Genomic DNA, 144179 nt, shown 5'->3' on the forward strand with positions numbered 1-144179 from the left:
TCTGACACATTGAGACTAAGTAAAAGAAAACATAGGAAATATTTTAAAATTACATGCACAGAGCTTAGACCTTCCAAGAATGCAAATCAAACACTGGGGGGTTTTTGTTTGTTTTGTTTTCTTTCAAGGCCCGGCAGAAAACACTCTTCATTCATGACCTAGTATTGCATGTCCATGTAGATTCTGATGACAAGGTAGAGAAACCACAGTGGCTTCACAAAATAAATCAGCCATATTACTTCTTTGCAGACATTCTGAAAAGACAAATTGTTTATTTAGCACATGGATACCAGTCAGATGTGTTGCTCAGACCACAGCACTATTATGAAGCAGATATTTCCCATACTTTTCCCATTCCTTTTCTCTCTACAACTGCACTCCTGCACTTCTCTATCTAAAACATTACACTGACCTTTTTCAGTGGACCTGTGAAATTCATATACTGACTTTCTCCCAGGGCAAACAGGAGCTTGGTTTAGTAGCAAATAAAAGGGAACATATGCAATGATATATATACCACTCCTGATGCAAGTCGTATTGTTGTGAATGGAAATATTCCCTGTGAGAAAATAAGGGACTCCAAAAATTGTGTAATAAGGTCTCCATAGAGGTGGCTGAGTCAAATAAAAATAAAAGGTGCCCATCTTCACCTTGCCAACTTGCATCCTGAACCTTGTGCTTTGGTTTGGGGAGGAGAGGTTGGCTTTTCTATTTTTTTTTGCTATTCTCTCTTTCTCTCTTTTTAAAAAAGTATATGTACCATAAAATATCTCTTAGGAACAGGCTTTTAAATCATCTCCCTCATCTTTGATCATTGAAACTACTTAACACCTCATATATCTGCTAACTTTGAAAGAAAATGGATTTGGCCCAGATTACAGATTTGCTAATCAAAGCACTTTCAAAGACTTCAGTAAACAAACAAAAAGAAGTGAACAGAATGTAAAACCAATTTTTTTTAAAGTAAAAAAATTTTTTTGTGATCCCAGTTATTTGTATATATCCCAGCTTCAAAAAGCATATGGCCTTCAAAGCCCAAGGACTCAGAAGTCAGAACTCCTAAACTACAGAGATGCAATTATTTGTATAATCTGTCATTCCAATTAATTTCAGATCAAGTCTACCTTGGAATTGACTGTTCCCTCTCTCTATATGTGAAAGCCAGATTCATAGCTTGAGGGCAACACGGGGGGTGGGGGTGTGTTTGTGTGCAGGGCGTGGGGAATATCCTCTGAAATAGAAGCTTTGCAATAGAGAGGAATGTCTTATGACATTCTTGTCAAGCTGAGGAGAATCAGGTCTGGACTCCCAAGTGATCAGTCTGGGACAGAACTGCTTTTCAGAGGTGATGGACATACACAGCTTTCACTGAAATCAATGGCAGTCATCATTGCTCTTTCTCTGAAAAAACACTGTTATGCTGAGAGAAAGCGTTGATGACATGTTGAATCCAGTGATAAAGGAGGGTGGTGGAAAAAAACCACTGGAGAAAGACCTAAGTTCAGAGACATGAGCTTCGTAATAACAAGCTATCTTTTATTAGATCAGTTATGTGAGGCAGACAGAAAAGGAAAATATTCTAGCTGGTCTCAAAAGACTTTATGGGTCTCTATGAACACTGCATTTCTTAAATCCTAGGCCATCACTGACAACAATGTTACTACCATGCCTAGAATCTGCAGTAACTTTCTTTTGATATCTTCTAGTTTCACAGAGAACCAACTATATTTTCAGAATCTCAGGGGTAGTGTAACCCTCCCAATGCTACAGAATTGTAATATTTACTTTTGTTGAAGCATGGAAGAATACCAATATCTCAGGTTTTTGTTTCTTCACCTACTGCAATACAAGGAAAAAGGCATTTAAAAAACCTGTATGTTTTACATCTTTTCTCTTAAACAGGAAAAGGCAACACAAAGTAATACTGACATTTCATTCCTGCAGAAGAAAGTAAGAGTCTTTCTCTTCATTTTATCTCACTTTTCGTTGGCCACTGCCTTACCATTCTGTGATTCTGTGATTTATTTAGGAGGATAAAAATGGAAAGTATTGGTTTTTTTACACATACACACAGAAAAAAAGAGAAAATGAGAAAAAAATTAATCTATCCTTTTCTCACTGGAAGATTAGCTTGACTGAAAAAAAAAAATCAAAACTTTTCACAATATGTAAAGAATTACCTTTCTCCCCTCCAATATGTAGCAGTTGAGATACTTATTAAAAAGGAATCTGGAAGAAGGCAGCAGGTGTTGTGGAGCATTCAGGCCAAAGACACCTGCTCTAGATGTCAGGAATACTGAAAAAAAAATAGGGACATACTAGAGAACAAACACAGGTGAAAGCTACAAAATTAACAGGGTATCAGGAGAAAAATTAAACAGTGATTTCATCACACAGATTAAATTAAAAGCTTGTAGATAAGCACTGCTGAGTATATACCCCATGAGTATACTCATTTGCAGCCACAGAAGTAAGTTTCCAAAGTTGCAGCCTGATGCAAACTTGGTCATATACATCCCACAACTTTACAAAGGTACATGAGGTCATTTCAAATCCGTCACTATTTTTTATTGTCAGAGGAAACTAATATGTGTCCTGAAAATAGCTAATAAAAGATAAGAACATGAGCAGGACTGCACAAAATAGACTGTTATAAGGTAGTATTTTAGAGCATCTGAAAATCAGATGTCAACTGGATTGCTTTGAGTGAAGGGAGAAACACCTGCTCCAGTCCCAGCGTGTGGGAGCTATTTCAGCAGAGGAGCTGTGGATTGCCTGACCTACAGAAATATACTGCATCTGGAAAACTTTCTGTTTAGCTCTACTTGAAATTCAGATTCATCTGAAGGTCATAAATCATTAAGGCACATTTTAAAATATATTAATGAAGTACAATTTTATTTTTGTGAGTAAAATTTCATTAGGAAACACTAGAAAATGTACATATTAAACTAGCAACAGCATTGCTTCTCATAGCCCTGAAGCAAAAGACGACACACATTCAAACGCTCTGGGCCTACAGAAGTAATTATTATTTATATGAGCTGAAGCTCAAAGCCTAGCAATGAGAAGGTATTAGCTCTCTTTTAAACAAGAGGCCAACTCTACACATTTCTTTTCTGGACATGGCTCAGCGCTTGTCTGTAACAGGCAGAGAAACATTTGACAGGTTGATGGAAACATGGAGAAATTTTGCCTTCCCAGTCAACAACCCTGAGGCCTTCAAGGCCTTCACTCAAGGCTGCAGCAGCACTGAGGGGGGGAAAACCCTGCTACCTTAACGCTTGCAACTAAGAATCTACATGTGGTTAATACCAACTTGGCAGATTTCTTCAGCAAGTCTTGGGGAAAAGCACGCTGGCACTGATTAAAGGGCAGATAGGTAATATTTGCTGCCACTTAACAGCCCATGGACAGTAAATGATTAAAATAGCTTTGATGCTGAGCCTAGGGCACTGAACTTATGACCATGGTCAGATTAGTAAAAAAAAATTTTGGCATCAGAGAAAATAGGGACTGACCATGATGTAAAGCAAAGAACGAGGCAGGCAAGCGCTGAAACAGGGAAAGATCTGCTCTGTAAACAGGTTTACTATTCAGTATCTGAAGAAGGTGCTGTTGGCTCTTATTACTATAGTGAATAAGGTGTATGTCATACGTCGCAGAGATTCACACAGATTCCTTCCATCATTTGACTACCATGCTATTCCTGCAGCAGAGGTTTTGGGCATTATAGAAAACATTGTCAGATTTAAACACAGATGGATTTAGGTGAGTGTTATATATTAAAAACATCAAAAACGTTCAAGATGAATTAAAACTGCAAACCCACTTTCTCACAAAAAAATCTATAATAACTTAAACAGCATTAATTTTAAAGCAGATAAGTTAAATACTCCACTACTACCATCAACACCAATTTCAGATTAAAAATGAAGGGAGAGTATGTTAAAAATCATAAAGTTAATCAACCCTACACTGTACTCTTTCCAGTGTACCACTGAAAGAGCTTAATACTAGTGTGATAGATCAGACCTTTGCAGAGTCCAAGGATTATGAATTCTGTAGCTATATTATGCGTAAAATAACTCCAACAAACTACAGAATACTTTTCTCCACGTTCATGCTACGAAAAGAGTTGATCAAAACTTGCCATTTCTGCTACACCACCAAAGGAAGTCAGAACTGAAAAATTTCTCAAACTAGAGCAAATCTGGAAAACAAATTCCACTTCAGAAATAAACTTGAAGTTTAATATTAAACATAGTCTTTTCTGAAAAACAGTTGTCAAATTTTTAGAATATTATGAGCTAACACAAAGCTTTTGGAGACAGCTTTGTTCATCGAGTGTTCAGTTTCTATATTTCTGTCAAGTGTCAAAATATCAGGTTTTATAATTACAAATACAGATGTGAGATCTTGATTTTAATTACAGGATTCTTCCATTAGTTCTAAACTGTGGCTATTAATAAGATTTGTTTTTAAAAATTAAGGTAAAAAAAATACACCAGCTTGTCTGTTTCTCTGTCAGGAAATGTCAGTAACAGGACATTGTATATCCCAGTACAGTATAATAAGGTATATTCTCTCCTGTGCCAATACTATTGACATGTTAGGAATCATGGAAGACATAATAAGGTATATGAGTTCCTGTGCCAATACTACTGACTTAATAGGATACCACAAGAAAATAAAGTGACATAAATATTTTCAAAAAAATATTGGAACAAAATTTAATTTTTAAATGAAAGTATCGAAGGGAGAGGAAATTAAGAAAAGTTTCTTTGAAGCTGATGTGATTTCATGACAAAAAAATATATCTAATTGGCAGTGAAATACTGCTTGAAATGAAATTCAAACCTAAGTGCTCTTTCACATCCGCTGATAAAGTGTCCTCAAGAGTTAAAATCATAAATACACACAGTCTGTTGGATAAGCAGCTGAATGCCTTTCTAATCCACCCATACAATAGAAAGAACAAACCATTTACGATCTTATAACAATGCTTCTAAAATGTGGGAAAAACAAGTTGATAGGATTTTAGGTTAGTTTAGTTTTTAATTATTATGATAGGAAGAAAGAAAATCCAACTCTAAGCTTTGAAAGGATGAACAGTTCTGCATGTGCAAATCATGTTTCACCACAGTTTAAGTGCATGTGTAACTATTCTCAAGCTATTACGTGCAGAACAAAAGTAATGGAAATTTTGTATTCTCTCAGTTGCATAATAGCTGACTGCGTTTAATTTAAACCTTCCTCAAAACTTTTGAGCTGAGACTAATGATGGTAGTTTTGAGACAGCAGAATTTTTCAAAAATGTAGTTGGTGGGGATAAAAAGAAATAATGAACATCTGTTTGCAACATTAACTACAGTGTTTACTGGTGCAGAAATACCAGAAATTATCAACATACATCTTTGCTCACGTAGGCTGCAGATAAAAATTGTATGGCAAAAAGGGAAATTCTTCACTGGATTTCCACAAGTGCGAGGTATATTATCCCAAAAGCTTATTGTGAAAGAGAAAAAAATATTAACTTTTATTTCTACAAGCCACTTGGCTTGAGTTCCCCAAAGCAGAAAAAACTGTTTGTAGGTGTACAACAAAAAGTCAAGGGCAAATCTTGAACAAATAAGAACTATGTTAGCATTTCTCATGTGAGTTGTCCCCGTTGTTGTTCAGACATGAAATAAAGGTTTTGTTGATGACAGTAAAAAGTAGTGATACTTCAGTATAGTGTACCAGAAACAAAAACACTGATCAGTTTATACAGATATTTATAGTCATATCGGGGGGGGGGGGGGGGGGGGGGAAATAGGTATTTGATGTAAAGACGACCTATCTGAAAGAGTTCAGTAGTCCCTAAGCTAAGGTAAAAGGTACTGAAATTTAAGAAACACTAACATTTCCCAGGGCATATAAATTTACTGTTTATAGGCAATGGAGGTCTAGATGCAGTAAAGGATGTAAGCTCAGAAGCCTTAGTACATAACCCTATAATAGCCTAACAGCCTTCTTGTTTTACTTATTGTCTTCTATGCCAATGTCAGGACATGTGGGACACCCAGATGCTTGCCTCCTGCCTACAATCCTTCTGAAACAAAGAAATCAAGCATCCCTCTGTCTTAGGAAACAACCAAATTTTAACAGTTAGGGCTCTGTTTCTATGAAGGTTTTGTGATGTATTTTTTGACAGAAGCATGATCTGAGCATACATGTTATCTAGCTGAACATACAGCACAGGCTAATACTTAAATGTTGCGTTCCTGGGTGGGTTCTCAAATGGAATCAAGAAAGCGAGATCATGAGCTCTGCTGCCTGGTGTAAAAGACAGCCAACAGACAGAAGTGGATCACTAACTTTAACACAAAACCAGTCCTAGCCATCATGCTGCAGGGAATGATGTGCATCTCAGAAATATCACAAATGGCACCACAGGAAAACAGTAATTTTCCCCAGTTTCCCTACATTCAGCTCCTTACATTGATTCTGTTCCACCTTAAGTAACAGTCTTCCTGACCTTGAATTTCTAAAGCGTGAAAAGGTGAATAAAAATGAACAAAAATACCCAGGCTTTCCTTAGGTATTTAAGAAAACAAAACAAAAACAACACACTACCACCACCACAAACCCCAAACAAGAAACCAACTCCAAAAAACCCCAACTTTTTCATTGTCTACAAATAAATCCCACACAGAAATATCTCTTATTGTCAAGCTCCTTCACTTGGATTTGTTGCACTGTGAATCCAATTTAGAGGTATATTTCAGTAGTGCAAGAAGTTCATTCACCTATTAAGTTAATCAGGGGTATTTGTTCCCTCTGGATATGTTTCTGAAAAATTCTCTTAATCTAACCTTTCTTTTCAGGATGGCAGTCAAGACTAGAGACGAAACAAAATTAACTGATTGTACCAAGCTACTGAGTTGCATGACTCAGCACTACAGATAGTAAAAATTCAGCTGCAGAAAGGCACAAAGTGCTCACAAATAGCTGGCAAGGCCTGCTTTTCTTATTGGCCAAGCTGAGTCTCTAAGAAATTTCTTAATGGACTTGTAGCAGCAAGGAACAGGAAGCTAAGAATACATTTGTATGGGGTGAACAGCCAGTCTTGAGCTGATCCAAGCAGTACTTCTACATAGCATAGCACAGTACCACTCTGCAAGAGAACATTAGTGCAGTACTGCACTCAAGCCAACAGGTCCTGCTGAGCTCTGCAAGCTTGCATCACCTGCACAATTTCCCACTGCAAAAGGAGCCTGCTCGACATAGTTCAGCTAGCTTAGTGAAAGAGAGCAAAGAGCCAGGCAAAACTACTGACCCCTGGCATAATGGGATATGATAAAATACTGCATTTCTATCACAATACCTCCTTCCACTTTTAGGCACGCCCGACCACACAGGCCTTAGCTTGGTTCCTTAGATGTATCCTCAGAACAGTGCAGAGAAAACTAACTGCAGTAGCCTGCCATAGCTATATAGTGGCCACATTGATTATACATAGCTGGCAACAGACTGGTTTATGTCATTTAGAGGAAGAGCACCTACAATGTCACCCTGTATTTCTATCCAGAGAGTAAATTCTTTAAAGCTAATCAGCTGAATTTTGCTTTGTGTTTATACAAAATTTTACCTATTGGATCCCTGATATTCATTTAAGCCTTGCAGTGCTACTGTAATAAGGACCAGTGATAACAGTTCAAGACATATCAGCTTTAAATAATTTTTTAAGGAAAGTCTTTCCTGAGGGATGTTAAACCTTTCCCGTCTTTCATAAAAAAAGAAGAAAAAAACGTAACTTAAGACTGTTGATCTCATATCTTGTGACTAACAAGTGGAAAGGATGTGTGTGCGCTGCAGTTCTTTAAAAAAACCAGTCATAGATTTGATCCATGTCATAAATGTGCCTAGGCAGAGATGCGGATATACTGAACCCTGATAACTCCAAGGAGTAGCTCCTCATATTTAATATCTTCCAGTAACACAGATGTGTATCACAACAGAGTTTCCGGAGCAGCATTGCCCTACAGGTCTGTGTGGCTATGACATGTGAAAAGAAACAGCGAAGTGTTTCCACAGAGAGGCCAAATACCGTGCAGCACAGGTCAGCCTGCTTTAGTCCCAAGATCCATGACCTTACGCAGCTTCTGCGGTATGCTTGGCTGCAAATCATTACAGCCTAATAGAGCTCTAACATAAGGACCAGCTCTCTGCTTTGCTCCATGCATCTCTGGAGAGTGAACTGACATCCAATAGAATGGTAATCGATACATACCTGACAAAAGTGATGTACATAAATTATAGATGAAGGATCATTTAAATACATTCAAACAGCACAATTAGCCCTTCAGATGCACTTGAAATGTAGATCTTGTTATATGAAAATTGGTTTGTGTTTCATAATTGTATGGGGAACATTTTTCAGCAGTAGCAGGTCACGTTACAAACTCTGATGCAGGCAAAAGACCAGCTGCTTCAGAGAGACAATACCCATCAGACTAAGAACACAGTAAACTGACAGGTATTTCCTGCTTTCCCAAGGTCCAGCTCCTTTATATTAACTGTAAATTACCCTAAGGTATTGATTGCCTTCACCAAAGTGTTTCTTGCTTAGTGATTTTACCCCATTCATTGCCTGCTTCTTACTTCCACATTACTGCTTTCTTGACTGCTTGGATTGTCCTTCAGGCCAAGGAGTGCTGAAGGCACCACTAACACTATTTGTCTGTTGGCCATCCCCTTGCTCAAGGACCTGAGCTAAATACAGTCATACATTATCACTTTCATCTTCCTTTTACCACATTTGCACCAGAATAATTCCTCCTGGAGCAGTTCATCAGCTAGGTCTCCTGTCTTCAGCAGCACTATACTGATTTACACTAGTTAAGCATCCAGCCTATGAACTCTACATAAGCACAAGAGAAAAATCAAGGCCACACGATACCTGTTCTTTCTGTGCTGCCAGTGAGAAATGATCTGAAGCACTGACATAACCAGTCCATGCATTTGTCATGTGTAAATGTCTCAGTTTTTGTCATCTCTATACATCTCACACACACACTTTTCCCCTCCACTTATCACTTTTTTCTCCTCTATTCTTTAAGTGCTAACTGAGGAACGTGAGAAAGAGCAATCTAATTCGATTCAGAGATATTCCCTGTCACGGTTTTAGCTGGGATAGAGTTAATTTTCTTCACTGTAGCTGATATAGTGCTGTGTTTTGGACTTAGTATGAAAATAATATTAATAACACATTGATGTTTTAGTTATTGCTAAGTAGTGTTTACACTAGTCAAGGACTTTTCCAGCTTCCCATGCTCTGCAGGGTGCACAAGAAGCCAGGAGGGGAGAGGGCACAGCGAAGAGAGCTGATCCAAACTGACCAAAGGGATATTCCATATCATATGACGCCATGCCCAGTGTATTAACTGGGGGTAGTTGGCTGGAGGAAGCAGCGATCGCAGCTGGGGACTGTAGGCATCAGTTGGTGGGTGGTGAACAATTGCATCACTACTCCCCACCCAGGTTTCATTTCTCTCTCTCGTTATTCTCCTTTTCATTATATTATCATTATTATTATCAGCAGCAGCATCGTAATCATTATTATTATCATTACCATTATTACTATTTTATTTTAATTATTAAACTGTTCTTATCTCAACCCATGAGGTTTTTTTGCTTTTGCTCTTCTGATTCTCTCCCCAGTCCCACCGGGGTGGGGGGAGCGAGCGAGCAGCTGGGTGGTGCTCAGCTGCTGACTGGGGCTAAACCATGCCACACCCTCAGCTGAACAAGGAGTGGGCACTCTCAAAAACAGGAAACTATAGAAGTTTATTTTGCAATAAGGTCCAAGGACTAAGTTATTATTCCAGAGACAATTCTACCTAAATTACAATAGCTGGCAACTTCAAAGGTACATTGGAATCGTCTATCTTGTCATATGCAAAGTGCTGACAATTTCACATGGTAATTAGTGCATCAGATGACTGATTAGATCTAATTTCCTGACTAACTCAAAGTGTTAGGTCAGTGAGGGAACCACTAAAACAAACAAACAAACAAAAAAACCAAAACAACCCACTTTCTCTTATGTTAAACTTATTAAACTTATCTGAAATCTCCTTCCCTCTATCCCATGTATAATATAGTCACAGCTTCTGAGCCTAGTATGAAGAAACTGCAGAAACAGACTGTGCAGAGGTAATCCACCACACACAAGAAAACTTGCAAGAGTAACCAATACAGAAAGTTTTGAACCAAGAGAAATATTTTTATCACTGAGATCATGCCTAGCTTTTCTCATTAACTTAATTCTTTTGTAAAGAAATGAACTTGAGAGACTGCCCCTAACATAGCTCTTACAGTCAAAATTGCTTTGTTCATACTTTAATACCACCCAGCTTTTAGTATCTATTCAGCTATATGCAAGAGTGAAATATCCCATTAAAATTTTGACCAATCAATTCTATTGAAAAACTTACCTCTCCCTTCCTGTAAAATCTTTGTCTAGCTTGAATTTAAGTGAAGGAAAGTTGGTCTGCTCACAGGAGCAACAAAAGCCTATGAGCAGAAAACTCAATTTGGTTCAAAGAGTTTTACCCTACCCAAGATGGCAAAAAGCAGGTACAAATGTGCTCAACCCTCTCAACCCTGAGCAGTCCTGCAGGATAGAGGAAACCCCTGGCTGGCATAGAGCTACTTCTACACCTAGCACGTGTAATAACCTAGTAGACACCTAGAGCTCAGTTTCTGCAACAGCTAAGTGCCTGAGTACAAGTGCAGAATCAGTGCAAGAAACTGGACTAATAAATGGTTAAATAGCACGTAGCCTGCCTTGAGCTCTGTGCTGCCACATAGCTGTAATCCAAGGCAATTCAGGTAGATCAATACAAGTTGCCGTCACCACAGCTGTACGTGTACCAAAATAGATTATTTTGATTCCAAGTACCCACAAATGCATAAAATCAGACCAGAAGCTGTTTATTATAGATCCAGATTAGCACATGGCATAAACCCTTTCCAGCCCATATGCAGTCCTGCCTAGAATCGCTTAGCACACAAGAGCAGAGGATGAGATGTGAATAAAACACGGGCTTCACAAGGTTAAGTCCTTACTTCTTTCATCCAGGCCATGATCCTCCCCAGAGGAAGCAGGGGAGTGTCTGTTCTAGCCAAGGACAGTCCACAAAATGCCTTCTCTTATGGCCAACTGGCAACCTAGGGTGCTGGTGTGGCAGCCCCTTCTGTCCAGCCACATTGGCCACAGGTACCACTCGCATTTCCTCATTCTGCAGCCTTCCACTTCACTTTCCCACTGGGAGAGCAGGAATGAGATTAGTAGAGGGGAAAACTGTTGCTGGAATTATTGGCAGAATCACTATATAATGTGCATTTTTAAAAGGAGGTGCCTGTGGTTGCTTTTCATTGCTGCAGTATGTGAAATAACTTACATAACAGTTACTAAAATAGAAGGGAAGGCCCAAAGCATTAAGAAAGAACATTGAAGTTCACTTGAATTGAGGTGATAGGATCGCACTGCCAACTGGCAGTCAGAGAGTCTGGCAATGTCAGAGATCTTTGTGTCTCCTGATAAGAGACACAGCAAGGGCTAAATGTAACCTCTCTGGAGCGGTATCTGATGTGACTGGTGGACATTTGGTTAAGTGTTCATTATACCTTTTTAGCCAAGATTTCAAAATGCAAATGCCAGGTACTGTAACTCACAGCAGATCAAGGTGGAAAGCATATCTCTCCATGTATTGAACAGCCAAATAACTAAGAATATTCTACGTCAAACTACAATAGAGACTTAGATGTACAGATGAAGTACATGAAATATGACATCATAGAGAGATGCTAACTAGCTTAAAACTGCCAGAGTTTAATTGGTCAACAGTCAGTTTGACTCTAGGCAGAGATATCTGCAAACTGTTTTATATTGTGCAAGAAATAAAAACAACAAAACCAAACATATAAAAGCAGGCTTGCAAAATGAAAACAGCAACATTCCCAGCCACAGCTGTAAATCTGGGTACAGTAATTTATTAGTAACACCAAAGAAATGAACTAAATTATAATAATTGTAATAACAGCAGTTACAACAATGGACTGGAGGTTCAGAGGAAACCAGGTAACGCCTGACAAAGAATATCAAAACCTTACCATGACTTCAGTATTTTTCATTCCCATAGCACGCTAGGGTAAGAAAATGACAATGCAATCTCACATTTACACACAACCCGTTCCCATCATGCATGCCACCATATTCAGTATAGCCAGATGAAGCAGGATTTTATTCTAGGTTTAAGGAATCTGAGCTGTAATGGGAAAGAGGGACAGAGAATGTGAGATCAAATTATGAGCTCAGCAAGCCCTGGCAGGAGTAACTAGGCTTAAATAAAAGCTTAGAGGTCACAGAATAAAAGAGAAGGAGTTCAGAGAGACAGGCTTATCTGTCTTTTTTGAGTATTACCAAGGCATTCAGGCCACTTCCTGGCAATGCCTACCAAACATTTAAGGCATCAATAAGCATGCTAAAATGTGCTGAATGCACACAGCATCTCCTCTTTACTTGCTTCTTTTCCTGCTGTTTTTTTTCCTAGAATGATTGTATTTCACTCTTTCCTCCTTTTGTTTCACTTTCCCTTTCAATTTACAGTAGTGTGGTCTGGTCCTAAAGGGGACTGCCTCGCCAAAGATGCATTTAGCCCAAGCTTGACTGTGTGTGAGTCTACCCTCTTGCTGAGCAGGCTGAGAGAAATCAGCAAAAAAACCCTCACTGCACAAAGGAAGAGTCCCTGGTAAACCCAGTTTCCAGTCAGTCAAACCTCTTCATGATGGAGCAAATATTTTTGGCCAAAGGAGGAAAAAAAAAAATCCATATAGCCCAAGAATGAAAATACTATGACAAATATTTAAATTGTTCTAGAATTTTATGCAGGGTTCCAAAAGTTAATTAAATTAAAACGTTGTTGTTGACTAAAGCAATCTTGTATCTTTCATTTTTATATTTGTCCACCAACAAAAATTCCACTTTGCACAAGTGAGCGCTGCAAACCAATGTTGCAGCACAGAACACAGAACCCAAAAAGCTGTACATTTTTAATTGATAATATGAACTGCCCACACACTGAGATTAAGATTATCATTACAATTCAGTCATCTAGTTCACTACATAAAATAATTCTTTCTAAAGTAAATTGGTAAATAGTACCAAAAATTCAAAAATAAAGGGATTTTGCTATTGTACACATCCTCCAGCTAATCTTTAGGTGTTGCTGGTTTGGTGCCACACTGAAATAAATTCTTATGTTTTCCCATCTTTTCCTCCCCTTATTACAAGTTTGATTTACATGGCATTTCTACCTAATACAGTTTCTAACGCTGAGACTAATAATCAATATTTCCTGCAATTATCTCAGTAACTTCTATATAGGCATGTTATTTTAATTGTTGAAGATCTGGGTCTGGCCAACAGAATCTACAAGCTAGTATCTAACTAATTCCAGTGAAAAAATGCAGTCCAACTACCTGCCTCTACTTACACCTACACATAGTCTTAATATTGCTCCTGTTTGACAAAGGATGTCACAGTGGCTTTGCCTGCATGAAGAGTTGAGTTACTGAGTGATTCGTGGATGACAGGACAACACAAAGAGGACTTGAGCATAATAAACCATGGCCAACAGGACAACACAGGCTAAAATAAGCATAATGAGCCTTGGTAGGACTTCTGGGTTAACAAACGAAAGGACAATACGTGAAATTGCTGGAACATCGTACCAGTGATACTAGCATGGACTAATTTGATCAGCAGCCTGTGCCGACACCTGGATATTAAAAAAAAACTAGGAGGAAAGGTACAGAGCTGGTGTGCATATGTCTGTCACCGTGTAGAGTGTGCAAAGTAAAACAGTTACAGATTGGCACTGAGCTGCCACCACAACCTTACACTGAGATGAGTCAAAGCAAGTGTCCAGTCCTCCAGGCTTGACTGCACCTACTTACTTGAGTGATAACTGGGGCAGGTCTCCGTTAAGTCTGTGCATATGTGTTTATGTTTAAAGCTTCTTTGACACAGTCTATCCCTCACTTGGTCCACTTACTAAATAGAGCTTAACAGCATCATGTTGTTTAGTGTGATTTTTCCTATGGGGGAAAGAGAAGGCCAAAGGGCTCTCCACACTGAGATACATGGTTTAGCCAATGCATCCTCCAGCTACCTCATCACTGACAACAGCTCTCCAAAGGAGTAAACTGTCAACCTTATTGCTGCTGAGTTAGGATCACTGTGAACTACACATTTCAGCAGACACACTTGGCTAGTAGATGCTCTTGCATTTTTGCTCATAAGACTACCAAGAAATGAAAGTGGAGAAACACTTTACCTCAATATCCTTAGACTGCTAGAACACAAACACTTAAAAATTCACAGATGGCTTTCATCAAATAATCTTACATTTTCAAATACCACCGTTCTTGGTGAACTCACCAATGAAAAACACACTGTTTGTCAACCCATTTGCTAACCACTGAACCAAACAAGCTCATCATCAAATATTCATAATAAAGCAAGAAATCATGCAAGTTGGCCCATTTTTAGGTTTTGCAATAAGCTTAGAACCCCGATCATGGTAGGCTAAATATTCTAATGCTCCAGGTCTGCTGTGAAATGAACCACAGCAGAATTACAGCTTTGTCATACCATCACAAGCAAGAGACCATTTCACATTATTTCAGTAGAGCACAGGTGAAGAGCTGAAGTTCTCAGTTTCCCTCAACTCTGGCAATAGAGGTAGATGTGTGAGCAAGTAAAAATCAATTAACCTAAATGTTGCTAAAGTAAATCTGTGCTCATTACCGTGGAATCCAGGATTTAAAAGGGAAAAAAAAAAAAAAAAAAGAACACTTGGTCTCTAAAAAGCAAGCACATCACTTTACATACTTCTAAATGACTGAGAAAGCCACTCCACCCCAAACTCTGCAAGACTTCTAAGGAAAAAAGCCTTCGTAAACACCGTTCAAACATTTCAGAAAAATTCCTGAAACTTGTTAATAAAGACTGAAATTCATAATATTCAATGATGCATCATGTTCTTTGAGAAAGTAACACACAAAGAGTACTTCCCCAAAATAAAAAGCTGCCTAAGCATACATAGGCATCTTGGTCTTTGTACTGTCCAAAACTTCATCATATTACAGATACTAACAGCCTAAAGGTCCACCTTCTGAAAATCAGGATTATTGTTGAAGTTGCACACTATGGTTTCTTCCTAGCTTGTTTTGTGTGTAGCAAATGCCAACTCACTAGGGAAACCAATATCCAGGAAAATATTTCTGAGACACCAAGAAGCATGATCTGCTAAGTATATTCTGTGAATATATCTTGAGAGAAGCATCAGAAGGCCCAAATGATGGAAGGCAACTAAAGTAAGAAGTTAGGCACCAGACTGCTTTGCTTTATCAAGAACACTGAACCAAAACAACATGACCAAAGGTCATGGAACCAAAGGACCTAAGAAACATCACCGAGAAAGTCTGAATTCCTCTGGACTTCTAGCAGGCTGTTCCAAGCTTGGGAAGCAAATGAGTTTAAGGACAGCAATTTTTGACTAGGCTCCTAAATCCTTTTATGTATCCAGCTTTTTATCTTAATTTGCTCAGTCCCCTGTCCCCAATACCATTTGGTTATGAAAGTTTTCAGTCTGTCCTTTCAGAGAACCAATACCTGCTCAGTGCTAATATACTCAGTGTCAGCTAAAGCAGGCTATATCCCTGCAAAGGCTTAGAATTACAACTCTCCTTTTCTATACAACATTGATTCTACTAACAGAGCTGCAGTAATTCCTTATTGCAATAAATTAAATTTTCAATTCTTGCTCTGTAAATTAAAGAATTACCTAAACAATTGTTATATGCAAATTCCCTGTGGAAGGGAGGCAGCGGGATATACTGCCATCTCATATGAACAAGCAAGTTCATCTCATATAAACAAGAGCCTTACTGTAAAGCTATAGTTCCCCCTCCCCCAGACCCTAAAAGCAAAATACCTGCCATATTCTTAAATCCCAGATAGCCTGTGAAGTCCCAAGAGCTACTCCGAAATTAGTTTCCATCTTCACAGGAACTACATTATTCAAAGGACCTTGCACTTCTAATTTGTCATTGTAATGTGTTCTTCAATACCTTGCACTGACATTGTGTAATTTGACAGTGTTACATGAATTGGTCTCTGAGGACAAGTTATCCAGTAATATTCCCAGTGCCATTATTTTCACTGCTGAACATGGCCACTTTCACAAGAAGGACAGAGGATGCAGTTATTGCAGAATAATTATTTCCATATTGGTTAATTTTGTTACAGAAAGTAGAAGTGGCCTCACTAAAGCTTAAACAACATCTACCACCTTCTCTCTCTGACAGTCTCTTAAAACAAAGCTGAAACCGCTGAGAGAGCAGTGATCAGAATTTATCATGTTCTGCAACAAAATGTTCTATTGCTTAGAAGTCTTTGGGGATGACACTACTCTTTTCCATAAAATAGCACCTAAAGGACTTTGTACAGCAGCTCCACAGACTAAAATACATACTTCAAACCATGCATTCCCAACAAATCACTAGCCATCAGCAGCACTCGGCACATGAATGGAGTGCTTTACTAAGCAATGGGGGCAAAGAAGAGAACAGATTTGGGGCCAGTAAAGGATGACAGAACACGGATACCAAGTTTGGCACATCAAGGGATTTGCTTTTTATCCAGGGCATGCTGTACTCTTAATTCACATTTCTCTTCAAATAACACACTGTTCTAACAAAGAGTACTCCCCCCCTCTCTTTTTTTCTTATGGTGTTATCCATAGATTCATCTGATAATGACTAGACAAACAATGTTATCACACATATGTCCCTTAAAGCATATTTTAACATAGCTTAATTAAGAATTAAGGAACAGCTAACACCACAATCAGTGAAAAGTGCAACTCATTAGACCAGTCTATTATAGATGTGGAAAAAAAACCCTATAAAATATTCGATTATGTTTAAAAAAAATACCAAAAACAATGAGTATATAAAAATTACTGGTAACAGATTTGGCAGAGAGCTTTATTGACATTTCAAAAGAACATCAGTCAGAACAAATAAGGATGTCTTCTAAGCAAAGTAATAGGAATTCTCGGCTTTGTAGGTAGCTGTGCTAAACTAGGAATTGCAAAATTACAGCTCAGTTCCCAATATTACAGCATACTTCTCCCTCTGCTGGAAAATCCATCCTACTACAAAATCCCAAAATATATAAAGATGAAGTATGATTATAACATACTTCTCTGACTCCTCCTGCTGGGAGAGGTCAAGACTTTAACCTAAACATGGTTCGGTGCTTTTATAATGAATGCTGCATTGCCTCAATAACTTATTAAATTTCACTTTAGGTAGGGGCTTCATTATTGTGAGTGACTTGCAATCTGAAGTCAAGGGATTATAATAGTCACTAGTTAGACTCTTAGCTGATGACCACTTTAAAAATGATCATGCTTGAATTTTCATAATTAATGCACACATTGTCTCCTTCCAGGCATTTTTTTTCAGAAAAGATGGAAGGAACGCTGTATTTGAACAAAATTCTAGAAGTCCATTGTTTCTCAAAGCGAGGAAAAAATGAGTCAGTATGCAATTACTTTGTAAGAACTTCCACACATAGATACATAAAAGATAAACCAATTTTAGCTTCTAGAGATGCTGAAATTAATGCTTAGGTGCAAACTGATGGTTGGAACCAGTGACAGTGTAGCAAGTAACCAAGCTAATTTGGAGAAAACTGTCCACTAAGATGAAGAACAACTAGCATAACTGATGCTGCTGTTTAATGTTGCAAAGAGGTTTCCATAATGTACCAGAGTACAGAGTTTCTGGGCTGCAAGCAAACCTCTGTACAGAGGAAATACACATGCAGACGATAATTTTTTGAGACACGTCCATACTGCTGGAAGTATCTGCTGCCAAAATAAAACTGACGTACAGTGTTGAATTTGGGTTGGATACCTATCCAGATTCAAACAACTCCAATATTTCCAAGAACCAATTACGAAAATTCCACTCAAGTTGTCAGAAGAACAATCAGGAAAGGAACCAACAACATATCAAAAAGCTATTTCTTATGTGTGACATTTATTGTGTTTAATAGCTACATCATACACGTTAGGACAACAGTCTTCAAGTTAGTTATCTAAATTGCATCCTGATTGAACGCATTTTCTAAAAAGAACAAACTGTAATGAGTTTTGCAAAACAGTAGCTTACTTGGAAGTCAAAAATATAAGATCTTATTAAACGGAAAAGTAGTACCCCATGAAATCCTGAGAATTGTTTTCAATCAGCAAGGCCTGATTCAGACACCCTCCTGTGTTGTGTCTCCTCTTGTGAAAAAAATGGTGTATTATCCTTCCACCTCTAGAGTACTTTAAATTTTTGGTTTGCACCCATGTGTAGCTGGTATGCAGCCAGCTGAGATAAAGGGCACCATCTATCAGGTGTGTTGCTGGGAGGTTAAAAGGGCAGAAAGACCTCACTACTACTCCTGTTCCTATGGCCCTAAGAGACGAACACCTTCAAGTAAGATGCAAGAATTTTCATCTTTCTCTAGTCTCAATATTGTGTACTTCTCACACACACAAAAAAAAAGTCAGACACAAATTCAAACTGGACCAACACAACCCTTGTAACAATCCCAAGTGTCTTGATGGGGGATAAACCCAAAAAGCTTACCCAAATCAAGTGTGTCTGGATGACCAGATGCAAAATCATCCCATGTCTGTTGACATCAAAACCAGCTGATCCATTAGCAGAATTAGAATGCAAAAGGATTTTGCACAGTTGTCCATTTAGAAGGTTTCATCTACAGGCAACATTATTTTAATGCAACCATTTATAATACCAACAAAACTGTCATACTTCAGGATCCCAAATCTTTTTGTGTCCCCTAACCATCGTTCCGTCTATAAGATTCTAGCGTATAGAAAGACATGGCATGTGTTCATACTGCCAAGCTTTATAGAGCTGCCTGTTGGGAACAGCACCTACTTGTGCTATCCCCATGAACACAGGGTGAGGGCCAGCTGGCATGAACCATGGCAGCAAGCATGCTAACAGCTAAATAGTAGGAACTATCTCATGTTAATGCATCAGCCCATGATGACCCTTCAGATGAATGCCAACTGGTATTTAGCATAGCAATCCTGTCCAATGGAAACCAGCTAAAATAGCTCATCTCTGCACCAGAAGGCTTGGAAGGGAAAAGCTTATAGCCTAGCAATAACCATTAAACACCACAAAATTACATTTAAAAAAATCTGTCTGAATCACTAGTTTTCCCTTGCGAGTGGCTGAGCCACACAAGGCACACATGGCAAGCAGTGCTGAAGACTGCCTTCTGACAAACAAGCTCACCCCAAACATGTAGGCAATACCATAAGTCCCTGTAACCATCGAAGAATGTTAGCATCTTTGCAATTATTACTTTTTCAATCCAGGCAAGGGCTCTTAAGAATGAGTTTCAAACTGATTAATTTTGGACATATAATGAATTACTGGAAACATGAAATAACAACATTAAACCGCCACACAACTTTGACCAAAATGCAAATAAACCCAAGAACAAAAAGGATACTTACAGCAGTACCTGGGAAACACAACTGGTCTATTTGTTGCCTACATTTCCCAATAAGTCACTATGCTGACTACGTCTGTCAGCTACACTGACTTCACAATTTTCACAAGGAGAATAAAACAAAGCAAAACAAAAAACCCAACAAAACCAAAAATACCACCTCTTCAAATGAACAGCACTGATGACTAATTTCTTTGTCATTCCTCAGCAAGGAAATGATCACCTAAATATGTGAAGACAGAGTGTAAGCATTGCTGAGGAGGGGAATGGAAAATGAGCATCAAGAATTACTGGGATGCTGTTTCATCCAGATCTTTTGGGGTACGCTGGATTGGAAGTAATAATCCAGCAGCTTTCATATTTGTCCTATCCTATGTCATTTTTGTTGCTGTGCCGTCTTACTACAGCAAGAACTGAACACAGAAAAACTTTCATCGACCTCCTTCATGGGATGTCTACTGAGCCCACCAATGATGTGCAGCACTTTAGAAAAAAAAAAAAACCACCCACCCAAAAAATACCAAGTCAATGCTTCCTTACTTCAGATTTCCTTTTTCTGATTACTTGTTCCCATATATTACTCCAAAGTTTTGTCATTAAAAAAAAATAAAATAACTTTTATTTATCTTTTCCTTAAACTAATCTTTATCAGATTGCATAAATAGTACAGATCTACTCCCAGGTAACCTGAACATTTTCTGTAGATGACCTCTTCTTGAAGAGTTTTACCTTGAAGCAAGGCCAGGAGACCACCAAATGAAAAGAGATGATCTCCTTTGACCTGGGCTCCTTTTTCCAAGGATTGTTTTTTGGAGGACATAAAATAGCTATCAGGTATTAGCAGTTTAATCCATTTAGCAAACCCATATAGGCAGTCTATTACAAGTATGTTCTTTTCAAGGGAATGTTATAGTGGCAGCCCTTCCATTCAAATAAGTAAAAATTCAAATACTGGATTTCAGTAACAGCTTTCATAAAATGATATTTTTACAGCTTTTAATAATTTCTGGGGTAATGCCAGAAATTAAAGTATAAAAGACAGTCCTATCAATCTTTTTTATTTAAATAGTGTTTGGATCAAGCTCCAATATAAAAAGCTTGCTAAGCTTTTACCTAATATCATTGTAAAATGTGTTAGAATGTGCCACATTAATGGATTTTGTCCTATTGATAAGTACTGTTCAACAGTTTCAGTAAATATTTTAAAACGCAATACAAACAAGACAAACTTTGTGCTGGATCTATGTTACTTAATAGCAGAATATTTATAAATGTTACCCTAATTGCAAGTTCCATCATTTTGCTTCCTATGCTACATTTTCAAATCTGGAAATATTTTTCTCCATAACAGCATTTGTGCACTCCGCTCCTACTCCCATGCTGGGTAAATCTCTGACTATGCACCTGTCTAAACCTTGGAGCGGGGGGTGTCATGTCATGCACAGAAGGAACTCTGAACCAGCAGCAGAGCTCATTGCATAATTATTAACTCTAGCAGGAGATTGTGTATGTATGAACAATTTTGGAATTTTTTGTTTGGTTTGGTTTTTTTAAGGATTACTTTGCCTCTAAATCCTGAGGTTGACTTTTATTTTTAATTTTATCACAGGCATATTTAGTTTGAATTTACTGCTGCATTTTGTAAATGCTAGTATTTCTTTAAAAAATATATATAGACATGTAGTTTCACAATTTGTCATGATGATTCATTTTGAGGAATATATATTAAATGTAAAGAAATACTTCAGCAGTGTCTGGCAGTGACTGTTATGTTTGGAAACAGTTTGTATTCATCTGAAATTAGAGCTACTACTATTTGTAATAAATAAATACTTCACCAAATTTAGCCCAGTCTTCTTTTCCTGAATTGTTCATGTTGAGTATTAGCAATCTGAGCAACCATGAACTGTGAATAATGAATGTATATTTGCACGAATACATGTGAGCCAACAGGTTGATCAAGAACTGTGCGCTTTTCATTCTTCCCCTTTTACTATGGTGTAATTGTTATCTAACTTGTCCCTTGAGAGTATGATTTCTTCTTCTGAATTCAGAAGGATAATAAGAAAGAGTTTCAAATAAAAGGTAATCAATCCACATTCCATGCACATATGTGTTTATTCTTACAATAAGGACCGGAAACTCCTGTGTCCAAAGGTAGAAATAGCAGATGTAAATGTCCTATTCAAGACCAAACCAAGCAGCCGTTTAGAATTCAAGTGAACTTGAAAAGACTGTATTGTATTGGCTCCAACTCACCAGAACTTCACCTGTTCTATTTACATATCACATTTCTCATACGCATTGTTTTTTGAAATGTATACCCTGGGACTGAAATTTTTCAGATGTTCTAACAAAAAATGAACAGTTTGGAAAAAAAAAAAAAAAACCACCACACTGCCTCAGCCATTTCCCTTATCTGCCTGTAAACACTTCTCAACAGAAAGATACAACTGCTTGAAAACTGGATCCTTGGTACCAACCTCATCATCTCTAACAGCTGGCACTTGTGTCTGATTTGTACACCAAATAAAAATAACAAGACTTAAAAATTACATTCTGAGTGTTCATTAGTTAAGACAAACTTTTGGTAAAGTCTAAAAAATTATTGAAATAACCCACAATCTCCTTATAAAAAGTTATTCAGACCATGCCACTCAGATACATTTCTATTTCAAAGAGAAAGTTGCTGTTGCAGAGGTGCTGTTGAAGATGCCTACTTCTCCTAGCAGTTGTTATTCTTCACACTCTTGTTCTTGTACTTCTTGCTGTTGGCTTCTGTGGGCACAGATTGTCTCCTAAGGTCTCTCCTACCCACAGTCCGTTCTTCCAAATAGCTGAACCCAGCCAAGAATTTTAAATACATCTCCTCAGCTGTAGGTTTTTAATGCACACGGAGAAGAAATCCCGTTGTCGGTTTAATGAAATTTTCTTACCAGTCATGATTTGAGAAGAGAAAATCTCTTATTTAGAGAGATTAAAATCTGATTTAAACATACAAAGAGTACACACAATCGGCCAGAGCAAACCACGTCATCTCATTAATGGTGATAACTCTATGCTACCTGAACTGACAGCTGTGCTCGAGCCCAAACTCTGCCTTGCATCTATAATCTCTTGGTACAAACCTGTACTCAACCACGGGATAAAGCAAAAAACATTTAAGCCTACAAATCTGGTGGGCCTCCACATATCCATACACTCTTCTGGTGATGTCAAGTGAACAACAGCAGGCAGATATTTCATTTAGAAAGTCCTTCCTTGAAAGACCTGTCACTAAACCAGATGGGATTTGTAGACAACCAGAACACAGACTGTCTTTGTAACACTGAGAAATGTTACACTGAGCAACAAAAGTCCTAGAGCTGTCACTGTGAAGCATCGCTCCTTCATCTTGCTGAGGTGTGCAAGCATATTGTTACTTGATCTTCTCCCATTCACTTATCTCTTGTCTTTAAGCAGGCTCCCACACAGCACCATCTCTTCCACTAAAATTCCTGTTGTGCATAGGAGTCCTCACATTTATAAGCTAAAGGCTAGTAGCCTAAGGCCATGCCTATGTGAAAGAAATATGCCTCATCACAACTATGTTAATGTCACACTGGAACACATATACACCACACATATGCTGCACCTTCACAAGTTCAGCTGACACCAGCTTGACTTTATCTGGCAGCAAAACAAAATACATTGAGCAACTATACCCTGAAGAACCGCTAAAACACAGAATAGGCTTAAGATAATGAGTTTTCAGAGGTTTGGATCTGACTGTCTGTGACTGCCTATCAAGCTTCATAGTCTAACTGAATATATGCTCAGTACTTTAAATGTAAAAGAGGGTTGAATAACTCGGACTCCTTCAGAATATTCTTAATTCCAGTCTCCTTAATAAGGCTGTCTCCCAGTATCGATAACATGATGAGACATACCAGACATGACAAATATTTTTAATTTTGCATTGCTAAGTTTAGTTAATAAGAACAGATGCTGTTGCTTCCCTCTGTATATATTTCTCTTTGTGTTGTTTCAAAAGTACAGGCTATGTTTACTGCTTTGTAAGTAACTATGAATCTGACACCTTGTTTCCCGGCATTACTTTTCTTATTCCATCTTGATGGGCACTGTCAGAGCACAGCAATCTGCAGAGCAATCTCCATGCTCATGATTAAACAGCTCCTCATGGCATTATTCATTTCTCTGGGAGATATGATAAATATATTCTGTAGTTAAAGGCATGCATCTGAAAAAAACATGATATTTGAATATTTCAGCTCAAGTCTTGATGAAGTAAGATAGATATAAGAAAAACAATCCTACACTGGTCTCATTTCGATTTCACTGATTCTCCTCTGCAATCATAAAGCAGAGTACCAGCCATTCTGAATGGAAATATTACCTGTTCTAAATTGATCAATATTACACAGAAATGGGCAGTAAGGGCTATAAAGACTACGTGCTCAAGAGACAAACTTTGAGGGCTGAGTGTCTATTTTCAGGTTTATGGTCAGTTCATTTTGCTGCTCATTCCAACACTCAAAAACAGCCCCTTTACAAAAGCAGCATCTCTTTGTGAGACGGATGCTGAAAAAGCACAACCATGCTCCCTCAGATTACCCTTAGCATCTTCTGAAATGGGACTAGCACGCTTCCAGGCAAGAAACATGCAGATGTTTCATTTTAAGGAACAAATGTGATAAAAGTTTGGAACAAATTCAAAGGCAAGGACACTGAAAAAAAGTCATAAGTCATACTAGCTAAGCTCTCCTTCTAAAATGGAGATAAAAGAAACTGCTAGGTTTTCTATGCTCGGTAAATGGTGTCTGCCTTTGAAGGAAGTCTTATAGTCTTCCCTAATAGCAGTAGGATTTTATCCTGATTAAAATCAATGCCAACAGGCTTTCTGCTCCACAAAGCCATTTTTTTTTCTTTCCTATCAGTGAAAGATTCATTTTCCTTTCTTGGTGAGAGAGAAGGTAGTTTAGGTCCACTAATTCAAGCACCCGCATACTGCACATAAAAAATACTGTCACTAGGCTTTAGGATATTTAGCCTCAAAAACAGGGGAACAGTTTTTGCAGATGAAGACCAGACATATTTAGAACTATACAACTTGCCCAAGTACATGTACAAGTAAGGAATTGAACCCAAATCTTCGTCATGAAGCTTAACATTTATATCGTCCCCTACCTGTACAGAGATAGGTTCACAAACTAAGTTTCTATGTGCATTAGATTACCTTTCCCCCTCTGACCCCACCTCCCTCTCAACTCATCTTTCCTTTCTTCCTCGAGCTTTCTAAAGCCCAGAAGGGTACTAGTAAGGGCATATCACCTTTGTGTCACCAGGGTATGAAGCCTTGCTATCTGAATCTTTCATATCCTCTACTAGAATTGCTACCCTTGGAACCACCCGTATTTAGGAGTTTTATTTCCCAGTCTAAGTTTTTACACAAATACTCAGACCTCTTGCTACAGGTTGAATCAAAAAAATGAACCCTAATAAACTTAATAGAACAAAACTCTCACTGACTTTACCAGCAGGTTCTTCTTGTGAATAAGGCAACAGTTGACATAGTAAAAAGCTAAATAGTTTATGACTCAATTTCAAAACACCTTGCAAACATTAATTAATTATTAAATATGTTTGCAAAACAACAAATCAAGTCCTAGCAAAACAAGCAAGGCACAAAAGGGGAATGACATTAGCGTAAACTACTAAATGCAGCTTTCTGTACAGAATTACCTAAGCCATAGCAGAAGAGAAGAATAAATTATTTGTTAACACAGCATACTATTTGAAAATGTGAAGTAAAGAGGGGAGAGAAAGAAAGGAGGAAAAGGAGTGTATTCCTTACAGCACAAGAAGAGCACTTTCCCTATTGTCATTAAGTCTGTGATAAAGTGAGAACCATTTCAAAAGAGTTTGAAGTGCTCTTTTTTTTTTTCATTCACTTTACTTAAGCTTATGCAAATTTGTAAGCCTAAGGTACGGGCAGAATATATACCTAACAGAGGCATGCGGACCTCAAACAGTTCTTCCATGGGTTCTCTGAGCTCATTTTTACAAGGAAAAACAAATGAATTTTCTAATGTGTATTTGTCCATAACCAAATATAACCACTGGGTGTCACTAATGTTCTATAAAAAAAGGCAACAAGTTATTGCATTTTACATGTATTTCCAGGTGGAAATATTTCAGTATGCGTTGGCAATCCCCAAGCCTTCACAAAATACCCACATATTTAGGACCAGCATGAAATTTAAACAGATGAATAAATGGGAGTACAGAATCTCAGGAGCTCTGTGTGTTTTTCCAAGAATCAATACTCTTTCTGCCTCAACTCTAACTGAATAGGATTCAATTTAGCAAGCAACAAAATCCTGCCATAGAACAACAATACATGAAAGTAACTGTCTCTATGCAGTCGTTCTGAGAACAGACCAACCTAATCAGTTGGTGTTAAATAGAATAAAAAAAAGCCAATGCACTCCTATGGTAAAAATCAACAGATCTTTTGTTATAATTTTTATCAACTGATACTACAATCCAGCACTGACAAGAACTTTTCAGTGTGCTTTGTATGTCTGTGTGGTTGATCTGTAGGTGAGGTTTAGAGGTGAGATTCTATCAACTAGTTCTTTTTTTGCTGCCAGTAAATTAACTTTCCACAAGCAATGCTCTATTTCAGCCTGAATAAAGCAAATGAATTAAAAGGATTTTCTTTCATCAGGTTTAAGGAAGGTGTTTGTCAAGTGTGAGGTTGTCAGCTTTCTAATCACTTATCAACAAAAGACAGACAATAAATCATTCAAGACAAAATCTACCCTTTTAAAGTGTTTTCACTATAAAATAAGATATAGTTTCTGTCAGAGTAGAACAATATTCAATATTCAAAGGACGAGCTGTGAAAACAATACTTTAAATCTAAAACTACTAAGATCAGGTTTATTCTTGCACTTTAAGCACTTTCTTTACTCATTACTAATTCTGATTTTTATCCTCTCTGATATTTTAGTTGGTAAGCAGCAGAGCATTACCCATTCCCTTGCTCATTGAAAATTATTATTCAAAAAGAAAAAATTTTCTACTACTTCTTCACAATCTTGCTAGAATACATTAAGCGTAAGGAATACAAAAATGTTATGTTAATAACACTACACCTCAGTATAAAGTTTTTACCAGTGGTTCCATTTCTTTCATACATCATTCCAAACTCATCATTTCCTACTTAATGGGGCTTACCTTTGTGAAAACGGTATGGTGATTGATGGAGGATAGAATGTTTCCCTTGCCTCTACTATTCTGTGATTTAATTTTAACATCACATATGATCTAATATGCAACTCTACAGGGTCATATGGAGACAATACGTATGTAATGTACACATACACAATATATGTATGTCACTGCTTCCCTTTCCCCTGTGCTGTGCAACCTTAACATTCAGCATGTATCGCTCTGAGAAACCAGTGACATGAACAGAGGCTGACATGAACAGAAGCAGTCTGGTCAAAATAAAGCGTGGAAAAGCTAGCAAATGATCTTGCAATTTTTCTCCATACTTTTATTTTTCATTCGATATTATGTATTTTATGCATTTATTAGAAGAGCTTGGGGGGGGGGGGGTTGGATGCATTTTAATGAGATTGATAATGATCCTGAAATTATGTAAGCAGATAAGGGTCTGTTAAAGACAGCAAAGCAGTGCTGACTTACTTTAACTAAGGTCCAAAATATCTCTGTGGCACAGGCTCTTTCTAACTACACTTTTCTTGATTACAGTATCAGGAAAGATATTCTGGGATCAGAAAAATTACTTCATAACTGAAGGTTCTTTGTTGTCTGTCAATTCCACAACAGCAAAACCCACACACTTCTGGAAAAAAAACAGAGCTAAAAGCCTGGCTTGCACTAACAGAGGAAGATGAATATCTTGTCACTTGCTCTCTCTTGAGACTGAGGAAGGCAGAATTCTTCCATAATCACTTCTTGGCATAGGAAGCCCCATTTCTAAATAGGTGATTCTGAATACGTACGTTGCAGTATCTTTGGATATTCCACAGTTTTCATACTTTCTCAGTTTTACAGGTGGGGGGGGAGTTGGTTTGCAACCATCTATGCCCCTAGAGATATTGTCTTTAATTTATAAAAGCTTATAAAAAGTCTGAAAGGCTTCTGTTGTGCCTCTCTAGACATCCATTCTGCCAGTATATGTCCTTCCTGGAACATAACATGTTAATGTGATGTTGCCTCTGAGGATGCTCAGTCATTTTTCCAAGTCAGCTACCAGAGTATTCCTTGGGAAATTATTCTGATGTATTTTGCAGTACTGCTACTTACTAATTACTAGCAAGGAGGGACTGATTTTAACTTTGGGACGCTAAAGTAGAAACTGAATAGTTTATGTTTGAGTACAGCGTATAACTGAGAAGAAAGCTATATAAAGCTATTTGTTCAGCTAGCATAGATCATCAGAATACCACACTGCATATCTTGTCCCCAGAGAGTTATTTGAAGAAAAGAATCCAGCATTGTTCCAGCCTCCCCTCACCCTTCCTTTTTGGTTCTTCTACTAGGTATCCCATTCCTGGGCTAATCTTCCTACTGCTTGTTCCAAAGCGCGGAAGAAAGAATTCAGTGAAAGTGAAAACTCATTTCTCCTTTGATCAGTTAGGGTAAACATAAGGTAAAGGAAAATCTAGCAAATAGTTTTCATTTTTCTGAGTTGATATTTCAGGTTTTTTAAATAGCAAATTTAAGGTCTGCTGAACCCTGAGATGGAACTACAAGCAAAAACAATTTACAATTGCATCTCATTGGGCAAAGTAACCAGGCTGAAAAGTAGTGTCATGAGAAGTTTCCTTTATGTCCAGCGTCACATCTGGTGAGATCAATGGTGGCTTCCACCATTGACTGGACTGGCAAGTCTGAAGCTCCTCAGTTGCCATGACAAATATTTACCAAGTGAATCACCAAACTTTCTCACACCTAACACCATCTGGTAGAGTTCTGGAACACTGGTCATCGTATTAATTATGGATGCAACCTTTTCTAAATATAGCAGCACAGACTATTTCCCTTCCCACTATGACCAGGTAGCAATTGAGACATTTTTGACACATGGACAAATAACAGAACATACTTGTATATTTTTGATGCCTTTTCTTCAGTAAGTGTGCTGTCCTCCCACATTAAAAAAAAAAACCCAAAACCAAAACCAAACAAAAACCACCCAAAACACAACAAATTAATCACACTGTCTGTGCTGGCTTGTCATTTTTTTTTCCCTCCTACTCCCATCTGTTCAGTTTCACTCAGCTGGAAACAAGAGAAAAAGCCAGAAACATTCAACCACTCTGTTCTCTGGAAGTTGGAGCAGTCAAGAGACCAAAGTTTAGAAAAGGACCCATATTGTATTGGCAATTTATGTATATTGCCTATATGTCTTATCTGCATATTTGTGCAGATAACAGGATAATTCCCTTAGGCCTTTGGGCTCTATATAGCAAAATTAAAAAAAACCCTTAGAGTCAATTTCAGCCTCTGCAGTTGGAACTGGAAAGGATTCCTGGTGCTTTTGCAGCATCAGCTCCCAGGTTTCCCACCTTAGGTGGCGGTGGTAGGGAGATCACTCTTCAGGCAACTCAGTGTCTGATACTCCCAAATACTTAAAAGAATTACTACTCCAATAAGTAACAATTTTTTTATTTGAGTTTTTGGATTCCTGCTTTATAGCTTTCTGGTTTACATTTTTTCAATAAAATGTTTCGGTGTTTCCTACAGAACAGGGATTCTGGTCAACAGCCAGCCCTATAAATGAATCTGAGTTCTTTACTTCATTAGGACAACTGCACAGATGGACACTTAACACCGGTGCTAGAGGTCTAAGCACCCAAGCATCAAATTAAGCTGTATAAACCATAATAATTTACTACATAACTAGATCACAAGGTAGCTGATTTGTATCTACTGCATTTCTTGTTCATGGCAGGACCAAATAATCCAGTCATTTGCAATGCTGAACCACCTCTCCTAGGCATCTCTCCTTTTCAGTGTTGTTTATTTATTTAAGGCCAAGACATACTGGGAATTAATCTTCATGCTGGCACTGACCCCAGTTCAAGAACCAAATGGAAAGCACTTGGCTGCTTTTGAGCCTGCCGGCGTTACTTTGGCTCTTTGATACAAAGCAGGACAAATTCAAGGTTGACCTAACCCATTGCTCACAGCAACAGCTGAGGTGTACTGTGGTGCTACTGGTCAAGAGCAGTTGGAAAACACAGGAGTTCAGCCTGGATGTCTCCTGCTCCAGGGATCAGATCCAGATCTGATCTTATCTTAACCAAATAAGAGGTAGCAACTACTGTTCTCATCACCAGCAAAACACTGACAGATTCTTTAGCTAAGCAAAAGCTGATGACTCAGGAAAAGGTTAATGAGGCACAAAGAGGTGTTCGGATAGAGAAAAGTGGAGACCATTTGAACATCAGAATATACTGATTACAGAACCCATGTGCTGTACATCGGGTCCTTTAGTACAGTTCAGTAATACAGCACAGCTGGTGTCCAAACAGCTATTTGCAGATGGGAAAATAGTCAAAGATGCCGAACGGTCCTACTCATACTTGCTACTATGCAGCCACTCCTCTTAATAAAAACTTGTATTTAAGACCAGCTGACCTTACCTTTACAATGTAGTATCTGATACTAAAGACTGGTAGTTTGAGACCCTATACAAACAGACCACCTCACAGCCTTGTGAGGCTGCACAGTCAGAAGTAAAAACTGTTTTTAACAGGTTATTTGGCCAAGAATAATGGTGAACTTCCATCAATAACAAATGTGGCAGCAATTCTGATTATTCTATTTGATCTGCTTAACTCAGAACATCAAATATATAGACTGCCTTATAAGTACAAGGTCATTGTGAAAGGATCCCTTTTAGGTACATTATCAATAAGATATAAAAAAATACCATATGAGCCAAATAACAGACTGCTTGTCCTGATACCTTAATTACTGGGTTTAATATTTGCAAAGCAAAACAGAAATCAATGCTGATCAGATACAGAAGAAAATATCATTACATAACTAAGACTCCTTTACTTTAGAACATACATGGAAATTTCAACATATTAAGAATAAAGAAACTTGACCTGAATTCCGAGAAAAGAAATATCCAGAGAAAAAAACAAAAGCAAGTTTTCCCACAAGCTTTAACATAAGGAAAATTATGCAATTTTCTGCTCCTCTCAATGCAGCAAACCTTTGTGAACAGATGGTAGCAGATCTGTGTGATGCAGTGGGCAACATTTCCATATCACGCTGCTGGCAAATATCACCATCATTTAACTTATTTACTCCTGTGCACGGCCTCAGAACACACACACACATTGCTGACCTGTCAGAGGTGTTCGGCACATACCACTCAATTAAATGGTAATGACTGCTCAATACTAGCTTCTCCTTATATTGTACACAATGAACAGCTATTTTCATTACTCCTTCAACAACTACAAAATTAACATTTCCCCCTGTTTTTCAGGCAAAAGCAGGTAACCCCCATTCACTCATTCGAATTTAGCCAGAGAAAACCAAAGCCAAGACAGGTCAAGAAAACAGCTGCCACATGCATTTGGCTCATAGCACCAGCCAAGCAGCACTTGGCTACAACCCCTTTTCTGTGAGATGAGTTTTTACATGAGCAGTGGATCAAATGAAGCCTGCCCATGGACTACCACCTCCTTAGTCCCTTTCGAACTGCCCTGCCATGTCCCTTGTGGCATCAACCTTCTTTTTAACACCATCACTTTCTTCCTCTAACCAAGGGCACCACCATCTATTTTCCTCCTGTGCCAAACAAGACAGAACTGTTGGCCTCTCACTGCAGCTTTTCCATCACTGGGGGCCTAATTAAAGTCTCTCTTCTCTACTTCTCTACCCTGTCAAGAATTTCCATAATTTCCATAATATATGCAAGGGACTTCAGCATTAGATTAAACTGAGTTGGGGAATTCAAGAGTTTGGCAAGATAGGCAGAAAAAATTTACAGGAAAGGGGAAATTGGGGGGTGGGGGAGGGACACAAAGCACAGGAGCTAAGCAAGCACAACAAAACCGCCGAAAAACATTAAGGAAACTAAGGAAAACCTGAAACACTCTTTCCGCTGACCAATTCACTGGCAAAAAACTATTTGTTTATTTAGGCCTAAATTTCACCTTTTATCTTGATTTAAGGTGTATGACCAGATAGCCAGAATGCACTTTCAATGAATTCACTGCATAATTAATCACGGCTAGCATTCAGTTCATTTCTCATATCCTGTTTAGAGTTGTAGGAACCAAAAGGATGTTCTTCATAAGCATACATCTTTATTACAATCTCAGAATTGTCTGCAAGATCAGAACACACAGTTCACATCCCAAAATAATCCTAGCAGTTCTCAATACTATATATTATGGAGTCAAGCAAATTTTACCTGAACACATACTGCATCATTCTGCAGATAAGTTTGAAGACTAGACTAAAATCCACATGTTCCTTACCAATATGTTGACATAGGAATCAACAATCCATAATTGTTCCTGCATTGAGAATATCCACAGTTAGCAACCTGTACAGACCTCTCACGTTCTTTGGAGAGAAGGTGCAACGAAGTGAGTTGTTCTTTATACCTTCTGGTACCTTTGTATAATCTTCTGGGAAATATATTTAGTTTATTGTCAACAGTCACTTGCTTTTTATTATTATGAGTAATACAAATCCCACAAAAGAATAAGTCAGTCACCAGTTCAAAACTATGAAGTCCATAAAGCTTTGCAGATCTCGTGTCATCCTTGAACCTACTGCTACCTCTGAGAAACCTTACATGATGAATGATTTCTTTTAGCAACTGAATACATACATAGTAGTTTAGTCTTGAAATATGTGCCTTAGATGCCACTTCCAGAATTTACAAATATATAGTGCATGTACCTTAAATATTAATGTTCTTTATGTATTACTGCAAGAAATTTTCAAAGGCTCTTCTGTGGACACAAATTATAAGCAGGTGTTAAACCAAGAAACCTCAGCTGAAATTCAGTGGACTCCATGGCAGTTACAGCTAACTCCCCCAGGCAAAGATGACAAACCTCTGCCTTCCTGAAAAAGAAATTAGGATAGCAGCAGTTCTAGATAAAATACCCTGTGACTACATGGGCTCAGTGAGAAATAATATCTGGAGGCCTCAGTTGCAGGGCTTTTTAGTACCTTGGAAAAAAACAAACCACAGAAACAATGTAAATAAAAATACCAACTTCAATTATAAGCTCCCCAGGACATATATTAAATATCTTACATGTTCACTGTCAAAAGAGCAAAGAAAAGTAAAATCCCAGCCTATTTTTCTGAGTAAGTCTCCAAGTGCTCTGAGTAAACTGCCCACTGGCCACTTCAGCTACTAGTATTTACGCAGAAGTAGCATCTAGAAGTCCCATTCATCAGAGTCATTGTGTCAAACATCAAGCAAATATCAGTCCCTTTCCTAATTAGGCAATTCACAATTGACACTGAACACAGGATTCCATGCCTCTAAAATGTTTGGGGTTTTATCTTTAAAAAAACCCTATAAAATTATAATTTGACATTTCTTTCATTAAGAAAATGTCAGTAACTCAAACCTAACTTACTGAAAGACTGGTCATTGGTGGTACTGTTGCTTACTACCTCCTAGAGTTTACTTCACTAAATCTGTTTTAAAGTGGATAAAAACAAGCTGAATAATATTCAGTGTAACTGATTCCAATGGATTTAGTTTTCAGCTGGAGAAGCATATTGGTTCTTTGCTTCTTAGGACAGCAAGGCAGCCAAATTGGAGGTATTTGGAAAATAAAAAAAAAATCCTTAAAAGGATTTTTTAAAAAATTTCTTCCATTTCACAGGAGATTTTGTATTTTCAACTTTTTACTCTAATTGATATGGGGGGAAGAATATCAGACTCTTGTGCAGTCCCAGTGGTTACTAAATATGTGCTCTGTTTTATATCCCGAGCTTTTTAAAAGTCAGTTAGAGATGAGAACCTCCCCTAAGTTTTAAAAATAAATTTCATCACTAAGCAGAGCTGGTGAGAGATGCCTCAGAGTTACACTAGTAAGAAGGAATATTGATAACCACTTTACTTCATTTCAGATGATTCATATCTGTCCTGACAAGCTCACTGGAAATGCATAAAGCAAATTAAATACTTGTGGTCCCCAAATTGCCCACAGTAAGCACATTTGTACTGCCTAAGCCACAGCCCATGTAAATATGTTGCACTGTTGTCCTCAACACAAGAAAATGCCATTGGGTTAATTACCAATGGTTCAGCTCAAGTGTCAACAAGGTCACAAAGTTTATGCTACAGATGAGTACTTAAGAGTTAATGATTAGACCCTCAAAAAATTACCAAACCAAATTAAGCCCCAGGAACTGGCACATAGTACATAAATTATGCTGAACTGTGACACGTTGCATAAGAGGTAAGTCTTATTTTACACCCCTCTCGTCATAATTTGTTCCCTGTAAAGAAACTAGTAAGATGTTCCAGAGGGCAATCTGAAAGACCTAGATAAGTACTTTACATTGAGCTGTTGCTCACACATGCTCTTCAGATGCTCTGCGGAGCACAAAAAGAACAAAAAATAAAAAATGTGGATACTGTTTCCACTCTACTTCCTTACCAATGCAAATATACCTTTAGATTGAAAGACAGTGTTTATTGGTTTTTAATATTGCAAACAGAAGAAAATAAGAGGTCCATAGTGACTTTCAACAGTTAAATCCATACATGATTGCTTATTTTATTTGTATCTGCAGTTCAAAGGAAGCAAAAGTGACAGCTATAATGTTAAGAGCTTGGTTGTTTTTACTTACAACTTAAAAGCCCATACTACAGTCTTCTGAAGCTTAGATAATATTACAATAGCCTTAAGGTAGTTAAGGTCTCTCCAAAAGCCAGTCTTAAGAATATGTTGGTTTAGGATACATTCAGGTACCTGAAAATAAGTTGGGCAAAATGACACAGACCGTGACATGCAGATCTACGTGTTGTTTTAAAAATGGTCTACATAAGTGCCAGTCAAATTCAAGAAGGGTACCACGTGGAAAGCAAAATGAAAGTAACACAAGAGAAAAATTATTCCTTTATGGATTATTTTTCTTATTAGAATATAAGATAGCTATTAATTAAGTTAGGATGTATTAGTGAAAAAGGCACCTTATAGTTGAAGAAATACACAGCACAAGAGCTACTGAGAAAGCAACACAAACCTAAACTGTTGACAAGCTTTTCAAATATCTGTCCAAAATATTTTGGCTTAAGATCCCCAGAAGGGTTTTTAATTCAAGTCTTCCTCAGCCTTCACTGCAGAATTGTTCCTGTGGTGTTTATAAAACAGTTTGCATTGAAGATCTGGTCTGTGCCTGAAAACACTCTCATCAGAAGTTCATAACAGGAATCTTCCTCTGGCATCCTCCAGTTCCTGGACATGAGCCTGTGCTATAAATAACTCCATGCAATGCCTTTCATTACCTCCTTAAGGACAGAAATGTCTGCCTTTGAGATATACAGAACTGAGATCTTTGCTGCAGCACAACTCAGTATGCATCTGAGGTTTGTTTGGGGTTTTTTCCTCAATAAAAGATGACCAGGAGAAATTCCCAGAACACTTTTTATACACACCTAGTGCCATCAGACCATTCAGTATGATACAGGCTGCTTGTTCATATGTCAGGAAAGTTATCTGTGTGCAATTAACAATAAAATAATTTGTCAATCTACTAAATCATCATTTAGAGTGAAAGTTAAAGAACATGTACTTTGCACATGATCATTTGTGACTTCATGGGAGGGGTTCTATTTTCCAGATGCTTGAGAAAGCATAAGAAGCACCACACAGGTGATCAGACTGCAAGAGTACAAAGTATTATTGTTTCAACCTGAAGAAAAATATTTGTATTAAAAGTCCCTACCATGGATTAGGATCCAGACACTAATTATTCTAAACATGTTTGTTCACTAAAAGTTTTGCTAAATTTCTCTATAGCATAAGCATTTAGCAGACAGCACACAGAATAAATTCAGCCAATGGAACTAGTTAATACTTAATCCTACATCATTAAAGTCCAATATCATACCACATATCACTACTAGGAGTAATTTATGTTTATTCTGCCTCTGCTTTCTTAGCATCTAGGGACTTATAACTGAACAATCACAACACAACCCAGCCATTTATTTGGAAAATCCTATCCCACTTCCCAGAAAACCTCTGCCAGTCTGGAACTGCCATCATGATTAAACAAAAAAAAACAAAAGCCCTGAGGGTTCTGAAGGGAATAAAGAAACAGCACTCCTTGATGTAGCCTTCTCCTTAGCCATGGAAAAATCAGCACCCTCAAATAAGTGCCTCAACTCCTCTGTGGTGTTTAAACTATCTGACCTTTTCCCTACCCCACCATTTAATGGATTAGAATTTTAAATAATTAGTTCTTTGCTCCACAAATACCTGATTGTGGTCTAAAAGAATGCTTCAAGAGTTTCATTTTTGTTGCAATTTTTAATGCTATAGGGTTTTATTTTTTTATACTATAAAATTGGAAGCATGGGTGATTACTCTATAGGACGGGGGAAGTGTTTAGGCACCGATGCACTGCCAAGCTTTTAGCATTTGGATACCCCAGAGGAAGCAAGACTGCCAGTTTCCCTGACCACGATCTGTTAAAGACATCCACACAAGGTGGACCTTGTTGTAGCAAGGTCTTTTCAGGCGTACAAAGTAACCATCTTTCACAGGTGAAGGCCTTCAAGGTCTTCTACAGAAATACACAATGAACAGTTTACAAAATTAAGATTGTTATGGGGACAATGTTTTTCTATCAGCAAATAACAAAAAAACCCCACATTACAGTTCAGAAATTGATAGCAAAGAACAGGTGTTGCATCTTATGGATTGAAGCACATGATTTTCTCCAAGCTAAGTTAACAGCTGAATGAGTTCTAGAGAAAAACAGGCAAGTAGCTTTTCTTCAGGGAAAAATATACAATTTATTCAAGAACACAGTGAAGATTTGAGACAAGCATCATGAATCACGAGGAAAATATTCAGAGTCATAAAAAATCATGCTCAGCAGCTCTGTTTCTTCTGGAAAAGTGAAGGCTTTCAGGAACACAGAAAACTGACAGAGTGGTCAAAACAGGGTGCGTTCTTCAGGTTTCAAGATACCAAGGCTGGAGTGCAGCATTTCACCTTTGAAATAAAAGGCAGTCCAGAATAAGTAATTATCTTGTATGATGCCTCTTAAGAGTCCTGCTTTCTTTCCCTAGGCTGTGTGCAGCACACTCCTTCTGTATGTGCTTTAGGATTTCTTCCTATGTACATTTCTTTTGCATTTTCTTCCTTCCCATAAAACACTCCACCTTTTTCCCCAAAAGGCAACAATTCTATCTTTTGCCACTAAGCAAAACTAGGGAAAAAAAAGTTGGATTTTTAAAATATGTAATCATGGTTTCTATAGCAAAACATGTTTTTTTCTTCTGATTATTTTATCTAATACCTCCTTCTTCCACCAAGTGGAAATACTTCTTCCTAGAGCAAATGGAACCAAGTTATCTCTCCATAGCACCTGTGCAGTTCAGTGTCTGTTTTCTAAATTTGTACCTCTTTCCTTTGCCTCCCTTTCTTTCTGGAAGCAGCAGCAAAGATGATGAATGTCTCAACCTCTCAATACCTCTAGATTTATCCATTTTTTTCCTTTCCCTGTTGGAGAAGCAGAAGGCAAACCAATATAGTCATCTGCATACATGATACAGACAAGGTCTTAAGGGATCATCTAATCCATCCTGCTAGACTCAGCCAAGAGCAAAGTACCCACAGCATTCTTAACACATTCTTAAAACTCCACCTAAGGCAGCTCCAGCTGCAGCTTATTAGCATAAATTAAATAGACCTTTTGGTTCTATACAGCAGCCACTCTCCTAAGGCAATAGACCTTCCACAACTCCAGCTGACTTCAAGCCAAAGCAGGGGATGACTAGGCAAATTGACTCCAGCAGAGGTACTGCAGGTACTTTTTCTTAGCATTAAAAAGAAATTATTTGAACAAAGCAACAAATAGTCAGGAATGAAAGGAAAAATTAAGAGAATGAAGGCCCCTTAGATATTTTTTTAATATTTTTAGATTTTTTTATATATGAGAGAGAACTTCATGCTCTTGGGCATAGAAATCACTGTTGCATGCACTGAATTACTTTCATGTGAGGTATTTAGTCACTAATATGGAAGAATCAATTAAGGTAAATAAAACAAACTGTCAGCAAAACCTAGGTGAAACCACTTGTTTTCAGGAAGAATGTGAAGGCCTTATCTGCAGATACTTGCAGAATACTTCTTGCTCAAAACACTATGCACAGAGCTGACCATGTCTATAGGTTTCCACAGCCACAAATAGAGGCTTTTACTATTAAGGTCATAATTTAGCATTATTTTTACTTTAAAGAGAAACTTTACCTGCTTCAGGATAACACACTGTCTCTGTCCCACAAAGTCTCAGTGTAATTAGAGTACTGCACAAGTTAAACACTGTGAAAAGTTTCTTATTATCCCAAGCAATAAGATGGATGGCATACCCAAGAGTTACTGGCAGTCTTACTCTGATTAGGCAACAGAAGACTCGGCTGAAAACCAAAACTCTCCCTCATAATGCCTGCTACCCAGGAGCATTGAACTGATCCTGCAGGTACTCTCACTTAAGACTTCTTGCCATCAAAACCAGATAGCTTTACTACACTTAAGGAAAATGTTTTCCATTAAATCATACTATTCTCCTATCATTCTACTTAGTATTATGACTTTTTGTGCCAATTCAAGGGCCAGCTGTCTTTCAGACATTAGTTGGACTTTGTTCCACTAATTTAAAAAAACTACCAAACAAAAAAAGACACACTACTTTTGCCTCTAAGTTGTTGCGTGCATTTAAAAAATCTTATCCAAAATAAAAATCAGTTGTAAGTTAGCACGTATTTTATGTGGAAGAGCCTTTAATCAAAAAAGTTATGGAATATTAAATAACAGTGGAAGCATGTGAATATTACATAGTGGTTTCATATGTAATCAGGTCAATATAAGATTATAATGTTTTCTCCCCTCTTTCACTCCAGCTAGAGATACGGTTCCCTTTAAAAAGAGATTGCCTTTAACAAGCATGAGAGTAGATAATATCTTAAGTTTTATGATAATATTTTTTCCATTCAAAGGTAACTTGATTACATCTTCATTTACTGCTACATTCTGAGTAAACTCATTTATTCAGTAAGAGATATATACTTTCAAGAAGCAGTATAGGGCAAGATAAATCCTGCAGTCCTGACTCAAGCTAAACTGCCACAAACTTTAAAGGAGATTGAATGAAGCTGCAAAACTCATTATCACCAGTAGAACAACTGTGAGACTACCGTATTGATCTAGTATAACAAAATGGAGAATTTTCCTTATATCATGACACAGTGTATACAGAGGGAGGTTTTTTTCCCTTCAGAATATAGAATCCCTTGCAACCAATTTTCAGGATCCAGCCTCCTTCACACATCTGAGACAGAAAATGATTGGCACATTTAAAGGCTTTTGTTTTCAACAGTGTTTGGCAGCTATTAAAAAAAAAAACCACAAAAGCCTCACTGTATTTTCTGTGAGGTCATGTAACGTGCATAAAATGCAACCAAACAACTTAAAAAAGGTGGTCTCCCACCTCATATGTTTTTTTTAGTATGAAGTATTGGTAATTTTCTCAGAAACCCCCTGTAAATGTGTATTTACAACGACCCTGAAACATCATCTCTTTCTCACTGACACAAAGCAGTTCTGACTCGTAATGTCGGCCCCGCTCTTGAATCAATAACTAAGTATAACCCCTCAAGAATCAAATATGCAATGCACAGCCAGCACACTGGTCAGCAGCTGCTGGTAGGCTCCGTGTACCCGCGGTACGCAGCATCACTGGCAGCTGGAGGGACGCTCATGGATTCCCACGGGCTTCATAAGCTCTTTGAGATATGGCCAAACGTAAGGATCCTTAACAAAAAAAAAAAAAAAAGCCAAACCATTCTCAGAAACACTGTATATATAAATCAGTAACAGGTCGCAATGCGAGGCCGGCAGCACACTACCCGCAGGGGCGGCGCTCAGAGCTCCCGGGCGCCGAGGAGACCCCCTGGCAGCCCGCGGTGCCGGCGTGGCTCGCCGCCGCATGGGCGGACTTCCAGGCAGCGACGCACTGCCCAGCTCCTCCTCTGAGGGGAGACACTTCCTCCTGAGCACACTTACCGCTCCTCATTCGGGTGACACGCCTCCCCAGCCGCAGCAGCCGAGAAAAGCCCCCAACTACCCTCTCTCCCGCCCCCGTGAGGAGCGCTACCGCCGTCTCACCTCGAGGCGCCAGCCGAGCGCACCGCGTCCTCGGCTCCTCAGCCGTCCCTCCCTGTTCTCTTTTAAACTTAGCGCTCTCCTCTTCCCCCGCTACACTGCCCGCCTCGGGCCGCCCGGCGCGGGGACCTGCTGCCTCGACCGACCCCCTCGCGGCGGGCCTCGCACTGATTGACTGGGCTTGCCCCCCCGCCCCGTTAGCTGCCTCGCGGGCGGGCGCGCGCACAACAACCGCTGCTCGCGCAGAGGCAGTGCCTGCGCGCCCCTCACCTGATTCAGGCGCCGCCCTGCGCGTGCGCCGGCTTCCCGCCCCGTCTCTCCTCGGCGCGCGCTCGCGGCGGCAGCGAGCGGGGCCCGGTCCCATCCGGGTCTCGTCCGCCGCTCGTTGCCGGCGGAGGCGGCGGACGCGGCGCTGCCGTCCCCGGCAGAGCGGGGCGGGAGGGAGGTGGCTGTCTCCGCCATGCATCTCCACCAGGTGCTCACCGGTGCCGTCAACCCCGGAGACAATTGCTACTCGGTGGGCAGCGTTGAGGACATCCCCTTCACGGTAATGGTGGCGGGGGGGGGGGGGGGGGGGGGGGGGTAGGTGTGATGGGAGCGCCTGGGGGTAGGGGAAGGAGAGGGTGTTTTGTAGGCCTGAAGAGAGCGGTGGGAGGGGCTGGGGGGGATTAACCTGGTGGGGTGGGTTATCGGCCCTTGTACTGGGGGGGCTGGGGTGGGAGTTGCGCGTGGATATGCGTGGGTGGGATGGGAACGGGGCACCCCCGCAGAGCGCGGGTCGGGTGCGGCAGGCCTGACCCCGCCGCGGAGTGCCGCCGCCTCCTTGGCTCTCCGGGTCTGGTGTCGCTGCCCGCCTTTGCCGGGGCGCGGCGGCAGCCGGAGGCCGAGGCCATCGGCGCGGCCGCCACCGCCGGCTAGCGTTCCTTGGGTCGGCTCAGTCCGATCAGAGCCGGGGAAAGCCCCGAACTGTGCTGAGTGCGTGTGCGTGCTCCTCCTGCAAAGAGGAAATGGTCAGCTGCGCCAGGCTTCTCAGGAAGCCCGTCCCACTACTGATGAGCGTTTGGCTCCAATTACTGTGCTTAATAAAACACAAATTTGACAAATGCACCTCTTAAACCAGAGAAGAGAAATGAAAAGACTAAGTAAATTTCAAGAGGCCAGTAAGTTCATATCATAAAATCTGTTTATCATCCACAGGCTATTTTTGTAAATTCTAAGGTCAATTTCTACTTTTTTTAGCTTACAATATGCTTGTCTGAAATGTTTTGCATGCTCTCATCTAATCAGTATGTTATTATTTGGGAATAAATTGTCTCATTAATTTTGTATTAACATTTACAAGATTACATCCCAGGTGCAAACCAGTTCCAAGCTAAATAGTACAGAGCATCATTTTTAGTCTAAGATAACAGTCAGCAGACTTGTCAAACATTTAAAGCTTACTTTAGATTATCACAGACATCTGATTTCAGTAGTGAATGCTTGAAAGCCTTATGAAATAAAAAGTGCCGTGTCTTTATTTTCCTTGCTCTGCTGCTATGCAGCCATTCTGCTATTAAAGGGACCTCGGTTACTTTTGATATTTATGTAAGAAGACTTTTACTCATTATATTCTAAAGCGTTTCTTTTTGCTGTGACAATTTGAAAAGTCAACTGGAATTATGAAAGACAACTTTATGCTAATTCATAATAGTTTTGATAACATCAAAAATGAATAATAATATATATTATGGCTTATACAAGAATTTTCCAAGAACAAAAGCGATGTTTTACAAAGAAATGCAGCAGCATTTGTCAGCATGTTAATTACAGAACTCATGTAACAGACCTCACTGTCTTCTCTGGCTGCTGCATCCAGTTTTTATAATACAGTAGAGAAGGAACTAAAGTGATAAGTATGTTTTAATAAATGTTTCTTCTGGACTTCCACAGCCGTAACTTTCTTCTTCCCTTTTTCTCCTTTCTCTGTATTTGTGGGATGCTGCTGTTCTAGACCTTGATCCTCTAGTAAACTGTATGGTTGAAAACATCTGCTTGCAAACAGTTCAGGGTCTTGCGTCCAGATTCTTAGGAAATCAGTCACCTGTCTGACTCTCAGTAACATCATGGTCTATCATCCACTGCAAGTGTCGCGTTTGTTAGCACCTAACCTTAAATTCTCTTGGTCGGCATCAGCAACACAGCTTTTCTCCCCAAAACTTTAAGCTGTTTGGAGTTGTAACTTTAACTCAGATCCTGAAGCAGGATTTGCAGTTTAGGCAAGGGATCATCTGTATTGGTGACAGGAAGAAAGGAAGTGGGGCAGCTTTCCCTCTGCTCTTCATCTGCCCTTTAACCCCTCTTAAGACCCAATACCTGTCAGCCCCTAGAACACAGCAGAAGCAGAGCAGTAAAAGGCAAGAGGTTAAGGGAGATCTACGTGGTACATGCTGTACTATACGAATCTATATGAAGTTAGGCTGTGGCAGAGGAGCCGTTGTTTGCATGCGCATGTGCTTGTTTATGTTTTGCTTGATGTTAGGGCATTCGTTAAAAGGTCTGAGCATTAGTTCAAAATTGCTATAGCTGATTCATCACAGGAACTTGCAAATATGGCTTTTTTGTGTGCAGAAATGAATCACACTTGTTAAAGTTACTCCACTTATCAGTAGAATAATGGCTTGGGGGTACATGTATATATAATTAATGGTTTTGGAGCTATTTCCTTTTTTTTTGAGGAGGAGGAGGAATGTCCTCTTAGATGCCTAACTCCAGCAATCTTAGGATTCTGAGAGGGGGAATACATTTTCTTCTGACCTGATTAGGGATACTACAATTTTCAGGTTCTTCATCCTTTCTTTCCTCTATGGCATGCTCTTGGCTGGTTTACGTGACTTCTTGCTGGGGAAAAAAGTAAGCTTTTAATTTCCGAGTCAGTCTAGCTATAGCTAAGAAGATTACATTTTCTGCCTCAACTTTTTTAAAGCTTTGGTGAAAGTCATCTCGTTATTCTGAGAATAAGAAAGGGAAAATAAATAACTTTGCCATTAGTTTTTCTTTACCTGTTAAAAAACCAAATATTAGTGACCCCATAAAGCAAATGAAATCCAAAGAAATAGAGACTGCTGTTGTAGGTTGGCTACAAATGTTTTGTCAGTCCTTTATCTGAAATCCACATAGTGTTCTTCCCTCCCTATGCTCCCACTTCTGCCTGCAGCAATCCTGACATATATCTAGCATTTCCCAAATAAGGGATTAAGCACAGAGGTGTTTGGTTAACAGACTGACTTGTGGATGTTGTAGCTGCATTGTGCCCAGTCTAGTAGAGTGAAAATGGTTTGAAGGCTGATTAGAAGCAAAATAGCTTCATAATGCTGTTTTCTACCAGGCAGTCCCTTCAGCCTCCCTTTCAGAGCTCAAACAAAAGGACACTGCATAAGCAAAAAGTTTAAGTACCAAATGACGGAAGTTCTGGTTTTGTAATTTCTGGTAATAATTCTGTGCAGTATTCAACTTGCTGTTGCTTCATGTTCTCATTTCAGCAAATATTGTTAACCATGTTTCACAGATGAGTTTACAGAAGGTCAAAGTTGAGCTTTATACAGAAGGGCCTTACAGCACACACCCTGCCTAGATAGAAGACGGGTATGTTATTTGAACCTCATAGTCTAACTGGCAGCTAATAAGTTTTTAAAGGTGGTAAACTGCAATTTTCAAACCATGGTTGATATAACTTAGATTTTGTTGTTTAGTAGCCATTTTACAATGAGCCAATTTCAGACACCTGGATGGGATGTACGTTACCACCTGACTTTCTGTGGTGTCGAGTAAGGTGGTTTCAAATGAAGATGATGAGCTGTTCTGATTCTGTTTATATGACCTCTGCCCTTTGTCCAAGCTCAGGGTTGTTTTTTAACCCTTGAAACTCTGAACAGGATGTAGCTGTTTCTAAGGTCAGTCTAGGTTTTAAAAAAAGATAAAATCCATAGGTATGTCAGTTGCCTAAAAGCTAGGTTCTGTAAGTATAACAATTCCAAGCTCTGGCTTGTGTCCCACAGACAGAAGATAATGAATATTTATTTCTTGTAAGAGGTATTACTAAATGCACAAAATACAGAACTCTCTACATTTTTAATGAAAAGTCAGAATATCAGATTTTAGGGGTATCTGTACACAAGAACTTTTCTGATAGAAGTGGAAAAAAATTTATCTTCTATTTGTCATTTTTGAAAGGGACAAGCTTCTTGGCATCTTCCATGCCAGTACTGACGGCCTGGAACTGTGTGTAATGAATTTCAGAAGCGTTGCAGATGGAAGTCTTCCACACCTATGTAGGCTCTTTTTTTACCTCACTGAAAACAGCAAAATCTTCATCCACATCATTAATTCCATAAGACACAGCAAATGAGAATAGGTTTTCTCTGCTGTGTAGGGTTCTCCTCTGTTTCATCCTTCTTGAAAAATTACTTATTAAACCCTTTATTTGCAAATCCCTCTGTTATTTATTACCACTTAAATCTATCTGTACATTTTCCACTGTGTCATGTTTATGTGAACTGGGTTACAGACACTTAACATCTGAATTCTTACTGCATTCTTTTTTTCTCTGAAGCTCTGTGTGTAAGCATATTGTAAAGTATTTAATCATTAATTTGTCTCAAATGTGATTTTAGGAAAGCCTGTTCTACAGGCTATGGGCTAGTAGTGGGTTAGGGTTTTTTCCAGTTATTTTGCTAGTATATAATTCTAGTTAGATGGGGGAGGGGAGAAGTGTAAATGTTGTGTCCATTGATGAGAGTTTGGAAATGTTTTAGAATTCCAGTATCTTCACTGCTAATAGGAAGGTGGAGGAATTTCTGCATCTTATATGTTTACTATCCGTAGCCAGAAACTTAAGGGTAAGTGTTGTTATACTGGAGGACTACTATAAGGCCAATACAGGCTTTAATTCAGGTTTTAGTACAGCTTTTAATTAATTTATGTAATTTTAGATGTCTATTAACTTTTTTTCAGTACTACTATGGGCTGATTCTCTTTCTTCTCTACCATTTACTATCTTGAAATGCCTCTGTACACCAAATAGTACACACTGGAGCTTGAGGATATCTGGTCTATTTCACTTATGCCAAATTTGTAGAAACCTGTAGCTTTAGAAAGAGAAGAATAATTTTTTATATATATACAGAAAAAAATATTTACATAAAGAAAAAACAAGGTAAGAATGTGAAGGCATAATTGTTTCCCTGTCTGTTAGTTCCAGTGTTCAACACTAAAAGTGGAGAACCAAACCAGAAAACATGGGCACCTGTAAAAGGGATATGTACATGCTGCTTTCATGTTATCTGAAAATTGAGGGTAAAGCATAAACTCTTAGGAGGACACACTGTCCTACTTCTGTCTGGTGTTCCTGCGTTCAATTAGAGCCTTGTCATTGTTCAATTCAGTGGTCCCAGATCTGACATTGGCAAACTACAGCTTATTAGTGACTTATGGATCCTGCAAGTCATCCTTGCATTCTGGTGGTTTTTCAAATCCATTTAATTTTCTCTTTGAAGTTACCAGCGACATTAGAAATGGAGGTTGGTGTATACTCCATGTGGGAGGTTTTTACTGCACTAGTTTCATTCAGTGACTGCTTTTATTTCTGTGTATCTAAGACCTCTGTGCTGCTCTCATCCATTACAGTATCTCAGCATCTTATTTTCCTTCTTTCCCTTTTGTACAGCTTACCAATTTTCCATCCCTTTTATCAGGCTATGCAGATTGTTAGTCCATTGCCACAAATACTGCGACCACTATTCTGACAGGAGAGACCTGTGTGGGCACGAATGATCTCCCTGAAGACGTCAACTGAATCCTTAAGAAGGAACTACTGATGTTAAATGTTGTGACACTTCCCTATTCTCTGCCAGTGTAGGGTGCTTCTGCATTACCAGCTTAAGGAGTGAAAGGGCAAATGAAAAGAGGATTTAATAGAAATGTGTTCTGTTCAAGTGTAAATGTGTTAATATATTGAGTATATTAGAAAAGCCTCATAAAAGTAATGAAATGGAAAACTTGTATTTAGATGTATAATGTGAAATATGGAAATACCTTTCAGTACAGAGAAGTATATTGACCTTTTCTGCTCTGAGAAATTTGGAGATTATAAATGTGAAAAAGTGAACACTTATTTTAAAATGAGGGGACACCTTTTCTCAAAGGTGGGGTTATAATTGTACTTCTTAAGGTAAATTTAAGATTTAAGGTAAATATACCTTGATATACTTTGAAGAAATGAGAGATTTTCTCAGAATAAATACCTACACTGAGAAAATTACCCTAGAACCAAGAGACAGCACTTGCTCAAAGAACCTAGAGCTGAAGGCTGATACCCTGCTCTTTGGAGTGTGTTCTGACTAAGGTCTCTGACAGACTAGATCCTCTCTGTTGGCATAGGACACTTAGGTGTGCTGAGTCACTTGTTGGTGCAGTGCCAAACACAGGCAAAGAGTAGGAAGGATATGAGTGACAGTAATAAGATTTCACTTAGGAAAGAGATCTCCAAATCTTGATGATTCTTTAATTTAAAAAAATATTTTCTACTGTAAACCACCCGTTTAATTCACAGGGACCTTTTTACTCAACTTTGTAAAAAATATGCTGAAGAGTATAATTAGCCAGAAAAATACTGCTTTTTTGCTCTATAAGTGCAGATAGGGGACAGGAGAGAAGAGAAACTAAAACATTTGAAAAGGAAGACACTAAATTCTTTTGCTTCACAGAGTCAACAGACATACCCAGGTATAAAATATTTTCTGTTTCATGCATTATCAACTCTACACACACACACACACATGTGCATGTTTAAGAACAGTAAGCATAAGGGAACTATAGTTGAGAAGTCTTTTCCTTTCCCTGTATAATTTCCAAGACACATGTCCATATCTTCTGGTAACAGGATTACCACCAGTGATAAATTATATTCAATTTAAAATGTATTATTATTATATTCTATTAATTATATTATTGTTACTAAGATCATTGAATAATTATATAATGCATAATAGAGAATATAAAATAGTAATATGAAATAATATATAAAAAGTAGTACATAATATATAATATTAGTATATATTACATTATTAAGTGAAATTTAATTTAAATTTTGAACTATCAGTACCAACTATGAAAAAATAGGGTATTAGAAAGGTTTAAGTCCTTAAGTCTTTTAGTAGATTTGTGTTACTATGTATGAGGCAGACTGTTGAAAAGCGAGTGAGTCTTTCAATTCTTTGCTGTCTTAACTGGTCACCCTTTGAAGTAAATAGTAGGAGAATCAATGGCTTGTGAGCATTAGAATTCTAAGTAAATTACTGGAACGAGGAACTGCTTTTATCTTCCTCTTTACTTACGGGCATTCAACATCCTGGTCTCCATCTTCTTCCTTCCTACTTGTGAATATTTGCTGGTCTGTCCAGCATTCCACACCGCTGGTGGAGTTTGTTCTGCAACAAATCCCAAGATAAAAAATAGGAAAACAACAAAACAAAGAGACTTTCTGTTCAATGCCAGAACTTACCTCAGAATCTCATCTTTCTTTCTCTTACTTTCTGGAAATAATCCTATTCCATTTTGATTATCCACTGTGGATAGCTGCAAGCTATCATTTTTCTGTAACGTATTCTTAAACAAATTACTTAGGCTATAACGTGTATTGCACAAAATACAATATATCCAAAATATATCTTTGTTTTTTTACAGTGTTATAGTAATATATACTTCTTAAAACTCAGAAAAGCCCAGAAATTGGATTCTTATAGAAAAGAATCACTTAATATTCTTTTTAAAAAAAAAAAAAAAAAGCGGGGGGGCACAACACACACATATTTAAGACATTTTCATGCAAATTCAATAATAAGTGCATCTGAATAGTAAACTCTTGGTTGCCTTGCTCTAAGAGGTAATAAGAATTGGAGGGGAGAAAAAAAAACCAGGCAACTAAAACCTAAAAAACCTCCATAAAACAAACAAAAGTGAAAGTAAGTACACACAGAGCCTGAGTTCTAGAGTGAGTTTGGGGTTTGGTTTTTGGGTTGGTTGTGGTTTGGTTTGGGGTTTTTGTTTGGGTGTTGGTGGTTTTTTGGTGTTGGTTGGGATTTTTTGGTGGTGTTGGTTGGTTGGGTTTTTTTGTTTGGTTTTGGTTTTTTTTTTTTCCCTGTGTTTGCCATGATTTAAACCCTGGAAGATTTAAGGTCTCCTTTGCTACTTTGTTTTTACTTGTTGCTTATTCTGCTGGTGCTACTGAATTGGCAAGGAATAAACCTGCTACATAGTAACATCTTGTTTCAATGGAGATTTTCACAGATCTCTCAAAAACGTAAGTCATATAATAAGAATTCAGTTAGTTTATAAAATACATTTTTAACTGTATTCTTTTAAAAAATATTTCAGGCATATGGCTCTGGTTGTGACATTGTTATTCTGGCAAATGACTTTGAATGTGTGCAAATTATTCCCGGTGCTAAACATGGAAACATCCAGGTCAGTTGTGTGGAGTGCTCACAACGACAAGGCAGGGTAAGGATTTTAATAAATTTGTATAGAATTATTTAAAAATTAGAATACTCTAAATTAAATAATTAAACAGAAACATAATACGTTAATGGTATTAATGAGTTATTTTTGTGATAAAGATCAGTTTTTACTGATCTGTAACTTTCTGAGTAACACCTTTTGTGACTCTGAACTCATGGTCTGTTCTTTTCTTTGGGAGTGTGTTGTTGAAACCTTTCTTCCCGCTCCCCTCCCCCAAAGAGGAAATAGGGTTTCGTAATAAATGTAATGAAACTTTTACCTCATTTCTGTATTGAGGAAGCCAGATCCTGAATGGGAAGAACTTAAACAGTTTTTCTTTTAAAAATCTTTTAAGGAAGAAAAAGCCATTTTAAAGATAGTCAAAACTACTCATAAGTATATGAGTATTAGGAACACAACCAGATAAATTCCTAATAAAGACCATTTTGTGTATGGAGGTTTCTGCAAAATAAGTGGGTGAAAGAATTTGAAGGTTTCAGTGATAAAAGTACTTCGGTTTTTCTGTTTACCATTTGTCTCCCCTCAAAATGTATTTAACTGTTCAAAACAGAATTACATTTCCTCCTGTTTCTTGTAATTATTATTTAGTGGTACAAAATGGAATCTGGGAACACACTGAGACCCAGACACTAATAATTAATTTATTATTTAGCTGTGAAGTAGACAGAATGTGAGCAGGAGTGAAGGCATCATCTTTCCCCTATGCATTAATAGTAGTTGCCCTAGAAGAATATATTAGATCTGATTGACAGTGTTTATCCCACTGAACAAGATATCTTCCCTACTTAGAGTTAAAACCTTAAAGATGGGCTTGTTCAGAAGTATGTATTTCTCAACTTCCTTAAGAAAGCATACCTGTAACACAGGTAAAGACATTTGTATTAATTTCACTTTTCTTGAACAACGGCACATAGAAGAGGTACTGGAAATTCTTTAGCTATTTTGGAATACTGAGGAGCGGTTACACTTATCTCCTAACCTTACATTTTGAGTCTTCAATTTTTTGGTTTTTTCCAGATTGCAGCATCATATGGGAATGCTGTTTGCATTTTTGAACCACTTGGTATAAATTCTCATAAAAGAAATTGTGTAAGTATGTATTTCATTATTGTAGATTGGTTTAGGTTCTTAGAAGAAGTAAAAGTCTATCTGCCAGTTATTATATTACATCAACACACAAAACACTAATAAATGTTTTCTACCATCCATAATAAAATTGGATGGGTAGAATCTTCCATGGCATGAATTGAACTGGGGACTGCACTCCTCCTAAGTTCACAACAACGTCTTGCTCTTGAATCTCATGGTTTGAGTCTCATAGAATGGCATGGTGACAAGTTGGAGTATCTTTAACTTGAAGAGGTTGTCGGTTCTGTGGTACAGAAATATAACTTAGACTTATATACATGTACCCAGGCTTGTTCTAACAGCACAGCCATGGCTGAGCACTCAAGCATTAAGTACGTTCTCAAGCAGGTTTCACAACCTTTGTTGCATCTGTACTGCCATCCCTTATGATGTTATAAATGTATTACCTAACTAGTTTAAAGTAATTTACAAGTATATTTGTGTGTGTGTGACAGGTCCAGATCTGGTTTGCAGAGCACTCTGTGATGCATTTAATTTTTAGAAAAGAATTTATTAAAACTAGGTCCTGAATGTTCTTGCAACAGGCTTAATAGCAATTTTGTAGAGAAAGAAAGAAATACCAATACCTTTGTATTTTGCTATTGATGTGAGAATTAATCTTTTACTGTTTTTAAACTACAGCAACTGAAGTGTCAGTGGCTTAAAACTGGGCAATTCTTCCTCAGTTCTATGACTTACAACCTGGCATGGGATCCTCAAGGTAGTGTGAAGTTTGTGAAGTATTTGTTCAACATTTGTAGTTAGGAGAACTTGAACACAAATTATTTTTATTGTAATGAAGTGAGAGCATGAATATGGAAATTTTAGGTTATCGGTTCTCAGGCCGTGTTGCATAAAATGTGAGGCTACAGTTACCATTTGTGGGGATACTGTGCCAAGTGTTTGAGCTCTTACACAAGATCTTAGTTTCACAATCACAGTGTTAAGTTGATAATTGACTTAAATTACCACTGATAATCATTTAAAAATGATTTTATCACAGATATTTATAAGATGTCTAACAGTGTCTGTTTATTTGAGATGTGAATGGCTTTTTACCATCAGCAACATTCATTATTGAATATGATCTGTGATTTAGTCATCAAAAAACATTGATGCACTTTCTTAAAAGGTGTTATCAGTTCAAAATGTTTAATAAAGACAGTTGTATAATATGATTGAACACCCTGTCTTCTTTAAAATGGACTTTATAAAGTTGAGTTTTCAACCTTATTGAATAGTTCTCAAACAAATATGATGACAGGCTTAATCTTTCAATATACATGCATCATTTTGGTTTCAGAGCTTTGATATTACTCACTTTCAGGTAACAGGCTGCTGACCGCAACTGACTTTTTGCAATTGTGGGCCCCTCCATCTAGTGACATTCTAGAAGAAGATGAAGATGATGATCCTGACAGTCAGATCAAAGATGATAAAGTTCTCCCAGTTCTAAATGACTGGAAATGTGTCTGGCAGTGCAAGTGAGTGAGGGAATTTTTATTTTAAGACAAATTGTAGTGCCACCTCATATATCAATCCTGCCTTCTCTCCAAAACCATATTTTAAAACATGCTTTTAAATCAGCTTAAAATACTATAAAATTCAAACAATGTGAGTTACTTCAAATAAAAATTCCTCACTTGAAAAAGTGACCTATCACCAGATTACCTAGTCAGAGGCTTACCCAAACTGTAGCAGTGGCAATGTATCAAAATTGTCCCTGTTTTCTCATCTTTGAAAGTAGTGCTGAGGTATTGGATGAGACTGAACAGAGGAGCAGTAGCAGGCAGATACACTACACTCATGCAGATGAGAGCTGCTTCCTGAATCTTAGGAAGAGGGTTCTGGTCCTGAAACTCCTACCCAGTTCTATTTGAGATCCATGTTACAGAAGTGCTTCACGATCAGCCATTTCTATATGTGTGCAGACTTGGGAAGCAGCTGCCTGTTAACCTGTTTTCTCTTGACTCTTTTGAAGCCATTTTAAATTTTGTGCCCACAAAGCACTGTATAGGCTGCTCTCCTCTTTCAGACAGCTGACCCATAAGCTGTAGTCACAAACAAATAGTATCACAAATTATCTAAAAGGTCTTTGCTTTAGTTTCTTCCTACTATTTGTCTTGGCTTCGCTGGGAATAGAGGACCAGGTGGGACAAACTTTGTCTGTGATCTCATCAGGTCTAGCCTAGGCTTGCTGTACTTAAAACTATTTTATGGGCTGTTTTTCTGTAAAACTGTGAAAATACTAAATATTTTGGTTTATTCTGGCAAATACTTTTTATGCTTCTGCTATTTCTGAAGTGTGCTTAAAGCAACAACCATAAAATATTAATAGATTTCATTTAAATAATGAACAGTAATACTTAATCAACTGAATAGATATGGAATAATACTACAGAATAAATAGACTTTACTTACAACTTAAAACTCTACTCTTGTGTTCTTTAGGACTGCAGTAGCAGTACATTTGATGGCATGGTCTCCTGATGGTGAATACTTTGCAACAGCTGGGAAGGTAAGGACAAAACAAGAATAATTAAATAAGTGATAGCAATGTTTTGCATTTGTTTGACAAAAGTAAATAAGTAATATAGAGTAGTCCTGGACCACAATCTCTATTGTAGTCTGAGCTATGTTAAATTATCCTCTCGTGTGTAATGCTATATTTCATGTAATTCCATGAATTTCATCAACAAGAAATTGGATTTAGCTGTGTAATCCTACTGAATACTTGAGAATCAACCTGAAAATAGTGACAGTGATACAGACTTGTGTGTGCATGTATATATATGTTTTAGATAAAGTATACTTAGATAAGCTTTCAGATATGCATAAACATATTTTTCTACTTCTGTTGGAAATAATGAGGGTAAATATTAGATCATTATGATAGAGCACATACACATTTAAACTGGTATAATATGCACACCTCAGTGGATAAATTAGAAAAGATTTTTTATTTAGTGAATTCTGGGTTCAACTATCAGTTCTGAACTTCTATTTCAGTTAAGTTTTCAATTCTTTTTAATGTAACCCTCACATTTGAGTGATTCCCTTTGGTTTTCAAGTCTGGATAAGTAAGCATTTATTTCTTGCAATTAATGTTGGTCAAACAATGAGATTAATTTTAGGAACCTTTTTCTTAACTAAAGAGGACAACTGATTCATGAGCTGCATTGTTTTATGACTAAAAACATACTTGGAACACATTAATAAATATTACATTTAGAATCATTGTGGTTAGAAAATTATCAAAATATTTGCTTCATTCCATATTTCTGTTTCCTATGAATATACATTTATATAGCTAGAATTTGACTAAGTAGATAAGGCAGATGGTTCCAGAAGTCATTTTCTGTCTGTAGGAGAGCTCTATATTAGTTGTTTCATGAGATACACAGCTTTGATCATAATTCTTAACAGGGCTGCCTGTCAGACTTCCTTCTTGCAGAATCTGTGGTCAGATACTGTACTTTTTGATGCTTGTCAGGAAATACTATCTTTTATCTACACTCTCAGAGGTTTGTAATTTATTCATTTATTTACTTTATTCTGTACCTCCACTCCAGCAGCAAGTCCTGAAATCCAGGAATGTGGCATCCAGCTGTGTACAATGTACTGTTGTCATACTAGTAATGTTGTCCTTAGCTCCCATCAGTATAGTCATACTCCAGTCTCACATATTAGCATTTGTAGCGCTGCTGGGTCAGCATTTCACTTTTGTTTCAATCAATTACGTCAGTAGTGCCCAACCATTTGAACCAGAAAGGTAGCATAGGTTGTACTGGTGGAGGGGAAGGTTGTAATATGCATCTGCCTCTCAGTTGTGTGCTCAGTAGGTACAGTGCTTTCCACAAAAGTCGAGCTTCCTGTGCATGGGAACCAACAGGGACTTAGAACATAAATTGTCTCAGTGGAGAAACTGACTGTTAATGAGCTTAATATTGGAGTGTGAGTGGCAGCCTATTTCTGGCTTCTATCTTTGCAGGGAAATGGACATGCATTGTGCTATGCAGAAAATACATAGAGAACCAGGAGGAAAGTAGGGGGCCAACTGGACTGGAAGAAAAATTCCTTATGGGAGTGGAGTGTTGCCAGCAGAATATTTCTTTGGTCCTTTAATTCATTCCAGGATGACCAATTAAATAAGTGGTCTCAGAATTGGTTGTCTGAAAAACAGCATGTAGTTCTGGGCCACAGATCAAGTTTTCATGAAAGATACCAGAAGAACAGTTTCCTTATTATTATATATTTTCTTTCTGTGACATTTTTAATTATAGCTAGCTAACCCCCATGGTTTTTTATTGCTTTACCTAGGATGACTGCCTCTTAAAGGTTTGGTATCCTATGACTGGTTGGAAGTCATCTCTTCTGCCCCGAGAGAATGAAGAAAAGAGAAAATGCCCAGGGGTCATCCACTTCTCATTTGTTTATTTGGCCCATCCTCGAGCAGTGACAGGATTTTCATGGCGTAACATTAGCAAGTACATGCCCAGGTTTGAGAGTTTTCTTTTTTAAAAAAAAAACCAAGCAAGCCTTTGACCAGATATTTTTTAATGCTGTGCATAAAGTTGGGTCATCAAGAACATGATTAGATTTCTCTGCATATACAAGAAAAGAAACATATCAACATCTTCCCATAAGCTTCTGTATTACCTAGTACAATAGCGATAGTCATGTTAACAGGTGAGATTTATTCCAAAATATGGTCTAAACTTCAGTGCCTTCTCAAGTTATGCCAGGAAGCATGGATGTAAGGCTTTGTTTTCACCAAATGGTGCTATGTTATTGGAAATAAAGTATTTGTTTAACTAAGTAGCATTTAGTAAGCTATTTTCTGTGCCTTGTTGTATATAATGGTGTTTAATTAGTTCCTCACCTTCACTTTTCATTATTTAGTAAAAGTTATGCATTCTTCACATAGTCCAGGAAGTCAGATAGTTTAGACAGTTTCATGACTGCAGTTCTATAACAACTGTTGCATTTATCAAATAATAACTCTTCTATGTTCACATGCACTTTTGCCAGTAATCTATGGGTTTATCAGTATGCCAAAATTCACTCATGTTATAAAACCTTTAGTTAGGGGACAGGCAGAAGTTTGGATGAAACAATAAATACTAAATACTTGTATACTCCCCTAATTTCTGCTGTGCCCATATAGCTAATTTAAATACATTGGGTAGTAACCTTGATACGTCTGTCATTAGGGGTTTGGTATGTAATGTGTTACTCACATCATGTCTTGATGGCATCTGTCGGCTGTGGGCAGAGACGTTGTTACCAGAAGATACTCTTCTTGGTGAGCAGATCTGTGAAACCAGCACTTCCAGCATTAGCAGCACCATCTCTCAATCTGGAAAGCAAAAGGACAAAATACAGCATGCACTAGAGGTACAAGTAAATACTTACTTTATCAATTTTTTATTTTGAGATTCTTAAAACCTAAATATTTAGAGGATGTAGAACTCTAAGAATGTGTATTATCTAGTTCTTATAAGCATGACAGAGTAGTCTGAATTATTGCATGTCAGTTTTTGAAGTCTATTACTAAACCCTGAAAAAGTCAGAGACTTTGCAACTGCACCCAAGTTCCATGTTCTTAAAACTCAATCAACTTTTTCTATAGCTAAGTAATAGTGATGGGAAGAGACAATGTTTAATATGGAATAGTAAGGGATGGTTTCATTCTGATGGGGTCTGAAAGTCTATAATTATAGAAGCAGCAGAAGCATTAAATAAACTCTTAATTTTTAATTATCTGATTTGAGAATTGCATTTCCAAAAGGTGGTATTATGGGGCCCTAAATTTCAGTGGCAGTCATATCAAGTCTCTTAAGTTTACAGTAAGAGAAAATCTATCAATATAAAAAGAAGGCGCCAAACCCCAAAAAAACCCCAACCATCGCACCACTCATTTGTAGACTATTACAACCAGACTAAGTTTTTACTTCTTGCATATCATGACCACCAACAAACAGCGAGAGTGGAACCCAGTGTACTTTGGGCTGTTCAATCAGTTGCGGTTTCAGCAATTTTCAGATATACAAAAATAATTCATTATAAAATTATATTGCAAAGGTTATTGCTTTTAGATTGTTGTAATCTTGTTTATGAACATTACACAAAATAGTGTGTATTTTTGTCATGTTGTTGGAGCAGATATTAAAGGAACTTTCAGAAGACTGTTAGAAGAGCTTTGCCTTTGGCTAGAACTGATGTACCTAAGTGTTGCTAATCTCTGAAATCTATTTAAAATAATCCTTTTGAAATTAGTCACCACTTCTTTGATAGAAGGAAGTTAAAAAGCTTTAGGTTTTATATTAGCGTGGATTTTTACCTTACAGGTTTTTAGTATTTCTTAATTTATTTTTTATAACTATACCAGACAATTCACCATTTGAAAAATATGAGAAAAGGACAAAGGAGATCTTCAGTTCTTGTTACCCACACCGATGTATTGCCAGATCAGCAGGGTACTCATGAAGTTCAGCGTCACATTTCACATCACGCAAATGTGCTTGGTCACTTCCATATAGCAGCAAGCATCAACCCTAATACAGGTGAAATACAACCATTTATAAAACTATAATATTTGCATAAAATGGAAAAAAAAGAAAAACAAAAACAAAGGGGGCTGAGATGCACATGCTTTGCTTTGCCTAATTGAATACAGGAAATTTGTAGGAAGACTGTTATTTCACAGGTCTGTTACTTGGTGTAGAATTTTCTAAGACAAATTAGGCTGAATTTATTCTGAATACCTTCAGCACTTTTAAAAGCCAATTAAATTCATATTTGCCTATGAGAAAACAAAAGAAATCTAAATTTCAAGTCTGCCTGGAGTTTGATTGCTGGGTTTTGGGAGGCAATGGTATATGATGAATAGAGTATTTGCATCCTACAGAACATATAGTGAAATTAAAAAAAAAGCCGTACCAGATTTTTTGGCAAGAAACCAGCTGCTTTTTATAGAATAATGCAGAATATTTTAAACCAGGAAAATATTGAAGAGCAATCAAGTGCTTTACCTAAAATCTGTACATGAAATGACAGCACTGCAACATAGGAAACTGAGCGATTAGAACTATTGAGTATCATTTACCGTTCACATAAAAATCAATTTTTACGTAAACTTATTGATGTTAAAATATCTTAATTTTTCTTATTATGATTGCATGTAGAAACTTGATCTGCATCTTAGCCTTTTCTAATTTTGAACAAGTTATGTTCTAAGTAAAATAAATATCTTAATTAAGAAATCTGTATACATGTGTATGTATATATGTGTGTGTGTATATATGTATATAAAAAGATGAGCAGTTTAATAGATAGCTTTTCTATTTATTTTAAAATGTCCACAGATATTCCATCAGTCTTGGCTGGAACAGCTTTTAATATAGATGAAGGAAACGGAGGCTTCGTTGTTCACTGGTTGAATAATAAAGAATTTCATTTTACATCCTCTATTGAAGTATTTATGCAGCACCTAAGAAAAATTTCTGAACAACAGCTAGAACAAGATTTTGATGTTGAGGCTGAAGAGGAAGAAGAAATGGAAGAAAAAGAAAGAGGTTTACATATGAAGTTAGATCATGGTTAGTAGCATTGAATATGTAGCACAAGAATTATTTTGAAGCACACTAATGCAATTATTTAGCACAAGAATTATAGGTGCTAACATTTTATCACTAATCTAAAATAGGTATTTACAGGCTGAAGTTTTGGCTGCTGTAATTGTAGGCATGAAAAATTCAGTGATGCACTCTGTTGGAACGCAATAGTGATATACACAGTGAAAAAGAAAGGTAGCTTTTGTCTTTCATTTCCATTTTGGATATATTCCACTGAGCTATAAATTATGACTAAGACCTTACAATCTGATTGTCAGTAATGACGTAACAATTTATGGCAAGCACTAAGAAGGGTTGGACACAGCTTCATTTTAATGCAACTGCACTGTTTCCGGTACTGGTAAGATTTACATCTTAAACTTTAGATCACCTGATCATCCCAACTCTAAGTGTTCACAAGGGAATGGAGAGGCATATTTTGAAACTGATGGAAAATATATCCTACCAGAAATACTTTACATTGTTGTGGGAGGGTCACTTGTCCAGTAAGAATGTGTAAAAATAAAACTCTGTCTATAGAAACCAGTAAGACCAATTAGTGACTGTAAACTGATGATACATTATGTCATTTATAATGCTTAAGTTCTTAAAATATGGATTACTAATGCAGTAAAGTGTGTGATAAGTCTTCCTGAATATCTAATACATACTACTTCATCAATGATCACATGCCATATATTTTATGATTACCTCTTAAATACAAAAAAAGCCCCACATTAATTTGGAACCAGCATTCCTATAAAATGTGTGGTTTTCTGTAGTTGACCAGAATAATCTTAGGCAGCTCATTAGTCTAACTATCTGGATTTTTACAGTTATATTTATTATTACTTGTATTGCATAGTTTGAAGCAATAGTCAAAGGCCAGAGCCTCAAATTTTTATACAGAGAGACCAAAGAAGGATGTTTCTACCGTCGATGTGCATAAATGTTCTTATCAGACGGTACTACTAGCAGATTAAAAAATATTGTGTTGTTTTGAATAGAAACTGTTAGGGAAATCTTTGCAGTGGATAAAATGTCACATTTCTGTTACAGACTTGTCTATAGATAGAGAATCAGAGACAGGGACTGGTACAGGCTCTTCAGAACATGAAGATGGAGAAAGAGAGGGAAGCCCCAAAACATCTCTGCTAGCAGGCCCACGCATGCCTCTTCCAACAGTTTTGTTAGATCGGAAAATTGAGTTGCTCCTAACTGAATGGAACAGAAATCCGGATATGCTTTTTACTGTCCATCCTATTGATGGTACCTTTTTGGTGTGGCATGTGAAATATTTAGATGAATACACTCCAGGCATCTTTCGACAAGTTCAGGTATTGTATATTTGAAATTGGTTTATTATTTATGATCTTAATCAACAATGATTGTGCCCTTTCTTTTATATCTGAACATCAGCGTGAATTTAATTTTAAGTATTTCCTGTGAAGCAGCTAATAATTATTCAGACTTAAGCTGGGTTGTAATATTCTAATTTTTTTTTTTTTTCTGTTTAGGTTTCATTTTCTTCTAGGATTCCTGTTGCGTTTCCATCAGGAGATGCTAGTTCCCTTAGCAAAAATATTATGATGTATGCTTGCCCTGTCTTTGTAAAAGATAACAGTAATGCTGTACATCAGAAGACAATGGACTTTCCAGATAAGACTCTAGCAAATAAAGGACCAAGCTTTGCCCAGGACAGTGCAAATGTGAATATAATCTCTCCCATAGTAATGATGATTTCCAAACATATAGATGGCTCTCTGAATCAGTGGGCAGTTACTTTTGCTGATAAATCAGCTTTCACTACTGTGCTAACTGTATCACATAAATTTAGGTACTGCGGTCACCGGTTTCATCTCAATGATCTAGCTTGCCATTCTGTTTTACCATTACTGCTAACATCTTCTCATCATAATGCTCTGTTAACTCCTGAATCAGACAGTTCATGGGACTCTGATGGGGTAAACAGAATAATGGATCCTATTAAACATGTGAAAGGTTCTTCAAGGCAGCAGCTTAAAAATGCAGCAACCCGTACATTCCATGATCCAAATGCAATCTACAGTGAGCTGATTCTGTGGCGTGTAGACCCTATAGGACCTTTATCGTACACCGGAGGAGTATCTGAATTGGCTCGAATTAACTCTCTTCATACCTCCGCTTTCTCTAATGTAGCCTGGCTTCCAACACTTATTCCCAGCTATTGCCTTGGTGAGTATACTTCACATGTTTCCGTATAGAGTTAACACTGTGAGTCATAATTTGTTAAAATAAATTACTATTGTATTTGGAGTATATTTATATTAACTTTTCAGCAATTTCCTTGTAGTATGCAAATGAAGCATTTTTATTTCATTTGAGGCTAAGGCAACTTCAAAACGTTTCATCTGGTCTGAGTGTGTCTGTAGTTACTGTGGATCAGCTGACATTTTGTAACTTCTTTGCGTAAGCAAGCAGTCATCACTCACACAAAGAACAAGGCAATCCCTTTCCTTAGTGCTTTAGGCAGCTTCACTGCGTGTTCTCTGCATTGGACTGGTATTAATCATGCAGATGTTCTGATGACGTAGGCATCTGGGTTGTTGGCCACATACAGCTGCAGGAGGCAGTGGTTTGAACAGAACTAGTATCTGAACTATTGGGAAAGGTTTTCAGACAAAACTTACAGTATCAAAATCTTTTAACATGCTGGCTAAGAACTCTGCTTTGAAGATCCTGAAACAATACCAAAATTCTTCAGGCTATCAGTGGTTTACAAAAGCCCAGATAGAATGCAGAATATTTTTAAAGAAATAGATTACATTAACCTTACAGAAGTGCAAAAAATAATTTTTCAGAGGTCAGGCAGTACAAATTCTGATGTGTAATGCCCTAGGACAATTCTTCAGTTTTGTATTTAATTTTAGGGCTTTCTATTGCAGTTAGGAAAACTGCCTCTACAAATGTTACTCTATTCAGCCACTCAGATACTTATTCTTGAATTATCATAAAGATGCTATTGTAGTAGTTGTCATTTTTGTATACAGTACTAAAAATGTCATTTCTGCAGTTGATGTAACATTACATTTTATACTGATAATGCCAGGTTATTTTATTACATTAAGGCCAGTTTGACCTTTACAGTGATTAAATGGGCATCAAAGATGTACAGCCTCAAAGATCCTAAATACACTTAATAAATGCATAACATATCTATAAAATAAATCCATTTTCTGTGCTCACATAGTAACATTCTTCCTGTCTGAATCCCACAAAGTCTTCTAAACACAAATAACTAGCTGCTTCCCTCTTATAATGTAAGAGGGAAAACATACATCAGAACAGAAAACCTTGTGTCAAGCCTGTTCTTTATGCTGTAGAGAAGCAAAAGAGACACTCTGTTACAGTTTTTCATATATTATTCACTACTGCAGATATATTTCTCCCTCCACTTTTGTATCTGCACTTTTAACTGGAGGGTAGAAGGGAATATTCATAGAGCTCAATTTTATCCAGAGAGCCTAAAGACAGTAAACAAGGAAAAAAAGCTATAGCTAATACAGCTTTTCTGAATAGTTTACCTTAGACTCCTACTCTAAATCATCTTTGACAAACTAGGGAAGATAGAGTTAGCCTTCTGAGCACCTGCTTAGAAGTGACAGGGAAGAAAACAACCCTTTTAAGGAATGGCAGTGTTCCCTTAAGTGTACTATATACTGGTTTGTAAACATATATGAATTCTGCTTAGATTATTCAACTTTTCTGAGGAGTTGCAGTTACACAGATGAGCAGAAAGGGTGTTATTTCATTTCATAGTTCAACTAATGGTGTTTTAATGCACACATTTGCTTAGATTTTTTGCTTCAGTACTTTATGACAATTATGTTAGAAACATATTCAGATATTGTGAAGTGGATTGTAACAGACTACCTGATGCCATTTGACTGGCATTTTTTCTTTAACTATGAAATTTTTGTGTTTTCTATTAGGTACGTACTGCAACTCTGCTAGTGCTTGCTTTGTTGCATCTGATGGCAAAAATCTGAGACTCTATCAAGCTGTTGTAGATGCACGAAAACTTCTGGATGAATTATCTGACCCTGAATCATCTGTAAGTTTTATGTAGCAATGCCTTGAAAGTATTAAAAGTAATTAAGGTAACTTTTTTCCCCTCCAGTGGTTTGTCCTCATTTATTTGTGTATCATTTTTGTGCCATTCTAAGTATAGGGTCTTACGCATTATAGCTTGCATAATTCCATGTTTTGCGGCTGTCTATAAACGTTAGCAGACAGAAATGCAGCTATTACTACTAAAAGTGGCTAGACGGAAACAACATTTACCTGATAAGTTTCCCCAACCTTTAGCAGGTGGGAAAAGGAAAAAGAAGATTTCTTTCTTTGTCTTCTCAAAAGAGGGGGGTCACGAGCAAGTGGGAAGGTAAAAACAGAAGTGCAAGATTTAGGTGTATCCACCTGTATATGAGGAAGGGCAGAGATTGTGAGAGAGGAGAGAATTGGCAGGTTATTGCTCTTATTTTTTCTGTAATAAGCAACTTTTTAATCTTTATTTTTTCATTTCTATGACTTTAAACAAAGTAAAGCCTGACCTTGCACTGTTATTGTATAAAAGAAGCACATCTTTTTTTTTTTCTATTCTTCTGTTATTTTATAAGCTATCCTGTAAGATGGAGCATGTCAGTATTCAGATCAGTCTGAGGAATCTGTTCAGGGGCAATGATTGTGAACATTGCAGCAAAAACTAATAGTCTTCAGTTTATACATAAGCGTACTGATTTATTTTTTTACATGTTGTGACAAAACCTGAAGCTTTAAACAAAAGTGAAGCAGTATATTTGAGTTTCTCATGGCACAGATACCAAGTTATGTTATGAAAGGAAAAATCGTGAAATAAACAATGTTTTGTTTCCATAAAAACTGGTATGCTATCCCCATGAATAGCTACAGGTTCACAACAGTGCGAATGTCTTGATAAGCACTTTATTCATAAGTGCCAAAATGACAACTGGAAAAAGTCTGTTACAGTTTCTGCCAACACGGAAAATTAAAGCATCGGTTTATTGTAAATTACTGCAATTTCTTTCTGTCTGAAGGAAAAATATGCTAACTCTTCTCCTTTTACTCTGTTTCAGAAACTTATTGGGGAAGTGTTTAACATTGTGAGCCAACAATCTACTGCTCGACCAGGATGCATTATTGAACTCGATGCAATAACTAACAAAGTAAATAAATGGGTAACTCTTCAAGGGTATCACATAAAGGTGTTTAATAGCTTTGTCTGTTAATTAACCTAATCTGTTGAAAAGAGGTAAAAGAAATGACGTTTCTTTATGGTGTTAATGACTGCCCTGAATTTTTGTGAATGTTGAGATACCTTGAAAGTTTTAATCAGACAACTTTCTTTTAGCTGCTAAGAGCAGAAAGCCGGTTGTTAGAGTGTAAAAATGTTTTCTAAGTATAAATCTTGATGAAAACAAAATTTAACTAAAGACTCATTTACAAACCATCATAATTTAAAGGTAAAAAAAAAATAACAATCCCCCCCAAGCCCAAACAAACAAAAAGATGGTAATTTTAAAAAATCCCAAACTTAAAAACTAGACCTAACTATTCAAAAATGTAGGAATCATAGCCACATACAACTTCAATTTTTTTTTGTCTTGTAAGACAAATTTTTATCTGTTAACTAATACAGCTATACATTTCAGACAATGAGGAGGTAGTATTATTACACCTTGTTCTTACTCACAGTTGTTGTGATCATACATGTTCCAGTACTGTTTCCTGTTAGGAAGCAGCCTGTGAAAACAGCGTGTATTACCATTCCTTAATTAGACATCTGGATATTTCTGACATATATAAAGAAGTATTTCTCTATTTGTCAATAAATTTCCATGTCTTTTAAGTATTAATCACATAGGAACTTCAATTTTAGGTTCAGATTTACAAAATATTTTTCTAGAGGGAATACTCTCTTTCCATGTTTCTCTGGAAAAAACTGGGTGTTTTGCAACATGCAGACTTTGCCTTCACTGTCTTTGGGGGACATATTTTCCTTCCCTGCAGGAAAGGATTTCACTGCCAGCAGCCTCCTTTGTAGAGTGGTGGAGGTACTGCAAAGAAATCTGTTGCTGTCAGGAAGGACAGCTGTTAAGGTATTGAAGAGAAGGATAATCTGCAATCCATTACTTTTTTTAGATTTCCAAAACAATTCACTGCGGACATGTCTTTCCACTGAGGAGGGATAAAAATCTAAGAGTTTTTGCCACTGTCATTTATTCACACCTAAAGAAATAAAAAACAGATACTTTTTCATCTGTCAATACCTGCAGCAAAAATGTTATTACAGAATTTGTCTAGCATGGTAGATGTCAGTGAAATTATTTAAGTGTACAAACAATAGTTCTAGAATATGCTGTTCTCAATAAAAGAGGCAAATGTTTAGTTTTTCTGATGCATTAAAATAATTTTCAACGTGATAAAAGAAAGTAATCCTCATTAGTAGCAAGATTGCACAAAAAATTGCATTATTACAAAATGTTGCTATACTCTTCTGGAAACATAACTATTACTTAATATTTCAGTGTGGCTCAAACACACAATTGCTTCATGTCTTTCAAGAAGACTTCATTCTGGGATACAAACCACATAAGGAAGATGTGGAAGGGAAGGAAACAGAGATATTTTTCCAGCCATCACAAGGTATAAAAATAACTAACGTGAAATGAAGTAGGTACCAAAAGTGTTCTTAAGGTATATTGAAATCTAGCCAGCATACGCTAGTTTCCTTTTTAATGAGAATCTGTAGAATTCAGTAAAACAGCTGTTTCGTGTTGCTCATAGGAATTGTTGTTTACATGGTAATGGTATTAAACAAAGGCATTCTAATTTGCTTAGAGTGAAACATTTTAGCTTATATGACAAAGTCCATTTTTCAAAATGCTGTATGTTATATATAAAAATACGTACAAAATAGAACAGAAGTGTATTTTCTACATATTATCAATATATTATAACTATATTATATATTATATATTATATTATATATTATAACTACATATTATCAATATGTAGTTCCAGGTGATAAGGTGAATATATCTAACTTCCAAGTTAATACAATAGAAAGTAACAGGGAAATGTGGTAGTAGACTTAAAACTTTGAAAGAAAAAGGAAGAAAGCAGGCAGGTGGAAGAGAGTCTTTACAATCTAACAAAATAGTTTAAACTGACTGGGAAGGCAAATATATCTAATAAATTAGATTTGCCACTAATACTCAGGTTGTCTCTAAGTCTATCTTTTCATAATTCTTCTGTAGCCACGAGCAAACAAAATATCAGTTAAAAAATGAAATTTAGCAAGAGCAAGTGCTAGATTCTCCTCCTGGGACTGGGTAATCCTGGTCATACATACAAACTGGGGGATAAGAGGCTGGAGAGCAGCCCAGCAGAAAGAGATCTGGGGGTTTGGGTTGATGGCAAGAGGAACATGAGTCAACAGTGTGCCCTGGCAGCCAAAAGCGCTAACCGTGTCCTGGGGTGCGTCAAGCTCAGCACAGCTAGCTGATGAAGGAAGGTGATCATCCCAATCTGCACTGGTGCGGCCCCACCTTGAGTACTGCGTGCAGTTTTGGGCACCTCAATGTAAGAAGGATGTCAAACTGTTAGAGTCCAGAGGAGGGCAACCAAGATGGTGAAAGGCCTCGAAGGCAAGACTTAGGAGGAGCAGCTGAGGCCACTTGGTTTGGTCAGCTTCGAGAAGGCTGAAGGGTGAACTTACCACAGTCTACAACTTCCTGAAGGAGGGTAGCGGAGGGGGAGGGTGCTGATCTCTCTGATAACCGGTGATAGGATACAAGGGAATGGAATGAAGCTGCATCAGGGGAAGCTCAGACTGGACATTAAGAAAAGGCTCTTCACTGAGAGAAGGGTGGTCAGTCACTGGAACAAGCTCCCCAGGGAAGTGGTCACAGCACCAAAAGCCTGTCAGTTCAAGGAGCATCCAGGTGGCGCTTTTAGTCATATGGTTTAGGTTTAGCTGGTCCTGCAAGGAGTAGGGAGTTGGACTCAATGATCCTTATGGGTCCCTTCCAACTTGAGGTATTCTATTCTATGATTCTATGTTATTAATGGTACTGTTTGAATATTTTGTTTCATAATCAAGCAATTTCTTTCAAAGAAGAAAACAGGGGCTTTTAGTATCAATTTTTAGTGTCTTCTGTTAATGAAAAATATTTATGTTGAATGTAAATTGCATGATATTGATAATATGTTTAAATTACAGGGTATCGTCCACCACCTTTCTCAGAAAAGTTCTACCTAGTAGTAATTGAAAAAGATAGTAACGGCTGCTCTGTTCTTCAGATGTGGCATCTTCATCTCAAGTCTGTGCAAGCCTGTTTAGGTGAGTGAGTGACTATAACTTTCTTACAGACAGACATTTATTTTAAATTATATGAAAGAAAACTTAAAGCTTAGTGGTTTAGTTAAACCAAATTGTGTCACCTTTGTCAAGCAGAAGCCTCAAAGTCAGGAATCTTTGGAATAATTTTTCAATGCGAAGGGAGCAGTAAAATTCCTTACAAACACTGGTTGCATTTTATACCAATCGCAGTATAAAACTTTATTGATAGCGTGAGTAATATACTTAAGCACTGGATTCTTTATTTTAAACTATCAGTATTTCAGAATGTTATGGCTGTCTTAAAACAAATAGTCATAGCAGGCAATAAAGCTAACATAGCCTGCATACATCATATAATTATTTTTTGTGTAACTTAAGCACTGCTAAGGAAAATAAATCTGATTATAGGATATTAATGCCTTGTCCTTTCTTACAAACAATTTTTTAACACTTTTGGAAATTTTTTTTTATAGCAAAACCAACTGAAGCTACTTCATCAGAGAATAAGCTTAGTGTACCTGAGCAAAAGACTGTGGATTCTTCTCCAGATACATCACCTGGCATAAGTCCCATTCCACGATCTTCATCAATTGCTAATCTTCAGACTGCTAGTAAACTTATTCTGAGCTCCAGACTTGTATATAGCCAACCTCTGGATCTTCCTGTTGGTGTAGAAGTAGTAAGAGCAACTCCTTCAGCAGGTAAATTTAACTTTTTTTAATTCAGTTGGTCCACTAATTTACCTCCTATTTTATAGGATTGTAGACAGATATTTGTAGATAGATATATAGAGCTCCTCAGCCTATCACATTCTGACTAACTGATACAGGGAACACAGGACTAAAAAAGTGCTCTCAAATCCTTGTGTCCTTGTCAGTTACCATTTCATAAATGTATCAAGTCCCCACAGGAAAGCTGTTCCTGAAACTTACTGCTCTAATAGTTGGAAACTTAACTTCTAGTCTTAATTTATTAAAGAACAATTAATACCCGCTCGTGCATCTGCCAGCATTAACATGTTGGGTATTTAGTGGGTTTTTTACCTGATGCACTTCTTCTGTTTCTCTGTCTTTCTGTGTGTCCGCTTTTTTTTTTTCTTTTTTTCCTTCCCTCTTAGGTTCATTTTGGTAGGCTACATGAACCTGATCTTAACTTCCTTAATCTCTTAATCTCATCTGATTAAGGCTTTGTATTCTTCTCATTATTCTAACAACGCTTCTCTGAATTAACTTCAGTTCCAGCTTATCTTTTTGAATAGTGACCAGAACTGCAGATGATTAGTAACGTTCAAGCTGTAAGATTATTACCAGTCTTAATGCATTTGCCCTTACCCAATTCCAAATTAGAAAAGCAATATCAGGTTGTAAAGTTCTCTATCAGTAGTTAGACAGTGTTGCATCTGCCTTATTCATATAGGCATTCTACTTCATATAACTAAAAGTAAATGTATTTGTTCTAACTTCAGGTCACCTGAGTTCTTCATCAATATACCCAGTCTGCCTTGCACCTTATTTGATAGTAACATCATGTTCAGACAACAGAGTGCGGTTCTGGAGATGTACTGTAGAGACCGACTTAAACAGCAAAAATGAAGAAAGGGAAACATATCATTGGAGAAAATGGCCTTTAATGAACGATGAAGGAGAAGACAACAGCAGTACAGTGAGCATAGTAGGAAGACCAGTTGCTGTTAGCTGTTCTTACACAGGACGTCTTGCAGTAGCATACAAACAACCCATACAGCACAATGGTTTTGTTTCCAAAGAATTTTCCATGCATGTTTGTATACTTGAATGTGAGTCTACAGGAGGATCAGAATGGGTTTTGGAACAGACAATTCATCTGGATGATTTAGTTCAGGTTGGAAGTGTACTTGATTCAAGGGTCAGTGTAGATAGTAATTTATTTGTTTACAGTAAATCAGATGCTTTTTTGAATAAAGACAAATACCTAGTGCCCAGTATCAAGCATTTGGTGCATTTGGACTGGGTATCAAAAGAAGATGGTTCACATATATTGACAGTTGGAGTTGGTGCCAACATCTTCATGTACGGAAGACTTTCGGGAATTGTAACGGATCAAACTAGCAGCAAAGAGGGAGTAGCTGTCATTACTTTGCCACTAGGTGGTAGCATAAAACAAGGTGTAAAGTCAAAGTGGGTGTTGCTTAGATCAATTGATTTGGTATCATCTGTAGATGGCACTCCTTCACTGCCTGTTTCTCTGTCCTGGGTGAGGGATGGTATACTGGTAGTGGGAATGGACTGTGAAATGCATGTTTATGCCCAGTGGAAACACGCTATCAAGTTTGGTGATGGAGAAAGTGATGTGTTTGCTACTGAAGACTCAACAACACAAGATCCACTCAAAACAAGCTTGATAGTGAAGAAGACCAGTGTAATTGATGGAGCAGGTATTGTGGATGATGTTTTTGGCACTCCAACTGTAATTCAGGATGGTGGCCTTTTTGAAGCTGCTCATGTTCTTTCACCTACTCTACCCCAGTATCATCCAACCCAGTTATTAGAACTTATGGATCTGGGTAAAGTTCGCCGAGCCAAAGCCATTCTGTCACATTTAGTTAAATGTATTGCAGGAGAAGTTGCAATAGTTAAAGACACAGAAGCTGGAGAAGGAACTGGTCCTAAACGCCATCTTTCTCGCACCATTAGTGTAAGTGGTAGTACTGCAAAGGATACCATCACAGCTGGAAAAGATGGTACTCGAGACTACACTGAGATAGACTCAATTCCTCCACTGCCACTGTATGCACTGCTTGCTGCAGATCAAGATGCCACTTTTGTTTCTGAAGAAACTTCTAAAATACCTCAGGGCTCTGAAGATCATGCTAAGAGAAAAACAGAGGATCAGTACTCAGATCTGTTCCAGATTCAGCCTGTTACAACTGAAGACTTTATTGATTTTGAGCCTGAAAAGAGGGAGAGTAAATCCAAAGTTATTAATCTGTCACAGTATGGTCCAACTTACTTTGGCCGAGAACATGCTAGTGTTCTTTCAAGCCACCTCATGCACTCGAGTCTGCCAGGCCTCACTCGACTGGAGCAGATGTTCCTTGTAGCTTTGGCAGACACTGTGGCCACAACAAGCACTGAACTAGATGAGAACAGAGATAAGAATTATTCAGGTTAGTAACTGACATATTATTGAATAAACATTCTTGTTCTTCTCAGCAAAGGTAAATTTAGTCCTTGGGGTATTTTGGGATAACAAAGCTGAAAGCTAGCGTCAGTAATTCAGATTGGATACAGTAAGAAAGAAAAACACTTAAATAGAGATTTATAATTATGTTTCATACATAATAAATAACTTTTAGTTCAAGCCTCAGGAAGTTTAGAAACATATATTCCTCACACACTGCATATAATAAGTTGTATATAGGCCTCTTGTAGTCACCTGCATGTTCAAAAGTCAGTATTTTATATTTTACAGGACGAGATACCTTAGATGAATGTGGCTTAAGATATTTGTTGGCTATGCGCTTGCACACCTGCCTTTTGACATCACTCCCACCTCTGTATCGAGTTCAGCTGCTTCACCAAGGTAATTCTTAGCGTGAAGTATTGCCTTCATTTGATCCACTTGAGCTGACGGGATCTGGTTATGTTTGATTTATAATTTTATGATATTTCTATTATCTGCATATTCATTTAGATTATATCTATTCCATTAAAGCCCTTATCTTGCAAAGGCTTGTTTATAGGCTTCTCTAAATGCACTGTGAATAGCAAAAAAGGTATAGCTCTAGAACAGAGAAAGATTCTGCCCCATTCAGTTTGAGGCATAAATTACCCAACCAGATAACATACAGATTGTTTATGTATATTTCATTGTTTCTGCTGGAGGAATGAAGATACTGCTTTACATAAGCATGGCTTTATCTTACCTTAAAGATTATCTTCTTATTTTCATCACATCAGGTTTTTTCCCTTGCTCAATCTGAGTAAATGCTGTTCTGAAATACGGGAAAGAAAAGCAGTTACCACCTAAACAGCAGACAGAAAGGTTTCTGGCCAAGAATGGGTCTGCCTCTGTGATAATAGAGTATTTTTCCTTTAGTCTTTCACCATATAACTCTAGTACATATATAATGGGGTACTGGAAAATGATGGAAGAAGCACTGAGGAGAGGACATCCCTAGTAAGGAAAAATATATTCACTTGTTCCTTTTGCAGCTTTACTTCCTGCTGAGGGAAACAGTCTAAGATCTACCTAACGCTTGGGTTGGGGATCCCACTTTGCATCTCTGACATACTCCATTTGCTTATTAACAAGTCTTAATCTTCTGAATTTTATTATCTTATTGTTTAGGCCTATCTACTTGCCATTTTGCATGGGCTTTTCATTCTGAGGCTGAGGAGGAGTTGATCAATATGATTCCTGCTATTCAGAAGGGAGACCCACAGTGGTCTGAATTAAGAGCTATGGGTATTGGGTGGTGGGTCAGGAATATCAACACACTCCGAAGGTGCATTGAGAAGGTACTTTCAATTCCTTACAAATTATAGTTATATGCTGCTAGGTATGCCTTAGGAGATACGCACAGTGACTTGTTTATAGCAGATGCCTTTGTACTCTAGCCCAGCCAGGAGGCTGCGTAACTATTTTTTTCTATGCCAACTGATGGTGGCAGTCCTGGCTTAAAAATGTCATTATTCAATAGTAAGATATAGTACAAATCATCTAGGGAAAAGCCATTTCTGAAGCACCTAATTTCTTCCCCCCACATATTTTACAGTATGTTAAAGATCATATTAAGTACTCTATTTTAAGAAGAATCTTGTTTTCAGATATATGAGACAGTATATATCTGCAGATTAAACAGGGACTTATGCTCAGTATATGATCAGTGGGTTTCATTTAAGAAATAAATATATTGAAAAATATAAGTTAATAAAAACCATATAAAAGGTCTTTTCAAATTTTGTAATTTTTTCTAATGAGTACTATAGAACATAAAAAATCTGAACTGCAAATAAATGCAGGTTTTACTCTTCTGAAGAGTTGCAAAATTACTGTTTTTAACCAAAATAACACCAAATCTCATTTGCATGCAGAGTTTTCTTATTGGAGGGCTAATAATGGATACAGTGCAATATATTTTTGAGATAATATCTAAAACTGTTTTCCATAGCTACCAATGAGATTTAAATCCTTGCTTTAATAAGAATTTCAGCTTTCTTGTAACTTGAAGTTCGATTGATTTGAACAGCTGCTAGCTTTTGCTTTGAATTACAAAAAATAATGCAATCTCTCAAATGTCTGTGGAACAGAAGTACTTACTAGTTTATTAAATTTCCAAGTCATCTCTTGTAAAATTACATTTTGAAAAGTTACATGATACTTAAAGAATCTAGGAGCCAAACCTAATTATCCTATTACTCCAAATGAAATGCAATTACATCTGAGTCCTATATGAAAAACAAACTGTTAATTAAAGAAATACTTGTATTACTTCAGTACATGTAAGTAATGGATTGCAAGAGTAATTTCACCTAATAGTATGAGTTACTGTAGCACTTTTAAAGGAAAGATTTTTATTTGCACTTTTTTAATGTCCCACTGTGGTTGAGAGGGGTTAATATCTGCAGTAGTGTTGTTTTTTCTGACTCTTAAGAACATTCAAGGTGTAATGACAGCTGTCACATATGAATAAAACATTCTGACAGAAAATACTGTTCCTTTGTAGAAATAATAGCCACCTAGCCCGTCCTGCCTGACAGAGAACATACGTGATTTAGCTAAAAGCAGCCTTTATATTTTCAGTAGTAATAGTAGGTTTTGTTTACTACAGGTTGCAAAAGCTTCATTCCAGAGGAACAATGATGCCTTAGATGCTGCACTTTTTTACCTTGCTATGAAGAAAAAGGCAGTGGTGTGGGGTCTGTTTAGGTGAGTTCTGCTAGCTCGAAGTTTGAGTACGTCTTAATGGAACCTGGAATGCAAAGCAGAACTCATTGAAGATTAGAATTTAATTTAAAGTGATGCTGTTCAAGTGATTGTATGCTAAGGTTTTCTAATAAGCAGTTGTATGCATTGCATTTCTTTATGCAGGTCCCAGCATGACGAAAAGATGACTGCCTTTTTCAGCCACAACTTCAGTGAAGATAGATGGCGCAAAGCTGCTTTAAAAAACGCTTTTGCTTTGTTGGGAAAACAACGCTTTGAACAATCAGCTGCGTTTTTCTTGCTAGCAGGTTCACTGAAAGATGCTATAGAGGTATTCACTTTTGAGAAATTAAGCTTCAGTTTCTAATTTGACCTGTATAACTGCATCCTTACAAGCTGTTCTCTGCTGATGTTTTCACAAATTGTGGCAGCACAAATGGTATGGTATGTCTACACATGACTGCCTTGTGCCCTACAGACATACCATTTACCTCCACACTTGCAGCTTGGAAGAGCTGCTTGGAAGCTGATCTGAAGGCCAGAATAATTGTTCAGGTACATCAGTCCTCAGTGGAAGCACTCTTGAGAATACCAGTCATGACCCTTCTGGCAAAACTTTCTGTTTGATCAGCACAGTTAAGTTGTAGCACTCTGTTCAGCCTCCAGCTATTCTGCATGACCTATTGTTACAATATTAAGTAAAAAAAGAAGTCAGAGTTGTCTTCTGAAGCAGCCCTAGGATACCTTCCTAGTGGAGCTGTGATGCTGACTGCCACAAGGGAGGTGAGAGCTGTAAGCAGGGTAATAGCCTAAGCAGTACCTCTCAGGAGAAAATGGGAATTAGGGAATCTTTAGTTATCCTGCCTATTTATATGCATTATGTTTGCTTTTACCTGAGAATGTAAAGAATTTTCCTCAGAGATGTAGTTCTGCAGGTGAGACAATGTGAAGAATATTTTACCAGTGATGTATTAACATTAAAGTTGGAAGTTATGTTTATTCTACTTAGTAGAATAAACATAATCATCTTTATTTTTACTTCTCCCATATTAATTTTTGACATGCTGGTGTACTGCTATGCATAATTTCCGAAATAGAAGAAAGTACATCTCTTTCCAAACACAGAAGAAAATATGTTACTTAGATATATATATCACATACTGTATTTTTGACCCAAAGATTAATATATACTTTAAAGAGCAAATATGAGAAAAAAAATTATCTGCTCTGTAAACATATATTGCTATTCACTTCATTGTTATTCTCAAGAACGCACTCTTTCCCTCATAAAGCAACCTTTTTCCCCACTTCTTATCATAGGTGTGCCTTGAGAAAATGGAAGACATACAGTTGGCTATGGTTATTGCTCGTTTATATGAATCAGAGTTTGAAACCTCTGTCACATACACCTCCATTCTTTATGAAAAGATTTTGGGTTGCGATAAGGATGGAGCTGGGTTCAGCTGTACTAAATTGCATTCCGATCCATTTCTAAGAAGCATTGCATACTGGATAATGAAAGATTACACTAGAGCACTGGACACGTTATTGGAACAAACACCTAAAGATGATGATGAAAACCCAGGTAAGGGAAAAAGATTAGTCTGATGGGACAAACTTATTAAGACAAAATAGAGAAGGAGAAATACTTTCCATGTATGTATGCAGCCTCTTCTCCTGAGATGCCATTATGCTCAAATTATTAATTGGCTTGTGTACAGGTCTGCTCAATTTCTTCCACTTCTTAAAAAACCTTTTTCCAGTTTCTTCCAAGGACTTCATCCTGCTGTCAGATAAGCTCAGGAAGGCCTTCTTTGTTTGGTACTTCCCTACAATATCTATTACTGAATGCTGGCTAATCTTTATTCCAATGGATTTAAATTCTCATTCTTGCTTCTAGGAATTAGCAGTGTTTTAGCAGGATTTCCTATCCTGTCTCTTCTGAGATTAATGTTTAGTGACATGTGGCTACCCTGTGGCAGATTCCCTCCCTTGGTGAAATCTCTGCCTGGCTGATCATCTCAGCTATTTTTAGTTTTAGCTGAGTGGAATGTAACAATGAGGCAAATGAGAGAATTTAGTATCTCTATACTCATCCAGGTCACACCTTTAATCTTTTTGTGGGAAATAAGTAATTCTTTCATTTTGTTTTCGCAACTAGACCCGAAACTGTTTTTCTTTTTGTGTTTTGACAAATCTCTGTAATGCAGGAAATACTGCAAAATAGAACAATTCTATTTTAAAGCCATTTTCAATAGAAATCATATCTGCTTAATTCCATAGTTATTGTCAAGTCGTGCAATCCTGTGGTATTCAGTTTTTACAATTATCTTCGGACCCACCCTTTGCTCATCCGAAGATACTTCAGCTCACCAGAAGGGACTTTGGCCACCTTAGGTCTAAAAACTGAGAAAAGCTTTGTTGATAAAATCAATCTTATAGAAAGAAAATTATTCTTCACTACTGCAAATGCTCATTTTAAAGTGGGGTGCCCTGTACTAGCTCTTGAAGTCCTTTCCAAAATTCCAAAAGTAAGAAAAAAGTCTACTGTAGCTGCAGAGAAAGATTCATCTAGTCCTCCAATACAGGCTGGTGTTTCAGATTCCAAAGTCTTAAGGAATGGTCCTGGAAGTGGTGATACAGACTGGTCAAAGCCAACTTCAACTTCCTTTGCTTTGGAAAATACTGTTGAATCTTCAGCACAATTTGACTGGAGTCAACCAGCAGTAAAATTTGATGATGAGCCCCTTACTCTTGATTGGGGTGAAGACAAAAATGGGTCAGATGAAGAGGACAAGGATGTTGGTATAATGATAAAGAACTCAAAATCTGATTCTAAGAATGGAGAAGATGATGAGAGAACCTCAGACACCAACATTCCTCAAACACCACATGGGGACACTTCTGATGCAGGAGACACTGAGGTTGATGTTATTGCTGAACAACTGAAGTTCAGAGCCTGTTTGAAGATCCTTATGACCGAACTGAGGACTTTGGCTACAGGTTATGAAGTCGATGGAGGAAAGCTCAGATTTCAGCTGTACAACTGGCTTGAAAAAGAAATTGCTGCTATGCATGAAATATGCAACCATGACGCAGGGGGCAAAGACTATTGTAGAACATACACCAAAGTAAATGGGGATCTACTTGATCACGACGACATTATGGATAAGCCAGACATCGGTTCGTATGAACGGCACCAGATAGAAAGACGTAGGTTACAAGCAAAGCGAGAACATGCTGAAAGACGAAAGTGGTGGCTGCAGAAGAACCAAGCTCTTCTAAGGGTTTTTCTAAGTTATTGTAGCCTTCACGGGGCACAAGGTGGTGGTTTAGCATCTGTAAGAATGGAGCTGAAGTTTTTGCTGCAAGAGTCACAGCAGGTAAAATAAATTCAACTAATTTATATTCACAACTGTCAATAGTTCTGGACTGTCAGTTTTGTCAAATTCTTGAGTTTGTGTCTAGATAGATGCTGCTTATGTTCTGCAAGTCTTATGGTCAAGATCATTTTAATGTTCTTGGAGAAAGAACCTGATATTTAAGTGTGCTGCTTTTCCACATCCTGATTATTTGGTTCCTAAGGATCTGTCATATGACATTGAGGATTAGACTACCTTTAATTATGGAATATAAATGTTGCTGTTTATATTATAGCTGCAGCATTATATGCATGTTCCAATGAAATTATAATTTTTATCACAATATTCTGGGTACCTATATAATAAATTAAATTCACAGTTGCTGAAATACGACAAAATCTCATTCCTTACACCTCTGCAAGTCATGCAAGGGAGCTGCAAGGAATGGGATCTTAGCTGCAAGACTCAACAAATAATACCAAGTCAGATAGGGTAGTGCTCCCTTTTAGTATATTATGGTATTTTCTGCATTTATTTCATACAAAAAGAGATATTTTCCAGCAAATGTTAATGACTAACCTGCTCTAGTCCTAGATTTCTCACATTTCAAATAGGAGCAGTAGACAACTGTTTTGGTGGTACTAGGGTTAGCACATACTTTTAGGAATTTTAAAAAAAATCTGCTTGTTTCCACTTGAGAAACTCAGATTAGTGCAAATATGACTTTTGTTATTAAACTCAGACCAGTCAGTATTATGACAAGTTATGCTACTGCAAGTGCATTTTTTGTTAGTGTTTCTTAATAGACAATCCCAACTCTTCATAATGAATTACATAAAATTACTTCTCCTGCACTAAATCAAAAAGTGTTCCAGCAAACTTGGCTATCAGGTCTGATCTGTGTTATTGTAGGAAATATGAATTTACTTTTGACATCAGTCACAGTAAAGTCCTGTCTGTACTGAGTAGACAGCAGTGGAACAGGATAAATAATCCTGGAAAAACATTTAAGATATAAAATTATCTTCTTTTTAAACTCTTTTTCTCAAAGCAATAATTTTAAATACAATATTTTCTTTTAAACAGGAAACTACTGTAAAACAACTTCAGTCTCCACTTCCATTACCCACAACACTACCGTTGCTTTCTGCAAGCATAGCATCCACAAAAACTGTGATAGCTAATCCTGTGCTGTATTTAAACAACCACATCCATGATATTCTTTACACTATTGTGCAGATGAAATCACCACCACATCCTAATATTGAAGATGTCAAGGTAATGAAAAGCTTTCAGGAAATGCTAAATGATTTTTTATAAAATGGGGAGTGAGCATGCGAAAAATAGAATGCGGTGTTTGAGTTAACTTTTCAACACTTACCCTTTCACAATACTGACCTTCTTTCTCCCTTAAGTCTGGCCAACTGAAAATGCTAGTTAACTGCCTTGCTTTCTGACATCTTTTTGAACCCAGTTAGTTCTGTTTCATCCAAATTCTGGTCATTCTCAAGAAGCTATTCCAAATGCAAATGTTCACTAAAACAATTCTTGGCTCTTAAAACAACATGATCGTGTAAGTTAACTAATTACGTCATTCTGGTCAAATCCTGTAGGGAGATTAATGAAAGTAGAGATGGGGGACTGTAAGTTACGTTATAACCTTCTATTAATATAGATATTATAAACCTTGCCCTAGCATGAATTTCCTCAAGTGTACTGGTTTCTAAGGAGTTGTGATGAATTACTTTATCTGACTCCATACTCGGGGGCGAATAAATTCTGTTCAGGTTCAGTAAATGGAGGGGGCGAAAAAGCCAAGAGCATGAGACTGTGACACAGTCAATTAGTAACAAGCTAAATCATTATTTTGTACATTTAGATCAGTATTCAGTCATTAAATTAATTTGAATTTCTATTGACTAAATGAAAGTAGGGAAAATTAGGAAACTAAATGGGTTGTCCCAATGCAAGGCAGTTAAGTTTCTAAAACTGTAACTCAAGCTTAATTATATCTCATTTTGTCTCTTACATAGTTGACTCCTTTTCCATCCTGCATTATGCTACAGGAAGCATCTTTCTTACTCTAAAAACTCATACCTCACATGCATTTTCTTTTAAAAGAGAATTCAGAAAGAAGAGCTGACACATCTTAACTGCAAAACAACTACTTAGATAATTCATAGCTTTAATCTAAGCTCTAGCATTTGATTAAATGGAAAGATGGTAGAAAAAGATGGAAATGAAGACAGGGTGGAATTTAAAAATTTTACCTTTTTAACAGTTTGACAGTACCGTTTTCTTCATGCTGTGGATTTCATTGGACTTTCCAAGAAATCCTTGCATTTCTTCTGTTTAAGAACTGGAGTGTTTCTGTTCTCATTCTCAGAACAGGACGTACTTAACCACTCCTTCAGCATACCCATTCACTGTGGCAGTTCTATATTAGAATAGAGTTGATTATCTTGACGTAATATTAGAAGGTTTTGACTGCAGTCAAATGATCTTGAGCAAGCAGTTGTGATATTCAAAGTACTGTATTGTAAACTTAAAGTAACATTCAGTTACTATTTCTTGCACTTCGTTTAAAACTAGGATATTCTTGCATAATACGTTTCCAATGCTCTTTAGAAAGACTTGTAGTTTACTCATCTTTTATACGTAACTTATGTATAGCTCATTGGCTCTTTTTATTTTAGGTGTACACACTTCATTCTTTAGCAGCTTCACTTTCTGCATCCATTTATCAAGCACTATGTGATAGCCACAGCTACAGGTAAAACTGGAAGTTTTCTTACAGTCCTACCTTTGGAGTACACTTTGTGTATCTAAAATAGAAATTCTTCATGCATATGTCTAATAAAGCGATTAAATATCTGTGCATGGATATAGACATTTATACAGTTTACACACTGCTAGCTTCCATGTGCCAGATCTATTTTACACAGATAAAATAACATAGATCATTCAGATTTTTTCCAATAAACAATAGGAAAATCTGGTGTCCCTCTCACTTGGGATGCTTCTAAAAAATATTTGAATGCTATTTCCCACAGCATTTTCACTGATGAATAGAGGTGCAGAGGAAACATTTAAGCCTAATGAAAGCCAGGTTTCAGACAGTTTATATTCCAAACTGGAACTGGAAGAGTTTTAATGTTGTAAAAATGTTTTTTAAAATTATTCAGAACAAATATATTATTAAATTTTTTTAAAAAGCTTTTTTAATATCTGGAGCTACGAACCGAACATATTAAAATTGATAATGCCACATGGAAACATTTCAAGTTTTCATTAAAAATGTATTTTGAATACTGTGAAATTACAAAAATCTTGACTTAGGCTTATAGCATTTTAAATGTTGCATTTTCTGATTAAAATGAGAAGCATATATACTATACTTATTACAAAAATATTCTTAAAGTCCTTTCTCATCAGAAGAAATTAATTTGTATTTAGCAGTCAAACAGAAGCGAATCAGTTTACAGGGATGGTTTATCAAGGACTTCTTTTGAGTGATCGGCGCAGACTGAGGACAGAAAGTATTGAAGAGCACGCAACTCCAAACTCATCTCCTGCTCAGTGGCCTGGTGAGACAAAAATAAGGTTACTTTTGGCACCACTGGACCAGCTCCACATTTCAAGATTATCTCACTGTCTGGTAATATGAAGGATGAAATGATGGATGATCAATGATGGATAAGTGTTTCTGATTTAGTTCTCTCATAAATAACAGCCTTTAACTTTTTCACGTACCAAAACAAATAAAAATAAACTTTCTACATGGCAAACATCTTGCTTGGAGAAGAGACCATAATCTTTGGGATAAACTTAATAAGATGATAACTTGTCATCCTAAAATGTTTTCTTCTGGTTTGCCTCACCACCTAGCAAAGCTATTTCTGTTTTCTACAGCACTGTCTTACACCTATGCTTTGCCTGGTATAGCTATCAAAACAACTACACCTAATGTATGAGCATAAATTTAGCATTTTGAGGTCAACTGTGGAAACCGCAGGAATTTCATAGGCAAGCTGAACTGTCCATAGTGTTTGCAGAGAGATACAGTGCAGAAGTCCTGGAGCCAAGAATACTTTTTATAATTTTGATCTTTATGATTTTAAGAAAAATATTATGTTTTATCTAAATAAAAGTATCATGCCGCTATTAGTATATGTTTAACACAAAATGTAGAGGTGAAACATTTCCTTTTTTCCATTTCTGCTCTTATTCATTTAACGTTGATCTTTTCCTCTTTTCTCTTTGCAGGTGTGAGTTCACTTATAAATCTCTTAAGTTCAGCTCAGGATGAAGACCAACCAAAGTTAAACATCTTACTTTGTGAAGCTGTTATAGCTGTCTACCTGAGTCTCCTTATACATGCCCTTGCGACCAATTCATGCAATGAATTATTTCGACTAGCAGCCCATCCTTTGAACAGTCGAATGTGGGCTGCTGTTTTTGGTGGAGGAGTGAAACTTCTTGTAAAACCTCAAAGGCAGTCAGAAAATATTCCAGGTACTTTGTTCTCTAAAGGTCATACAAATGATTCATATTTTATTCCTTTTAGTAACCTAGTAGGAGAGCTTTCCTTCCTTTTAAAGGCAAAAACCAAGCAAGCAGAATTTAAGTAAGGCCAGTAAGAATCTACTGGCCTTAAGAAGCAGAAAAAAATTAGCCTTGTAGTTGTCCTTTGTAATTGCACCCAGCACATTTTGAATTTGCCACAAAAACTGTACAGTTGTTATGTTGCTTATATTACTATTAGATGCTTACTTATAACACTTTTCAGGACTTTCAGTCATTATTTTTTAGTGAAAAAACAGATGGTATAAATCAGTGTTAATACCTATGGTTTTCTATGAGAGAGATGAGTGTTACTGTTTAACAACTGCGGTAACTTGGAAACAGTATTTCTGAAACCAGTTTCTATGCAAGATATCATTGCACCCTGCACAAGACCACAGAGAAGAAATATCAACTTCAAGTGTCAGAAAAATAGTTCATGCATATGTAAGCGCCAACTAAAACCAGGAGTTTTGCAAAGACAGATGAGCATGTCTTAATATACTGCATGAGGAAAAGCGAAAGTGGAGATTGACTTCAGGCTCTGGAGACAAAAGGAAATACAACCATTTTGTCATAGACTTCACACTGCAACAATGTTGAAAATCATGTCATTTAGACTTTCAAAACAACAACAGGCTTGAAACTTATGCAAAAATTAGATATTCCGTATCTGAAATATAAAACAAAAGAGTAATAAAGCAATGCACCATTATAACTATGCACAACAGATATTTGTCATTCATGGAATAAGTTAAACTCATTTAGGGCAGTTGTTTTCACAAGATGATAATATGAATAACTTATATAAAGTCATGCCTTCATTTGAGATGTATTCTGTTTTCCTTTAACCTACAAGCTCCTACAGCTTCTGATGTTTCAGAGGATGGTAATGAAGGTTTGTAAAAACTTGCAGTGTAGATGAATGTTAGTAGTGGCTTTTTTAAAAAAAAACTTTAAATATCTAGCTACTTTGTAATAAAGTAAGTGTCATCTTCAATGTTGCCTGGCCAATAACACTTTGAAAAACAAATTCCACATTAATATTTTGATATCTATTAAGACATTTTAAATCATAACACTTTAAAATAGACTTCAGTTGTCAAAAAACATGACGGTCTGTTAGAATTTTCTTCACCATCTTAAGAGTTCCTTGGCTTATATTTTGAATAACTGCTGCTACTTGTGCAGTTCACAGTTTAGTGAAATTTTACATATTACTTTTATTTCTCAAAAACAAACCTTAATTTATTTCTTGAGAAACTTTTCAGCTAAAAGCTTTTTAATTAAAAGCTACATCTTCTGAGAACTTAATTCAGATAATAAAATGTATTTCTCATGATATATCCAATGTGTAAATTTCACAGTTATTGAATGTATCATAAGTGAACTTCCTGTATGATTACACTTACTTTATTTAGGCTGGTTTTGATTTCTGGAACAGTAGAAATTAGTACTAATAACAATGGATTTAGTTACTTCAATTATAAAATACAGCTGTTTCTAAAGATGCAATGTTAATATCGGCTTTTTATACTACCTGAATTTAGCACCACCTCTTCCATCAGAAGAAATGGATAAACATCGACGTCGGTTTAATATGAGAATGCTGGTGCCAGGAAGACCAGTGAAGGATAGCACTGCACCGCCACCTGTACCTGCAGAAAGACCCTCTTACAAAGAAAAGTTTATCCCTCCAGAACTCAGCATGTGGGACTATTTTATGGCAAAGGTAATTTAAAATGGAAAATATAAGATATAGTTCATAAAAGCATATTTCTTCTCCTTTAATTTTTAAAGGACAAAAAATAATGAGAAAATTTGGAGTGCTCTCCATAGTAAGCTGCAGAATATTATCTGTGTAATAAAAGATGAAGAGCCTACAAGTTTATTACTTAACTTTCAAAACATGTCTCTTGTTGGTAATAGAGATTAACGCTTTCCCCCTTGCTACTTTATGTTTTAGGGAAACTTATAAATGGGTGAAGTTGTTGTCATTTAAACTCTATGACAGTGATAACTAAAGTAAGTGTTGAATATTAAGAGATCAGAAAATTGCTTTTATAGCAGACTTATTTTGCATTGCAGCCATTTCTTCCTTTATCAGACAGCGGTGTTATATATGATTCTGATGAAAGCATTCACAGTGATGAGGAAGAGGATGATGCTTTCCTCTCTGATGTACAGATCCAGGAACACAAGGATGCCAATTCTTACAGGTTAGCCAAAATTGCCACTATTTTAGAATAATTATGTTGTGTGCTTACCTCTGCTTCCAAATTAAAGAAAATACAGGTCCTCTGCACCATCCAGTTTAAGTCAAATAACTTTAGTACTGTGGATAGACTTATCTGTGGCAATAGGATTACAGAAGTGATAAATTTCATCACAGTAACAGTTCACTATTTACTTGCCTAAAAAAAAATGGGATTAAGCAGTCAAAGCTGTGTGGTTTGCATTTTGGGGGGAGGGGAAAACCAAATTTAAAACCTCCTATTTTCATTTTTAAGGCACAAAGAACATGAGGTGCTGCAGTGCCAGCTCTAGAATGATGCTTTAGACTACTGATTCAAGCATGATCTTCAGTTTTTGAATGAGGGGCAGATTAACTAGAACTAGCAGATTAACTCTCCTTAAAAGAGAAAATGTTGCAAGATAATATGAAGTAGATGACCTCAGCATTATAATAATGGAGAAGTGTGATTTTTTTTTTTTTTTTAAATGTGTTCTTCAAGTCTCTCATTAGTCCTTACAGCTATACTGTTTAGGATTTGTATCACTAATATCTGTGGGACTCTTTCAGTGTGAAAGCTTCTGCCATGAATGCCAAATTCAAGTAGTGTCTTGTCTCTGTTCATCATGATTTAGTAGAGAATTTCAGGTGTTTCAGGGGGCTTGTACTTAATTCTCAGTCTTGCAGAGGCTCAAGCTTGCACACTCTTTTATCTGGAGGAAGAGTACAATAATCTGGGATTTGTGAAAGAGAGAAAGGGATACTACCTGTTACAGCAAGGGGCCCTCAGAGGCACCCTTATATAATTGCATAGCTGATACATAAGAAGTTTTCTCTATGTGTCTCGTAAACCTCAGTGAACCATCTACACTGTTTTTCTAAGATGTGTATTTGGTAGAAGGAGAAAAATATTCTGCAGATAATTGTGTTAATGTTGTTTTAACAGAACTCAATCTGTTATTTTTTATACAGCTGGGCTCTTCTGCATTTGACAATGGTAAAATTAGTTCTGCACAATGTTAAGAACTTCTTTCCCATTGCTGGTCTGGAATTCAATGGTATGTTAAATTATGCTTTACATTTTAGTTTTCTGTAGAAGTGGCTTTCTGTCAGACTTTGCTTTTTAATTTTCATTTTTACATTTAAATAAATGAATACGTTAATTTTTTACAATTGCTAACAAGTACATTTCCTTTCAAGATCTTTTTTGGATGGTTGTATTATTCTGGTTTTTTATACACACTGCAACTTAAATGATTTTTTTCTCTAAGCTTTTATTAATTACAACTATATATATAATTAATACATTATTTGTATGTTAATATGTTTTAATATATAATTAATTATTACCATTTATTAATCTGTTTAGATCTTCCTGTAACATCACCATTGGGCGTTGCTGTAATAAAAAATTTGGAACAGTGGGAACAGATTCTTCAAGATAGAATGGACCAGTTTGAAGGCCCACCACCAAACTACATCAATACTTATCCTAGTGACATTGGCGTAGGTGCAGGACCAGCTATTCTCCGCAATAAAGCAATGATTGAACCTGAAAACACACCATTCAAGTAAGGTGGTTTTTTTTTCTAGCAAAAACACAATCTTTGATCATAGAAATAGTAAAGAGTATTTCCACTTAAACAGCCAAATGAAGGTTGGCTACATCTTAGTTCTAGCCAATGCTTTACAGAAACCATTTTCCCACATCCCTTTGTTACTTCTTATGCAGCTGCCTCCTGAAGCAGCCTTTACTTATTCTGGTGCACCATTCACAACTGCAGCAAGAAGGGAAAATAAGAAGGAAAGAGCGGAGCTTGGAGGACTACAAATCAAGGGCAATGGCTGCTGCTGGGAAGACCCTATTCCACCTCTTTTAGTATTCCTCTGGTAGCAGCTGTCTCCCACCCTACCTTACCAACAAAAGAAGAGAGTTGTATAACATATGCAGACATCAGAGGGAGGAGAGAAAGTTAGTTGTAGCATGGTCCTTGTAAAGCCAATCTTTCTGTGTTTAGACCAATGTTGTGCTTACAGAGGGATCTGGACAGGCTGGATCTATGAGCTGAGGTCAATTGTATGAGGTTTAGCAAGGCCAAGGGCTGGGTCCTGCACTTCGGTCACAACAACCCCATGCAAAGCTACAGGCTTGGGGAAGACTGGCTGGAAACCTGCCTGGTGGAGAAGGACCTAGGGGTGCTGGTTGACAGCCGGCTGAATATGAGCCAGCAGTGTGCCCAGGTGGCCAAGGTGACCAACAGCATCCTGGCTTGTATCAGGAATAGTGTGGCCAGCAGGAGCAGGGCAGTGATCGTGCCCCTGTACTGGGCACTGGTGAGACCGCATCTTGAACACTGTGTTCAGTTTTGGGCCCCTCACTACAAGAAGGACACTGAGGTGCTGGAGCGTGTCCAGAGAAGGGCAACAAAGCTGGTGAAGAGTCTGGAAAACAAGTCTTATGAGGAGCAGCTGAGGGAATTGGGTTGTTTAGTCTGGAGAAGAGGAGGCTGAGGGGAGAACTTATCGCTCCCTACAACTACCTGAAAGGAGGCTGTAGTGAGGTAGGTGTTGGTCTCTTCTCCCAAGTAACTAGGGATAGGACAAGAGGAAACAGCCTCAAGCTGCATCAGGGGATCCGGCCTAGATTGGATATTAGGAAAAATTTCTTTACTGAAAGAATGGTGGGTCATTGGACCTGGCTGCCCAGAGAGGTGGTGGAGTCACCATCCTTGGAGGTGTTTAAAAAAACATGCAGATGTGGCACTTCAGGGCATGGTTTAGGAGGCATGGTGGCGTTGGGTTGGCAGTTGGACTTGATCCCAGAGGTCTTTTCCAACTGTAATAATTCTATGATTCTATGATCTTTAAATACAGATAGTGAACCATGTTTTCGACTGAAAAATAGCTTGCTTTTCTCTATATACAAAAACACAACTTCAAGTTTGCTTACCATATATGACTTTGGATTTGCATGGTTGATACTGCTATAGGATTTTTATTAAAATATTCTTACAAACATGCACTACTGCTTTCGAAATATTTGTCCTCAAATCTGAGGTAGTGAATTTTATTTGGCTCATATATGAGCTAAATATTTGTGAATTCTTTTGAATACTGGAAGAAATGTAGGGCCAGCATAATTTCAACATAAAAGCAGTTTTAGCAGAGTGCAAATATAGACATAAATGCAAATCAGCAGATTAAACTTGTAGTACTTGGAAGTTAGTAACAAAAGATGGATTTAAAAAAAAGCAAGGAAAAAAAGTATCTCATATTTGCCTTGAGCAAATTAGAGCTTAAACTTTGGTTGTTGGGGGATTTTTTCTTCAAATTGGAATTTCATCTAAAATCTAAAGGAAGACTCTGAGTCACTTATTTTTTTTGTCCACCTTTAATTACATTGAAGCTTTTTTTCCCTCCCTCTTCTCTTCTCTTTTCTGGTTTATCCAGATCAAAGGATTATTCAGCTCTTCCAGCAAAAAGGCTCTGGCATTTTCTTGTGAAGCAAGAACTTCTTCAGGAGACTTTCATAAGATATATATTCACAAAGAAAAGAAAGCAAAGTGAGGTAAACAAAGGATGTAACTTTTTTTTAAAAAGCAAGCTCAATTATAACTGGTCCTCAGTCTCTTCAGTATTTCTTTTCATTTTTCTTCCAATTTCTTTACTGGCATTTCAATTTCCTTTCTTTCACTTAACAGTGTTAGGATTTTTGTGGCTTTTTTTTTTTTTCAATCAACATGACTGTCATGTTGTTTATTGAAATATCAACTGAACCAAATACTTTTAGACAAGACATATCTCATCTTACCTTTATATAGTTGAATACTGTCCTAATAAAGAAACAGAACATTTGTGATAATGGTAATAAGTAAATAAATTTGAGTATTCATATAATATTTTTTGTGTGTCATATTGAAAAAGAAATTTAAATAAGCTATTACTTCGTGTATATGTATATATGCATTAGTAATATATACATATAAATATAATATTATATAGTAATATATAATACGGGGCTTTACGAATTGTACCAGTTACAACTGTAATGAGTTCTAACGGAAAACTTAAACCAACACAAGTACCACGGGAAATAAGTATACTATTTAATATCTTTAAGAATTCCTGTAAGTATGGAGTTTGTGTGTGTATTACTCCTCCGTTTATTTACTATATCATACATTCTGTGTTCATCTAGGAGGCATTACATTTTAAGTGAGTTTGTTTAGATTCCTGTCTTAGTTTCTGTGCCTTTTATAAAAAGTTAAAAATACATTTGTCATCATTTACTGACAGGGTGGCCTTTAAAATCTAGTTTGGAATGTTTCATTCTTTTTTTATATTTGTTTGTGCATGTGTTTTGTGTTTGTGACTGTGTGATGTTATGTAGTCTGTAGAAGATCGTGTGGAGCAGGTCAAACAAAACTGCGTAGAAGATCACAAAAACAAGGTAGTATCCCTTCTCCCAAACCTCTAGCACATTCTTAAAAGTTCTGTGGAACTGGCTTTTCTTTCTCTAATGTGACTAACAGAAGCTGTATGTTCTGTGTAGTCTGTGTGGCAGGCTTTTAATCAGTGAATTAACTTTGGATCTCCTGATAATTGGGATGAGTGAACACCTTGTAAATAGCGTTGCACACACAACTTTGTGTTTCTTACACTCAAATATAACTTTTGGCTTCTAGAACACCAAAGAGTATGAGAAGTCTAAAGTTTAGCTTCCTAAACAATGCTGAGGCCACTGAACTTTTCTTGCATGAATTTCACAGAGATTTTTGCAGTCTGAATGTTCCACTACAAAATGGATTTTCATGCTAATTGAAATTTCTTACAAATGTTTTGTAGGTTGAAGCAGATCTTGGCTACCCTGGAGGAAAAGCAAAAATCATCCACAAAGAATCAGATATGATAATGGCATTTGCAGTTAATAAGGTAAGCCTCAAATACTACAGTACGTGTAATAAAAGGGTCTTAATTATAGTTGGCATGTATTTTCTATTTGTGTGGCATAGGCAAACAGCAACGAAATTGTTCTGGCGTCTACACATGATGTGCAAGAACTGGATGTTTCAGCTCTCCTGGCTGCTCAATCATTTATATGGATTGGGGAGGAATATGACAGAGAGTCTAAAAGGTAGGATTGTTTCCTTGTGGTTATATTAAGAGTATTGGTTTGCTGTGAGGCTGCATATATAATACCTGATCTAGCTGAAGACGTCCCTGCTCACTGCAGGGGGGTTGGACTAGATGACCTCTAAAGGTCTCTCCCAACCTAAACCATTCTATGATTATATGATTCATTCTATGATTCTATACCCGTGTAAGCGCAAGCGGATCATACAAAAAAACGTTAATTATTCTTCTTCAGTAGGTTTCAGATTGCTTTATAAAGGAGCAAGGAAAGGAAAAAGAATAATTACTGTCTTTGTTTTACGCATAGAGAAACTAAGGTTTTGAGGGGCTTGAGTAGTTTGGGTATGTCTGCACTGCACAGTGAAGTAAAATCCCATGGTGCATAAGCTAATGAAGTGCTACATTAGAAACACTGCAGTTGCATCATTGCAGTGTTGAGGCTGGTTGTGGTAGCTGACGCTAGTTGTATAACGCCACGGCTTGGGTTACTGTTTCCTCTGTTGTGCTGAGAACTGTGAGTGTATCAACTGCAGCAAGCACTCATCTGTACCATACTACTTTGCATGGAATAGATATACACATAGACACGGTCAGGGATATTCCAACAATATTATTCTCAAAAGAGCTTATACTCTCAACATCTACCTACCACAGTTAGGATCATCTGTTGAGGTTAAACACTGATAGCTTTGGAGCATGTGGAAAGCGTTTGTACAATATAAGTGCAGGAATTAATTATCGGTTTATAGTGTCATTATAATCACTTCCTCTACCCACTGCCACTAGGCTCTTGACAATGAGATAAGCAAACATCATTGATAGCAAAGACACTTTTGTTTAAAGCAGAACACTCCTGTTCTTTTATAGTTCTGATGATATTGACTTTCGTGGTTCTACCACAACACTAACTCAGTCAACTGCACCATCTTTTGGAGTGAGTCAGATACAACCGTCTTCATCTATGCCATGGTTAGGCAGTGGTCAAACTAGCACTGGAGCTGGTGTGGTAAGTACTTCTGTTGCACGTGGCTCAGGAGACTGTTATTTTTTTTAGTGTATTATTTAGTAGAGAGAACTAGTGTGCCTTAGTTATCATACTGTTAATTCAACGTTGACATGAAAGGCCTACAATGACCAAGACCTGGCCACAAAGAAAGCCAAACCTAAGCATTTCCTTGTATATGGTGGCATAGCATTATTGTGATATAGAAAATAATGGGACAATCAGGTTTTTCTTTCTTATGGGGACTTTGAGGTGTAGGACCTGGAGTTTCTGGGGACAAAACAAAACAACCAAAAAAAGCCAACCAAAACCAGAACAATTGCAAACTTTAAATTCTTGCACTGGGACTAATATCAAAAGCATACATATCAACATGTGCTTATGTTCTGTTATACAAAGAAGACAATACTATTTGAACTTTCATGTCTAAAAAAAGCTGTCATAAACAGGCTTTAATTACTATACCGCAACTAAACGTAATTAAATGCAAATAATTTTAGTGTAACAGGCTTTTTTTAACTGGGGGACAATCACCATGTAGTAGTATAAACAAAATTGAAGAGTGTGTCTTTCTCAAAAATATTTTAATTTTTGTTTTATATGAAGCTTATTAAAAGAAATCTGAATAACGTCAAGAGAATGGCTTCACATCCAGTACATCAGTATTGTAAGTGAATCACACTTACTAGTATGGAGTAGATAATTTTCTATAAAATACTGAAATATTAATGAACACCTGTCTTTTAATCTTAGATCTTACAGGAGCACAAGATGGTAGTGTTCGAATGTTTGAGTGGACAAGGCCACAGCAGTTGGTTTGCTTCCAGCAGGCTGGGAATGCCAGGGTTACAAGAATGTATTTCAATTCCCAGGGCAATAAGGTAAGTACAACATTTAGGATTTTTCCTTTTTTTTATTCATAAGGAAACATTTGGTTGTGCTGTGACCTCTAAAACAGTTTTATCTGATGACCCACAAAACTGTTAAGATATCCTAGAATGACGCCATAAACAGTATCATATTCGCTCTCTACAACTACCTGAAAGGAGGTTGTAATGAGGTGGGTGTTGGTCTCTTCTCCCAAGTAAATGGCTTCAAGCTCCATCAGGGGATCCGGCCTAGATTGGATATTAGGAAAAATTTCTTCACTGAAAGAGTGGTTGGGCATTGGACCAGGATGCTCAGAGAGGTGGTGGAGTCACCATCCCTGGAGTTATTTAAAAGACCTGTAGACAGGGCACTTCATGGCGTGGTTTAGGAAGCATGGTAGCATTGGGTTAACCATTGGACTTGATCCTAGGGTCTTTTCTAACTGTAATGATTCTATGATTCTATATCCTTCATTTTGGCTGCATATGGAAGCTTTGTAATAAAAACTGACCCTTATTCTCCCTTCTCTTCTGTCATCTTCACACTGCTATCCCATATCCCATTTGCCGCATTTTCGGACTTTTTGTTCTCCCTGTTCTGAAATCTGTGTTCTCATGTGGTGACCTTTTTAAATGAAACATTTTAAAATAAATGTTGAGCTTGCTTATTTTGTAGAAACAAACTTGTATCAATCTAGGCATGGGTCTTCAAGAAGTGCTTCACATTTTACATTCTGGCCAAGACGAAATTTTGACAGAAGGCATTTTCTAGAATATATATATATATAAAAAATACAGCCTATTATTTGAGAAATGTAAGTACACTGCACTACAGTGGAGAGCAGAAAGAGTACAAAAGAGCCACATACTTTGGCAATAAATTACTCTGTGATATATAGAAGATGCAGAAAACGGAGTGGACAAAGAAAGAAATTAGGAGGAATGCCCACCTCTTCAGGTTTTCATGTTGCCCATTCTGTTATTTTAGCATGTCTTGTCTGCATTTTACTGACAAACTATTTAACTTCTTTATAGCTAAAAGCCATGAGAAGTAAATTTGAGGAGTTTGGGCATGACTGTAAGATAGCTATGAAACAGCAAAGGTCAACATTTAGAAATCGCTGGAAATACAAAGTATCTCCCAGCATACCTGTTTTCAGGTAGCATAAAATCTCATTTAAACTTTTGATTGTGTTTTGAGATATTGCAATTTAACATTACATGGGAAACAATTATAAGTAAGAAATTAAGATGTACTAGCTGTCCCCACTGGTTCACATGGAGGTCACTCAGGCAGGACTCATAAACCTGACTAAAAGGAGAAAATATAAAAAATCATTCTAAATATTTCTAAAAGCATTTTGTAAAAGGTATAGAATAAGGTATATTCATATATATTATATATAAATATATTTACAGATATACAATATGCTGTATAGAACATACAGTACTAATTGTTATGCATTTCATTAACCAATAGAACTCAGTCATTTTATCACTCATGATATACCACAGCTCTTCCATAATTGCTCTTATCATGATTTTGTGGCATGCTGTCATGCATCTTGCTCTACTAAGCACTTTCAAGTGGAGTTCTGGAGTAATGATGCCTCTGTAAGCTTTAGCATGTAACATTAGGATTTAAAAGACAAGGTTCCACACTCAAAAAGCCTCCATTTCTAGGAAGGAGTTCGGTACATAGGAGAGCATCAATCATTACATGAACATTAAACAATCAGGACTGAACTCACTTGGCTTCTAAACTACCTTTTCTGTACCTGACAATCATTGTTGTTGATCTTTAATGTGCAGGCAATGGTTTGGTGTGTTAGGTGGTTTAAGTCAGCTGAAGTTTTTTTCCTGAAGTCTCACGAAGTAAGCATCCAGTACATTATGCTAATAAATGCAGTTCATTCCTTGCAGTGTGGTGTTGCTGACGGTGAAGGATTTCTAAGTATTTGGCAAGTAAACCAAACCACCTCAAATCCTAAACCCTATCTGGTAAGTAAACAGAATTTTTTTTTTTTCTAGTTATGGAGGAAAGTTAAGTCAAGCCTTTGAGACTTCAGACAGGCCAAGAGCATAAGGATTTAACTGGAACATTTTTTATTTTGCTGCTTTTTAATTGGCACACTTTATCAAAATAACTGTAGACTTTCAATGATAGATCTTTGGAAAACTAATTGTACAATAACCATAAGCTGCAATATAATTACATATACTGCTTCACCATCACCTTTGATTAAATTAAAAATCAGAACTGACAGTAATGGCTATACAAACCCAAGACTTCATAAAAGTACATTCTTCAGTTCTTTTCACTGCCACTTCACAGTACATGAAGATTATGCTTAGTCTGAAATTTAGGCTATTGTGATACACTATATTGTGGATTTGTTACAGTTCACTTATTTTTGTATCTTTTTATTTTGTACTGGATTTTAATCCATTGCTCCATTCTCTGAGGTTTCAAACTGCATAACCCATCAGTTTTTAAACTTTGCTTAAAAGACTGCTTGTGTTATGCTATCAGTGACATCAAACTGATAGTAACTTTTGATGCAGACTACAACTGGTAAGATTGCATCTTTTTTGTTTGTTGTTTTTTTTTTTTTTAATAGAGTTGGCAGTGCCACAGTAAAACCACAAGTGACTTTGCATTTATAACCTCTTCAAGTCTAGTTGCTACATCGGGACAGTCCAATGATAACAGGTGTGTTTAAAGAAACAATTAGGAATTTCACCAAAGCTACTTATTCATCTCCATTAGCTTGCTAGCTCTTGTGCATTGATGCATGGCGACATTTTAAGGCTCAATGTTCTAAGCTTTGTTACAACTTGCCAGATGATTTCTTTGAACATCATTCCTTCAGTTGCTTTTTCCCAAATTTAGTTTTTGTGACGAGTGGTCAACAGTTAACCAGTTTTTTCAAGGTGCATTCCAAATGCAACTAGTTAGATGTGATGCTGTTGCTGGCGGGAGAAACATGTTCAGCAAAGGCAAGATAATTCTTTCTCTGAAAAAAACTTCTGTGATTTCTTGGTGCAACCTAGGATTAGTACACATCTTAGTCTTTGCATACGCTCTCCAATGACTGCAGAGAATCAAGGGCTCCTTGTTCAGTTCTACCTTCTAGGCTTTGACATAAAACGTGACACAAGGAGTCCCATGGAGAGGACAAGGGGGAATGGACACAAGTTGCTCTTGGGGAGATTCCGATTGGACACCAGAGGGAAATTTTTCACAGTGAGGACAGTCAACCATTGGAATAATCTCCCCAGGGAAGTGGTTGGCTCGGCCATGTTGGACACTTTCAAGAGTCATCTGGACAGGGTGCTGGGCCATCTTGTCTAGCCTGTGCTCTTCCTAGAAAGGTTGGACTAGATGATCCCTGAGGTCCCTTCCAGCCTGTGATTCTGTGTGTCATGTCACCCCATGAATCACTTAGCAACAGACCATAATGACTTTTTTTCCAACCCCTCAGAAATGTGTGCCTCTGGGACACTTTGGTTTCATCTGGGAACAGTCTTATACACTGTAAGTACTTCAGTGAAAATTAAACCCCTACTTCTTATCAATTAAGGAAATAATACCATGTGTATGCATTTGGGGCAAGGGGAAAAATTTGCACTGGGGAACTGGTCTAAATATGTGTTGCACACTAATGCATGCATCAGAACTGGTACTATATAGTCTCTAGCATAATGTTAATCTGCTCTATACAGAAAAGTATGAAGAAAGAAGGTCATACACAAAGCTGGTTTTGTGACAGTATTAATAAAGCCTCAAATATCTGAATACAACCCTGAAAAAAAACCAACAGCAGACTAATTAAGGCTGCATTATTGAACTCTTATGTGTATGCAGGCTTTCCTTTAAACTGGTACTTAATTAACACATCCAGTACTCTCCTGAAGCACAGAGGAAAAGGTAACTGTAGTAATAGTAGAAGCAACTCCTTCTATGTACTGTCCTTGTCTTTCAGCACTTGGGCCAGATTCTTAAAAAGAATTCCTGTCTGTTTGGCCAAGTTCAATAATTTCATTTCTGTGTAATGAACAAAAACTAAATTCTATCATATTGTGCTATGAAAGAAAAACAGATACAAATCCAAATATGCCAGGCGTTTAAAAGAGCAAATTAAACTGTTATAAACATCTGCAGTACTTGAATAAGCAATAGGTGCATTCTGAGATTCACATTTTAAAACTAGCAGACTGCACAGAAGTTCAGCCTCATTTTAAAGAAATTGAGTCAGAGCTCCTATAAAAATAGGATATTAGAAAATTATGTATACGGTAATTAATATTTCATTTTTTCAGTTCAGCTATACTATTTTAACTCAAGAATGTAATTGAACTTAATATGGTGAATTTTATAATTTCTTAATTTTTTCAAATTCAGGTATGTGCCTGTATTCTAAAATAGACTGCATATCATGCTTTCTTGTGCATTAGATCTATATAGCTCTTACCAGAGTAAAAAGCTGTCAGCTAATATGACATTACCTATATGAAATAATGTATCTGTCAAGTTAGAAAATATTCAGATAACAACTTACAGAAGAAATGCATTTTAAGATCGAAAGCTACTTACAGTTTGAAATCTATTAAATTCTGACATTCTTTTTCTTCAGCCTTCACTTGTCATGATCATGGTGCCACAGTACTTCAGTATGCACCTAAACATCAGCTGCTAATTTCTGGAGGTAGGAAGGGATATATCTGCATCTTTGACATCAGACAGAGGCAAATCCTTTACACCTTCCAAGCACATGAATCAGGTGTTAAAGCCCTTGCACTGGATCCTTCTGAGGATTATTTTGTTACAGGCTCAGCAGAAGGTAACATGAAGGTAAGGTATCAGAGAAACTGAGATGTATAGGAGAGAATTTAGCTGAAGTAGCGTATTGACACATTTTGATTAGCATGCTGTAAATAGCCAGATGAATGCGGTAACAACACAAAAACAAAACCAAAAAACTCAAACATACATTTGATATACAGGATGCTTGCCTTACATTTATAATGTAAACTTAAATATACTAATATTCTTCTAAAGCAAGTAGGTTTTGTTCTCTGCTCAAGAAGATTAAACAACCTGTTTAAAGTTTTGTGACTGAATTTTAAGTGGATAAAGCAAAGTGCACGATTCTGAAACCTTAGCTTTATTTTTCTCTCTTAAAAATGTTATTGTTTTGCCTTCGGATATCCCCCTTTGTAATACAGGGGGCGCTCAGTAACTTCAACACTGTGTAAGGTTTCTGTTACACCAAGCTCTGTTTTTTTCCTCTTGATGCTGTAGCCCCAGACAGCTGCTGAGATGTCATAGTAGTAAGAAACAAACAAACAAACAAAAACACCACCAAAAACCAGAAATACAGTCCCTGTTTTAAAGGGCTTATTTCCTCAGTACTAAAGGAAGGAAATACAAGAACATGGTGAAGAGGAGGAGAATGTAGTTTCCTTCCTTTTAGCTGGACTGCATGCTGTTTAATAGGTGCTTTCTGTACCTCTGCACACTTTGTGGCCTGCTCTTGATGAGGGCTCCTGCAACTTAGGACACAACAGACAGCTCAGACAGCCTACCACCCTGCATACTTATTAATTATGCAGCTTACTCTCTGCAGCATTCCTTAGCAGAAAAGCATTTCCAGCTGCTGAAAAGCTGATGGTACTCATCTTGGATAAAAATGCAACCTGTTAATTTCTGTAGCTTTCATAAGGGGGAAGCTGCGAGGGGCACTGTTGATCAGGTAACGCAGGGCAGCTTCTCCCTGCCAAGTAACCAGCTGGTCTGCATTAAGGTAGACTTACACTGTCTTGCCTTATGTTTCATCAGGAGCCTCTCTCAAGACTCTTGGACTTCTTGTAATTGTTGCTAATAGAAGACAAAAAATACCCTTGTCTTTCCTGAATAGGGTTTAGAATATCCAGGAATCTGAAATATTAGGGGAAAGTATAAATCCTAGTTTTAATCTCCTTCTGTGATTTTTCATTCTTTTGACACAGGTGTGGAGACTGACTGGCTATAATTTAATTCATTCATTTAAACATGAACATGCTAAGCAGTCCATTTTCAGAAATATTGGTGCTGGTGTCACCCAGATTGAAACTGCGCAAGGCAATCGTATCTTCTCCTGTGGAGCAGATGGCACGCTGAAAATGAGGGCTCTTCCCAATGCTTTCAATGTACCTTCAGGCATTTTTGACATTCTGTAACGTTATGTGAGCTAATCCTGTTTTTATATAATGTCCCTTCAAGTAGCTAAAAACACAGTGATACACACTGTGGAGAAAGTAAATAGTCTGTTTCCTTTCAAAGCAGTTACTACAGCATTAAGTATTCTGGGGAAAAGATTTAAAAAAAACCAAAACAACAACTTTTACAACAGGCACATTTTGAGTATTCCCATAAGGATCACTGGGATTGAAATGCATGTACCGTAACGTAAAAGCAAATAATTAAATGCAGTACAGTCAGTCATAGGTAGGGTTATTGCTTAGTAGCCCACAAGCTGCATTTAGTAAGTGTATTGTAAAGATTCTGACACTTGTCGGCCCTTTAACAAGCACTGCAGCTCTGCAAGTCGGTAAGTGTTTCTGATATGTTTCTGATTATTTTTATTCCAGTTTTTCCTACTAAATGAAGCATGTGTACAACTTCTCATTGTAAAATAGTTTAGTTTTAATTAAGGCTACTCACTGTATTTGATTTTTGCAAGAAAGTGTAATGGATGCAAATGCGTGGAACATGTGCAATCAGGAATGTACTGTGAGACATGTATCACTTTATGCTGAGATTTTTTTTTCCCCAGTTAGTATTAATACACAGTTGATACTGTAACTTGCACATCAAAACATTTTTAAATGCAATGTTTTTTAATTTGCACACTATTTTCCTTTCTTTCCGACAGCTATGTTTTCTGTTGGACACCTGCCTTTACTTTAGGAATGTATTGTAAGCATTAAATGTTTGTTGTGAAGACATCCATGATTCTAGTAAGCTTTTAGTTTTGAAATTCATTTGTCCAGAAAATACTTTGTTAAATGAAGCTGTTAAGAGAATACCAATAGAAAGTATAATGCCACATTTCAGATGAATGTCAGGCTTTATGTGGCCAGCTAGTAAATAGTGGATAAAATTGGTAATTAAATTATTACCACAGTATATTGTATAAACTATGCAGAGTTCAATATTGCTTGCTTGTAATATAACTAGCTACTGTTGTCAGATGTATTTTTCTGTTGTAAACAAAAATATGTTCTTAAGAGACTGGAACAGATGTCTGCATATTTAAATGTTAACTGTCTTATTCCTCCAATGAAAATTTTGATGTCTGTGCTGTATTGTAAAATATACTAGAATAAAAAGCACCTTTCGAGAAAGGTGATTTTAAATTGTAGGCTGGGAAGTATGAAAAGAAAGAAGAGTTAACGTCATTGTTTAGTTTCCCCTTTGTAAGTTAAATAAATTACTTTTATTTCATGGAACAGTCCATTCCAGAGCTCGTCCTTATATTTAAATAGATTTAACTAAACCTCCAGTAGATTGACTGGATACTGCCTGAGCTAGCTTTAAATTGACCTAGGACTGTACTGAGATAAAAAGGATTAGGCGTTTGTATTTTATTTTCAGCTGTCCTAGAAAAGCATAAGGTTAACAGAATTTAGTTCTTCATCTCCAACAAAGGCAGCTGCAAGAAGCACAGCCTGGTTCTGTCACTGAGAAAAGAAGCAGAATTTGCTGGCCCTCCTTCTCCAAGAGGTTGATCCAAGTGGTTCAACAATGACATTCAGAAATTTAACAATTAAAGATACATAGGCACATTATCTAGAAACTGTCACATCTGGCTTGAACTGTATTTGCTCAAGTATATTGCCAAGCTTTTTTCTTATAGCCGAAAAGTCTGAATTATGGTACTAATAAAGTAATTTTTAAGAAAACACCACCACCACAACAACAAAAAAAATCCAAGAAAACCCATGAAAAAAAACCTACAAAAAAAACCCAAACCACACCCCACAAAAATCAAAAGAAGCCCACATACACAGAGCCATAGGTCTGGACTTTGAAGTTTTGCACTCTTTATAGATACACATAGAATTCTTGGTGTATAAGTTTTGATGTATATACTAGGTCAAAGTATTAACTTTCCTTTTCCCTCTGCATCTCCTTAGCATGCAAGGCCTGAATCCTGGCCTTAGTGAAACCAGCAAGTATGCTGAGAAGAGAGGATGCAGCCCAGGCCCAGCCATCACTGTATCACACACTGAAGCTTAGCTGCAGCAGAGGTATTTTTCCAGCTCATTTGCTAGACAAGGTCCTGCAGGCCACAGACATTCCCAAATTCATTAATCCCTTTGATGGTGCCTGGATGCCACATAGGTATTAAACAGCTCAGTGTAGTTCAGGGTTTAAGTGATACTTTGCCTCTAAGTATTTGCATGAGCTCTGTGAACTTTACCAATATACACAGGCAGCTTAGAAATTCAGGTAGGGGCTTTCTGAGAGTGTGATTTTGAATTTAGATACCCAAAGCAACAGTAGGGATTTATGTTTCAGTGTTAAATTTAGAAGTATGAAATACCAGAACAAAATTAAAATCAGAGTTCCTATTATTTCTCACCTTTAGCGCTCAAAAATCACTGAATTAATCTGTTGTTAACCTTAAGTCACTAAGCAGTATGATGAATACATGCATTCCTGCTCCAGCTATTTTATTTTTCTAAGAATAGCAGCAAAAAAGTATACCCTTCATTTTATGAGTTCATTTGTACAGATGAATGTGGGGTATTTTTGGTTTTTTTAGAAATATACCTTATTGTAATTTAAATATAGCTATCAGCAAGTTATATAGTGGTATGGTTTACACGTCAGCGAGGGACAAGGAAGAGTCTGCAGCAACACAAGCAACTCAAACACTGTTAAAAAGGGAATTTTAATCATAAATTTTACATCTTTCCTTCAATTTTATACCTCATTAATTTTCTTCCCATGCCCATGCTTCATTTACTAAACACAATTTCATATATATTCAATATTTAATAATGCCATTATTCCCATTCTCCTTGTATTTGGGCTGGAGTTTGCTTTTGAATATGTAATAATTGACTGGACTTGTCAAACTTGAAGCTTTCTGCTTTTTTTCTATTTAAACAATTATTTCCATCCCCACTATTTCTAATAGCTGTATATCTTTGGCCAGAACAAAAAAAAAAAGTTCACATAGAATCAGTGGAAAGTTTTATGTGAAAATAACAAAGGTATTTGTACACAGAAGTTTGTTATTTAGACATTTATACTAGACCATACTCATGGACTAGAAAATAATTGCAGATACGATGATTGCAACTGAAAGTTATAAATAGCCTCTGCTGAGCACACGACCATGGAATAATCAATGTATTAGATATAATTATGAGCTGAATAATAGGGGAAAAACAATAGTAAGTCTGTGCTAACTGTGTGCCAGCTGCAATACTGAACAGCTATTCTTTTAAAAAGGCGAGAATGGCGTATATAATTGAAGTGTGTTTATTCAAAGTGCCTGTTCTCCCTTTTATGCACACACAAACCACCATCAGTTAACAGAAATTTATACCAAGTGAACAGACCCCCCCCCCATGTGTATATCCTATAGCTTTAAATAATCTATTTAGTCAAACATGGCTCCCATACATGACATTTTAAAAATATAGTCATCTGCCAAAGTGTACAGGGTATACCATTAAGCTCCCATTCTCCCACGTATACAAATTCTTATCTCTTAGACTGTATGAAAGCATAGCAAGAACAGACTCTGAAGACCGTAACTCAAATCTTGCATCAATCTGCTTTTCTTTCAATAAATCAAAAGCAAAACTTACTGTCATATCCTTAGTATCAGTAACATACATAATGCCACATGCTATGAATGCGTTACCAGCCTTGGACTTAGGATATGTAGTATTGATATGCCGAATGACTGAAAATGTTTCTTCATCGATATGTGCCACTATTATATTTTCATCAGCACTTGAGGCATATATAATCCAAAGACCCTTCTCATCCACTGCTACGTTGAAATACGTCTTCGAGTTAGAAAAGAGGTAGTTACGACGATGATATAAGGCATTTTCAATTAGCAGTGTGCCCAATGATACTTTATCAAGCCCAAGTCTGAAATGAGATAAAGCATTTAGTATGTTGTGTTAAAAATTCATTTATGCATGATTACTGATAGAAGCATTGTTGAAAATACATGCGTTCAAGGACCATTCTGATGTCTGTTAAGATGAAGCACCTTCCAAAACAACACTAGGAGAAAAGTCCAAAGTAGTAACTAATCTAAAAAGTGCACAAAAGCATGAACTTGCTTTGGTAGATTTCACTTTATTTAGTCTATAAGCTTTATTATCACTAAGATGAAAGAAGCAACTCATAGGAATGGGTATGAAAAAGAATCAGATACCAGGTGAAGGCCCAAACTTGTGAAGTGAGGGTTGTAGCAAAGTTTGCTTTCAACTAGGTGGGAACTAAAGGGAGAAAATGTGATTGACGAAATCAGTATGAATTCTGGGCAGGTTCACCTAGTCTTAAGAGTTCATCTTTTGAAAACAGTTCAGATAATGCAGTGATGTGCTCAAGGAAACATCAAAGGAATAAAAATTCTACTTTTGCAGAGCCAAAGTTCTGACCTTATGCTGGCCTCCAACAGGACAGCCTGAATGTCTCATCTCTGATGTATAAAATTGTTTTTATTCCTTGATAGGATGATAATCTGAGGACAGCATCATTGAGCAGCTAAATTGAGTTCCCCTCCTAGTTTGAGAGGGTAACCAGCTACTATCAAGACACATTTGCAGTTAGCATTAAATCACTGAATAACAAAGTGCTTTAGCAAAGGCAGAGCGAGTATGCTTTATCCTTCTAAGTAACACCTTCTGTAATGAAGCACATTTCATTGTCTGACTTCTGTCTAACTGTATAGCTTCATTCCTCAAACAGGAAAAACATTACTCAGTACAGGAATCTGCTCCAGTTACAAAAGTTTTCTGAAAAGACAGGCTAATGACAGGAACATTTCATATCCAGGAACTTAAAATAGAAGGGAAAATACTGGAAGAGTAACTTTTCTGTGGAAGAAGTGTTGATAGCATATACTAGAAAAATCATCCTAAGAAAAGCGAGGAATTACTAACTAGCTGATTCTCCTCAGCTTTTGTAAAACTCATGTCTGCAGCAACTCCACATTCCAGCATCATGTATGTGCAATAAAAAAAAAAAAAAGAAAACAAAAAACCTCAAAGGCTGAGGAAGATTTCTGAGAAATGTGTATGTCAACCCAGTTAATCTTGTTAAGTGCTTCATTTTTGTAAATGACCTCATGTGAGGGCAAGGACTAGGAGGACAGCCCTTAGCAGCAATAGTCACAGAGAAATGCAGATTTTCTTCAAGATTTTTGTCTATATAGAGCCAACAAGATAAAAAATATCTCAAGCGTAATTAGAAACATGCAAGATCTGCAACACAGAACACCCTGTCTTTTCCTCTTTTATGTGACAATCCTGAAGGGAGCAGAAAAATGAGGTTTCATTCCTGAAGGTCTCTTCTGCTCCCCCAGTCAAGGACAGAAATTCTTTAAATCTTCTGGCACCTTGGGATAAATGGCAAGATATAGTGAACAGGGAACTCTAGCTACAAACACTTTTCTGATCACTGAAGTCAACCAAAAATAACAGAGGTGGGAAAGCATGTTATGAAACGAAGAAAGGATGAAGCAATCAATGTCAGGGATCTGATGATCATGACAAAACGTCAGGCAAACCTCATTTTACCAGCTTTCAGATGTGACAGGAAACTCCTTTTAAATATTTTTTTCCACATTTGCAAAATGAACCAGCCAGGTCCTCACCTGTTCTTTCTATTAGATCAATATAAAAAGTCCCAGAAGCTTTTCCGCAGCCCAAAATCAAGGACTTCACTGTCACAGAATTCAGAGCCTCATTCTATCTGTGCTGAAGGTAAATAATGTTAGCGTGAATAACTGAACAGAAAGGCCATCTCAGAGCACTTCTCAGAGAGGTTTTGAAAAATTCCACAAAAAGTTTGTGTTCATCTGTACATGAAGGCATTTCCCAATTAACAGTACCGAAGCAAAGGTGAGCAACCTCTGTCCTATCACTGTGTATTGCTTAGACAGAGATTGTCTTTTACAGATGTGTAAACAAAAAGCCCTAAAAATGTTTAAAGGAGGTTGCCAAAAAGTGGGCTTGTCTTTGGCAGAATAAATATTATAGAATCCAAGCAGCTTGCTCACATTCCTTGGCATCCAAATGAATATAGAAAGGCAGCGCTCACACCTGCTTGGGAATAGACATCAAAGTGTAGTAATGTTCTTGGCTCAAACATCAGAGTCGTGTAAGAGAACTTGAAAGCAGATGCAATCTTTCACTTGCCCTTGGACTGTCGTTCTTTGGCTCTTCCCACAAGACGAGATATTGTTTTTGATTTGTATTTTCTGGGTCTGTCCTCAGTAGAAACTGAAGAAAGAGGGATGTAATTCCCAGTTCCAATTCAGGGAGATACATTGGGAGAGTTGTAGGAACTTCTTATTACAAGGAAATCAAACAGTGGAGCCACTCCTCCACAATGGAATCTGCAATTCACCAGGTCGCCATGTCCTCAGCTGGTGCCTCTGCATTCCTCTGTACTAACAGCATTAACTCAACCCCTACCAGCTAAGAACAGTGCTATCCAAGAGCAAAGCTTGTGCATCAACCCAGCAAGCAGCTCTGGAAAGCCAAGTTCCACAAGTGGGCTAAAATCATATAACCACTCATCTGTGTGCCCCAAACTGCAACTGAACCAATTCTCATTCTGATGCAGGCAGATGTGCAGCTTATTTTTTTAAATCAAATACAGGGGGGGTTTTTTTCTGACCCCCAACTTCCTTAGTTCATTTTTTTTCTCACAGTTATGAACACAGCAAAGAATCCAAGTGCAAGAACACCCACAGCAATATAATGTTTAGCAGAAACCCGTTGGACCCTGGGATAGCCAGAAGAAAAATCTGTGGTCACCTCTGCACATGGCATCTTGTTAATCTGGAGGCCCAGTTGTCCTATCGTGTAGTAACTGCTCAGGTTAACACAGAGCTTAAAGAACTGACTGTCACAACAGAGTAACGGACCTGGACTGCCCTCCCAGTTCCTCTCCTCCCACAGCATCTGCACACACAGGTGGAAAACCAGTGGCCCACATTCTAGTTACACATTGGAAAGAATTAGTTGTTCTGTTCTGGAAAGAATTCTGAACCATTCCTCCATTCTTCCCATTCTAGATAAGACCAAAAAGAAACATAAAATGCTACAATGAAAACAGCCTGCTTTTCTGAGGTTCGCCTCTGTCACTCTAAACCATTGCTCCTCCTTCTACAACCTCACTTGCCTTAAGCCAACGATGTTTGACTTACTTCAGAATGACATTGGTTCCTCCCTTTTGATAGTACAGATGATTGTTTTGTACTGCATGACCACATCCATAAAAGAATCCTGTGATATTAATGATCCTGTAGCTGTCATTCAGCAAGGCATTGGAATTCTCATATTCTTTTATGGAGTTTCCTAAATGAAGGGGAAAACATGAAAAAAGGATTTGTTTGGTTCATCTAATTTTTAAATATCTACCCTAAAATTCAATCTCTACTGAAAGTCAACCTCAATCAAATATCTGACAGACAACAGTTGTATTTTTGTTTTCAGTAGTGATTCAACTTGCTGGAATGTGATAAAATAATCCAGAGACAAACACCAAAAATATCTATAGAGGTGGCATTCAAGGGCCTGTTTCCCACAGACCTGATGGGCCCTAATTCTGAACACAGTTGGTAAATACACATAAAATACTTCCTTTCTCCACCTAGGTCCTGGAAATTTTCCTCCACTAAATGTATCTCTTGCAGCATCTGATTCATTTTCATGCCTAGCTAAATGAAAAGGCGAAACTCCTAGCTACAATTTAGGGAAGTAAAGCCATAGGAAACTGTTGAAAGAAAAGAATAAAAAAGCATGAATAACAGGCATTTATGTAAACTTGGGTTGGTTAAAAAAAACAACAACTAAAATCCTCAAACTACTTTCAAAATCTGATGTTGACTCTGAAAATGTCTAAAGATACTAAAAAAGCGTATAGCTATATGTATAGTCAGATATTATGGAAATATGTCAGGTAATATAGAAAATATTCTGAAAAAGATGTGGGTAAAAAACCCATCATACTTGATTAGAAATATTACTTAAGTTAGAAGGAATTAAGAAAGCAGTGTTAGTATAACAACTGATTTTTGATCAGCAACTACTACTAGTGTACCTGAAAAATGCATGGTAAGCCAAATCCTTTCATCACTTATATTTGTGGGTTCCCGCATCCAAGTTCCAAACGTTTGCTGTACACTGACAAAGTGAACAGGACTTCCTACAGACGTTATGACACATTCTAGTAGAGAAAAAGCACATGTCTAATCTGTGGCACTAAAACAGTAAGTAGCAGTTAGTCATGTTCTGTGGCAGGTTACCAGGTTTTTTTGAAGGACCAGGCATTCTTTCTTCAGCTTTTCCAGACAGGGTATCATCATTCGGTACAGCACACGTCTCACCTAGAGTTGAGAGAGAAAGGGTAAAGCATGTCATTTTTCTATATTTGACATGAGACATGCGCATCAGTGAGTCCACTAAAATAAAGGAATGACAATGGGGATTTTGTTTCATCTGGGGAAAAAAAGATTACGTTGATCTGGTCATTAAATGAGATTTAAAAAGACCTGCTCTCACTTCTGCCAAGGAAACAAAGTGTTTGCTGGGTTTGTTTGCTTCAAGTTGTCAGGCTGACACTCAACTTTGAGGAGTAACCAATTTTGCTCAACAGATTTAATTCCTCCGCTGTGAATTTCTAAGTAGCTGCTTAGAAAGACAGAGTTGCCCCTTTCCTTAGACAACTTCAGACAACTGAGATAGCTGGTTGATTTAGCAGTAAATATCAAGAATGCTTTCTTGGAAACGAGCGATGGTTAAACTCAAAAGCTTCATGCCCAAATCTACATATACCAGCAGAGGGGGTGTATTCTGCAGGCAACACTGGAAGTTTTGCTCATGTTGTTAATGCCTTAGACAGTAATAAAGTACTAACATACTAACACACTGAGCACATAATGCACAAGAATGCAGGTCAGTCATCCATGCCATTAAAGAAGCAATATGAAAGACTAAGGGAAATTTATACACTATATTCCTTATACACATAGAAATGGTTCACATTAGAAACAAATAAACACCTGGAAACGTTTTTCCCCACCCCTCAGCAATTTAAAGAGTAACTGTTTGGGTTTTCTCTTAGCATTTACTGTTAAAGCAATGCCTGAATGAAATTATGTATGGACCTTTTTCTGTAAGCCCAGATACCTCTTCTGCCTTTAAAACAAGGCAGCACATTTCAGTTTGCTTAGAACAAATAACCACAGAAAGCAGTTCCCAGCTCTTTGCTGAGGGTATCCTGATTTCACTGTAGCCTTGTTTTGTAATTCTTCTTAACTTTCATCTCTTTACACTTTTCATACTGCTTGACATGCATTCTTCAGGCAGGCATTTTTGTTGTTGCCTTCCAATATATTTTGGGGATTTACAGGGCTGTCATGAAGCTTAAACGAGAAAGAGTAAAAATATGAAATAACTATAAAGTAATGCTGAAAGGGTACTGTGACATTCAGGAAAGGACAGCTTACACTGCACTGTTTTTTTTTCGTTTGGGTTATATCCTCTCTTTATTCATGCAGAATGAAACTACACCAAGAAAGAGCAAGAACAACACATATTTCACCTACCCATTTATTTAGGGCATCTGGTGGTATGACATTCACATTTGTAAGTGATCACAGCGTATCTCCAAAATAAGGCACAAACAGTCAATCCAACCATGGGAAAATGACTGTCTATAGCTAGAATCTAACAATCCCTCTAGCTCCCTTTCCAGCTTCTGATCTCAAAATACGGTCAAAATATCTCAAAAAAGGAACCCACTTGGGAAATTATAAGTTGCAATGCACAAGCCAGTTTTCTTGGGCTGAGTCTAATAGATACAGTGAACTGAATGAGCAGTTCCCTATACAGTAGTTTATCTAAGAGTATAGAATAGTCAAGGACCAGATCAGTGTTTGTGGTGAAGCTGAGTGCACTATTTGCATTTGAGAATATTTGCAGTACTCTCTGAGGACTTCCAGCTGCATGAAACAGAAAGCAACTGAGATTAAAAAGATAGTTTTCAATCAGAGACTCTTATGTGAAATTTTCACTGCTTTCTTTCCATCAAAAAAAAGATAAATATCCTACTGATTCCTATCATAAAATATTCTGGCTGAGAGTTAATAGAGTTTACAAGACATTAAAACTATTGATCTGGTCTGTCTGGGGAGGGTGAGAAGGATGGAGCGAGGGAGTATGGAGCAGGGATGTTTTGTTTCTTTTCAATTTAGCTAACAGTACCATTGAGAACAAATACACCTGAGCTTCCACCTAATTATTCTCCTCTCTTAAAGACAAAGTTCTACCTGATTCAAAATTTAATTTAAAGAAACCATTCTTGTATTCTTATGTAATAAGCTAATTACAGTTGTAAATCATCACTCATTCTGTTTTCTTCAAAGGGATATGAATATTTAATTACAAAAGCTGTTTATTCTTTGAATTTTGGTAATAATATCTTGCAGCCTACTGACTCATAAACCGTAAATGCTCATTGTGGAAGATCTCATCTTTGCAGAGTTATTTGAGTATTACTCCCATTTGCACACCAAGATTTAAAATCCATCAGAAATCCACCAGATAGCTTATCTGGCAAAGCACTTCAGTCTGTTTCAACACTTGAAAAGAGGCTACCTGAGTAAATGGTCCAATTTTGTCTTGTACAACAGTTCATGCATTTCTGAATTTCAAATAGGATGAGATTTCTGCTCCAGCTGTCTACTTTCCATTGTAAGGAGGCTTTTTGGGCTCTGTTCTGATATTTCAATGCCCAGAAACTCCCGACTGAGGTTCTTACATGCTGCTACAATTACAATTACATGCTATATTAAAAATAAGAGGTGGAAACAATTCATATATGTTCCACCCAGTATTAAATGTTCACTTGTTAATAGTATTTATAATATTTTTAAAAGATTTTTCAGCTCAACAAACTGTGCAGAACGATTGTGACATAAAAACGTATCACCCTGTTGATGGTGAGACATACAAATTGTTCTGCTTGTTTCACATTTAATATCTGCATGAAGTTCTTGTGCATACCATTTTGGTATGCCTATCAAGAAACTACATTCCCGATTACAAAAGAAACCCCGCTTTACCAAACACTGTCACAGATAACTCTCTTCTCCAGAAATGTGGAAGATTAGTAATTGAGACATCATTCTTTTATAGGATCACTCTGAGCTCCCTGAAAACAGCTGGGAGGAAAATTCATCCCAGAACTGTAGAGGTAGCAACAGTCACAGAAATCCACAACTATCATCCCGAATGCCATACCATCCAGGGGTATAAAACAAGAACAGGCAGATCCAGTGTGTAGATCCAAAACCAAAAGTTTGCTTCCATTCTCAAGCTGGAGTAAGCTAGAAATACAATGCTGTTCTTGCACCAGCTTCTCTTTGCTTTCCATACTCAGCCAATGCCTTGAACCAAAATTTTCCAGTTATCACAATACCACAATAGTTGTAAAACCCATGCTCCTGAGCATCCAAACAACCAGCTCCTCTCACCTTCTACTGCTAATTCTGTACTGGCCAAAAAAAAAAAAAAAAAAAAAAAAGGCTCTCCTCTTGCAGTATGTAGAAATAATTTGAAATGCAAATCTCAAAACCAGATTTTTTTTGAGAGAGAGTCTTCAGGAATATATGATAACATTTTTTGCCAAAATTTTCATTAAGTCCAGCAACTTCAGACATCCATCTTGAAATACTTTTAAAACATGGCTGCTGATTTTCACAACAAAATGAGTAAGAACACCCTTGATTTCCAAGCACCAGCCTTCCCAACCGCACCCACTCTCCCTGCCCCGTGTGCCTGAACTGGCACTGAAAAGCATTAGAAAAATCAAACCCTCATTTAATACTTCTAATTCAAAACAGAATTGTTTAGAGCATTAGAGAAGCCAAAGATCACAGAGATTACATTTTCTTTTCAATGTTGTTGAAAATAAAGTTGATTACAAAAGTCGCAAATACTTTCACAGAGTCTCAATGTCCCTGTTAACCTCTTAGAAGCTATTCGCACTCAAATGTGCAAAAAGAAATTCAAAGCCTATCTGAAAAATCCAGTTTAAAATGAAATTTATCTATGATAAATATAAATATCTGTACAAGTATAGTAAGAAATGTGTTTACCATAGAAGGTTTTTAGAATATGAATATAGTCTTTGGTATCATGTTGACACCAACACTTTCTTCCACCAAGTATTTAGATATTGTTAATGTATTTAAATCCATATAAACTTCAGGCATGGAAAAAATATGCTCAGTACACTATATCTGTTGATGTATTTACAAAATCCACTGTTTGAGGCAGCAGAGTACTTCCAGCCAGCCATCTGCTGAAGGAGGAGATATATGCCAACTAACTTTATATGTGCTCCACACAGCAGAGGCAGCACTACTCTTTAAAAGCCACATACGGGCACATGAGCTCACACACACATGGATTTTATCTGAGGCACAGCTTCAATCTATTTGAAGAAAAGATCTTCTAAGACATGGGTAGAAGTTGTTACATGAAACACTGACGTGGACATGGTTTTTCAACAACCCACAATATCAAGTTTAATCTATGAGGGTTAATTGATATCCAGCACACCTGAAAACCATGCCAGAGATCTCTCATGCAAACTCTTCATTACATCAGCACCTAATCAGTGACTTTTTGCTGAAGTGGAGCAGCTGCTATACAGTCTATAACCTGGTAGTCTGCATGCTCATATTTTGGTTCTAACAGTATCTGCTGTGCAATTTGCAGCCACAGTTTGAAGGGAATCTACTCTGTCTTTAGTTTTCCCTTTCTGAATATTGGAATTAGCCATATATCTCACCAACACAGCTACAGTAAAGGAAATAGAAGGGCCTCATGATCCACCTCTCATTCAGAATATAATACTGATAAAAAGCAACAAAGGAAAAGAAATAAAGATCGCCCTGCTCCAAAGCTTACATATTCAAATGGACCCAAGTCTCAGAGAATCCTTTTGTATTCCTCCAGCTTCTAAAATTCTTAGCTAATTCAAACTTGCTTCAGTTCTGCCAATGATCAGGCAATTTCATTTTATAGAATACAGTGAAACGTAGACTGGTTAACAGGTGTACATTTACATGTAAAATTAAAATTCAGCGCTTAAAAACTAAAAAATTTTAACTGCATTTCTCTTCCTTTCCAAGTATACCCCATTAAAAGAAATCACCATGTGTAAATACTTTGCCTGAGCATTAGCATAGCACAATTAAAAGACTAATACTGGACATAGCTTGCTGCCTTATCCAAATTATATTTCAGCAAAACACCAAAGCACATACACAGCATTAAGTTTGTGCAGTTTTACTGATGCCAGCAAAATTAAACACATGCTTACTGTTTTGTGAGACTTGGAGCAATGGTTTTAATCTTGAACCTGTTTATAATACTAAAAAGAACACTAGAAAGAACTAACCTGTGCATTTGCTGCTGTATATGTTCTCCTGAAGCTGTGCTTTACCTTTATCTTTACGTTTTCCTGGAGGCCCTGGGGGTCCAGGTGGTCCAGGGGGCCCAGGTGGTCCAGGTTCACCTTTTGCACCTGGGTACAAAACAGAGTACAGTGTTGCAGGCCCTGTAGGCAACAGGCAACCTGCAGAGAACTATACGTGTCTGCATGACAGACTTTGAGATATCTCTAAAACAGCCTCTCCCTTCTGAAGAGGTTTCTGCATACAGAACACTAGGATGCTGTTTGTTAGAAGGTGAGCGATACAGATCTTCACAAGTTGTAGGATATCAATGCAATTTATCTGTCTGTATTAGAGGTACATTAGAGCACTGTTGCCTTCTACGACTTCAACTTTAGAGGCTACAGTGCTGTAATTTTACACGGCTTATATTTGTGGCTGCTTCATATATTCCTGAGTGTAAATCTAGCCCTCATTTTCTCATAGAAAAAAAAACTACACTGCAAGAAAGAGCAGAAAGAGGTCAACTGTCTGGAATTGTACTGGAAATCGTGAAATTCATGTACACCTCAACCCAAAGCCCAAGCAGAAAAGTTTTTTTGAAGACTTGCATTACAAAGAGAACATAATCTCCTGGGCAGAAAAATACTCAGACTTCACTGTGGATAACATGGTCATGCAGGTTGGTCCTACTCTTGCAGATCACATTCATGCTTCAAGAGCAGAGTATATCTTTTTCTGCCAAGTACACTGTTGCAATAGAGCTCCTAAGAGTACTTCTTCCTACCTTCTAATATCACATCATTGTTTGCATCCCCCTTTTCACCCTTGGCTCCTCTTGCACCTTTTCCTCCTGGCATGCCATCCTTGCCAGGTAAACCCATTTCTCCAGGTTCTCCTTTCTGTCCTTGATCACCTTTTGGTCCTGGTATACCTACAAATAAAAAGCATTTCAGTACCAAGAACACCGTTCCAATATTAAGCATCAATCAACACATTTTTTTAATACAAAAAAGGAATTCACTCTAGTTGGTTTTTTTCACCTGTATTTAACTGGATAGCTGTAATTCGTTCCAATTTCAAAACAACGTTGTAACCTAATATGAAGGGAAACCGTGTACGATCCATTTGGTACAAGTAATACATTCTTCACCTGATCTCAGTTTTGAACACGAAATATACAGACCTGGGCCTTGTTAATACTGGCTGGCAAAATTCTGGGTAAGTAGGAATACTAAGGAAAGATGTGAAGTAACTTATTTTGTCACATGTGTAAGGCATTAAAGAAGGGCATTTTCATGGTTCTTCTAGACTTTTTCTTACAGTCATTGTGCACTAACGTTACAGTGCACGTTGCACTTTTAACATTTTCCATTGTCCCAACAGAGCATTGATACAGCTACCCAGTAACATTTCATGTAGCTACTGGAACCCTCCCTCTACACATGGTAGAAGCATGATCAGTCCGTATACTCTTTGCGCTTGATCATGTAGTAAAGTAAGATATTTAAAAGATATCCCTTTGTAGTAAGGAAAACAGTGGTGTGTTCATACAACTGAAACATCGAAACTTTGCACCCTCGACTTTTGCGGCAGTTAGTGTTTTCTTGCTTTAGGAGGAAGAAACATAAAACAGTTGTACAAATAGAAACATCAATGTTCTCACAGGCATAGGTTTCAAATAAATTACATTTATTAATACTTGAGAAGAAAATGCTTGGTTTTCCACATATGGTTTTACTATTTAAACTGATTTTGTGAAATCAGAAACAGAATTACAATATGGGGGTGAAATCTGAAACGTGTCTTTGGCACAATCGCCACCTGACTCTCTGAAGACCAGTTCTCTCTCCCAATTTTAAAAATTTGTTGAGGATACTAAAGTGACAGACCACATAATGTCTCAAGATAGATTAGACAATTGTTCCATTTGTACCTGCCAGCAAGCCCACACAGCTAGGTGCAAAAGCCAGCGTAATAGATGGGCTGCTATAAATGCCAACCCACTAACATCAGCCTGTCTACTCATCAACATACCCTTCCTCTTCTCCACCCCCTCTCGGTTCTACCATTCTGTTGCCCTTGTGCCCCCTTACCCTCCTACCATGCACAGCCTGCTGCTTTCTCACTCTGCCTTGAAGGCACCAATTATCCATCAGCGCTCGCACATAGCTATTGTGCATCACCAATTACTGCTTTACAACTTCACAATAGTTTACAGGCTCTGAACACAGTAACTGCTTACCGCCATTGCAGCTACTGCACAGTGATCTGTTGAACCTCACGTGCCCAGTCTACTACTGTTCTCTCTAGCCAGCCCTGTTCCATTTCCTCACATGCTGATGAACTGGACAGCCAAGTGACAGCAGCACTCCCACTGCTGGTTCCCTCTGTTCTTAGCAGAAACGTGTCATTGTGAAATCAACAAGTTAGACAAAATAGTTTCCTTGACCAACACGAAAGATTGCTTGTGGGCTATCCGCAGCCTATGGGCTATTTAGCAGAGATGCCTCATCTGTGTCAGCTACATTAAAATAGTACCTGAGACCCTACTGCATTACAAAGTTTATCTGAGACTAAATAAAAATGCTGCTCCAAGGTTTATAACAACTTCCACCCCCAAACTCTGGCTTTCTTTTTTTAAGATGTCTAAAGTCAAAGGGCCATTGTGTTGGCAGGTTGATGGAATGGAAATATTCTTACAATAACAATATTTACTAGCAAGTTCAGAATACTGAGATTCAACTAAATGCATTCAATAGCTTTAATTTGCAATATTCTGTAGTGTATGTATAGCATCTTCCTCACTGTGGAGTAAGACTGAAGTAACCTACACCAAAGCTTAGTGTAAAACAATGAATGCTACAGAATTCTGCAACATGGACCTTCTTTAAAACATCGAAACCCTTCTCCCCCTACAAAAGTCTAAAAGTAACTACACCTGAATATAACAGTAAAGAAAGGATTTCTTTTTTAAACAACCACCAGAAAAAAAAAAATACCTATTTTTCCTCTTTTTCCATTTATTCCTGGTTCTCCCTTTTGTCCTGGTATACCTGGGACTCCATCTGATCCATTGTAGCCAGGCAGCCCATCAAGTCCAGGAGGCCCTGAGCAAACAAAACAGCACAACTGAATTTTCACTGTTAAATACAATTTATCTTTATCTCTACTACGGGGTGTGTGTATGTATATATATGTATTCCTTAGACATACAAAATCCACTAATTGGCCATTATGTTCTCCATGCCAATAAAGTGTCCTCCAACAAAAAACCCACCACCAAACCAAACAATACAAACACCCACCCACAACAAACAAACAAAAAAACCTGTGAAACCAAACATAAAGGTAAGGTGCTTTTTTACCCTGGCCTTAGTTTAAGAAAGCTGACTGCAATGAATCCTGTACACATTTTAAATTAACGCCAGCACAGATCAGCTTTTTGGATTCCACTTCAAGGACAAACACAGTGGGGCCCATCCTATTTCTGAATTTCACAGTGACTATAACACCTTCCACAAGCCCCATAGGCTTTAAAGTTGCTTATGATATTAGCCAGACTAATCTAACACAAGAAAAGCATTTACCTACTTGTCCAGAGTACTGTAGTGCCAAACCACGATCGGTTGATACAAGACATCACTCCCTCTTCATTGCTATTTGAACCCCCACAAACAAAAAGCACCCGATACTTTTCTGATACAGAGAATTATTCTAAGCAGAACCACAGCTAAAGTAGCACAGAAATAAATCAAGTAACCATTCTTATAGCCTAGCAACCACACCAGTGAGAGCAGAAAGAGAGAATTAAATAAGAAAGGAGGAAAGTTATGGAGAAGGCAGGAGGCTGGAATCAGTAACCCATATTTTTTAAAGAGATGTTTTTAGTGTTAAATTACAATATCAGTTTCCTTGGGGTTTTTTAAATATATATACTCCTCTCTTCAGCCAAATGCTACTTACTTCATCTGGTTTTGATCAAGTATGTTTTAGCAAATGTGAAACTATCCTATTGCCTCCACTAGAAAAGTATAATGTCCAAAACCTCCCCCCTCTCAGAAGGGGCATGAATTGACCTAAATAGGAAAATTATAAAGGCAGGCAGTCATTCAATCCTCCTTCATTCTAATTAGCAGAGGAAGACTATTCTGTAAAAGATACATTTCTACATTTCAACATTTTGTACCAGCAACTGTTACAATCACCCAAAAATGTTACTGCAATTGGACAAGTATCTTACCTGGGGGACCCGGGGGGCCTACAAGAAGAACATGCAAAAGAACACACAAAAGAAGAAATAGTGAGTTTAACCTATCAAGAAAACAAAAAGCAATTCCAAACTGAAATGATTAGCATTAGATCAGAACATTGCAAAATGAACACCTACGGGTTTAACTGGTTTGTATTATAAACAACTAACTGTGCATTAGCAGAAAGTCAGACTTACTGAAAGGGTATCCTTAAAAGCAATAACATATACACATACATGTTGCTTTTTGCAAATTTCAGTCGATAAAGGTTTGACAAACAACCACCTCTACAATGTAATCTCACTTTGCAATGCCATGGTTGTAAGGCACCTAACAATCTTTAAATTTCCTTTATGTAAGTGTTCTCCAGGATCCTGTTGTGGTAGATGAAGAATAGCTTTACAATACTGGTGAATGTCAGAATTAAAAATCCTGTTGAAAATACACAGTAAAAGTACATGCCACACTCCTCTGTGTTTTATGGGTATTTTATTGCAGTTCAGGATTCAGACTAATTAAACAGAGAGAAAAAAAAAGAAAAAAGGTCTTGTCAAGCCTACTAACTATGTCTAAATCACAATCAGGCTTTTCACATGTAATTGGTCTCCAGACTGGACCAAGCTCCCCACAGAACCTGGTTGATGTGTTAGAATCTGGACTTGCTTCAGTTATTCAGCAACATGTAATACAAAAATATCTATCTCACTCTCTCTGACTTAGTACAAATACAGGGCCTTAAAGACAGGAAAGAATAGCAGGCAAGAATAAAGCAAGGTAAACCAGAAAATGTTTCTGTAACAAGATTTATCTTATATGATCCCCAATACACGTTAAAAACAAACAAACAAAAGAACAACAACAAAGGAAAACTACAAACAGGAAAAGCAGGTTAGAAGAATACAAAGAAAGGTGGTAGCTGCAAACAAAGAGCCGAATTAGTTCTGCAGACATTTTTACCAGCCAACAAAGTACTGTCTTGTTTCAACAAAACTCTCTACAACAGAAAATAACAGTAATTACTAGATTTCCCTAAAGATGACAATTTTCAGCATTAATTAGAAAGCATTATTAGTAAAGTGAAAACCATTTTATAGTACCATTACAGCAATTATCCCTTTTAATCAGTACAGCCAGTAATATCAGTTAACATCTTTCTGCCAATTTTCCAGTAAATGACCATTTTTTCCACACTACAATGTTAAGTCCATTAGTGCATCCAATTACTTCTTCAACTCAAAAACCAAGGCTCTTGATTATCCTTTTGTAATCATAAGATAAACTAGAAAGGTGCTTGAAAAGTAGCAAAAGTCTCAGAGGCCTCTAGCAGAGAAAGCCAGTAATAGAGACAAAGTTTAATACTGTCAAGAGAGCAAAAAGGTGCAGAAAGCACCAAAGTAGCAGGAGTCTGGACCCCAGAGAAATAAACCTCTAGTTTGTCTATGGTTCAGCCTCAGTTGCAATCAGGACTGATGTACAGTTTCAGAAGTAGTATCTAACATCTGTGTGTACTATGGTAATTCTCCTTTATGTTCAGATCAGTTGACACAAATTTACCTTATAGCCATTTCAAAATACAAACCAGACAGCAAGTGAAGTGTTTTCTTAAAGTCATAAAAAGTAGCTTATTTCCAATCTCATTTCCAAAAAGAACACAACTCAGTCTGTTATAGACTTCAAAGCTGGGCCATAGCCCTTAGTTGGCTAATACCTGACATGCTCTTCACCAAATCACATAGAATCTTCTCAAATCTTCTCTTGTCCCAGTCATCAGCTGTTCCAACACCTCACTGGTAACACGGGAAACCCAACATCCTGTTATCATGGTCCAAGGAAGGGGAGGCAAACACACTCCCCATCTAAGTCCCACTACTCCACAACAGTTACAACAATGGAAGCAAGATTCTACACCATATATGTTCATCCCCTGTTAGCCTTGAAGTATGGGGACATACACAAAAATACCAAGACTAAACCTCAACTAGTATTTTAAACACCCAAATCTATTAAATTTACTTACGAAAATTACATGGGAAAGAAATAGCTCCAAGTAAACATCAGCTGAACTCCTTAAATTCCAGCATTTATAGTAAATAGGTATAGATAAGTCCCAAAGGAGCATGTTATCTTGTTTAAAATAAATAACCCAATTGATATGTAAATTCCGATAAAGTAAATAGCATAGTTCTTTGACATAGCCACTGACCTCAAGTTCTTTAAAAACATTGTCATTCTGTATTCCTGAAGGTGACTCAGGTATAATGCTTAAGGCAATAAACATACCTGTTAAGCATATCCCTTTTGTGCTGTTACATAAATCCACCATCACTCGGACCTAATATTGCAAAGAAAATAAAGTTGAAAACAATGCATGCCATAAAATTATCTAGTTTGCTTTGCCTACAGAAATAACTCCAAAGACAAACATACAACTGTCCACTCTGTGCTTATAAGGATAAACTATTCAGAACTGCCTTAATATTGTGACACCATCCACCTCTTCCAGCAGTGTTTCTCTCATAGGAATCTGCTCAATATACCTTACTGAAAATATGAAGAAAATAATGGGCGGACAACTCCATACATCATCTAGGCATTAAAGTTCACCCATTACTGTCAAACAGGCGTGGTTGTCCATGCATTGTCTCTGCCAGTGGAAGGTATTAAAAGCCAACATCAGCCAATAAAAATTACATTCAATTTTATTTTATGTTTGTATCAAATGATGTATACTTTTCCAGCATTGCATATCCAGTGAGGAAGATGACCTATGTTCCAAGTAAGTGATTTCTTATCTTGGAATAACCTTCGCCCATTCAAAATACTTAATCCCAGCAATGACAGACTTTATAAAAACCAAGCTGGAGGAGACATTCATACAGATGCTTTTAATCTAGAGTAGACTAAAAGTTACCAATTAAAAAGACATCTTTACAAAATACATGGGGTTTGGCCAGGCAAACATTCATGTTACATGTCCTGCCTGCTGAGAGTCAACACTCCAAAGAGTCCTGCAACTCATCAAAACATCCAGCAGAAATGAGAATGTTATGAACACAAGCACTGGACATGCCTCAACTGTTTATAGGAAAGTCTGCTGTTTATAGTCTGAAAAGAATAATATTATTATTTCAGGGCTGTACAATATGTGACAATTTATGACCATATTTACCCAGTTGCACATGTATTCGTCTTTTTACAATTACTCTATCTACAAATAATGGAATGCACTAGTCCCAAAAGACAGAACGAACAAGTGTAAGTCAATCGGAAAGGCAGACTGATGTTTAGTCCTAGCAGGGTTATTTGCCGCTTTCAATCTGTATTTTTAAAATTAATGCATCATTAGCTTCAAGTGACAAATCTAACAGACTCAAATAAAGGACAAGTATTTTGATGGCAAGTATTCTGTTGCTGCAAAATCAAACTATATTTGACTACGGATTTCAATTCTGTCAGATACATACTGAGAATTTACTGGATTCCAGGCTGTACTAAAACAGCTCTTACATTCCAAAGTTTTAGACTCAATTTAAATTAGCCAAGAAGAGCTAACTGGTCTTGAATATCAGAATTTGCTGGTTCTCTTCCCCCTCACACCCCTCAAAAACACGTGGCTTCTACCCTGTAATTTGTAAAATACACATTGTCCATGTGTGCTCTAATTCAAACCACATTTTAATCCAGATGGTTTTGTTGAGGTTGCTGAAATGATTACAACTTGCTTTGGGACCCTCCAATTATCTCAGCAGCATTATTCTTACCAATCAGTGCAATTCAGGTGACAATTAAAAAACATGGCACTCAAGCGCTTCCTTTTTCTATCTATTCAAAGTTTTTCAACTATATGACCTACATATTTTTTCAGCTACATGACCTAGTTCCTCCCAAGCAAGGATAATCTTGCCACTGAATTGCAAAAAACTATGCAGTGTTGCCAAAGGACATACAGCTCTCCTCCATGAGCGGTGCAGAGATTTAAAAATCTGACACCTTGGAAACTGGAAGGCTGACTTTTTATTGCAACTAAACTTTTGAAGTTTCATTAAACCCACGCTACTAACAAACAACTTCGCTCCATTTGCCTACCTAACTACCGTTTTAAAAGTTTAATCATAACCTGTAAGCTATACGGCCCCTCAACTCCTAGCACCTCAGCGTTTACAGCCGGCAGCCACCGTTTGGCAGGCGCTGCCCCTCCCCCGAACACCGGCTGGGTGTTTTGCCCCACGCGAGCCTCGCAGCGGCCCGGACCTGCCGCCGCGAACGGGAGCGTCCCCCCGCACGTGCCGTGGGTTCTTCGGGCCGAAGCCGGGCCGAGCCTCAGCCCGGCTCTCCCCGGGGCTCCGGGCCGGTACCGGGGGGGCCAGCGCCGGCGCTGCCGGGTCCCGTCCCGCCCCCCCCCCCCCCCCCCCCGCCGGGTCCCGCCGCCGCCCCGGCAGGAGCCGGCAGCGGCGCGGCCCCCCGGAGGGCAGCCGCAGGCGGTGCCGCCCCCCAGCCCCGCCGGGGCGGGCGCCTCCGCCCTACCGGCACCATGGAGTAGGTCATCAGCATGAGCATCTCGTCGTTCTCGGCGCGGACGTGCCCGCGGGCGCGCTCCCCGCGGCGGCTCCGCTTGCTGCGGGCGGCGGGTGGGGGGCCCCAGCCGGGCCCGGGCCCGGCGGCGGGTGGGGGGCCCCGGCCGGGCCCCAGCGGGTCCCGCAGGGAGCCGTTGGCCGCGCCGGGCCGCGCCGCCTCCAGCTCCCGCAGCGCCGCGCCCAGCTCCCGCCACTGCGCCAGGAGGAAGAGCGTCCCGGCGGCGCTGAGCGCCGAGAGCAGCCCCAGGGTGGCCAGCAGGCACGGCAGCGCCCGGCCGCCCGCCGCCTCCATCGCCCCGGGCCGGCTGCCGACGGACGGGCGAGCCGCCGCCGCCGGGGAGGGATTTATGTCCCCCCGGTGCCGTGGGACGCGGGCCGGGCGGAGGGGAGTGGCGGCGGGCCGGGAGCCGCCGGAGCGGAGCGGGGGAAGAGAGGACGCAGGGGCTGGGGGCGAAGGGAGGGGAGGGAGGGGGCGCCGCCGGGCAGGGGGGTCGCGGCCCCGGCAGCCTCCTCCCCGCTCCCACGGCGGGACCGGGCGCCCGCGGTCACGTCCCCGCTCCCAGGGAAGCCGGGCGTGATTTCCAGAGGGGGAATGCCTGGTACAGCCCGTAGATGCCTCTGTCCCCAGTCACTGCATACTTTTAAGCGACTCAAATTGCACATGAGTTTTTTCCAGGTATCAAGATTTTCATTAACTTCATTGCCCAAAGGTGCGATGCAAGCACGTAAATGATACTGCGTAGTAAAAATCCCTCCTTTATTCACATACCATCATTCTGCAGCTCATATGAGCACTTTGCTATTTTAAGAACATCATATGTCATTCAATAACATTTTACCTGTTGCTTTAGATGTTCAAGCACAGACTTTTCCCAGATTATTCCTGCCAACTCTTCTGTGACATGGCGCACCTTTAATATAACAAATTTATATCCCAATTAATTGACAGTAACAATAAGAAAATTAATTATCCAGAATCTCACTGTTGTAAAGAACAGCAGAGTTTGACCAAATATGAAGACTTCATCAAGAATATGGAAGTGGCCTGGTTTCAGCTGCGATAGAATTAATTTTCCTCCTAGCAGCTGGTACAGTGCTGTGTTTTGGATTTAGGATGAGAATAATGCTGATAACACACTGATGTTTTAGTTGTTGCTAAGCAGAGCTTACACTAAGTCAAGGACTTTTCAGCTTCTCATGCTCTACCGACTGAGACGGCTGGAGATGCACAGAAGCTGGGAGGGGGCACAGCTGGGACAGCTGACCCCAACCGGCCAAAGGGACACTCCATGCCACGTGACGCCATGCTCAGTATATAAGCTATGGGAAAGCTGGCTGGGGCCACTGCTCATGGACTGGCCGTGCATCAGTCGGTGGGTGGTGAGCATCACATATTTTGTATATTCTTTCATTATTATCATTATTGTTTTCCTTTCCTTTTCTGTCCTATTAAACTCTTCATCTCAACCCACAAGTCTTACTTCCCCCCCGATTCCCTTCCCTATCCCACTGGGGGGAAAGCGAGCGAATGGCTGTGTGGTGTTCAGCTGCCTGCCAGGTTACACCATGACAGAAAGTTACTAAACTCAGAAAAATTTTTAGAAAAGTTGTTTTAAAAGCCGACATTTTAATTTCAAAGACAAAGCGGTTGTGCTTTCTTCCATTATCACTACTTATATCAATCTTAAGAAATTCACAGCTTTTGAATACCAAGTTTCCTACAAGAGAGTGCTCTCGATCCTAATTCTATCGAAGTGACAGTTCTTTGCCGATCTCTGCAACTGATCAGGTACAACATTTTGTCTCCGTTCTAACTATGCCATTGACCTGCAATTCATGCTAATTCCACAGTGCACTGAAGGGTTAACTGTTAGGTAAATCAAATTTGAATTTAATACATGCAGTTCTGCTGCAGTCAGTTAAACACCATAGAAAAGCCAAGACAGGAGAACAACTCCATCATATTGAAGTTCTCATCTCTCTGAAACAAAAAGTTACTGCAAAAGGCATTGGTGTCCTCAAACATCTCATTGGGGAGTCATCCTTCTGAAGCTGTCATGATGGTTTAGCTAGAGCAGGGTGAAAGTAGAGGGGACAAATATCACTCTTTCTCATCCCATAATGACAAAGACAAGACAGAGAAAATTCTCATACACCCAAGGAGTATGGGCTCACCAGCACAGAATCATAGAATGGTTTGGGTCAGAAGGGGCCTTTAGAGGTCACCTAGTCCAACCCCCTGCAGTGAGCAGGGACATTTTCAGTCAGATCAGGTTGCTCAGAGCCCCGTCCAACTTGACCGTGGATGTTTCTGGGGATGAGGCATCTACAGCCTCTCTGGGGCACTAGCTCCTGTGTTTCAACACCCTCACTGTAAAAAATGTCTTACTTGTATCTAGTCTGAATCTACCCTCTTGGTTTAAAACCATTACCCCTGGTCCAATTGCTACAGGCCCTGCTAAAAAGTCTGTTCCCATCTTTCTTATAAGCCCCCTTTAAGTACTGAAAGGCTGCAATAAGGTCTCCCTGCAGCTTTCTCTTTCTTCAGGCTGAACCAACCCCAACTCCCTTGACCTTTCCTCACAGGAGAGGTGTTCCATGCCACTGGTCATTTTTGTGGCCCTCCTCTGGACCTGCTCCAACAATGCTAATCTCTTTCTCAAAATTCTGAACAGGTGTCCTGTACCATCACTACACAATCTTAAAAGTCTACTCTTGTGTGTGCACTGTAATACAGGATCCTGGGGATCTCTTTGGTAGCTCATACGTACTGCAAATACACACAAAATGCCTCTTTCACCCTGTATGTCAGATTTGGAAAAAGTAAAAAGTTTCACTGCATTGTGCAAATACTTCCTACCTTATGGTCTAGGAACTGGTTACGCTACCTCAGATGTTCTGCTCAACTTCTGCCATATCACAGTAAGTTTTTCAGCTTTCTATATTTTATGAAGCAAGATCGGGAATCTAATGCCTCAAGCGGTACTTTCAGAAACCAGTACGCTATTTAAAACTTAATTTGGCTACTTAAAAAAACCAACCAAACAAAAAACCAAAAAAACCCCACCCCAAACATTGACAGAACTGCAACTTCATGATCTGATTCTCTTTATATTCCCACTACTACCCTCCAATTAAATGTTCACGAAAAAAAGAATCTCCCTGAAGTTTAAAATACTGCTTGAGCTCATTACCATATTGCTGCAGATAATCTATTTTATGTAAGACTACTACTATCATACAGATATGCATATCTTTTTGCAGGAGGAACAGTCTTAGAATGTGTTCCAACAGTAAAATATTGACATTCTAAGGAATAATACCAAAACCAAATATGTAAAAAAAACCTGAAAAATCACTTTCTGAGGCCTTGGCAGACTATTCTGAAGCTATCACAAAGTTCTACATATATGTGAATATATGGCATCTTTCTGATGCCAGTGAAGATTACAAAAATAAGTGTTTACTCTGCAGTTGAGAGGGCTGGCTGACATCATCAAAAGGCCACTCTCCATAATCTTTGAGAAGTCATGGAGAACGGGGGATGTCCCAGAGGACTGGAGGAAGGCAAATGTTACCCCTATCTACAAGAAAGGCTCAGGGGAGGATCCAGGTAACTATAGGCCCATCAGCCTTACTTCAATCCCTGGGAAAGTTATGGAACGAATCCTCCTGGGGGCCAATCACGAGTCAAATGAAGCACGTGATTGGGAAAAGCCAACATGGGTTCACTAAGGGCAGATCGTGCTTGACAAACCTCGTGGCCTTCTATGACAGGGTGACTTGCCTGGTTGACATGGGGCGGGCAGTGGACATTGTCTACCTGGACTTCTCCAAGGCCTTTGATACGGTCCCCCACAGCCTCCTCCTGGAGAAATTAATGTGTTATGGCCTAGACAAGTGGTCTGTGCAGTGGGTGGGAAAACTGGGTTTGTTCAGCCTTGAGAAAAGGAGGCTCAGAGGGGATCTCACCACCATGTACCAGTACTTAAGGGGTACCTACAAAGAAGATGGAGACTCCCTTTTTACAAGGAGTCCCATGGAGAGGACAAGGGCAATGGACACAAGTTGCTCTTGGGGAGATTCCGATTGGACACCAGAGGGAAATTTTTCACAGTGAGGACAGTCAACCATTGGAATAATCTCCCCAGGGAAGTGGTTGGCTCGGCCATGTTGGACACTTTCAAGAGTCATCTGGACAGGGTGCTGGGCCATCTTGTCTAGCCTGTGCTCTTCCTAGAAAGGTTGGACTAGATGATCTCTGAGGTTCCTTGCAACCTGTGATTCTGTGATATCCTAGCTTATCATAGAAGTGCGTATTGGAGTTTTGCTTATAGTATTAATCGCGTGAAGGAAAAAAAAAAGAAATATAACCTTGCATAGAAAATCCCAGAAAGCATTATACCTTAAGCAAGCTTAGTTTATAATTTCATAGATATCATAAAACTAATAAGTATCGATCATAACAGCAAACTAAAGCTTTCCTTCTGAGAGCATAAATAGAACTGAACTCCAGAAACTATATAGCATAACAAACAGCAATTCTTCATCTTTATTGTCCATTTCAGAGCATAGTGACTGAGTAAAAAGAGTATTATAATCATGAGCTACCCATTTGGAGAATAACAGAAGCAATACAGCACCCTTGTTTCTCCGTCTAATTTTACAGGATTTTCTCTGCATTACAATCAAAAAGAAATTGAACATTGTTCATTAAAAAAAAAATGGGCCATTGGATCACTGTGAACATCCTATCCAGGGCAGTGCTACGGAACCTGCTTAGTTGGCAGAGTTGTAGGATTCTTCCCCAGGCTGTTGATTGCTCTAAAGCTGCTACCTATACCACAGATTATACAGCAGTCTGTGCCGTACCATGCTTAGTTTGTTAGGACACACAGAGTTTTACTTCTTTCAAGAAATTGTCCTACTTTTGAAAGTCAGGAATCAGTTGACAGCACAGTTTTGTGGCAAAGGGGTTCCCAAGCTTAGACTGGTCAGAAAGTCCTATTAGCTACTCCAGCGGCAGAAGCAGCTGTCTTACTGGGCTGTAGACATGATTTTCCAAGCTTTCTACTGAGTCTCATCCTGTACCACATAACCAGCACTTTGTCCAAATGTTCCCATATCTCTCATCCTCTGCTGCCCATCTATAATCGTGTCTCCTTCTAGATCTCTTGTCCCTGTATAACACACCTGCATTCTTGGTCCATCCACACAGCACTTGTCGTCAACTGCAATGCAGTTTCATGCTTGATGGCTCCGTTCCTTCTCCATGATGAAAATCAAAGGTCCCCATGGTAGACTGGTGATCAGAAAAGCAGAATGGAGCCTTGGAAATACTGCCGGTAAGTTCTGGAAAACTTACTCTTATTTCCTTACCAAAAGGACAGAAACAACATGCTCAGTAGCAATCTAAACCCATGTGAGAAAACTGTTATCCCACATACCCATCGGTCTTTTCTCCAGGTAGGCAGAATGCCAGCAAACAGCACTTCAATTATTTCCTGGCATTTCAGAATTTGTTTCTCTAAAGCATGTCCTAACAAAAATTTGCATCATAACTGACACACAGTGAAGCATGGTATACCAAGATGATATAAATCTGCCCAAATTATATGGGAACTAGAAAGAAATAATCAATATAAATATGCAAACTGCAGATATGACTCCACGTTTATGCTTTTTCAGAATTCAGCTTAGTCGTACGGTTGAAAAAAATTGTTAGGAGATAAAAACTTAGTTTTATCACAAGAGGTAGTTTTGTATCCAAATTACTCACTATGTGTAGAATAAAGACTATCACTTGGTTATTGTGAGGCTGAGAATGTATTCAGATGGTGTCACACTTAACTAATGCTCCCGCTGCTGTTTTACTTTGCAAAAATTGTTATTACTGAAATCGCATCATTTAGGCAGCTGTTACAGTGAAAAAGCACACTGGAGACTGGCATGTTGTTTTCACTTGGATAGCTAATGACGAAAAATGGACTGAGTTGCTGAGGATGATGCTCTTAAAAGAGAGAGAACCAAACTTCCTCTGATGATGCCATTAAAAGATTATACAGATTATAACCTTTACGAGCGCTATTAGAAAGAAGGTAATATCTTTTCCTGAACTAGATAAAGTAAAAAAAGGTCTTCATAAAGCTTTCATAACCCCCCATGATAACTGACAGGTTTTATCGAATCTACTTCTTCCCAGGAAATATGGTAAAGGTTTGATATATTTCTTTTAGGATTCCAAATCTACTCTCCAAACCAACAAAGTAGAAGAGGAAGATGACTCTTCGGACTCAAACTCATGAACAGTTAATGCTTTTCAGTAAGTTTCTTGTGCTTTCCTTTGCAGCAGTTGATCCTGGTAACTGTTGCAAGTATATGTTCAGCATGGACATACTCAGGAAGGCAAGCCACAGTAAGAGCTGTAATTGCCCTTTCTCTGCATCTCTGTTATGACTGCTCAAACCACGACACATTCGCAGCCAAGCAGCTGCAGAGTTCCTCCATGCAAATCCCAGTTGCAATTCAATATTGGCACTGAAACCAACATTGTTTCTGTAGCAAAGGCTTAGCTTTAAAATGTTAAAAGGCTTCTGACCACATGCAAAAGGAAAGGCTTGGTTTTGAAATTCATATTACGTCCTAGTCTATTCATGTTTGGAAAAAAATGGAATACGTAGGTTGAAATATCTTTGCAATAACTGTAGGTCAGCTACAATAGCAGACTTATAGTGATTTAGGCTATTCTAAGCTCCATGATTAACCTCACCCCACAAAATTACTTCAGACTTGTATCACTGACAGACACCCGAATGCAACCCACTCCATTTCTTCACATACATTCCACACAGATTGTGGCATACTGGATACACAGGCTTGCTTTTCAAGGTGGGGGGTGGAGAGGAAGTATTTTTAAGAATTAGAGGAAAATAACATGTACAGAAAATAGTATAATTCTGATCATTTTATATTAGAGGAGCTGTTTGGTTTTTTTCTTGGAAGAAGCCTTGGATGATCCTATAGAATACTGCAGAAAGGTTAATGCAATTAGCTTTTTATATCAACCTGGGGTAGAAGGTATTAATAGGAAAAAATATGTGTGGAATTCTTTTTTCATTGCTATACTTTAGCAAGAATACTTAATCACTAATTCTGTTCCAGAAAACAGATGGGCCCTAAACAAAAGTATATTATTCCCAAAACAGCAGCCAATTAAAAAAGTTACAGACTGAAGAGTACTGGAGTAAGTGAAAGTAATTATAGGAATAATTAATTAGATGGGGTAACATCCTTTCAAGTAATATTTTACAGACAAATAAAAATTCTGCATGGAAGGAGTTGGAACTGCTAGATAATGCTTAACAAATTACTATCTGAAAAAGCTGGAGCTATAGCCAAACCCCTTTAAGCTTCCATTGTGTATTTCAGTGGCACAGGGATATAAAGCTCCTTAAGGAATCAGCAACATATACCTTAAGTACCATCTCTGATTTCAGGGACTTCCTGCTTCATACAAAGTTGCAGGAATAAATAAATTTATGCCGAGCAAAGGGTGTACCAGCTGTTATTATGGAATATCCAGTCTTAAATCATAAATTAAGAACCAATAAAAAACCATTTCTTACTAGGTAAGCCAAGCTGGTGTTTAAAATTCAAAATAAAACCCATAAATATCTGCAAGTGGTGCAGCACAGAGAGTACTATATTTGATGGAATCAGCAGAATGTTTCATTGTCTTTGAATGAACATTCAATGATTTGGAGGAAGATGCCTTAGAGATACATCATTAAGGCACTGGCAGCTAAAGGCTGTTTTCCCAGAAAACTGCTTAGAATTCCTCCAACATATGTTAGAAAAAAGAACAGAGCTGAATCATAGAGGAAGATGACTTAAGGAGCAAAGTCAAACAAATCAATTCAAACACCATGGCTACAACCACCCATACATAATTTAAACTATGGGAATAAAAGCAACTGATCAAAACACAAGACAAATGATAAGTGGCTCGACAGATCTATCACATCTTTGTAACACCATTAGAACCTGAAAACAATGAATAGAACTGGTGAAATCCACAGATAGCTACCCTTGAAAAATAGTCCTTGCTTTTTGCAAAGGATCCTGCAGTTCAGTAAGGGATCAAAAGAAGAAGAGGATGCTCCTCAACCACCCCAAAAGCCAGCCAGGAATTAAATACTGAATATACATTATCAAACAAATTGCCAAACCTAAGTTGTCTCTCAATAGAGAGTGGCACACAAAACAACAAAGAACATTTTTTGGTAAAGGTACTCCAACAATACAGGAAAAACTTGGAGTTTGTATGCTACAGGAACTCTTACATCATCCACTCTCCAGGAATCTGTCCAAGGAAAAAGTGCGGATGTATTTGTGGCCCAAGGATACCAGACTGGAAGAAAAAAAGATAGGTGGCAATAGAGCAGGTTGCCTCTCTGCTTCAGAAATGTCTCCTTCTCTCCACATTCTATCTGGTGTACATTGCCTCCATCCCTCTTACAGCTAGTACTGCACATAGTACAATCTAATGGAGAGCTGTTTGAAGCGATCTGTATCTCTTGGTAATTTTCAATCTGAAAGTGTTGAATACAAACAGTGTGCCAGATTGTTTCCCCATAACTTTCTGTCACTCATTTTATTTACCATTGTGATTCACAGGGAATTGAAACTATTTTTGCCTGAGCACTTTTAACATATTAATTCGATATATCACTATACATACAATAAATATATATCATAAGACTATTTATAAAGCCAAGAGAAAGAAATAGCACTATATAATCTGTTTAACAAATCATATAGAAGAAATTTCAAATAATGAATTTACCACAGGTATCTATGACTTTCAGAAAACTGAACACAGTAACAGCCTTGAATACAGCTGCAAAAGAAATGCACCAACTGCACTGGGATAATCTATAAATGGAGAAGATGGCAATGTGATCTCAGAACATTCACAAGAAAAAGAGAACTGCCAGCCCTATTAGGTAGATTATTATAGGCACTATATATGAACTCAAGTCAAAACCACAGAACATAATCTTTGAGGTCCTGATAGTAAACCACATTGTAATTTTAAAAATACACAGGCATATCTGACAGGTAAAGATTATGCTAAAGATAGCAGTAAAATCATGCATTAGAATGACATTAAACAACTATATTAAAGCAATTTAAATTAATCTGAAATTTTCATCTTTAAAGTCAACTGCCACTGTAGAATTGGATCTTCTTCAGTCAGAAAAGTTATAGTTTCCAGTACTAATCAAATAATTACCAACTACCTATTTACCCATAATCAAGATAAAAATCACATATACTGGATCAGCTTAAGAGGAACCTTAAATAAATTTATCCATAACACCTCAGTGCCTCTTACAGACAGGCATGGAAACTAAGTGACCACAGACTTCTACCTGAGAACAAGATGAATCACATCCTAAAAATGAATGCTTTTCCTCTACTGCATACAAAGTGAGTCCAGAAGACAGGTTTAGACATACGTTTCTGAAGTTAGAGAAAATGAATCTTATCCATGGTAGTATTACCACTCAGGAAAAGTGGGATACAAAGATAGATCTCATTCAGACACATTTCCTGAAAGATTGTCTCTATTTCAAAGATTTTATAATCTCATCTCAAGTCATCACACAACAGAAATAGAAACCAAGCAAAGCAGCAGGAGATAGAGTCCTTACATATTAGATTTTTATTATTAGATTAGGCTTTAAATTTAAGTAGGGGTTTATATATAAATTATCTAGATGTACAATTTCCAGGAAAACTGCACATATAACTCAATAATAAAATGTACACACATAAAACTGTATTTTGAATATTTTGCCTTGTTTAGGGATGAAGTGTTGAAGGCACTGAGGTTCTTCCAGGGGGAAGAAGGGGCGCATTCCATCCCCTTCCCCCAGACACTCTTGGTTCAGAGCTGTGTATATCTTAATTTGCAGAGTCAAAAATGTGCGAGCCTGTGCAGATCTCAAAATGGCACATGGCTATGACACAACATTCAAATTGTTCTGGGAATACAGGACGGAGGGGGCACTCTGGCAGAATACTTAATCCCTTTACAGGCATTGTAGCTGCAGCCCACATCAACAAGCAAGCAATTTGGCACATTCCACGTCTGGGAAGAATCTCCTCAGACTGTCTGAATTTATGTTCATTGTCTCCACATTAAAAGATCTGAAGATACCGCAAAAAGATAAGAAATGCCACAAATCATGACTCAAAAAAATAGTAATTTTCTAAACAAGTATATCAGGTCAAGAAGACTTCTAAGAAAAGAGTAATTTTACCAGACTTTTGAATGTGCTTGGCAGACTGGATGCTATAGGACTGCAGTCTCAAAGGTGCTGAGCATCTACACCTTCTGCAGGTGCAGAAGTCCTCTTATAAGGAAGAGGTTGGGAGTATTGATCAGATCTAGCGGTATTCTTGATAGCAGCAAGAGGTTGTATTGACAGGTACATTTTATACTGCAGACAACAGCAACAGCTGTTGGGCAGCTGAGCTCAGACTCTTCTGCTACACAGCCTTTTTAACTACATGGTCTTTTAGCCTTAAGCTAACATTTTTTGCTGTGTAACATGTACTATGCTATTCAGTGTTTCCATAAAAGAGGAACCAGAGATCTAGGTATAGTTGCCAGTCTTAGTTCATCACCTCAACAACCAAGATGTAAAATGGATGTATTTGAAGCTTAACAAAAATTATAAACTAAGGATTTAATTACAGGATAAAGGCAACTGGCACAGCAACTCGATTTATGTTGATTTCTACCTATATACTACCATTATATTTTCTAATGTAACAGCCAATTAGTAGGTCATTCAGGAAATATTTTAGTGGAGATCACTGCAAAACAAGTTTGTGATTCTCAGAAACATATTGGTAACTTGCCATTTCTTCTCTGACAGTTTCTGTCACTATGGTATACAATTGCACTCTCTTTCTGCTTTTGTTCTTACTTCTAAATCAAGATTTGGATCTTTGTGTCAAAAATGACAAATAGGCCTAAAGAGAAATCATTTTGCTCTCAGAAACACACTTTTTAATTTCCCAAGCTCTTTTTTATTGCTTGCCTTTTATCAAGGGTTTTTTCTTGAAGAAAGAAGAAGAAATTGCATCACAAACAAGAAGTGACCAGGACATTCACCCCTTCTGTTTCCTTCCTCTGTACCCCCAGTTTTATTATTGTGTGGTTATTTCTGCACTGCCCCTTTGAAAATTTTGCATTGTTCTTGCATAAGCAAGTTTATGCATATATTTCAATGAAATCTTCTTTAGTACGAGCATGCCCCCCTCTGCTTTTTTCGTTTTCTTGTTTGTTTAAACAAAATATATCTACAGGATGCAATACTGACCTTTTGTCTTATCAAAGCAGCATTATCAAGAATACAGAAAAACAGTACTGACACTGACCAGGGTATTTTATTTGTATCCTGCACTTTATAAAGAAAGCAGTCTGAACTGCCTATTCAGACAGAAAGTTTGGGTTTTTTTAGAACCTGCAGTTATTTGTTGGCTATACTAAGGGAAGAGTTTAAGAGTTTAACTGAGGCATTGAAAAGGACTGTTGGGAAACCAGACCAGATATCTATAACCAGGAAGAACAAGGAGGAGATTTTGCTTAATGTATTGTACATTGTCATTTATTTGCACTCTTAGTTATGATTCAACTCCAAATAATATCAATGGACAGACCATTATCTTGATTCAGAATTGACTCAATTGCGCATGGGGCAAAAAAGCTTCCCATCTCTATATATATGTATGGATAAATATGATGAAAAAAGTAAAATGGAGGTTTAACTCCTACCAGATATTGATTTCTATTTTCATGTAACAGAGCTGATTGTTTTCTATTTTTCACTCAGTTTCAGAATGCCCTACTTGTCACTTCTTGCACACACAGAATGAAGTATAAAAAAACCCCAAAATACTGTGTTTACTTTAAAAAGTTTTAGTCTTTCCTCCATAACAGAAACAAGCACAGAATTTACTGTATTTAGTGTATTTAATATCTGTATGTAGATATAGATTTTACAACTAACGTTAGGATAGGTTTAATATCAATGTAATTAAACATGATCATACAGTTCCTTCAGATGGGAAAGTTGGATATTAAGTACTTAGGTTACTAGGTAAGGGAAGTTTAGCAGTAAGGAAGAACCATAGTGTCTCACCAAATCAGCCAAATCAGCTACTTTAAAAAAAAAAATTTTAAAAATTGACAGTTCTAGAGTGATTCACCATGATACATTACTCTTCCAGCAGAGATCAGACGCAGCCTAATCATGGGCTAATCCTGGGATTTTTTAAATTAATATTCCTTTATTGATACAATTTGGAGGCTGATGAGTGTTTTTGAATAGCTAGCTGACTATGATAAGCTGTCTGGTTTGTCTTTTTAGATACTAATTTTCAAATTAATGCTCTTACGTATGAGTGATTATAATTTATTTCATATAGAATTAGATCAGCACCTATTACAGATATGTAGGGAGTCTGCTGGCAAGACATGAGAACTACTGAACATATCCATTTTTATATGAAGCAAAGCCCCAATGACTAGTTTGGTTATTCATTTAAAAAGAACATTCATAATCTAGATCATTCTAACCTGATTTTTACTGCTTATCACTCAAGCCTTTGATTAATTATTTACTTAGTTTTTATAGGAGATCTACTTGACCTGACATCTCCTGAGCCTAAAAATATAATCTAAATCATTAAGAAAAATATGAAGCAGGAGATCTCCTCTTGATTACATATACCAGCCATTTATCTTGAACAGCAAAGCCAGCGGTTTCAGTCACCCAACTGCAGCAGAGAAACTTCCATCTGAGAACATTTACTAAGAAGCAGAGGGAATTATCACAGGCAGGGCATCAAACTAACATGGTCATTCTGCTAGCAGCTACCAAGGTATTTCCTTCAGAGTTAGCTTAAGTATTACTGTGGAGTACTGCACTGTGCAGCGATGTTGGGAGGCTATTTACAAAAGCTTCATTTAGGACTGCTAGCAATCCTGAGTGTTTCAGGTATTAAAATTCACTGGATTCCACCGAACACTGAGTCTGTAGAGAGGATTTTGCCCTGTTTCCATTACACTGCTATCTTAGGCATAACCTTCAGCAACCATGTCTCTTCAGGGGAATAAATTTTAATACTGCTTCTTCAATTTCAGTTTAGCTATAACGAGGTTTTTAGAAAACACATTGTGTTTTACTTCTGTACGCATACCAGTAATTGTGAGCAATTCTATAGTTGACAAGTTAACATTTTTATTGTAGGACTAGCTGATAAACACAATTACAGATGATTCAGAAGTCTACCTGTGGAGGCTATGATAAATTCTACTTTGTGTTTCATAGCTCATCAGAAAGGACCCAGGTTAGGCACACTTACCTCATACAACTTTAAAGTAAAAAATAATTTTTACAGATTGCAGCACTTGGGATATATTCTGGGTAACATGCTAGATTCCCTCAGAGCTCGTGAATTCTGAGCTCACAACAAAAGGGCAACTTTGGTTGTTTTGGTACATAATCACATGTAACTATTTTGTTTTTGCGAACAGCTTCTTCTGCAGAAAAGTACAGCTATTGCACTGTGTTGTATAGCATGAAGTTGTAATATTCCATCAAACACTTATATGAGAGGGTCTAAACATACAACATGTCTGTTTCTACAAAAATTACTTTCAGCCTTTACAAGGTGAAGGCAATGCAGAAGTTTAGAACAATGTATTTCAGCACAGAATGAATTATTTTAAAGGAGCATTTTCAACCTGCAATTCATATTGGGCCATCTTGTCTAGACTGCACTCTTCCCAGAAAGGTTGGACTAGATGATCCCTGAGGTCCCTTCCAGCCTGTGATTCTGTGATTCTACACAGCTTTAAGTTGGCTTCATTAACATTTATGGTATTTTTTTTCTCCATAGATTATTTCAAAACATTTGCTTCTTGTATTTGCCAAAACAACAGAAATGGCAAAACCCAGCATTTTATGAGAAACTGATCAGTCACAAAATACTTCATAACCTGGACTGATATACAGATGAATTTATAAAACAGTTAAAAAACACTTTCTGAAAAAAAACTCTTATGTAAGCAATAAATCCTGTGCACAGAAAATGCTTTTGCAAACCTGCTATGCCTTCAAGCACTGTGATGGCTACATGGCAGGTGCAGAGAGGCTCCTTTGAACCCTGTCCACTTTAGAGCTTGTGCCAGCCAAGGCTGTCTTGACAGAGAAATTGGTACTATTAGCAAAATAACCAACAGCATCTGAAGAAGCAATTTAGAGGATTCAGAACAACTAAAAGTGGTTAGTAGCATTTTCATTTTATTAGTGTGTACCTTCCTTCCAAGCTAAACTTGAGTATTGTGTATTTTAATTCTACGGAGGAAATGCCTGCAGCATCTTCAGCATTGGAACGTTCTGTTCTGTAAGCACTCTTATAATGACTGCTTTCACCGGTTGGGATTATATGCACTAGAGGTTTGGTTATACTTCCCTTTTAGCAAAAGTTTAACATTTTTGTTCTGAACTTTTGGTGGAAAGCATCCCTATTTGTTAAAAAAAAATGCCTGAAACATCCCACAACATATCCAAGTGACCATTAGAAACAATTCTGTGAGATACAACAGAAGTAGAGTGTGCTCCTGTTCCCACAATAATGGCCTAATAACAGAAATTTGCTTGGGAAAATTAGGTGGATGCTGGTGCATTTTTCTTAAAGTGGCACCAATAGACAGCAAATGTATTCAAGCTGCTGAAGTTACCCCCACAAGAACATGAAAGTCCAGCAGTCTAAGTGGATCCATTGCCCTCTACCATTCGTGGAATGATCCCATGGAGTAGGAGGGTAGTGCCAGCATCTGGCCCATACACAGTGATTATCTGTCCAAACAGCAAGAAACTACACCTCAGTATTCCTTCAAGACTGCAATCCAATCTTTTCCCTTTAAATAAAGGCCAAGAAATGGGAATTGCAGTGCAAAGAAAGCTCAGAGAAGCCGATACTCCAGACCTTCCCTAGTTCTCTCTAATATAAACTGATAGGAGTTAGGGAACAGAGGACCTTTGTTCTGAAGTCCCTCAAGCAGGAATAGTTGGAGCAACAAAAACAGTGCTCAGGAATTTAAACTTTTGAAAAGGTAAGTCACAACAGACAAGCTCCAGAAGTAAGGAAAAATCTTAACAATGGAAGAAAGACATACCTAGTAGCACTGTGTATTATCTCTTTGGGAACTTCCCCTCAAAGATGGACAGAAGAACTTGAATCCTGCCAACGGGTTGAGAAAAATATACTCAAACTACATATTACAGAAAAGGAGGCTGCAGCCATTGCAGAGGGCCCACATGCATATGTTTATTTATATTAATGTAACACCCATAAGCTTTTAATCATATATGTTCTCATATTCATGCACACCATTTTATAAATGAAAAAGTTGATGATAAGAAATAAAAGTTCTAATAAAAGATTTTTCAACTCTACAATTTGCAAATCTGATTAAGAATTATTTTAAAGCCCTAGCTGTGCAAAAGAGGAAATTAATTTACTGGCATGAACTGCTCAAGCATTCAAGGAGTTACAATGTAAAGTAGATAATACTAACATTGAATCAGTATGACAAAATCCTGAGTAAATCAAGTTCTTATAAACAATAATAAAAATAATATTTGTATAGCGTGCAAAGAAATAAAAATGGAATAAATGGGGGAAGTGGTTTAAAAGTACTCTGCCTCTGTGGCTGCACATTCAAAAACAAGAGTCTGTATCACTTTTACTGCAGTCATCACATACAAGAATGCTGCACAAGATTTGCAGATATAGTGACAACTGTGGCAGACAGAGCTTACTCAAAAAAATAAAAGAAAGAACGAAAAGAGTAGCCTGTGGCAATCTGAAGACTCATCCTAAACTACACTGAATAGCCTGAACATTTCTCCATGACAAGGCAGCAGATTGTTTCTCAAAGCCCATTTCCCCTTTTCCCCACACTCCAAAGAGCTGCTCTCAAATTAGTTTTATATCCATGGGCAAAGAGAGAAAACCTGAGATAGTCCTCACTAATTCCTGCACATTAAGGACAAAGGAGTCTTCACACACCTCTTCCTCTTTCTCACCAGCTGCAATAATAATTCAGGAGAAGAAAAAAAATGTAAACAAGTTGATCAGCTATCAAGCTGAAACTGTAGATTGTCAGATACTTAAGAGAAAGTTAGTTTTAGAAAGCACATCTGTGACCTGTTCCTATAATACTTCATTACAGCTGCTTCTGCCTGTGACAAGAACACACTGTCCCCATCTTTGGAATAAATAGTGCTTCTTGAATTAACAAGCGTGGTCTACCATAGTCTGAAGATCTGAACTTATGCAGGCAGACTAATATGAGAAAAATATCCATATCATTAACTCTTTCCATTTTGGATTTTATTAGGAGTTTTTTAATACTGTTCTACCAACCTGATGTGGACAGAATGAGAAGAGTGATGTGGGGCGGGGGAGTCACCACGAAAATACAGCTTAATTTTATTACAAGTTTTAAATCCTCTTTAAGAGGCAAGAACAGTGCTGACTAACAGCCATCTAATGCCTACCTTCAAAAGACAAGAGCAACATAACGCTGCAATACTCTTTTTTCTTTTTTTCTTTTCTTCACAGATCTCAAAGCCCAATACACCCATTCAGTCCTGGGATCCCTTTGATAGTTTAAAAAAAAATAATAATAACCTTATTAGATATATTTGGAAAACGTGGCAGATAAATGAAATTGTTTTCTGGATAACCATGAAATAGTATGAAGGGTAAGTTATTAATACACACTACTAGCATATGCTTGATATCTGAGAGAAGATTTTGAGGTAAAAATAGGCAGAGATAAGTCAAGCTCTAACAATCAAACTTCAAAATCTGTTTTCTGGAACCTTACCTTATCATGTCTCCAAATACTTTAAAGGACACCTTATCCTATTCCGACTGAAGTTAGGACAAAAATCCCCAAAACCCCCTATTTCCTACCTTACCATTTCTCCTCAAAAGCTTTCCATTAATTTTTTGGCATTTTTAAAATGACAACACATGTTTAGTGTTAAGAGAAAGCTATACTGCCATTAACTGCCATAAGCATGAGGAATATAAGAAAATACTATTGAAAGTTACCAATAAGTCAAGCTCTCAAAAGTTAGAAGAAATGTCCAAATTATCTCCTCATGCATCATAGGTCAGACTCTGGTATTTCTATATGGACTAGCATCTTGCCCCGACCAAGTACTGAGGAAACAGCCCACCACCTCCTTATCGTTATACTGTAGCTTCAGAAAGGTTTTTATGTTTTTGGAGGCCTGACAATAGGTTTATCACCACCTTCTACAGGCATCTACTACCAAGCAAAGAGCCAGTTTTTCTTTACAAGTATTTTGAAAAGGCTTATCATTGAATGCCGTCACTACTCCCTTCAAAGAAGGGCTGCTAGATACTGAAATATTTTTCAAAATCTAGTCAAAATATTCCAAAGTACAGTCCAAAATAATAATCAGTTCATGCAGTAGCAGTTGAGATAGACAATTTTCAAGTAACAGTTAACATTCTGATATTAATACAATGCCACAGTGAATTATATATATTTTTACCAGTAACTTAAATATCTATTCACCAAAACCACAATGGGGTGTGTGCAGCTCCTCCTTTAAGTTAAGTGATACAGGTTTGGGGTGAAAATGACCCTCAAAAGAAAACCTGAACTAGCCCCGTGTCTCCTGTGCTGCTATAGACATATGTATTCTCAGGGAAAGAATGGTTGTAATGAAGCACAGAGCACACAAACACCAAGTGAGAGCTGCTTTTAAGAAAATGAAAACACATGTACACAAATGGCTCCTAAAGAAGCTGCATTCAGCCATACCAATTACATTTTTTCCTGCATCTGCCTCTGTTCCAGACAGATAAAAGAAATTACTGAAGAGATCTTTTTGAGTGTTCAAGCCTACATAGAACTGCTTTTATAAAGCTCTTTCCATCAACAACAAAAGCAACGGAGAAAAACCAACAAAACACATAAACACCAAAACCCAAGTCCCCAAAGGTGATAATGTTTGAAGACTTGCGCCTATCTCAAGGCAGTACAGGCAGAAAGGATTTCAAGAGGTACTTATTGACTGTTTTGTACCTGATGGTATAATGAGCTTCTCCCAAAGCCTGCCTTTCTTTTGGCACTCTCTAAACATTTCTAAAGAATTTTCAGCAAGCAGAAATTCTGAGGAAGTATCCTGTAGCTAGTGGAAGCACACGGAAGGCCTGCTTAAGAACACTGCACTGAACACACAGATGTTTTGATTTTTATGTGTAATATATTAACAGAATAACAGCCACCACAAATATTTAAGCTGCTAAACACAGCACTGCTCAGCAATCTTATGCAGAAACTTTCTCTTTGTCAGTTAAAGAGGAAGGATTAGGAGATGGTAGTCAAAATTCTTGACTAAGTAGAGTCCTGGGTTATAGATGAGAGGAAAATGGGATCTAAAAACCCCTAAATTTCCAAGCCACTACTATAAGATTGAGACAAGTTGGATTGGGACCAGAGAAGCAGATACACTGTCAGAAAGATGTCAGATGAATAGGATCACAGAAAAATTAAGGTTGAAATGTACCTCAGGAGGTCACCTAGCCCAACCTCCTGCTTAATGAAGAGGCAGCTATTATCTGAGAAACAAGTTGGTGACTCTAGAATGATTTTACATGGAGAAGTGTTTGCTTCACAGAACCTACCACTGTATAGAGACTTCATCAGATCAGGGAGTGAAAGGGCCTTCTTGTTCCAATATGGTCATCTTTCTATGCTATGGTGGATGCACATTACCCAGGAGGACTACAGAAAAAAACTAGGATTGTTTTTTCTATTATTTATTAGTCTTCTTCAAGGGGAGACACAAAGACGCATATCATCTGACTTTTTTTTGGCTGATCTGGGCTTTTTTCTAACTCATTTAAATGCAAAATAGAAACATAAGAGGCTGCTTTCTAGTAGTTTTGGCTTAGATGTTCTGGAAATAACTAGACCTCCATGGAAAAATGAGGAACAAGTGGCTTATGGCATGCATCTAGCCCATGCTTTGTTAATCTAATTTACAAGGTAGACTACTTTACTTTTACTACAATTGGTAGATTGTATAAACCTGTCTAGCAATTACCATACACAAAAAAATCCATTGTGTATAGTTGAGATAGATCAAAGTTAGCCACCTGTCATTATTTTCTTAATTAAATTCTACAAAAAGTTCACTTTCTGCATTCTCACCAAAAAGCTTATTTGCCCAGATCCTGATAAGAGGTGATTACAGGTGTCTCACTCACAGCTAGTTTAGTAAGCCAGCAAGAGAAATTCCACCAAGAGTGCTTTCCAGTAGAATTTCTCAATTAACATTAAAGCAGATGGTTTGGTTTTGATAAAGTTTGACAAAACAAGAGGAACTGTGCTAGCTTCCCACCATATCACCTGCTGTCATTCTCAGGGATTGATCATGTGGGTTAAAGTGAAGTGATGTAATTTCCTGATCTATAGTAAACAACTACACAAACAGTCCGGGACTCAGAGACCCTAATTCTTTTCAGCAGAGCCCCAGCTAAGGATTTTAGAGTTTACTGGGAGAAATGTAATTCCCTACACAACTACATTTGTTTTAAAGCATGTGTGTATTTTCTGCCATTATTACTCTGTTCACTGAGCACTAAAAAATTATCACCACCCCCTCCCCTCCCAAATAAATAAATAAAATTAATTTCCTAGTATTCAACAACCAGAATAACAGGTAAAGTACTTTACTGAACCAGGCAGGACACCACAACACTCTAGATGTTGAGCAACTACATAAAACACCTTCCAACACTCTCTGAAGTTTGGGGGTTTTGGAAAATACCCTAGAAAGTGGGTTGTGAAGATTTGAGAAACAGAATTACCAAATCAGCCTGGTGTTAGAACTGCAAGCAATATAGACTTCTAAAGCTAGGCATAAAAGAAAAACTGTGGGCAGTATAAATGGACTTCAGCCAATCCCACAACCACCCTTAGGTGATCTTTTTAAAATGGCATTAGCTAGAGAAGCCAAACTGTAATTTGCATTAAGAAGACTTTGCTGGGGAGGCAAAAAAGGAGATAATCTCTGCACTGAGTATAATGTTAGAACAGCCAAGAGCCATGCAGCTCCTTCCAAGACACTGCGTAAGAAAAATTCACACACAAAATGTGAAATAAGTGATTTCCAATACTGTGTGCTCTTAACTCCCTCAAAATACACCTGCATATGCACCCACTGTTCTTTGAAAGGGTGATTTTACAACAATAAATACATATGTCATTGTAAAAGGATGAAAAAGTAACTCTCAGAAATGCCGATGGAAGAGATGTAAACAGGTTTCAGAGTGCTGTGGATGCCGGCCAAATGAAGGAGATGCTTAGAAGAAGCACTCAGGTACCTACCAAGGCAGCACTGCAAGCCTTCCCTGGAAATGGAAGAAAATGGCTAAAAGCAGATTGCCTGCACTTTGCACTTTACTAGTACTTATTACTTTATCAGTGGACTGAAACAGAATCAAAACAAACAAAAATTGCAAGCAGTTCACTCGATACAATTTTAGGGTAATTACAAGATTTGACATATGCAGTGGATGTTTTGTTGAACAATTTTGCTTTCCAGTGAGACAACCTAACAGTTTTAACATTATGTGTTCCCATGGCTGAATCACACCTGTAAATTATGAAGTAGCACCGGAAGTATTTGAATAAAGATACTTGCAGTAGTCTCAGCTCTCTTAGTACTTGACAACGGACTTGTTTAGGATAACAGGAAAATAGTACATATGGAAATTTAAGAGAAAAGGTAGCAGAAAAATGCCTGGTTAAATTGCTAGAATGTCTTTCCTGAAGTTTCTAGAAAAGACAGGTAGCCATTACTGCTAGAAAAGGCAGGTAGCCATTACTGCAAACATAGGGATGGCTGAGACTGTCACTTTAAATTCTTTTATCCTTAAATAGTGGAGGGAAGGCAGGGAGAGGAGAGCATATATGTTTGCGCAATGCTTATACTCTCCACTTGGCATTTGTTTTGACCAATATCTGAGATGGAGCACTGAGATGGATGGATCTTTAGTATGACCTTGTGCTGACAGTCTATGTTCATACAGGTGTCTGTTTCCTTTTATCGTAAAACAACCTGGAGTATATTTGGGACATATTTACCAGTGGCCACCCATCCTTGGGGTAAGGTGGGCGTTTACCTCACACCCTAATGACTGCACTGAAACCATCAGGACATTAAAAGAATTAAAATCTGAGCCTGATACCATCCTGCTAGTTTCACAATACTGATTCTCATATTAGTGATTTAATTTCCACTTATTTAATTGAAGTTATTTTCTTTCTACATAGTTACTAGGTCAGAATCAGGCCCTTATTACTAAAACAGAATGCTAATCAATTTTAGCATATGAGCCACAGGGTCCCTACAGGGTTGCGTACCCTTCTGCTCAACTATGAAGAGCTTTTGCATCCTTTTTCCTCAAAAGTCTATTGTAAAACATTCAGGGAAAAAAAACTGCCTTATTTTTAATGGCATAAAAAAGGACGTTGTTAATTCAGTGAATGCCTACTCAGGCTCTGAAGAATTTGTAGTATTCAACCACAGATCTTTGTAGTGAACAACAAGTCCAATCATTCTGGTTGCATTATACAAAGTTCCAGGAATTCTTTGGCATAAAAAAACTTAAATACATTTTCTCTGGTATATGGAAATAATATTTGATTTAAAGATGTATCCCACAGAAGTCAGTCTTGACAAAACCTAGTTCAAGTGTAAACAAGTATTTTCACATTATTTAACCCCTTTTGTGACTTCTTCTTGACCAATTCAGCTGGCTTCTTGCCCCTGAATTACACTTCCTGCACAAATCCTTTATATCAATAAGCAGATACATAGCACTGACACAAGAAGGAGCCCAAACAAAAATTTTACGAGATTTTTCATTTTTTGAAATCAGTAGTTGTGATTAAATAAATGCTTATGGAGCAAGGAATCAAAGCATGTCTGTATGAGAAACCGGCCTATCATTCTTGGACTCCCCTAAACCTCAAGCAACACATACTGACAAAGAAACAAATTGTATTGGTTTCACATTCCTTTTATTAACTTATTTTACCAAACTTCTCATTCTGAAGCTTTTAAAAATAATGAGTACTTAAGTAGTTTATTCTTACCATTTGCATGTATAATAAAGTATATCTAAGGATATAAGTGTTTCCAAATTAAGCTAATCATAGTTTTAATTGCAATTCACCAATAATGAAAGCAATGCCTCCCATGGCCCTTTTTCCAACAGCCATGTTACTCTTTAATGCTGCAGCCTGACCCAACACCTATAAAACAATATACCATCACCAAAGTCAGCGAGTGACAGCTGCAACCACACAGAGGTTTGAGGTATCATAATTTCCCTTTATATCCTAGACAGAATGCAAAAGCAATGATGTGAAAATTTATGATTCTATATGTTTGCAGTGGCAACAAATATTGAGTTTGACTTTTGACAAAAATATGTGGGGAACTCAAAGAAAAAAACAACAACCAGCAAGCAAAGTTCAACACAAGCTCTTATTCTTCTCAGCAGCTGAAGCTAAAGCAATATTAAATACAGTAAACCAGTTTCAACTCATGGGAAAGAGCTGGAAACTTTCTATGATAACTTTCTTATACTGCTACATAAAGCTTTCTTAATTTGGTATCCATGGAAAAATTGTCCCTCTACTTCAGAACTGACCATTCTTGTTAGTTTGTCCACATTAACAATCTATAAGAAATATACCAGGAAATGGACAAAAAGCCCAAAAATCTAGCTCCTCCTAAATGTAAACATCCCTAGTCTACAAGCAGTAAAAACATAGAGCTGGCTTGTTAAAACAAAAAATATTAATGCATTCATTCCCCCAAAATTTTTACGTAGGCTTAAAAATTAAAACGAGCTATCTTCTCTTTTTGAAATAAAACAGAGTGATTTTAACACTTTCAGAACATCAGATATTATGCAACAGGTTTTAACCACTATTGTGACCAGCTCTAAATACAGGACACAACAGAACCGTTCACTGAAGTTCTGCCCATTTCTGCCTGTACTGTAAACAAGTTTCTCCATAATAAATAGATATGGAAGAGTATGTGCACATGGAAAAAGAACAAGAGTTCAGTTCTCAGATTGAAATTATGTGGGTTTCTGGTTGTGTAAGCTGTGTATCTTTAATGAGGTTGCAGTAATGCCAGAAGTATTTCCGCATGAATTCAGTCCTTATTCTCCCCAAACTGTTTGCATTTTTTTTTTATTTACTTACTTTATTAAAGGCTTCTCAAAAGAGATTTCACATTCAATAAAATTCTAGGCCTCTTCCATCCTTTCCCGAGTTAAAAAAATTCCATCACTAGAACTATTGTACGTAGCTCTTAAATACCTTTTGTTCCAAGTGAGGTCATAGTCCTTTAGATATAAGACCCTTTTAGCCATTAATGGGCTTTCTTATTAAAAGTGCTCTAATTTGTTTTATTTATTCCTTTTAAATGTTAATGCTAAAGCCTTGAGTGAAATGAGAAAAAAAAAAGAATGAAAACATTTTACGGGAATCTTTTACATTTGTGGCCTGACAGTGAAAGATAAGGATGCATAGTGTTTTACTGCCAGAGGCAGTAATAAGGACCTTGGTGAAAAGTCTTGAGTGGCTGGATTTTCTAGACTTGAGAGCAGTAAGCAAAAAAAGATGATTTTGACCTATTTCACAAAACAGTCTATTTGGACTTATAGGGGTAAATTTATAGAAAATGCAGCTGAGTCAGCTAAGGATTTGCCATAGCAGAAATTGAGAAAATTCAGACTTCTGTTGGTGTTTCAAAAAACCCAGTAAGCAACAGACACAAGTACCTTATTCATACTCTTGTGTTAGTCTCATTTTTTAACATCATCATCACTTTTTCTGTGGATCTTTGGTCATTAATTTAATGTTTCCTGTAATTGCTTAATCCAGTTCTTGAAAAAATTTGGATTTTCATAACTGAAGTTTGTTCAAGTTGCCCAAGGCTACAGCAAAAAAGAGAAGCATCACAAAGCAGAGAAACCAGCCTTTACTTTGTATAGTAATTCTGAAGAGTTATCAACCAGCCAGGAAGATAAAGTAAACAGTATGTACAAAAATATATAGGATAGTCAGAAGGCCTTTCCAATGTCAGTGCAGGATCGTATCTTACAAAAGGTTATCGACGACTTTATGCATCCCAATTTTAGAATAAAACTTTTGGACTTTTCTTCCTTTCTGTTGGAAATTAAAAACACATTTAGATATGCTAGGCAAAGAATTAATATAATTTCTGGTAGCTGCACCACCAGTTAAATGACAAATCTCCTTTCTTGATATTCAGAGCCATCAAACATAATTATAAGATGTGTTTACTTTTCTGTTTTACTCTCCAGTTACAATTCTAACCAGCATCAGGCATGTGTATATCTTTGGCTATTTTGCAGCAGATACATTGAGCCATAGACATAAAATGACAAAATTTTCTTTTCAATAGCAATGGCCCCTGATCTATTACAAAAACCAAACTTCCATCTCTAAGCAACTGATCTCTTAGCAACAAGAAGCACCTGCATAAAAGATGCCACATAGAGTGATGACCAGAAAACCTGTTCAGATCTTTAAAAGGAGCAGATCAGTAACAAAGACAGCACTCTTCACTGGTAAAAATCAAGAAGTAACAAGAGGACACAGGTAAATTTTTAATTTATATTCTAGCATATTTCTTCAAACAGTGTAAGTAGGACATTACAGAAATGTTTTTTATTTTGGTTTTGAGTGGGAAGCATGCCTTCTGGAGCTGCTTTGATCTGAGTTGCTGTAATTAACTTTGTGCAAATTATATGTTGCCACTATTTAAATAGAGATTGGGGGTTTTTAGTAGAAAATCTGCAAGTCTTAAATGAAATTCTTGGTATTAAAATAACAATAATGTGTTCTGTATTTTGTAAGTATTCTACAAAGTTTCTTTTTAAAAAAACAGGACAACGTTCTTGCAGAATAGTCATCCTTAGAAAGTGTTCACTTCATTCAACCTTTCAAACTGTTTGTATTACAACAAGAAATACTAAAACTTGTTAGGTTTTATAGATACAAGCTCCACTGATTAAAAAAACCCCAAACCTATTCAGTGTTTCTGTGGTCTCTGATCTCACTCTATCTACTTTAAAGTGGACTTTGCTCCACTCACTACATTTCATGCAAAGATGTGTACCATGACAAGGTTAAGGTAGAATAAATAGCATGGAATGGACACTGCCAACTGTTGATGATGTATAGCAATGTCGAATTAGTTGGAAAGTGAGTGATTTTGGACAAACTAACATTTCCAAGCATCATTGTCACAACAGGAAAAAAATTGATTGAGTGAGGTTAAAAAAAAGGGTCATCAGGTAGAACAAGTCTGGAAATCACCCAGAGATTTTGTTCATTCTATCATAGCTTGACCTCTCTCAGTTGGTGCTGGCTGTGGAAAAGTGTTGTCTTTCTTTAAGCTACTACATCTTAGTTAATAATTATTTCTGATTAATACAGTCTCTTGCAGGAAGAATGGCTTGAGAATAGTCATGCATTCTTCCTTAGTCTTGTTTTTTCAAATACCCAGATAAATTTTCTTCAGGATTAATTTATATACTTTGATAGAATATGTGGTATTTATGGCCAGAAAAGTAAAATATTTAATTTATATTTCTTACAGAGTTGTCCCTTCTATGTCAACTAACGTTTTACTTAAGCTGGTCAAAGTATTTGCTAGCAATAAAAGTACTACAGCAGAGACATAATTATGGCAGAGCGTGTTGCCTTCTATCAGCTAAATTAGAATCAAAACCACCCCGTAGTAACAGTGAACTGATAGTAGCTACATACAAAAACCCCTCCTCTTATAGGTCTGCTTTGCCATAGTTGTAAAAAGGAAGTCTGATAAAAAGCATGTTAGGAATTTCAGTTGTCTATCCATGACTCATTTTCTGGTTAGTTTTGAGTTAATTAGAGCTTATGGTGTTCTAGGGAAATGTTGAGGTAGGCAGGTAGTAAAATATATTCTTACCAATACAATATGCATATCTTCATAGCTCTTTTTGATGACTTACAAGCACTGACATACCTATTCTGCTTAAGGAGATGTGTGTTTCAGATTAAACCCTTTCACCATCTAATGTCGATAATACTTGTCATGGACATTATGTTGGTTCCTAAGCAACAATGAGACCTTTCGTGAAAGGTACTAAAACTGGCAAGTTATTTTTCCAAATCATACATCAGACTGCAATTAAAACCTCAGAAAAGGACATAGTCCAAATTGTAATTTCAGTTCATTATTGTTCTGAAAGAAAAATCACCATACAATTACAGATTGTTCAGAAAGCAGAAACCCTTTTTGCACAGTCATTTGGGAAGCACATAGTGTACCTTGCCTCATACATCCATGTTGTATAAATAGGTACAAGAAAATAGTATGGACACTGGCCAGGAAGGAGAGGGATGACTACCAAACCTTTAGTCAGAGTACTGCAAGTCTTGCTCACTACAGGTAATTGTGGTTTTACAGCTGATTAGTTATTTTGGAAGCTTAACGCTCTAGTGGACAGTGATTTTTTAGGAT

The 144179-nt window shown here is 37.6% G+C and overlaps 2 protein-coding genes and 1 long non-coding RNA gene across 5 annotated transcripts; 1 reads left to right on the forward strand and 2 right to left on the reverse strand.

The window, feature by feature from the left end:
* Window positions 1-36706: 36706 nt before the first annotated feature.
* LOC135314286 (uncharacterized) lies at window positions 36707-40289 on the reverse strand. Its single transcript, XR_010373748.1, has 3 exons — window positions 40108-40289; window positions 37345-37443; window positions 36707-36933 (listed from the first exon to the last, which is right to left on the reverse strand). It is a non-coding gene; the product is annotated as an uncharacterized LOC135314286 (long non-coding RNA).
* Window positions 40290-40416: 127 nt separating this feature from the next.
* Window positions 40417-96369, forward strand: DMXL2 (Dmx like 2). 3 transcript variants are annotated; one of them, XM_064456393.1, is made up of 44 exons: window positions 40418-40651; window positions 48517-48642; window positions 49678-49749; window positions 50431-50509; window positions 51116-51272; window positions 52240-52306; window positions 54109-54287; window positions 55002-55185; window positions 56180-56354; window positions 57156-57389; window positions 58464-58741; window positions 58922-59618; window positions 61376-61497; window positions 62537-62626; window positions 63989-64106; window positions 65686-65805; window positions 66279-66506; window positions 67271-68950; window positions 69256-69366; window positions 70135-70304; window positions 71618-71715; window positions 71878-72043; window positions 73033-73297; window positions 73996-75095; window positions 76161-76352; window positions 77771-77847; window positions 78531-78661; window positions 79341-79589; window positions 81188-81369; window positions 81726-81856; window positions 82843-82928; window positions 83240-83441; window positions 85321-85438; window positions 86261-86320; window positions 86716-86802; window positions 86883-87004; window positions 87871-88009; window positions 88613-88673; window positions 88760-88887; window positions 90799-90876; window positions 91497-91588; window positions 92361-92413; window positions 93513-93730; window positions 94888-96369. In XM_064456393.1, the coding sequence occupies exons 1-44, from the start codon at window positions 40565-40567 to the stop codon at window positions 95095-95097; spliced, it is 9219 nt and encodes a 3072-aa protein (XP_064312463.1). In that variant the 5' UTR covers window positions 40418-40564; the 3' UTR covers window positions 95098-96369. The 3 variants fall into 3 exon arrangements, with proteins under 3 accessions (XP_064312464.1, XP_064312463.1, XP_064312465.1); XM_064456394.1 differs by lacking the exon at window positions 86261-86320 and having other exon boundaries at window positions 40417-40651; XM_064456395.1 differs by lacking the exons at window positions 40418-40651; window positions 48517-48642; window positions 49678-49749; window positions 50431-50509; window positions 51116-51272 and adding an exon at window positions 53215-53312 and having other exon boundaries at window positions 52253-52306.
* Window positions 96370-97798: 1429 nt separating this feature from the next.
* On the reverse strand, window positions 97799-117943 carry GLDN (gliomedin). The gene is made up of 10 exons (XM_064456396.1): window positions 117371-117943; window positions 115127-115178; window positions 112837-112854; window positions 111596-111703; window positions 109381-109527; window positions 108599-108724; window positions 103434-103514; window positions 103229-103354; window positions 102333-102483; window positions 97799-99037 (listed from the first exon to the last, which is right to left on the reverse strand). The coding sequence occupies exons 1-10, from the start codon at window positions 117710-117712 to the stop codon at window positions 98578-98580; spliced, it is 1611 nt and encodes a 536-aa protein (XP_064312466.1). The 5' UTR covers window positions 117713-117943; the 3' UTR covers window positions 97799-98577.
* Between the last annotated feature and the right edge of the window lie 26236 nt (window positions 117944-144179).

Source organism: Phalacrocorax carbo, chromosome 7 (assembly GCF_963921805.1).
Source record: "Phalacrocorax carbo chromosome 7, bPhaCar2.1, whole genome shotgun sequence".
NCBI lineage: Eukaryota > Metazoa > Chordata > Aves > Suliformes > Phalacrocoracidae > Phalacrocorax > Phalacrocorax carbo.

Bases quoted from the DNA above. Each gene is read 5' to 3' on its own strand.
- DMXL2 (XM_064456393.1), top strand. From the start codon at position 40,565: ATGCATCTCCACCAGGTGCTCACCGGTGCCGTCAACCCCGGAGACAAT. The intron at 50,510-51,115 runs GTAGTGTGAAGT...ACTCACTTTCAG, and splicing joins CCTGGCATGGGATCCTCAAG to GTAACAGGCTGCTGACCGCA. The intron at 66,507-67,270 runs GTAAATTTAACT...TTCTAACTTCAG, and splicing joins AAGAGCAACTCCTTCAGCAG to GTCACCTGAGTTCTTCATCA.
- GLDN (XM_064456396.1), bottom strand. From the start codon at position 117,712: ATGGAGGCGGCGGGCGGCCGGGCGCTGCCGTGCCTGCTGGCCACCCTG. The intron at 108,725-109,380 runs GTAGGAAGAAGT...TTTTGTACCCAG, and splicing joins CAATGATGTGATATTAGAAG to GTGCAAAAGGTGAACCTGGA. The intron at 103,355-103,433 runs GTAACCTGCCAC...TTTCTCTACTAG, and splicing joins TGGTCCTTCAAAAAAACCTG to AATGTGTCATAACGTCTGTA.